Source organism: Rattus norvegicus, chromosome X, assembly GCF_036323735.1.
Source record: "Rattus norvegicus strain BN/NHsdMcwi chromosome X, GRCr8, whole genome shotgun sequence".
Classification (NCBI taxonomy): domain Eukaryota; kingdom Metazoa; phylum Chordata; class Mammalia; order Rodentia; family Muridae; genus Rattus; species Rattus norvegicus.
Genome location: NC_086039.1, coordinates 10,251,109 through 10,395,287, shown reverse-complemented (window position 1 = coordinate 10,395,287; position 144,179 = coordinate 10,251,109). Strand labels below are relative to the sequence as shown.

The following is a 144,179-nucleotide window of genomic DNA, read 5'->3' as shown; positions in this document are numbered from 1 at the left end:
TATTCAAACAGCCAATTGGACAACTCTTAAATTACTACCAGCCATCTTGAACACTCCACTGACACCCTGAGAAAACTATAATACAGTTGCAGCTGATTATGCTGGCTCCTGAAGGTACAGCCTTAGCCAGGGATGCTTGAATCAATTTGTACCAGGCTTTCTGCTATTACAGTACTTGGCAAGCTCTAGATGGCCCTTGAAAAATTTCTACCTAGGCCAGACAGAGAGTAGGTCCTCTGATGGCTTGAGAGAGGAACAGTATGATTGATGCTGAGATAAGATTGCATATCACTTTGTCAATGAGTATTCTCGGTAATATTAATGATTACTTGATAGATGACTTTTCATGTTTTTACTTCTTCATGAAATAGGAATTAATCATCATAATATCTGCAGTTGAATCTACTAGTTATGTGTGGGCCAAAGACCCTGCACCTGTTAATCTTAGTAAAAGGCTAAAAGGCACTAAATGCAGCTGATGTACAGTCATTGTTGCTGGGAACGCTTTCTCTCTCTCTCTCTCTCTCTCTCTCTCTCTCTCTCTCTCTCTCTCTCTCTCTCTCTCTCTCACTAGCTCTCTCCAGGTTGTTCAGTTATCTAACTCTGTGTGCTCTCCTCTATAGCATTTTTAGCATCTCTTTCTACTTCTAGAATACAGGAAAGTAATAGAAATTGTAAGTCAACACTTGCCTCACTTCTTCCTTCTGCCTTGTTCATGCTGAAGCAATTTGTGCTGTCCCTCATATCTAGAAAAACTTTTTAATTGTAACTGTGATTCTCAAATGATTACATCCTTCAGAATTACTGGAGGTCTTGTTATAGCACCTGTTGTTGGCATCATCCTGAGCTGCTCATTCAGAAGGCATTAATGGTGCTGAAAACCTGAATTTGTAACAAGCCAGTAACCCCAGTACCATACTTTGAAAACCCATAAAATTCATCATTTCAAAACTGTATTAAGGAAGCAGGCTATCATCTAGAGTCTCATGACTGATAGTGCTTTCTACACAGAACTCCCATCATTTTGTCTTTTGATCCAAGTAGCTCTTTTTGCATTAACTTTTCATAGAGAGATTTGAACAAACTTCTATTCCCCTAGATACATCACCAATCACAGACTATAGATCCAGTTTTACCCAAGTCCATCCTAGTGCAACAGTGAGTTTAGTTGTGGTTACTTATAATGGCATGTGTGTTTCTGGATGACTAGACCACTGAAAACAGCACCCCTCCACATACATACTGTTGTGTTTTATAAAAAGATAAGGAGAGAAGGAAAGTGTTTGGTGGCTATATAGTCAGGTGTGGGAGAAGGGAGTACATCCTTGAGCCCATGCTGAGGCATCCCTTTCCCCAAGGGACTAGCCATATGATGGTATAGTATAGAATAAAGTTTATTCAGGGCATGGGGAGGGGTGTTGAGAGGGTAGTAGAGACAGAGAATGACACACACACAGAGAGAGAGAGAGAGAGAGAGAGAGAGAGAGAGAGAGAGAGAAGAGGAGTAGAAGCTGGTCATGAGCATGAGGAAGGGGGGACTGGGAGAGAGGGGGAAGGAGTGAGAAGACAGAGCAAGAGCAAGAAGGCAAGAGAAAGCAGAGCGTGCAAGCAGCCCCTTTTGTAGTGAGGCAGGCACACCTCACTGTTGCCAGGTAACTGTGGGGTGGAGCTTTAACACTTGATTGTGGCTTGCTGAAGTGATGGCAGCTTCAGCTATAACCCTAAACCTACAACCTGTCCTGCTTAAAGTGCCAGCTCATTAGTAATTATTGCAGACATGGCAGACAGGATCCCACCCCTGTTCCCATCTTGGCCTTGTGCTAGGGCAAGAAGCTTATATTAGCTGCATCAAACATGTGCAAGGCAAGAAGTAGGAAGATGCATGAAGACTCAATGGCAGCACTACATGTTGAGGAAGTAGAAGAGCTGATGGAAAATAACTACAGGTTGTGAAGGCCTAACTATGACAATGCTTCTCATCTCCACCACTGCCCAAAGCAGGATAAAAAAGGCAAGCAAAGTTCTTGTGATATGGCAAATTAAACACCCCATATCTTGCTATCTGTTCGAACATTCCTACCAGCTGTTAAGCTAGAGTTCCAGTACAATTACCAACATTGGCTATAAATGTTGCCAATATATAAAGAACATTATTTTCATATAAAACTAATTTATGTCAAAGTGAAAATAACCAGGTTAAGATCTAAATGTGTATGACTTGGTAAGGCCTCATTCCTTTTCAAGGACATTTTCTAGGAATCTTTAACAAGGCCTTCATTACCTCCATATACTTTAGGTTCCTTACTTCCTTTCATCCTTGGGATCATACCAATTATATTTCCATAAAATACTCTCAGGAACCACCCTATGATCTCATTCTGGTTCTTTATCCACCCTTTTAAGAAAATAGCTTCAAAATCCACCGGACTTCTATATCTATTATAAAGACAATGAAGTACACTTTTCTACTACCCAAGGCCACACAAATGTTCTTGAATGTGTCTAAGTTCCTTCCTGAACACCACCACTTTTGTTCTATCAGCCTTCTTGACTAACACTTATATTCAATTTTCTTTATTAAACTACAGCTCTGATTCATGCTGGCTTGCCTCAAAATTCCTTTCTGCATGGAAGCCATACATCTTAGTTGAAGTTTATGAAATATTAGGAAAACTCATTAGGTGGTGGCTGACAGTGTCTACCTTTTCCCTGTCCCTCTTGATAATGCTCAACATAGATCTTCTGAGGGATCAATTGACACAAGTGATAAAATATTTTCATGCTGTATTGGACATGCTAACATTTTTCTTCAGTATCCTATTAGCTGCTGACTTCTGAGACCAATTGAAAATTGTTTGGAATGAAGTGCAGTCAGCCTTCAGAGAGCCTCCCTACACACTTTTAAGTGGATTTATGTTGTAGATGATATAATGATAGGCTCTGAGAATTTTATAGATTTAGAAAAACATCGGAAAGCTGTGAAAGCACTACCAAAGGAATAAAGATAGGCAGCTAATACAAGGTTCAGACATGGCTGTGAAATTTGAGGGGGCCGGGCTTTATAGTAATGGGACACAGTATAACATCTTGTGCTTGTAAGCATTAGAGCAATGGTTTGAGTGAAAATTGGATGTGGCAAAAGACATTTGCAGAAGTAATAAGGTTATATGACTAATACAAAAGAATCCCAGTCCTTAGGGATGTGAGAATTATTAGACAGGAGTGTCTCTGAGGTCTCTAAAACAATATAGGCCTATTGCCACTGATATGGATTTTCCACAAGAACTAGGCGATAAGACTATTGCTGAAGGTGCCATATTCTACAGGGCAAAGAGAAATGAAACTGGAGGCAAGATGCAAGCTTGATGGTGCTATGCAGACTGATGAAGAATTGCCATTATTGTCTCTATCCAGCTGTGGACCTTGTGGTCTAAACTATCATGCCAGGCAAGATGAAATAGTACAACTACTATGAAGACAAACAGCTACTTTCCAATTAGACTGGAGGCCCACGCCACAGGAAAGAATGCATATCTAGTACTGTAAACCTAGTCAAAAACCCATGGCCAGATATGTCATATATCCTAGTAGGAAAATTATGAGGTTTTTTTGATAAATGCATATACCATGAATCTGTCACTCAAGACTCCATTTTTCCTTGGGGATATTTAAGCAGCTAAGGGACACTGGCAAGAAGAAATCAGAGGCTCCATTTGTCCCTAAGAATACATAATCAGATAACAGTTACTGAGAAGGGGACTCAAGGGCCCCACCCATCCCTGAAAATCTATAAGCAATTAACAGTTGCTATGGAGAAGACTCACACATAGACAGTTTACAGTTGTTGAAGGAGGGGGGCAGTAAATATCTCCAACCTTCCTTGAGGATATATAAGCAGTTAACAATTTCTGTCTGGGGGTGATGGTGTCACAAAATCCCACCCTTATTCAAAGACATATCAGCAATATGCAGTGACTGAGTATTTAAGGGAAGATTCATGGGTCTTTCCTATTCAGAGATATATAAACAATTGATGGTAGCTGGGTGGAGAGATATTTCTCTGGTAGCATGTCCCCTACAGGTATCTCCTCATTGTTCGAAGTTTGAAGAGATGGAGTTGAGTGTAACCATTTCTTTAATCTACTATATGTACCCTATCTAGAGTCTGTAGATGTTAGCTTACATATCTCCAGAAAAAGTTAATGCATCAAACAAGTATCCAGGCCTATTAAAGTAAAAGCACAGCTGTAACACTCAATCACCTTAGGCATTGTTCTTTATGATTTATTTGAGAATCATTAACATTTTAAAAAGAGGAAATTGAATAAATATTTTGTATCTACAAGACCTACTCATGATTGAAAAGATTTCACTCTGCCTTTGGAGAACATTATACCTAGAGATGAAATTTTGCTATATTTCATTATAACTCTAGGTCATCGGCCCAGAATTTAAGAAATAATCACTGCATTATTTCTGTTGGTTTGGGTATGAAGAACTAAAGCAAGACCCTAGAAAGGGGTAAATACAGTATTAGTCTATTTATCAGAAATGAACACTTAATGAGATCAGAATCCCTAAGGAAAATGCTATGTAAAAGAGTGGGTGGGCCCTAATTGACTGACCATTTTTCTTGTCACACTTGAGCTTACATCTTAATTAGAAATCATACTCTGTTTCAAGTCTGTGAGACATGGGTCTATAGGGAAGGAAGCCATATTCACAGGTAAAGTACACACATTTCAAAGGAGGGCACAAGAGGTCACTGGAGAGAAGACAACTCAATCATGTACCCTTGCCCATTATGATAACAGGAGAAAGATGGGCTTGAAACAAAGTAGTTAGTAGTAACTAACGATTTCAAATGGGTGGCTGGAGAGATGGTTTAGTGGTTAAGAGCACTGGCTACTCTTCCAGATAACCCAGATTTGATTCATAGCATCCAAGTGTTGATTTACAGCAATACTTAATTTCAGTTCCGTGAAGTCCAACACCCTTTATGAGCTCTATGGCCATTATACACATGTGGCACACAGACATAAATTCAGGCTAACCACCCATACACATAAAAATACATAAACACTGTAAAAAATTAGAAGACAGTGTTCAAATTGATTTATATTGAACTTCTATTACTTGAATCGTCTCAATTTTTAATGAGTTCTTTAAAAACTATTACATTGGGTTCTTGTACTGTGGGTTGTTAGTTTTTTCAAATGGCATGCAGTTTTAGCTTTTGTGTTATTTGGAGTTCAGAAGGTGTGAACAGGTTGGTTTTGAGAAAGAAAAGTCTGTTTTGATTTCCTTTGGTACCCTGTCAATTTTCTTTTCTGCTTGAGATGGAAGCCATAGCATGTTTGGGGAAACCTTCCTATAGAAGATGAAAAGACATAAATCAGAACGCAGGTTGAATGTATTATCTGTTGTCAAAATAAGTTTCCCACAGGGTACTCAAGAAACACTATAGGGTTTCAGAACTTTTTATCACTCTATGTATTAATTTTCATATTTGTAAGTCAAAGGAGTCTCCTTTCACAAGGATGTGAGGATGTTATGTTTACTCTAACTACTATGTGGTGATATTTTTATTAATTATTCTGAGATCCACCTTAACTCCATGCCAACTTTGTAATTTCCAAATTTTGACTTTGTAGAGGCTGTAGAAATGCCTCTTCCCCACTGCTTTCTACTGTGCGCTAAGCTAAGGATCCATGGGAACTCACCTGTCAAATGGCACCTATGATTTTAGTGTTTTGGAATTTTGTCAAAAATCTCTGGTCAGTCCCTAACCCTTATCCTTTTTGTAACTATAAATGTTTTATAGATACATTTATTATTCCCTTTTATATCTTTAATGTTGTTTCATTGGTGTTTGGAAAGAAGTCAAGTCTGCTTTTCTAATGGAAACTAACTGAATCTTAAGTAAAGCTCATTTATCCTGAAGTCTGTTATATGGCAAAGAGATTTATTAGAAAAAGACAGACCATTTATTCTAATAGCCATGTAGTGGGTTCATCTTTCCAATTCTTTTTCCAGAAGTTTTCTTGGTATTCTTAACATTAAAATGCTGTTTAGCATGCACTATTGCTAAATTACACATGATGCAAATTGAACAATTACATGCAAAGGTTAATTGTTATTAAACTACCCATACTGCACAATTAGTTTCTATGTGCACATGTTTACAAAGTTTGCTGCTTAGCAAATATTTATACGTATCTCAATGGAGTCTTATTTTGAACTTTTTTTTGGTAGATACATCAGCCTAAACTGCATGCTGCCTGCATGCTGTCTGAGAGTGGTGACTTAACTACTATAAACTATCCAAAATTTCCATAACCTACTTCCCTTTCCTAATACTCAGTATTTTTAACTGTAAACTTAGAATTGTATTAGTAACTCCCTCAAAAGGTCATTCTAAGAAATTATATTATTTGTTACCTCTTAGAATGGGTGTAGCACAGAGCAACTATTTAAGAATTCTTGGGTAGCAGCAGTAGTTGTAGTAGTATTTTACCATACAGACTCAGTAAAATCACTTTTAGATTCAATTAATATGAAACAGATCCTTGACACGAATATGTGTTGTTACTCCTAATAAAGTTCTTTCCAATAGTCCTTGTTGTTTCAGCATCCATAAGAAGATTAAAGAGTCAGCAAAGGCTATTTAAGTTGGGGATTAGCACATAAAGCTCTCTCCTCTTCTTAAGCCCTAACCAAAGATGTGATGCAGTGCAAACTGTATGGATAGAATTGGTGGTATCTCTATAAAATGGATCTTCAGTATCTTTTCTCTATGCTTCCCTAGCATTAGACTATTAAGTATTTTCTCAATGTGTCACAGTTAGCAAGCAAACATATGCCCCAGGTAATCGAGCTTCTTGGAAACATGGACCAGCTCATTTATTTTTGCTTTCACAGTACAGGATACATAAAAAAAATCAAACTGGGGAATTTGTGCCAGAAGTTACTTAAAGAGACATGAAGTGGCAATACTAAGCTTATGTATGGACTTCTATATTTTTGCATGTTGATGACTATGAATTTATGAAAGTGAGACTGTCACTGCGTTTGCTTCTTTACAAAACATATTCCACTCATTTTCTTTGCAGGTCAAAAGGGCTCAGCCACCAACCGATGAATAAATAGTTTTTTTAAAAAAATAATAAAAATCATCCAGAAGCCTAGGTTCTACAAACATGCTGAGGCATATTTGCCACAATTCTTATATTACCCTCAATTCTATTCCTGAAATGTGCTTCTAGAATACCACCACAGTTGTTTTATGTTTTTCATTTTGTTCCTTCTGTTCCCAAGGTGTATATGTACTGAAGAGTAACCTTTTCACATTCTTTCTGAAGCCACAGAGCTGTGGTGTGGAAATTTTTTGGTATATGGAAATTTGGTTTGTATCAGGAAGAAATAATACGTGGTTTAGCTAGGTAATATTAATACTATGCATATATTACTGTTACTCCTTTTGATCATATTGTTTCACTGTCATAGAGAAGATAATAAGAAATAGACAATTTAAAATCAGATTTCTTTCCTTATCACAGGGTGCCATAAAGGCATAGGTTAGAGCCTTATACTTAGTGCATAAAGACTGTATATAGCACTTAAATGAACTGTGATTATGTTGCAACAAATTTCAAAGGCAACAAAGAAGAATTTCTACTTCATGATGATAACGGACAATGTTGTTTTCTACAGCTTTAAGTTCATTAGATTGCCCTTTAAGAATGTGACTAATATAAACTTTATCAGTCTTTGGTTTGTCCGTGAGTTAGTTACTGACAATTTCTACTAATATCTGATGAATTAGGACCAAAAATCCTGATATGAGTTTCTTTTATTTAAAGGAGATTTCATTGGTCTTGCATGATCCTGCCTCTTCAGAAGTTCCGTGCTAAGATGTAGAAGATTCCTGTCAAAAGAATTTCTAAATGTGGCCAAGCTTAAGGGTAATGGGGTGTTCCATCTCCTGCTCATTGCTCATTACTGCTTAACTCCTAGCATTTGCTGCCTCTGCTGCCAAAAATGAGCCAGCAGCTACACATGGCTCTGAAACATCAGCAGCCACAGAGTCTACCAGGTAGTTCCTTTCTTAGGCCTGGGCCCAGAGGGGTTGATTTTGTGTTAGTTTATCCCCAATTCTATACCTGTTGCAGACAGGTTTTCCAGTGAAGTGGATGCTAAATTGGAGATTAGCATACGAAGAATTATTAAGAAGGGAAATCTGGGGGGCTGGGGATTTAGCTCAGTGGTAGAGCCCTTGCCTAGGAAGCGCAAGGCCCTGGGTTCGGTCCCCAGCTCCGAAAAAAAGAACCACAAAAAAAAAAAAAAAAAAAAAAAGAGGGGAAATCTGCCAGCAATCCCAGGAGTAGGAAAGGAAAACAAAATTCTTGAGCAGGGGGAGGGGTTAGAATATGGTGAAGTCATAATAGGGGCCCTCAGCTCTACTTTCCATTTGGCATGGAATGATTGTGGCTAATTTCAGACTTTGGTGAGGCTTCAGGGTCACAGGAAAAGGGAAACCCATTCTGTGGGGAGAAAGGAGTGACTTTTCTTTATTCTAGAAAACTCAATTCCCTCTTAATATGGGATTTAGTGATGGCTTTTCTTCAGTGAGTCTACATACACATACTAGGAGAAGTCCCTTTCCCTCCCTCCTTTTGTTTTCCAGCACTTGTTTTCTGCAAGACAAGGAAGCAGAGCGCTTTGCTGATGGTGATTATCCCTGACATCTTCCCTTCCTGGACACATGCCCTGATTCAACTATGGGTAACTACAGTAACTGCTTTTTGTAGAACAATGAGTAGTCTTGGTCCTCGGGTCTAAGCTATAGTTCTTTTGATCAACTAGGTGGGTTTAGCTGCACAGTAAAACTGGTTCGACATCTGACACAGTCTAGGAAGGTCCTGTTTCTCAGACATGCCCAGATAAAAGCCTACATTCAAAGTCAAAGTAAAGTGACTTGTTCTCACTGCTGAAAACAGAGGATGTCCATTGCCCTAGGCTACGCCTTTGGGGTGAGCATTACACCTGTAGTGGGACCTACAGTAAATCTTATGTCCTATATCTTCTCTAAATCAACATAGTATACATCCTCACTCATTCTAGTCTGTTTCCTAAACCCTAATCTTGAAATACCATCCAATATCTCCTGACTACATAAGTAGGTTCCAATTCTAGCTCTTTGCCTGATTAATTCCAACTAAGTAGATTTTTTTTGGTTTACATTTCAAGTTTTGCTTTTTTTAATTGTCCCCAAATGCTTAGGTTAAACTCTATGTCTCTGAAAATAAATTTTCTATTTTGTTTCTATACCCTAGTTAAATATAATCATATTACATATTCTTTTAAATTTTATCTGAATGCTTGTAGTAACTGTTAATTTCATGTAATTATTCATGTATTATTTTGTCATCTAGTACATTTGCTAGTCTACATGTATGTTTTTATATTTTTGTTATCAATATAAATGTTTCTTTGTATCTTTAGCTGTATATATTATGAGATATTTATATGGTAAACTACCACCCCACTCCCTAAAACAGGTTTGATTCAGTTTAACATGTAAGAAAAAAATGTACACATAAGCATGGTCCAAAGACTTAAGAAATTTGAAATAATTAACCTCTTTTGGAAAATTAATTTTTTAAAAGAGGTTAATGTGACTCTTTTAGTTTCATTTCTGCTGCTACAAAATACCCAGACAATGAACAACTAAAAGGAAAAGGGGTTCCTTGAAGTGGAAACTAGAGGGTTCTTTGGAAAGTCAATTATGTTAGATGGTGTTGTGCTGAAGCAGATACAGGTAAAAGGAGGTTCTGCTAAAGCAAGCATGTAAAAGGACACATGATGAAGCATTCTTTGCTGATAGCCCACCTCACATTGCATACTTGCTGTAAGTTGAGACAGACTCGAACTGAGACAAGACACTTGGTGAGACAAGACCCATGGAGGACACATGATATTTGGAGGAAGCATAATTCAGAATAAATGATCAGTTATCTGTAACTTGACTTGAGCTTGACTTGCTTACATAGCTAAACACTTGTGTTTGTCTTGCATTTTCACTGATCTTCGCTTTGCTGAGAAAGGAACAGCCCAGAACTTTTCCTGGGTCCCTCCTAATCCCTCCTGTTAAATCGTGCTGAGGTCTGACAGTTCCTTCTAGATTATGCCACCACTGTTGCTGGCCTGACTCTACTGAGCTGGACTGCTGGTGTGTCTCTGAAGTGTCTGCAAGTGGATCAAGCTGTTGCTGCTGACCTGTGAACTAAACTGCTGATTTCATGACTACACAGATGGGAATGCTCCAAAGAACCATTTCTGAACAGGTCCACTTCCCCCATATCCTTTTCCCTCCACTGTCTCTGGTGGGTGGTAGGCTAAAAGGGAGATTAAAACATTTTAAAACTATCATCAAAAATAAGATTTGAAAAAATTAAAGTGGTGGTACCCCATGTTGTGTTAGATCTACACTTAAGTTTCTACTTCAGTTCATTTGTGCTATGATTCCAGGCTTCAGTTCATTACAGGAGGAAAAACAAAGCAGCAGGAACTTCTAACCATCAAACTTCACCCCTTGTCAACATGAGATTCAAACATATCACTTTACGTCATAACTTTCCACATGTTGGCACCAAATTCTCATTTCTGGCTTAATGTAAAACACAGTCCAAATTAAAAAATTAAACTCTCCCTAAAAGTGAAACATCTCTTGACTATAGTCTCCTATAAATATTAAAAATGATTTTATATACACCCAACATATGATAGTACAGGGTATCAGCATTCTTTTCTCCATTAACTTTTGTTTAATAAAAATTCCTTGATTACTTGACTCTACACAGTTGTTTTTGAAATACTTGACAGAAAAAAAAGATAGGAGGTATTGTTTATTTTGGCTCACAGTTTCAGAGAGTTTATTCTATTCTGGCTTCAACCCATGCGATTGAGTATAACATCAAGACATCAAGAGCATGTGCAGTGGAAGGTTGTTTATTTTATTGTGTACTGGAAGCAGACACTGTAAAGAGGACAGGAAGTGACCTTAGGCAAAATTACCCAGGGATCTGTCCTCATAATCTACATCTAGGTAGGTCTCACGTTTATTGTTGTTAGATCTATTTTGAGATTATTTTAAGTGACCACACAGTGAAACCACCAAACTGATTCAGTCTCTTGTGAGAAGAGTGTATTGGCAGAGCAAACTGCAAGCTCCCTCCAAGAATAAAGGACAGTAACTTGGCAGGAAAGCATGCAGATTTTATATGATAGTCAGCAGGGGCGGGGGGGTGGCCTTTGAAATAATACAGGATGTCTGGATTACTTGTAAACTAGATGCCCTTGGCCAAAGTATTTGACCACTGGTTTTCCTGGTAAACAGGAACTTGCCATAGGAGATCTGATTTTCTGATTAGCAGAAACTACCTTCTAAGATATGCTGAGCTCAAGGTTCTCTTATCCAATAACATTCCCTCTGTTTATATGATCAGAATCCTTCTGTTTAGGATATTGTTATCAGCACTGACACTTTGGGGATGCACTTTGGATCTAACATTTCAGCCTTTTGTTGACGCTAACAGGGCAATGATAGTCCTCTGGCTATTTTCTGCTGATTGGGGACTTGAGAAGGTGAGTCTTGAATGCAGGTCCAAAGCAGGGCCATAAGCCAGCAGGCAATGGTAAGAAATTCTATCAGACACATCTGGTTTACTAACTGAGAGGTTACTTTATGAATTCTCTTAGGAAGAAACCAAAAGAAAATTATCATTCTCTCATTATTATTATTATATTACAATACATGTTAGATATATATTATAGTATATAATATATAACATAATATAAAATATATTATATAATATATAGAATATAAAATATAGTAAATTATAGTATATTATGAATATATTATATATCCGATAATTATTATAATATATTATTTATCATATACTATATTAACTATTATATATTATTATACAATATACATATCATATATAATAAATTATGTGTATATATAAAATATTAAAAATTTTCTAATATATACAAAAATTACTAAATATATGACATTTACACTAATATATACAACATATTATATGTACAATATAGTATAGCACATATATTATATATTTATTATATAATAACATATAATATATAACATATTATATGTAATATTGTATATATTATTTACATATATATAACATAATATACATTATGAATACATGATAATGATATTATTACAATGTATCATATATAATGCATCTCATATATCATATATCATGTGTCTGTATGATGTAGCACATATCATATATCATATATTTATGTTATATATTTTTTACATTTATATATTATATATTATAGCATGATATATGCTATATAACATAATATGTCATTATATGTATTATTACATATTATGTTATTTTCATTATTTTTATTATTATAATCATTATTCAACCATTATTTTGACAAGGATAGAGACTAGTGTACTGATGAATAGCAGGAACCAGGGCCCCAGAGAGGACTATAGGGAGTCATGCCTTGGATGTCATAATGGTTTGTGAGTCATCTTGTATAAGAGTTCAATCCTGTCTTCCACTTGGCCAGACTGGTTGATATAGTAAAAACATCTGTTTTTGAAAGTTAGACAAGGGCTTGCTGATTTTGGCATAGGTTTAAGGAAGAAGGGTGTTTCAAGGCCTTCTGAGAGGAGGTTTACTTGCAAGTGAAGCATTTCTGCCTGATATCCGTAAGAAGGTCTGGAAGGTTAGACTGAAAGAAGAGAGATTGGAAGAAGCAGTAGGAGGTCGGGAACCAATTTGAAAGGAATTGTGAATAGCTGTCAGGATAGACTTGCTTAAGTCACAGTCTACTAAAAGACAGTGCCTGTCCCATATAAAAAGCCAGCCTTGTGGACCCACAACCACTCTATAACCTTGGGACTTCAAGTATGTAAGAGTTGAGCTTGGTAGATTAAATAGTAAAATAGAAGTTAGGAATGTTTACTGGCCTCTTTAGCAGCCCTGTCAGCAAGAGAAGGAGTGGGTGAACATAATGGGTGTCCATGGGATGGAGTGCAGCAGGCTTGAGAAGAGGGCTGGAATCAAGTAAGATATCAAGATTTTCTAAGATTTATATTGTAAAAGTTGAAGCTTAGAAGGAGACAAAGTATAGAGGCTCTTGTGTGAAAGGATAATTTTGAAGTGGTCTGTGAGAGGACAGAGAGTGAGAGCAATGAAAAGTGAGCTTGGCCTCCTGAGCCAAAAAGGAGGCTGCAGTTAGTGCCTATAGGCAATATTGCCATTTTCCGAGTGGCAAAGGTAGGCCCTTTCATTTGTCAAAGTAATGAGGAAGGCACAGTAGCAGGAAACTGAGAGCTCACATCTCAACCACACACAGTAATGAGGGAGAAAGAAAGCAGGAGGTTAGCCTGTTGGCCTTCAAAGACCATTCACAGAAATGTTTCCTCAAGGTAGACTGTACTCCTAAGGGTTCTAAACAATGCCACCAACTGGAGATCAAGCATTCAAGTGTGTGAGCCTGTGTGGGACATACCCTATTCAAACCATCATCACCTTTAACCAACAAGTATTCTATTAAAAGGAAAGTCACCACAGAGAAAAATGTTTTGCATGTTTCCAAGCAAAGTGACATAATCAACAGGATATTTTAGCAGATAACATAGTTTATAAAGAAAAGGTAAAGGAGCCAAAGGACTCTTCTGAAGTTTCTAAGAGTAGCCACCCTTAGGAGACTCACGAGACAATAGCACAAAGGTTTGGGCCGCCTACATGGTCATAAATATTAATTTGCAAAGGATAAATATGATAATTATGGACAGTTATCAACTTGACAAAGCCTAAAATCATCTCTTCGCATGTCTACAAAGGATTATCTTGATTATATTAAGTAACACAATCACCCAAGAAGGACATAAGGTTCTTCTTGATTGTGAATAAGACTGGCCAAGGATGAGATTCTGAATTGTATAAGTAGAAAGAAACAAAGCTCAGTAGCACTACACATTTATTACTCTTCTGATCATTGATGCAATAATGTCACCATTATGTCATATACCGACAGAGAAGTATGGGATAAAATATATCCTTTATTAAGTTACTTTAGTCAGAGTATTTTATCCCAGCAACAGAAAAGAAAACTAGGATATTTATATAAAAAATAAATACTAATATTACAAAATAAACCCCAACTAGGATTCTTAAATAGATCTGGTACTGCTGGGGACACAGGGCTCTTGTATTCTTAACACGATCTGATTAACTACTTAGAAGAACCTTACCATGTCTTTGAAACACTTAGTTTCAGAGCCTTCTATTAGGTGTCAGATAATGGACCAGACTTCCAACTTACAAAGTCCAGAGCTCATTGTAATACCTTGCCAAGCTTGAAATCCCACTTCCTTACTGCCAGATCTAACCCCTGAGGACTATTTCCAGTTCTATTGTACAGAAACTACATACAATCCCCACAGTGTTAAATTTTATCTACACAGTTCTCTACTTTTGAAACCTGGAACACCTGACTCATGAGTGGAAAAGGTTTTATGCTGTCTGACCAAAGGCTTTCAACTCATATAATAGTAAGTGCTCGCAGCAGCTCTCTGCCCCCAGACCCTGTGAGAGAGAGACCCAACCGCCTGGTCAGGTGGGCACTCCTGAGGCTGCAGAGCGGAAGAGACCACCAACACTGCTCACCCCTGCCCACATCCCTGGCCCAAGAGGAAACTGTATAAGGCCTCTGGGCTCCCGTGGGGGAGGGCCCAGGAGCGGCAGGACCCCTGTGCCTGAGACACCACCAGAACCAGAAGGAAACACACCGGATAAACAGTTCTCTGCACCCAAATCCCGTGGGAGGGAGAGCTGAACCTTCAGAGAGGCAGACAAACCTGGGAAACCAGAAGAGACTGCTCTCTGCACACACATCTCGGACGCCAGAGGAAAAAGCCAAAGACCATCTGGAACCCTGGTGCACTGAAGCTCCTGGAAACGGCGGCACAGGTCTTCCTGGTTGCTGCCGCTGCAGAGAGCCCGTGGGTAGCACCCCACGAGCGAACTTGAGCCTCGGGACCACAGGTAAGACCAACTTTTCTGCTGCAAGAAAGCTGCCTGGTGAACTCAAGACACAGGCCCACAGGAACAGCTGAAGACCTGTAGAGAGGAAAAACCACACGCCGGAAAGCAGAACACTCTGTCCCCATAACTGACTGAAAGAGAGGAAAACAGGTCTACAGCACTCCTGACACACAGGCTTATAGGACAGTCTAGCCACTGTCAGAAATAGCAGAACAAAGTAACACTAGAGATAATCTGATGGCGAGAGGCAAGCGCAGGAACCCAAGCAACAGAAACCAAGACTACATGGAACCATCGGAGCCCAATTCTCCCATCAAAACAAACATGGAATGTCCAAACACAACAGAAAAGCAAGATCTAGTTCCAAAATCATTTTTGATCATGATGCTGGAGGACTTCAAGAAAGACGTGAAGAACTCCCTTAGAGAACAAGTAGAAGCCTACAGAGAGGAATCGCAAAAATGCCTGAAAGAATCGCAAAAATCCCTGAAAGAATTCCAGGAAAACATAAATAAACAAGTAGAAGCCCATAGAGAGGAGACACAAAAATCCCTGAAAGAATTCCAGGAAAACACAATCAAACAGTTGAAGGAATTAAAAATGGAAATAGAAGCAATCAAGAAAGAACACATGGAAACAACCCTGGATATAGAAAACCAAAAGAAGAGACAAGGAGCTGTAGATACAAGCTTCACCAACAGAATACAAGAGATGGAAGAGAGAATCTCAGGAGCAGAAGATTCCATAGAAATCATTGACTCAACTGTCAAAGATAATGTAAAGCGGAAAAAGCTACTGGTCCAAAACATACAGGAAATCCAGGACTCAATGAGAAGAACAAACCTAAGGATAATAGGTATAGAAGAGAGTGAAGACTCCCAGCTCAAAGGACCAGTAAATATCTTCAACAAAATCATAGAAGAAAACTTCCCTAACCTAAAAAAAGGGATACCCATAGACATACAAGAAGCCTACAGAACTCCAAATAGATTGGACCAGAAAAGAAACACTTCCCGTCACATAATTGTCAAAACACCAAACGCACAAAATAAAGAATATTAAAAGCAGTAAGGGAAAAAGGTCAAGTAACATATAAAGGGAGACCTATCAGAATCACACCGGACTTCTCGCCAGAAACTATGAAGGCCAGAAGATCCTGGACTGATGTTATACAGACCCTAAGAGAACACAAATGCCAGCCCAGGTTACTGTATCCAGCAAAACTCTCAATTAACATTGATGGAGAAACCAAGATATTCCATGACAAAACCAAATTTACACAATATCTTTCCACAAATCCAGCACTACAAAGGATAATAAATGGTAAAGCCCAACATAAGGAGGCAAGCTATACCCTAGAAGAAGCAAGAAACTAATCGTCTTGGCAACAAAACAAAGAGAATGAAAGCACACAAACATAACCTCACATCCAAATATGAATATAACGGGAAGCAATAATCACTATTCCTTATTATCTCTCAATATCAATGGCCTCAACTCCCGAATAAAAAGACATAGATTAACAAACTGGATACACAATGAGGACCCTGCATTCTGCTGCCTACAGGAAACATACCTCAGAGACAAAGACAGACACTACCTCAGAGTGAAAGGCTGGAAAACAACTTTCCAAGCAAATGGTCAGAAGAAGCAAGCTGGAGTAGCCATTCTAATATCAAATAAAATCAATTTCCAACTAAAAGTCATCAAAAAAGATAAGGAAGGACACTTCATATTCATCAAAGGAAAAATCCACCAAGATGAACTCTCAATCCTAAATATCTATGCCCCAAATAAAGGGCACCTACATACGTAAAAGAAACCTTACTAAAGCTCAAAGCACACATTGCACCTCACACAATAATAGTGGGAGATTTCAACACCACACTGTCATCAATGGACAGATCATGGAAACAGAAATTAAACAGTGATGTCGACAGACTAAGAGAAGTCATGAGCCAAATGGACTTAATGGATATTTATAGAACATTCTATCCTAAAGCAAAAGGATATACCTTCTTCTCAGCTCCTAATGGTACTTTCTCCAAAATTGACCATATAATTGGTCAAAAAACAGGCCTCAACAGGTACAGAAAGATAGAAATAATCCCATGCGTGCTATCGGACCACCACGGCCTAAAACTGGTCTTCAATAACAATAAGGGAAGAATGCCCACATATACGTGGAAATTGAACAATGCTCTACTCAATGATAACCTGGTCAAGGAAGAAATAAAGAAAGAAAATAAAAACTTTTTAGAATTTAATGAAAATGAAGATACAACATACCCAAACTTATGAGACACAATGAAAGCTGTGCTAAGAGGAAAACTCATAGCGCTGAGTGCCTGCAGAAAGAAACAGGAAAGAGCATATGTCAGCAGCTTGACAGCACACCTAAAAGCTCTAGAACAAAAAGAAGCAAATACACCCAGGAGTAGTAGAAGGCAGGAAATAATCAAACTCAGAGCTGAAATCAACCAAGTAGAAACAAAAAGGACCATAGAAAGAATCAACAGAACCAAAAGTTGGTTCTTTGAGAAAATCAACAAGATAGATAAACCCTTAGCCAGACTAACGAGAGGACACAGAGAGTGCGTCCAAATTAACAAAATCAGAAATGAAAAGGGAGACATAACTACAGATTCAGAGGAAATTCAAAAAATCATCAGATCTTACTATAAAAACCTATATTCAACAAAACTTGAAAATCTTCAGGAAATGGACAATTTCCTAGACAGATACCAGGTATCGAAGTTAAATCAGGAACAGATAAACCAGTTAAACAACCCCATAACTCCTAAGGAAATAGAAGCAGTCATTAAAGATCTCCCAACCAAAAAGAGCCCAGGTCCAGACGGGTTTAGTGCAGAATTCTATCAAACCTTCATAGAAGACCTCATACCAATATTACCCAAACTATTCCACAAAATTGAAACAGATGGAGCACTACCGAATTCCTTCTACGAAGCCAAAATTACTCTTATACCTAAACCACACAAAGATCCAACAAAGAAAGAGAACTTCAGAACAATTTCCCTTATGAATATCGATGCAAAAATACTCAATAAAATTCTGGCAAACCGAATTCAAGAGCACATCAAAACTATCATCCACCATGATCAAGTAGGCTTCATCCCAGGCATGCAGGGATGGTTTAATATATGGAAAACCATCAACATGATCCATTATATAAACAAACTGAAAGAACAGAACCACATGATCATTTCATTAGATGCTGAGAAAGCATTTGACAAAATTCAACACCCCTTCATGATAAAAGTCCTGGAAAGAATAGGAATTCAAGGCCCATACCTAAACATAGTAAAAACCATATACAGCAAACCAGTTGCTAACATTAAACTAAATGGAGAGAAACTTGAAGCAATCCCACTAAAATCAGGGACTAGACAAGGCTGCCCACTCTCTCCCTACTTATTCAATATAGTTCTTGAAGTTCTAGCCAGAGCAATCAGACAACAAAAGGAGATCAACGAGATACAGATCGGAAAAGAAGAGGTCAAAATATCACTATTTGCAGATGACATGATAGTATATTTAAGTGATCCCAAAAGTTCCACCAGAGAACTACTAAAGCTGATTAACAACTTCAGCAAAGTGGCTGGGTATAAAATTAACTCAAATAAATCAGTTGCCTTCCTCTATACAAAAGAGAAACAAGCCGAGAAAGAAATTAGGGAAACGACACCCTTCATAATAGACCCAAATAATATAAAGGACCTCGGTGTGACTTTAACCAAGCAAGTAAAAGATCTGTACAATAAGAACTTCAAGACACTGAGGAAAGAAATTGAAGAACACCTCAGAAGATGGAAAGATCTCCCATGCTCATGGATAGGCAGGATTAATTTAGTAAAAATGGCCATTTTACCAAAAGCAATCTACAGATTCAATGCAATCCCCATCAAAATACCAATCCAATTCTTCAAAGAGTTAGACAGAACAATTTGCAAATTCATCTGGAATAACAAAAACCCCAGGATAGCTAAAGCTATCCTCAACAATAAAAGGACTTCAGGGGGAATCACTATCCCTGAACTCAAGCAGTATTACAGAGCAATAGTGATAAAAACTGCATGGTATTGGTACAGAGACAGACAGATAGACCAATGGAATAGAATTGAAGACCCAGAAATGAACCCACACACCTATGGTCACTTGATTTTTGACAAAGGAGCCAAAACCATCCAATGGAAAAAAGATAGCATTTTCAGCAAATGGTGCTGGTTCAACTGGAGGGCAACATGTAGAAGAATGCAGATCGATCCATGCTTATCACCCTGTACAAATCTTAAGTCCAAGTGGATCAAGGACCTCCACATCAAACCAGACACACTCAAACTAATAGAAGAAAAACTAGGGAAGCAGCTGGAACACATGGGCACTGGAAAAAATTTCCTGAACAAAACACCAATGGCTTATGCTCTAAGATCAAGAATCGACAAATGGGATCTCATAAAACTGCAAAGCTTCTGTAAGGCAAAGGACACTGCGGTTAGGACAAAACGGCAACCAACAGATTGGGAAAAGATCTTTACCAATCCTACAACAGATAGAGGCCTTATATCCAAAATATACAAAGAACTCAAGAAGTTAGACCACAGGGAAACAAATAACCCTATTAAAAAATGGGGTTCAGAGCTAAACAAAGAATTCACAGCTGAGGAATGCCGAATGGCTGAGAAACACCTAAAGAAATGTTCAACATCTTTAGTCATAAGGGAAATGCAAATCAAAACAACCCTAAGATTTCACCTCACACCAGTGAGAATGGCTAAGATCAAAAACTCAGGTGACAGCAGATGCTGGCGAGGATGTGGAGAAAGAGGAACACTCCTCCATTGTTGGTGGGATTGCAGACTGGTAAAACCATTCTGGAAATCAGTCTGGAGGTTCCTCAGAAAATTGGACATTGAACTGCCTGAGGATCCAGCTATACCTCTCTTGGGCATATACCCAAAAGATGCCTCAACATATAAAAGAGACACGTGCTCCACTATGTTCATCGCAGCCTTATTTATAATAGCCAGAAAATGGAAAGAACCCAGATGCCCTTCAACAGAGGAATGGATACAGAAATGTGGTACATCTACACAATGGAATATTACTCAGCTATCAAAAACAACGACTTTATGAAATTTGTAGGCAAATGGTTGCAACTGGAAAATATCATCCTGAGTGAGGTAACCCAATCACAGAAAGACATACATGGTATGCACTCATTGATAAGTGGCTATTAGCCCAAATGCTTGAATTACCCTAGATCCCTAGAACAAACAAAACTCAAGACGGATGATCAAAATGTGAATGCTTCACTCCTTCTTTAAATGAGGAAAAAGAATACCCTTGGCTGGGAAGGGAGAGGCAAAGATTAAAACAGAGACTGAAGGAACACCCATTCAGAGCCTGCCCCACAGGTGGCCCATACATATACAGCCACCCAATTGGACAAGATGGATGAAGCAAAGAAGTGCAGACCGACAGGAGCCGGATGTAGATCGCTCCTGAGAGACACAGCCAGAATACAGCAAATACAGAGGCGAATGCCAGCAGCAAACCACTGAACTGAGAATAGGTCCCCCGTTGAAGGAATCAGAGAAAGAACTGGAAGAGCTTGAAGGGGCTCGAGACCCCAAAAGTACAACAATGTCAAGCAACCAGAGCTTCCAGGGACTAAGCCCCTACCTAAATACTATACATGGACTGACCCTGGACTCTGACCCCATAGGTAGCAATGAATATCCTAGTAAGAGCACCAGTGGAAGGGGAAGCCCTGGGTCCTGCTAAGACTGAACCCCCAGTGAACTAGACTATGGGGGGAGGGCGGCAATTGGGGGAGGGTTGGGAGGGGGATACCCATAAGGAAGGGGAGAGGGGAGGGGGATGTTTGCCCGGAAACCGGGAAAGGGAATAACACTTGAAATGTATATAAGAAATACTCAAGTTAATACAAAAAAAATAATTAAAAAAAACTAATATACTGGAACAATTGGGCACTCTGTCAAAACCATTGGAAATGGACATAAAAGATATGAACATAAATTACACAAAAATATGTTCCAATACAATAACTGATGAAAAAGATGATTTATGAGTTGTCAGGGAAGCACAAATTAAAACCCTAAGGAGAAAAAAAAATAGTAAGTGCTACAGAGTTCAAAATCACTGAGTCCCTTTCTAAGTATTCATATTGCCAGACTCCAAATCAGAACTAGCTGCCTTCTATAGTACTCTCCAACTAGACCTAGGTACGAATAAGAGTTGATATTTATACAGATTTTCCTAAGGCTTTCTATTTAAGCCACATTCATGCAGTCATTTGTAGGATATTCTCATGGCCCTCAGTACTAAACATTCCCTCTGAAGTCTTGATTCTCCAGAAATCATCTGACTTTCAACCAGGTGGCCATTATACATTTCAAAGCGGAGTCAAAGGATATTCTGATATCTGAGTCTAACAACCAAGGTGATTGCAAGATAAGTAGGCACTGTGGCTTCTATGCCAAGTTACTTAGCTGGCAACCCACCTATAATCACCCTTCAACATACTTTACATTCTTCAAGAAACTAGATAGGCATTAGATCTGGAATTCACAGGCACACTAGAGGTATCTTACAGAGCCTAAAACATAAACTATTCTTATTTCATTCCATTTGAAGGTTTTTGTGGTTGACTGTCCCTTCAGATAGGCCACTTTCTAGACCAGACATCCTTACCTGTCTCAGTGTGTTATGTTACATACACACAGTTATGGCTATCACTAGTACCAAGATAATAACAGCTTGACTCTCTACCTTTCTAGGATCACAACCTCACTTTAACCTAGGAGACTAGGTCTACTTCACAATCTTGCCACAGAATTTAAGCCAGTAGTTCTCAACCCGCCTAATTCTGATATCTTTTAATTAGTTCCTCAGCTTTTTCCTCAACCATAAAATTATTTTTGTTGCTACTTCATAACTTTAAATTTGCTATGATGATGAATTGTAATATAAGTATATATGTTTTCCCATAGTCTCAGTCATCCTCAGAGAGTCTGTATTATCTTACTCACAGGATGATAACCACTGATCTAAGCTCTCTGGACCAGATCCTAACAAGGTCTCTCCATTCATGCAACTGCATTAAAATTGCAAGGCCTGTCAAAATTCAAGGTTTAACAACATATTTCTGATAGCCTCTTAGAAACCTCCATCTTCTGTTCCAGCAAAACAGAGGTAAAATCTGCCTTGAAACTCCAATATGTAGCCAAGATTTTTTCTTTCACTTTTCAGAGATTTACAATAAAACTCTTTAAATACAGTTTTTATTATTTGAGAATTTTGTACATATATATAATATTTGCTTGTTATATCCACACTCCACTCTCCCTGTCACCTCTTCTCAGGCATCTTATCTCTATATATCCTTTCTAAATTCCTGTCAACTTTTATATCTACCAAGTCCACTTAGAGCTGAGTGTTTGTGCAGTGATGTGGAGCCATCCATCAGAATGTGAACAACCAGGGCCATATCAGAGAAGATAATGGATTTTCTCTTCTCTAACAGTAACCAACTGTCAAGGGCTCTTCCTCCAGTGATAGAGCCCCATGAGTCCCTCCTCTATCCATGCTGGATTGTTCATTGGCTTCATCTTGAACTTGTACAGCTCTGTGAAGGCAATCATAGCTGTTTTGAATACAACAGTCTGTTGTGCCAAAAAGACATTGGTTTTCAGGAATTGTATCCAACCTCTGTCTTTTGCAATCCATTTGCCTCCTCCTCTACTGGGATGTTCTCTGAGCCTTTGGTGTGGGAGTGTGATATAGATGTTAGATTTAGATATGAGCACTCCATAGATACTTATTCACTATACTTTCACCAGTTGCAAGTGTCCATTCTAATAGAGAGGGTAAAACTAATATTTTCTTGGAGGGCTGAAGCTGTATTAATCCATATATACTTACATCTGAAGGTCTCTATGAAAAAATTTTATAAGCTATCTCCTCTTAGTCCCTGTACATCCTGTAGGACCCAAGCTAGTTTAGAGAAACTATCTCATAGCTTTTCCTTCTGGGAGGCTCCTTGAGTTATTCCTAAATGCCAATAATCACTTATCTTCATTTATAATTTATTTGTATATTAAAAAATCTAAAGAAGTATTGGTACTCTGTTAGGGTCTGATTCTTCTTTTGTTTGCTTGCTTGCTTGTTTTGCTTAAATTTCTCTCTCTCTCTCCCTCCCTCCCTCCCTCCCTCCCTCTCTCTCTCTCTCTCTCTCTCTCTCTCTCTGTCTGTCTCTCTCAAGAAATCAACCCCTCTTTCTCAAAAAGTGATGCATTGCCTTTTCTCTTGTTCTAAGACATCCAAAAATCATGCCCAGAGAATATAAAGTCCATTAATTTATAGATAATTATCTCATAAATACCCAACAGTACCATCAACATCACAAGTGTGTTAATACTTGACCATCAAGCAATAAATACCCTAGCCTTCCACTTTCTACACTCACCATCCTCCTCTCCTCACAAAAACGTAGTTTCATCCTTTTATGCCTTTTCTTGGATTGAATGAGAATATCCTCTCACAACCTTATTCATGTATTTGAACTCTTGGTCAGTGATTACTGGTACTATTTGGGGGAGTACTTGGAAGTATCAGTGTCCTTGGTCGAAGAAGTATGCCATTTGTGATGAGCTCTGAGAAATTAAGACCTTAACCTACTTACAGCTAATTTTTCTGTATTTACTTTGTGCTTGGGGTTTAAATGTGAGCCCTTTAATTCGTTTCTAGTTGCCATGCGTGCTGCCTACTTCAGTGCCTTCCTGCTATGGTAAAGTCTTACTCCACTAGTACTAGAGGCCTGAATAAACCTTTTCTTCTATAAATTATCTTTGTTTCAGTACTTTATCACAGAAAGAGAAAAACAAAAAAAAATACCTTATGGTATGTTGAGTGATACATTAGCACCACTTACCAGGGTCCTTGATTCCCCATTTTAGCTCTAAAACAATTCCAGGAAAAGATCTTCTGCCATCACCAGTTATTCAGTATTGCTGATATGTCAAGTGGGAAAGTGTATAAGCCCTAGGCTTAAAATAATAAACCAAAATGTGGAGCTTGACTCAGTGATTTGCAGTGCCTGATATAAACAACTAGACTCTACATCTTAATTGACTTTCTAATGACTTGTTTCATACCAAGTTGCTAGTCTTAGAAAGGACAAACAATACTTTGTACCCTCAACATGATCGTGAAATGCCAGATTCTTATTTATTCAACTACAATCCCATTCAAATGACCGTACACTTATAGATCATGAAACAAGACCAAGTAACCTCTCTCTACTATGATATGAGGGCCTTAATACCTCTCAGGGATATTTTCTTTCTTAGAATGTACCCACTATAGTTCTGTTTCTCTATAGTATGTATTTATTACCAAACTATGACATGCTAGGAATGATGAACACAAGGTACCGGGGGAAGTATTTCCTATGAGAAAGTATTTTTCTAAGAGGAAAACTGTTTTCTTTTCAAGAGAAGTTACTTGATTTTATCTCTTGGGCTAATTGTATGGAGTCAGTTGGGTGAGGTCCGGTTTTCTACAAAAGGACAAACTCCACTGGAAGGCTTCTCCCAGTTCAAAGCACAAGAACTGTCTTCAACAAGAATGAGTATATTTGGGATTATAGTTAACTTGTGTTTCCCATATACAAAGCTTGTTGCTATAGGCAAACATAGTTCCCCAGTGGATTTCTATCCCCAGGGTGATATTTTGATATTCCTTGTTTCAGAGACAGAGAACATGGGGTGATAAGTTGAAGCAGTGAGACTAAAGGGTCAGTAAGTTCCTTTCTACTTTCAGTTCATAACAATTTGCAGTTTACATCAAATAGCATCTAATGTAAATAAGTTCAGAAGGAAAGAAAGAAAGAATTAGAAATGCACTGTGAATATAAAGTGCCTCATGTTACTATAAATAATGCTTTGATTCTTACCTGTGGTTTGGATGAGGCAGAATTAATGCCTTTCTTTCCTAAACTTGACCGCGTCCTAGAAATTTCAATGTGTTTGAAAATTAAACTGTAGTTTGGCTTTACATCTAAATCCTGCCTACTGTCCTCCCATTTTATCTCCTGCTTTGCAGACTTAGGGATGATGAAAAACATCAAGGACATCCTCAAAGGGAAGATTACTTGATGCAATTGTCACTGCTTTGAGTAACCTTTTGAGACTCCCAACCCCTCCCTTTGCCTGTATTCCTGAAGGCTCCTGACAGTGAATTTTCAGTACCATCAGAGAACAAATTATATTTGGCTAATCACTGGTGGATTGTGGGATTCTATTGAACAGGGGTAAAACATGTTCAAACTCACTCTCTCAGCTTCACATTACAATATGAATTTGGCATATGACACTATTCTCAGAAACTTCATACCCATGGGCATAGCTCCAGCACACAAAAGACGATCTGTCCAGTGAGCAAAGATAATAGCTAGACATGTCTAGCACTATTATGGAAATGATCAGCAGATTAACAAATGCACATAAATGTATGCAGGTGAGAATAATAATATCTACCATCTACTGGATAGTAAATACAAACCATGTGTTTTATCTTCTCATGTAATCATCCCTTCAAACAGTCACAGAAGGTATCATAAGTGTTGTGCTTATGTAGTTGTGAGGAAACAAGCTCTAATAGGTGAAGTGCTAACTCTTTCTTGAGTGATTCAGTTAGCCTGCTGCTGCATAACATTGATTTTGACTCAGATTATTTGAGTCTAAAATATTTACTGCCAGTTATACTCTTCTGCCTTCCTAGGGCAAATACTTGCCATTCTAACTTTGGTGTCTGAGGAGGGTTTTGTGCTGAATGCAGAAGACAGGATGAAATATACAATAAAAACAGGAAGGTATGGATTCTGAGCAAATGGAGTGGCCCTAGTAAGACCAGAGACATAGGAAAGTCCTGAAACTGTATGGCAAATACTTACCACACCAAGAGTAAGAAGTAGAGAAATGTTTTCTTAAGGATAGGGACAGAATGAGTATAGCTGAGATTTCAATCTGAAGCATATTCATGGAAATGTCATTTTATTGTTTTAGTGGTATTCATTTGTTTAATGTATGTGTATATGTACATGTGTGCACTCATATCATGGTTCACATGTGAAAGTTAGGGCATAACCTACATGAGTGGATTGTTTCCTCTCACTATTTCAGTCTCAAAGATCAGACTCAGTTTGCCAGACTTGGTGATAAGCCTGCTGAGCCCTTACCTGCTGAGCCATCTCTCTAGCCCATTTGTAAAATTTTCCTAACAAACTTGTATGCTGCCTTTAAATTCTGAGTGATGTATTTTTGCAAATGTTTGTACTCACAAAAAATACATAGACAGGATCAGTGAGACATCTTTCACAGAAGGGAAGTTGGTTAAATAAAATATCATATATTAGTATTTGATTATCTGGAAGAGTCCCCTAAATAGCTCGTTGTTAAGTTAAAATTTTCTGGACCTAAGACACCAACATACTAAAATAACAGCTCTTGGAAGATAGTCTGAGAAGTTGGACTTCTTACTAGCCTCTGAGTAATGCTGTGTGTCTGGTTTTAGGTTAAGGCCAGTCGTGGGTTTAGATATTTTTACAAAAGGAATTTGGTACTTGACCATCATAATCATCGACTTTCTGGAGCCCAGCTTATTGTCTCTGGCTTTGTCTTCTTTACTTTGGTTGGTTCATGGCCATGCCCTCAGCTAGGTTGATCTCTCATAAAGAAAAGTCTGATCAGGCTTCCTGTTTAAAGAAATGGGGTCTCCCAGTGCCGATGTGTTCTATATGATTAGTCTGTGGAACTTCTTATCTCTTTAAACCCAGACAGTTTCTCTGTGCATCATGCCTATATCTGGAATGCCAACCTTTCTAGATCTACCTATCTATACTTGGTTAAATTGTGTTTCTATTCTGAACACTATCTTCAAAATCAATCACACAGCAAGGTCTTTCAGGAGCTTGGACAATATCCCTACAGTACCCCTGGAGGCGCTCTTGTATAGGGTAGAAATGGCTGAGCATACCAGTCAACTGGTAAGTCTTTCAATGTAAGACACAAGCTTTCAGCATATAGTGCATGAATAAGTAACTTGATGTTATCATTAAACTTGAAGTACTCCTGACCTGGCTAGGAATAACTATCACACTTGCCTTTCTTGGGGCAATGGATTGGTAATTGTGTGATTTCTTAGAGTCAGAGCTATTAAGGGTGAAACTCAGTCATAAATAACACAAGAAAATAATGGTAAGCTTTAATAATCCTGAAGAGGAATGTATATGTTTTAGATTTTTCTCCATCTGGGTATTACAATCAACAAAAGTGACTTTTCCCTCCGAAAAGTGTAATTTTTTTTTAACAGCACACTTTCCCAAAAGGACACTCCTCCCTCTGCTGCATTTTGATTTATCCTGATTTAATTTAAAGTTTGAAGATGGGGTCTGACCTTATCTATCAGTGACTGAGCCGTTGTCTCATGGAAATGCAGTTTGAAACTCATTAATAGCCAGACTGTATATTATACCTTGGAAGCTCTGGGTTATCAGTGATGCTTGCAATTGCTATGGAAACCAGGTTCATATGCACCTTTTAAAGAGTCTGCTTTAAAAGAGAGGAGGGGGAAGATTAAGAAAAAGCAGGTTCTTCAGGAGAATAAACTGTTTAGTACCCAGTAGGCATAGGAGGTTGAACAGTGCAAAATTGCTCTGCCTACACAATGATAACAATTCTTGTTCGGCACTAATAATGTATAATTTTCAATTAAAGAACTATGTTTATGCTTGTGGATATGAATACATGAAGAAGCTTTTCCCATGCACACATATAGACAGAGATATCATACACTGACACACAAGAATGTTTCAGTTTTCGTAAGACCTTTGCAACCTATATTCTTTTTTTTTTTTATTAACTTGAGTATTTCTTATATACATTTCAAGTGTTATTCCCTTTCCCGGTTTCCGGGCAAACATCCCCCTCCCCCCTCCCCTTCCTTATGGGTGTTCCCCTCCCAACCCTCCCCCCATTGCCGCCCTCCCCCCATAGTCTAGTTCACTGGGGGTTCAGTCTTAGCAGGACCCAGGGCTTCCCCTTCCACTGCAACCTATATTCTTAAGCCCTTCAAAAGCTTGGGCTACTGAAATTCAACCTGCCTTTTCTGTCTATCTGTGATTCTATGTTGGCATTGAATGTTGCATCCTACATGTGTGAACTAAATATTCCAATTACAGAGTGTGAACTAAATATTCCAATTACAGATTTTATAAATAATGGTGTTAATTTGATCAAGATGTCTATAAGAAATGACTGGTAGTACTTGTCATCAAATTTATATTTTATAACTTCTGTCCTTCTTTTTCCTTGCCCACATATTTTCCTTATCATTGACATTGTACTGTGTTGTGCAAACAATAGTATAAGCATCACCTTGTGCAAATGGAATTTTCAAGTATATACATCTAGTTGACACCTCTGTATGTTATTCTGCTCAGCTTTCTTATTTGATTGCCATTCCCCATATGCGTGAATTAGCAATTGGTTCCACCTATCTCCTTGCATTGCCTATGCTCTAGCCATGTGAAGCTGTACCATATGCCTCACTTGAGCAGAAATAGGTCCTCAAACTGGTTTTCATGTCTTTTGTATTTTTTAAAAAATTTATCTTTATGTGTATAGATGTTTTTGTCTGCAATGTATATCCTTGCTCCATATGTATGCTTTGGCTATGGACTTCAGAGGAGTGCATTAGATCTTCTAAAACTGGACTTACAGATGGGTCTGTGGAACTGAACCCAGTCCCTGAAAAGTCAGCAAGTATTCTTCTTAATGGCTGGGTTTCTCCATTCTTTTACTCCTTTTGAAATTATGTATATGTGTATAGGTGCATAAGGACAGAAGAGAGCGTTTAATGTCCTGGAAATGGAATTACAGGTAGTTGTAAGCCACCCAATGTCGGTGATAGAAACACTATTTGGACCCATTTTAAGAGCAGTATGTCAAAAAAAAAAAAAAAAAAAAAAAAAAAAAAAAAAAAAAAAGAAGAGCAGTATGTACACTTAACCATTGGACCATCTATCCAACCCTTTTTGTCTTCATCTTTAGGTCAACAGGAAATTTGGAGACAGCATTATTCTTCTGAAAATTGGTGCTCATCCTTTAGGCATTTGGAAACCAATTTTTATTAAAATAGGTATGTTATCCTACCCAGAATGCTGGCCTCCCTTTTAATAGAGGCATCCCCTGAAGAAAGCTTTAGTAGATACTATTTGAAACACAAGATGACACTCTCCTTGCAAGAACCCTAGGAGAGGCTGTGCCTCATTCATTTTTCTCCCCCGATTCCTGTCATCCACCTCTGACACATGTCTTTGCTTGGTAAATATGTCCCCACTTGTTAGAAGTGTATTTTTATACCACTGAATCTCTTCATTACCTTCCTTACCAGTCAGAAAACAACAAAATGTTAGAAAGGGGGAACTAACGTGGCTCTAAAAAGGGCACTATTCATTACCATTTCCAGCATATCAACTAAGTAAGGGGTAGACAGGTTATCTTTCCTGCATTCTTTCCCACAAATTAATATCAATCTAAAGTTAGTTCAAGGTGATTTTTAAGTAAAAGAAGAAAGGAGGAGGAGGAAGAAAAAAGGAAGACAAAAAAGAGGAGGAGGAAGAGGAAGAAAGAAGAAAGAAGTAGCGGCAACAACAGCAGCAGCAGCTGACCACTTTTGGCACAAGAAATCAAGTACATCCACAACAGATAGATGTTTAAGATTACCATTTAATTCCTGCATGACCATTAAACACCATTAAACAGTTAAATGGACAAGTAGAGTCACACTAAGACCATGGGTTCTAAGAAGCAAGAAGCAGCGGTGGTATAGACAAAGACAGCGGCAAAGGCAGCGGCAACCGCAGATCTTATATGCGTTTGATGGTAAATTTCTAGATGTTCAATTGTTGGAGCTTCTTCTGTAGTAGTCCTCTCTTCAATAATTTGAATGTAGACGTGGTTGGTTTTCATCTTCCTCTACTTCAGATTGTAGCTCCTCCGATATCAGTTGTCTGGCCAATTTGATGTTTAATCCTTCGTTGTAGTGTAACTTCCTTTTCAACTCAAATTGCCGTTGCCTTTCTTGTTTGTCCAGGAAGAATTTGCTACTATGAGCACTGCTGCTTTCTTGCTCCTCACCCTGATAACTGGTCCCCAAAGTGTCAGAGGCTGCGAGTTTCTTCGCTAAGTTGTCGGGGGTCATGGCGTCTTTTCCTTGAACTTCATTTATGGTGTCTTCTCCATCATGTGACATGCTGCCATAGGGGTTGCCGGGCTCATTCTTCTTCATCAGGTCATAGTCTTTGTAGGATGGATAGTGGGTTGCTAGTATATTGGATTCGTCCCACTTCTGCGATTTCTTCCGCTGCAACTCCTGGGTGCCTGGTCTTCCGGATGACTGGGAAGAATCCTCCACTGAAGATGTTGAACTTTTGTTTTTGAGTATCCCCTTGATGGGTCGGTGTGAGGTGGTGGAGGTTGCCATGACTGGGAAACTGGGGGCCAAGCTAGAATTGGGCCGACGCAGCCACTTGTCCGCGCTCCGGACTCGAGCAGGAGCTAGATCTGTCTGGCAGACAGGTTCTCAGGACTTCAGTGGCAGAACCAGGGCTGCGGAGGTCATAAAAGAAGTCCTGAGATTAGTCATAATGCACCCTGCCTTCGTCACTATAGCAGTCGTGGCTTGGCGGCTCTCTGTGGTGGCCATCTTTTTTTTTCTTTGTTTGTACGTTAATGTAATAAGAATATATACCCACTTGTATATGAAAAAGAGTCATTACTCTTTGGGGACTTCTGTACACTCTGTTCATTGAAAAACTATGTGAAACATATTTTCTTATTATCTAACATTTAAAACTCACTACTTTGGAAAAATAGGAGACATTAGCTAGATCCTACATGTCCCTCTCCACATACATACATGCTGTCCCTTTAGACTTTTATGTCTCAGAAAATAACCACATCAACAGATATTTAGACCTGTTGGGAGCCAGGTATTTAGACCTGTTGGGAGCCAGGTCCAGATCTCTTCAGATGGCTGGCTGTTCACTTTATTTCTCTTGTGCTGGCCTACATATTTTAAGAAACTCATTTGGTAGCTTCTGCTGTTATCCTGTTTCAAGTTGCTACCATGTCTTGAGGCAACTAGCAGCCTCACAGCCTTTGAATTAGACTGGCTAGACCAGCTTTCTCGTCTCTGGCCAACCCTCCATCCACAGTAATCTTGAAGTCCCTCCTTCAACCCCTCAAATCACTTGTGTAATGCCCTTAAAATCAAGAGGAGATCCTGGAAGAAAGAAGAAAGAACATATTTGGGTGGTTGTCTAGAGCCGCGGTTCTCAACCTGCAGGTCGCCTGGGTCAAACAACACTTTCACTTCTGTCACCTAAGATAAAGTGGAAACATAGGTGTTTACATCACAACTTATTACAGTAGAAACATAACAGTGGTAAAGTAGCAATGGAATAATTTAATAGACAGGGTCACCACAACTTGATGAACTGTCTTAAAAGAGTCGCAGCACTACAAAGGTTGAGAATCACTGCTCTTGGTTCTTCTTCCAGCACATTCAGCCTACTAAATCCCTACTTTTGAATTAGCCTTTCAATTTTAGAAGTGTTTGTGCCATTTCCTGTCCAAAAACCCTTTTGAGATCCCATTAAAGCTTCAAATATGCTTTCAGAGAACAGTCTAAACGTTATTAGTATCCCAGGGCCAAAAACTCTCTCAATGCAAATAGTTCTCTCTGTACATTTATGCTACCTCTATTCTCCTTGGCAAGACCTGAAGTCATTTAAATTATATTATCTGTGTATAATAGCAAGAAGATACCCAAAAAAAATGTAGCAAAGAAACACTCCTCTGGCCTGATTTTAATTAGGCTTCTTTGAGCCCTCTGAGCATGTAGACCTGACAATAGATTTCTCCAACTCTTAGTACAGAATCCAGCTTGAACTTGAATACTATTGTGAATTTAGTAAAATCCCCACTTAGTTCTTATACCCTTAGATATATGACCAAATTCCTCATGCTTAATATACTAGGTAACTGGCTACTCTGACCTATTTTAAGGAAGAATCCTGGTAGTTCCGTCTACTAAGAGTACCCTTATTCCTCCTGTTATTACTGTTCTAATCGCTGATTCCCCTCACATATCCTTTTACTGTTAACCAGTTTGTCATGTTATAGATGCATTTCATTTCTTATTCCCTCTGGAATCCCACTGCAGTGGTAATAATACTTTTTAAATAAAGAGTCAGTGTTGAATATAGTATCCTTTATTGTCTTTATTAGGTGCCATGCATTTTTTTTCTTTAATAGTTACTTGGATGGGATCAGATGTACCATTAGAAAGTTGCACCTCTTGCCCTGAACTACAATGGACACCACTGCAGCCTTTGTCTTCACTTCTGGTTGTACTGATTAAGGAACCTGTGGATGACTCCAACTCCTGGTAATAGTCTGCTGAAGCATCTTGCAGATATATTTTGATTGCATGATTTTGTATGTGCCTTGAAGCTGGGTTAGAGTTTTGGTCTTCTTTTGAAAGGTACTTTTGATTGTTTTTTATTTTGTTACTAGACCCTAATGACACAAACTGAGAATGTTATGAAGAAAAAGTATTTGATTCATGGTTGTGAAGGCTGGGGAGTTCAAGATTGAGCAACTGATTTGTCAGTACTCTTCTGCAGAATTGCAAGTCATTGATGGGTATCAGCTAGAAGGACACAGCTAAGTACCTTGGGCTCCTTTCCTCTAAGTGTAAAGCCATCTCCCATTGGATTAAATGCCTAACCTAACAGATTCATTTAATCATAATTGCCTCCTAAAGGCTCTCCCTCTAAATATCAAAGTTGGATTAAGTTCTTACTCTTTTCATACTTTCCACAGTAGGAGTTACATTTCAATTTGAGTTTTGGTGAGGGCAAAACTAGTTTTTGTAGGTTAGAATTCTTTCTTACTGGCTTTTAAAGGATTTGTGCTAGCTTTTGGGATTGGCCCTGGATTGGAAATTTTTTCCTGGCTCTTTTTTCTAAGTCCATGTAGGGAATATACTTAACTCTGTAGAATATAATTCTTTTCTTAAAAATAAATGAAAACATTGCATCTATGTGTAATATGTTTACATGTACCTTTATGCACCATGTGTGCCTGCTATAAATGGAGGGCAGAAGAGGGAATCAATTTCCCTGGAACTGGAGTTATAGACAGTTGTAAACTGCCATGTGTGTGCTGGGAATTGAACATACAGCTTCCAACAGTGCAACCAGTGCTCTTAAAAGTTGATCCATCTCTTCAGCCCCATTTCCTGGTAACTTTTGAACTTTTCTTTCTGTTTCATCCCGCTTCTCCCACAAGAATATCCCAATTAATCAGCTCACAAAATCCCTGATAGCTATGTGATCTATCACATCTGAAGTTCTATCATATCCATTTCTTATTGTCATGAGTTTGGTAAGATAATTTGTAACTTTAGTTGTTGTTTTGTGAAACATAAGATTTTCCCTGCTAGCTTCTCCAAGGCCTCTCCTTTCCCGTCATCTACCATTCTTTTTACTCCTGTCACCACCATTCTCTCATTTCAGCTCTCTTGAAGCCTTAGAGATGTCAATTTCCTACCTCTTTCAACTCTCTGACTAAACCTGACAGTCCTCATCTGTCATACAATGAACATCAACCCAAAGGCATGGGAAGAGTGTGTTGAAGTTTTTATCAGAACTGAATTAAAATAAAAATTCAAATAAAAATATATATGCAGTGATACAGAGAGAAAAAATAGCAGGAATATTCTCATAGAAACAATCATGCCACTCAGAAAGAATAGGTATCTTTAGGGATATTTTTGAGAAGTAGCTTACGAGCCAATGGTGTAGGGTCTAGGCCAATTAAGAGGTGGTTTGCTATGTCCCAAAGACATTGTTTCCTTATAAGTGTACCCACTTACTGCAGTTGTGGTGAGAAAATACACAAGCCTTACAAAAGATGTGTCAAAAGGAAATGTTAACATTTCAGCATGTATGAAGGAAGGGCTCATGAGGCCCCATCCCTCACTGAGGGATTATTGACGGCCACTGGTCTTGGGTAGAGGGGTGTCACTTTCTACAATAACATAATTGAGAAGTAGTCCATGATACAGGAAATAACTTTCCACTCACAAACATTTAAAACATGAAAAGCAATGTAAAATATTTACAAAGAATTTAAGATGACATAAAAAGAAGATAAAATGTATCCTTAGTGATTTCTATTTTTTTATTGGATAGTTTATGTGTTTATATTTCAAATGATGTCCCCTTTCTGCTCTCCCCTCTCTCATCTGCTTTCCCTGCTTCTATGAGGATGCTCCCCCTCCCACACTTCCATTCCCAGCTCAACACACTGGCATTCCTTTACACCAAGGAAATGAGCCTTCACAGGACAAAGGTCTTCTCCTTGATGCCAGATAATGTCATCTTCTGATACATATGTGACTGGAGCCATGGATCCCCCATGTGTACTCTTTGGTTGGAGGTTTAGTCCCTGGGAGCTCTGGGTGGTTGATTTTGTTGTTCTTCCTATGGGGTCTCAAACTCCTTCAGAGCCTTCAGTCCTTTCTCAAACTCTTCCATTGGGGTCCCCTTGCTCAGGATGATGGTTAGTTGCAAACATCCTCATCTATATCAGTAAGGCTCAGGTAGAGCCTCTCAGGATACAGCTATATCAGGTTCCTCTCAGAAAGCACTTCTTGGCATCAGCAATAAAGACTGGGTTTGGTGGTTGCATATGGGATAGATCTCCAGATGGAGCAGTCTATGGATGAACTTTCTTTTAGCCTCTGCTCCACTTTTTATCCCTGTATTTCCTCCTGTGAGAACTTTGTTCCCTCTTCTCAGAAAGACTGATGCATGTATATTTTGGACTTCTGTCTTCTTGAGGTTTATATGGTCTATGAATAGTATTTTGGGTACTCCAAGCTTCTGGGCTAATATCCACTTATCAGTGAGTACATACTACATGTGTTATTTTGTGACTGGGTTACCTCACTCAGGATGATATTTTAGAATTCGATACATTTTGCCTAAGAATTTCATGAAGTCATTGTTTTTAATAGCTGAGTAGTACTCCCTTCTCTAAATGTACCACATTTTCTGTATCCATTCCTTTGTTGAAGGATATCTGGGTTCTTTCCAGCTTCTGGCAACTATAAATAAGGCTGCTATAAACATAGTGGAGCATGTGTTCTTGTTATAAGTTGGAACATCTTTCGGGTATATTCCCAGGAGTGGTGTAGCTGAGTCCTCAGGTAGCACTATGTCCATTGTTCTGAGGAAACTCCAGATTGATTTCCAGAGTGGTTGTACCAACTTGCAATCCCACCAACAATGGAGGAGTGTTCCTCTTTCTCCACATCCTCACCAGCATCTGTTGTCACCTGAGATTTTTATCTTAGCCATTCTGACTGGTGTGAGGTAGAATCTCAGGGTTGTTTTGATTTGCATTTCCCTGATGAATAAGGATGTTGAATATTTCTTTAGGTACTTGTCAGCCATTCAATATCCCTCTGTTGTGATTTTTTTTTTTTTTTGCTTATCACAGTACCCCATTTATTTGATTCTCTGGAGTCTAACTTCTTGAGTTCTTTATATATATTAGATATTAATAATCTATTGGATGTAGGACTGGCAAAGATCTTTTTCCAACCTGCTGGTTGCAGTTTTGTCCTAATAACAGTGTCCTTTGCCTTACAGAAGCTTTGCAATTTTATGAAGTCCCATTTATCAATTCTTGATCTTAGAGCATAAACCATTGGTGTTCTGTTCAGGAAAATTTCCCATACGCCTATGTGTTTGAAGCTCTTTCCCACTTTCTTTTCTAAGAATTTCAGTGTATCTGGTTTTATGTGGAGGTCATTGATCCACTTATACTTGAGCATTGTCCAAGGAGGTAAGAATACATTGATTTGCATTCTTCTAACTGACCTCCAATTGAACCAAAACCATTTGTTAAAAATGCTGTCTGCTTTCCACTGGATGGTTTTAGCTTCTTTGTCAAAGATTAAGTGACCATAGATGTATGGATTCATTTCAGGGTCTTTTTTTTTTATATTTCACAACCATTTTATTACTTTTTCTTATTAGATATTTTTTATTTATATTTTAAATTTTATCCCTTTTCCTGGATTCCCACCAAAACCCCCTTGTCATCCCCCATCCTCCTTCTTTTATGAGGGTGTTCCCCCCAATCCACCCACCTTTCCCACCTCCCTGCCCTCACATTCCCTTACACTGCTGGGCGAGGGGGGAATTGGTGGGACAAAGGGCTTCTCCTCCGATTGGTACTCAACAAGGCCATCCTCTGTTACATATGCAGCTGGAGCCATGGGTCTATCCATGTGTACTCTTTGGATATTGGTTTAGTCCCTGGGAGCTCTGTTTTGTTGGAATTGTTGTTCTTATGGGGTTGCAAACCTCTTCAGCTCCTTCAATCCTTTCTCTAACTCCTCCATTGGGGAGCTCATTCTCTGTTCAATGGTTGGCTGCAGGCATCCACTTATATATTTGTCATATTCTGGCAGAGCCTCTCAGGAGACAACTATATTGGCTCCTGTCAGTATGCACTTCTTGGCATCAGCAATATTATCTGGGTTTGGTGGATGTATGTGCATGGACTGGATTCCCAGGTAGGGCAGTCTCTGGATGGCCTTTCCTTCAGTGTCTGCTCCAAACTTTGTCTCTGTATTTCCTTCTATTAATACTTTTGTTCTACCTTCTAAGAAAGACTGAAGCATCAGCACTTTGGTTGTCTTTTTTCTTGAGCTTCAGGTGGTCTGTGAATTGTATCATTGGGTACTCCAAGCTTTTGGGCTAAATCCACTTATCAGTGAGTGCATATCATGTGTGTTTCTTTGTGATTGGGTTAACTCACTCAGGATGATACTTTCTAGTTCAATCCATTTGCCTAAGAATTTTATGGAGTCATTGTTTTCAATAGATGAGTATTGTTCTATTGTGTAAATATACCACATTTTCTGTATCCATTCCTCTGTTGAAGGGCATCTGAGTTCTTTCTAGCTTCTGACCTTTATAAATAAGGCTGATATGATCATAGTGGAGCACGTGTCCTTGCTATATGTTGCAGCACTATACCCAATTTTTTAAGTAACCTCCAGACTGATTTGCAGAGTGGTTGTACCAGCTTGCAATCCCACCAACAATGGAGGAGTGTTCCTCTTTTTCCACATCCTCGCCAGCATCTGTTGTCACCTGAGTTTTTGAACTTTGACATTTGGGATGGTGTGAGGTGGAATCCCAGGGTTGTTTTGATTTACATTTCCTTGATAACTAAGGATGTTGAGCATTTCTTTAGGTACTTCTCAGCCATTCCATATTCCTAAGCTGAGAATTCTTTGTTTAGCTCTGTACCCCATTTTTATTAGGGTTACTTAGCTCTCTGGAGTCTAACTACTTGAGTTCTTTGTATATAATGGATATTAACATATCCTCTATCAGATGTAGGATTGGTAAAGATCTTTTCCCAATGTATTGGTTGTGGTTTTGTCCTATTGACAGTGCCCTTTGCCTTACAGAAGCTTTGCAATTTTATGAAGTCCCATTTGTTGATTCTTGATCTTAGAGCTTAAGCCATTGGTGTTCTGTTCAGGAAAATTTCCCCATTGCCCATGTGTCCCAGGCTCTTCCCCAATTTTTCTTCTATTGGTTTGAGTGTATCTGGTTTTATGGGGAGGTCCTTGATCCACTTGAACTTGAGCTTTGTACTGGGTGATAAGAATGGATTGATTTGCATTCTTTTATGTGCCAAGTGCCAGCTGAACCAACACCATTTTTATCTTTTTTCCACTGTATGGTTGTAGCTCCTTTGTCAAAGATCACGTGACCATGAGTGTGTGGGTTCATTTCTGGGTCTTCAATTCTATTCCATTGACCTACCTGCCTGTCTCTGTACCAATACCATGCAGTTTTTTTTAATCACTATTGCTTTGTAATCTAGCTGGATGTCAGTGATGGTGATTACCCCAAAATTTCTTTTATTGTTAAGAATAGTTTTTGCTATCATGGGCTTTTTGTTGTTCCAAATGAAATTGAAAATTATTCTTTCTAACACTATGAAGAATTGATTTGGAATTTTGAATAGTGATTCAATTGAATCTGTAGCACTCTTTCTACAAGATGGATATTTTTACTATATCAATCCTGCTAATCCATGAGCATGGGAGATCTTTCCATATTCTGAGTTCTTCTTTGATTTCTTTCTTCAAAGACTTGACATTCTTTTCATACATATGGTTCACTTCCTTAGTTAGAGACACACCAAGGTATTTTATATTATTTGTGAAGGGTGTTGCTTCCCTATTTTTTTTCTTAGCCTGTTTAATCTTTGATTAGAGAAAGTACTGATTTGTTTGAGTTAATTTTTTATTGAGCCACTTTGTTGAACTTGTTTATCAGCTGTTGGAGTTCTTTGTTGGAATTTTGGGGGTCACTTAAATATATTATCATATCATCTTCAAATAGTGATATTTTGACTTTTTTACTTTCCAATTTGTTTCCCTTTGACCTTTTTCTTGATGTATAATTGTTCTGGTTAGGAATCCAAGTACTACATTAAATTGGTAGGGAAAGAGTTGGCAGTCTTGTCTAGTCCCTGATTTTAGTGGGATTGCTTCAAATTTCTTTATATGTCCTTTGATGTTGGCTACTATTTTGATGTATATTGCTTTGACTATGTATCGGCATGGAACTTGAATTCCTGATCTTTCCAAGACTTTTATCATGAAGTGGTGTTGAATTTTCTCAAATGCTTTCTCAGCATCTAATGAGATGATCATGTATATTTTCAAGTAATTTATTTATATAGTGTATTGCATTGATGGGTTCCCATATATTGAACCATCCCTGCATCCGTGGGACGAAACCAACTTGACCAATGGTGAATGATCATTTTGATGTGTTCTTGGATTACGTTTAGAGAAATTTATTGAGTATTTTTGCATTGATGTTCATGAGGGAAATTTCCCTGAGGATATTATTCTTTGTATGGTCTTTGTGTGGTTTAGATATAAACATATTGTGGCATCATAGAACCAAGTGGGTAGTGTTCTTTCTGTTTCCTTTTTGTGGAATAGTTTGAAGAGTATTGGTGTTAGGTCTTCTTTGATGGTCCGATAGAATCCTGCACTAAACTCATCTGGTTTGGGGCTTTTTTTTTTCTTTTTGATTGGGAGACTTTTTATTGGATAGTTTTTTATTTATACTTCAAATGTTATCCCCTTTTCCCCACCCAACCACCCACCATTGGGAGACTTTTAATGACTGCTTCTGTTTCCTTAGTGACTATGGGAGTGTTTAGATGGCTTGTCTGATCCTGATTTCAGTTTGGTATTTGGTATCTATTTAGAAAATTGTCCATTTCATCCACATTTTCCAATTTCATTGAGTATAAGATTTTGTATTAAAATCTGATAATTTTTTGAATTTCCTCAGTTTCTGTTGTTGTGCTTCCTTTTTCATTTCTGATTTTCTTTTAATTTGGATACTGTCTCTGTACTCTCTGGTTAGTCTAACTTAGGGTTTATCTATTGATTTTTCAAAAAGAACCAGCTCATAGTTTTCATGATTCTTTGCATAGTTCTTTTTGTTTCTACTTGGTTGATTTCAGCTCTGAATTTGATTATTTCCTGCCATCTAATCCTCTTGGGCTTATTTGCTTCTTTTTGTTCTAGAGCTTCCAGGTATGCTTTCAAGCTGCTAATATATGCTCTCTCCAGTTTCTTTTTGGAGGCACTCAGAGCTATGAGTGTTCCTTTTAGAAATTTTTTTTTATTAACTTGAGTATTTCTTATATACATTTCAAGTGTTATTCCCTTTCCCGGTTTCTGGGCAAACATCCCCCTCCCCCTCCCCTTTCTTATCGGTGTTCCCCTCCCCATCCGCCCCCCATTACCGCCCTCCCCCAAACAATCTAGTTCACTGGGGGTTCAGTCTTAGCAGGACCCAGGGCTTCCCCTTCCACTGGTGCTCTTACTAGGATATTCACTGCTATCTATGAGGTCAGAGTCCAGGGTCAGTCCATGTATACTCATTAGGTAGTGGCTTAGTCCCTGGAAGTTCTGGTTGCTTGGCATTGTTGTTCATAAGGGGTCTTGAGCCCCTTCAAGCTCTTCCAGTTCTTTCTCTGATTCGTTCAACGGGGGTCCTATTCTCAGTTCAGTGGTTTGCTGCTGGCATTCGCCTCTCTGTTTGCTGTATTCTGGCTGTGTCTCTCAGGAGCGATCTACATCGGGCTCCTGTCGGCCTGCACTTCTTTGCTTCATCCATCTTGTCTAATTGGATGGCTGTATATGTATGGGCCACATGTGGGGCAGGCTCTGAATGGGTATTCCTTCTGTGTCTCTTTTAATCTTTGCCTCTCTATTCCCTGCCAAGGGTATTCTTGTTCCCCTTTTAAAGAAGGAGTGAAGCATTCACATTGTGATCATCCGTCTTGAGTTTCATTTGTTCTAGGCATCTAGGGTAATTCAAGCATTTGGGCTAATAGCCACTTATCAATGAGTGCATACCATGTGTGTTTTTCTGTGATTGGGTTACCTCACTCAGGATGATATTTTCCAGTTCCAACCATTTGCCTATGAATTTCATAAAGACATTGTTTTTGATAGCTGAGTAATATTCCATTGCGGAGATGTACCACATTTTCTGTATCCATTCCTCTGTTGAAGGGCATCTGGGTTCTTTCCAGAATCTGGCTATTATAAATAAGGCTGCGATGAACATAGTGGAGCACATGTCTTTTTTATATGTTGGGGCATCTTTTCGGTATATACCCAAGAGAGGTATAGCTGGATCCTCAGGCAGTTCAATGTCCAATTTTCTGAGGAACCTCCAGACTGATTTCCAGAATGGTTGTACCAGTCTGCAATCCCACCAACAATGGAGGAGTGTTCCTCTTTCTCCACATCCTCGCCAGCATCTGCTGTCACCTGAGTTTTTGATCTTAGCCATTCTCACTGGTGTGAGGTGAAATCTCAGGGTTGTTTTGATTTGCATTTCCCTTATGACTAAAGATGTTGAACATTTCTTTAGGTGTTTCTCAGCCATTCGGCATTCCTCAGCTGTGAAGCCTTTGTTTAGCTCTGAACCCCATTTTTTCATAGGGTTATTTGTCTCCCTGCGGTCTAACTTCTTGAGTTCTTTGTATATTTTGGATATAAGGCCTCTATCTGTTGTAGGATTGGTAAAGATCTTTTCCCAATCTGTTGGTTGCCGTTTTGTCCTAACCACAGTGTACTTTGTCTTACAGAAGCTTTGCAGTTTTATGAGATCCCATTTGTCGATTCTTGATCTTAGAGCATAAGCCATTGGTGTTTTGTTCAGGAAATTTTTTTCCAGTGCCCATGTGTTCAAGATGCTGCCCTAGTTTTTCTTCTGTTAGTTTGAGTGTGTCTGGTTTGATGTGGAGGTCCTTGATCCACTTGGACTTAAGATTTGTACAGGGTGATAAGCATGGATCGATCTACGTTCTTCTACATGTTGACCTCCAGTTGAACCAGCACCATTTGCTGAAAATGCTATCTTTTTCCCATTTGATGGTTTTGGCTCCTTTGTCAAAAATCAAGTGCCCAGAGGTGTGTGGGTTCATTTCCGGGTCTTCAATTCTGTTCCATTTGTCTATCTGTCTGTCTCTGTACCAATACCATGCATTTTTTATCACTATTGCTCTGTAATACTGCTTGAGTTCAGGGATAGTGATTCCCCCTGAAGTCCTTTTATTGTTGACGATAGTTTTAGCTATCCTGGGTTTTTGTTATTCCAGATGAATTTGCAAATTGTTCTGTATAACTCTTTGAAGAATTGGGTTGGTATTTTGATGGGGATTGCATTGAATCTATAGATCACTTTTGGTAAAATGGCCATTTTTACTATATTAATCCTGCCAATCCGTGAGCATGGGGGATCTTTCCATTTTCAGAGGTCTTCTTCAATTTCTTTCTTCAGAGTCTTGAAGTTCTTATTGTACAAACCTTTTAGTGGCTTGGTTAAAGTCACACCGAGGTCCTTTATATTATTTGCATCTATTATGAAGGGTGTCGTTTCCCTAATTTCTTTCTCGGCTTGTTTCTCTTTTGTGTAGAGGAAGGCTACTGATTTATTTGAGTTAATTTTATACCCAGCCACTTTGTTGAAGTTGTTTACCAGCTTTAGTAGTTCTCTGGTGGAACTTTTGGGATCACTTAAATATACTATCATATCATCTGCAAATAGTGATATTTTGACTTCTTCTTTTCCGATCTCTATCCCCTTGACCTCCTTTTGTTGTCTGATTGCTCTGGCTAGAACTTCAAGAATTATATTGAATAAGTAGGGAGAGAGTGGGCAGCCTTGTCTAGTCCCTGATTTTAGTGGGATTGCTTCAAGTTTCTCTCCATTTAGTTTAATGTTAGCAACTGGTTTGTTGTATATGACTTTTACTATGTTTGGGTATGGGTCTTGAATTCCAATTCTTTCCAGGACTTTTATCATGAAGGGGTATTGAATTTTGTCAAATGCTTTCTCAGCATCTAATGAAATGATCATGTGGTTTTGTTCTTTCAGTTTGTTCATATAATGGATCATGTTGATGGTTTTCCGTATATTAAACCATCCCTGCATGCCTGGGATGAAGCCTACTTGATCATGGTGGATGATTGTTTTGATGTGCTCTTGGATTCGGTTTGCCAGAATTTTATTGAGTATTTTTGCATCGATATTCATAAGGGAAATTGGTCTGAAGTTCTCTTTCTTTGTTGGGTCTTTGTGTGGTTTAGGTATAAGAGTAATTGTGGCTTCGTAGAAGGTATTCGGTAGTGCTCCATCTGTTTCAATTTTGTGGAATAGTTTGGATAATATTGGTATGAGATCTTCTATGGAGGTCTGATAGAATTCTGCACTAAACCCGTCTGGGCCTGGGCTCTTTTTGGTTGGGAGACCTTTAATGACTGCTTCTATTTCCTTAGGAGGTATGTGGTTGTTTAACTGGTTTATCTGTTCCTGATTTAACTTCGGTACCTGGTATCTGTCTAGGAAATTGTCCATTTCCTGCAGATTTTCAAGTTTTGTTGAATATAGGCTTTTATAGGAAGATCTGATGATTTTTTGAATTTCCTCTGAATCTGTAGTTATGTCTCCCTTTTCATTTCTGATTTTGTTAATTTGGACACACTCTCTGTGTCCTCTCATTAGTCTGGCTAAGGGTTTATCTATCTTGTTGATTTTCTCAAAGAACCAACTTTTGGTTCTGTTGATTCTTTCTATGGTCCTTTTTGTTTCTACTTGGTTGATTTCAGCTTTGTGTTTGATTATTTCCTGCCTTCTACTCCTCCTGGGTGTATTTGCTTCTTTTTGTTCTAGAACTTTTATGTGTGCTGTCAAGCTGCTGACATATGCTCTTTCCTGTTTCTTTCTGCAGGCACTCCATTGTGTCACCTAAGTTTCAGTATGTACCTTCAGTTTCATTAAATTCTAAAATTTATTTAATTTCTGTTTTTTTTCTTCCTTGACCAAGTTATTATTGAGAAGAGTGTTGTTCAGCTTCCATGTGTATGTGGGCTTTCTGTTGTTTTAGTTGTTATTAAAGATCAACCTTAGCCCATGTTTATCTGATAGGGTGCATGGGAGTATTTCAATCTTCTTGTATCTGTTGAGGCCTGTTTTGTGTCCAATTATATGGTCAATTTTGGAGAAGGTACCATAAGGTGCTGAGAAGAAGGCATGTTATTTTTGTTTGAAGATGTTCTATAGATATCTGTTAAGTCCATTTGGTCCATAACTTCTGTTAGTTTCTCTGTGTCTCTTGTGCCTTAGCTCTGCACACAGATTGAGACAGGAAAGATCCCGTCTCAGGCTGCTCTGTGGTTCCTGTGCCCAGTGCACACCTGACAGTTCCCTCTTTGGACAGTTATTGGAGTGAAAGTGGCGTCTCACTTGTGGGCTAAGATATACCAGCACTCTCCAGATAGGATTTGAGTATGAAGGGCTGTAGGGAAGTCTTAGCTGTGGGTACAGATGGAGAAAATCTCCTTAGTGATTTCTATGTTGGTTCATTACAAGTAAGTTTTTAGATATTGAGCGTTAAATAGAGTAAATCTTATTTATAAAAAGGATGTAGACTTCTGGTTATCTTGTATAAGTGAAACTTGCCATTTGGGTTCAATCTCCAGGGATCATTTGGATTTCTACTTTAATTGTATATATTAAGATTGGAAGTCATTAACTATAACTCCAAATGATCAGGAACTAATTGTCAAAGTATGGACATATTTACTTTCTGTTTTGGGCCCTTTAACTTCTACATTTTCCCCTTGATAAATCAGCAAGGTTAGATCACTGAAAACTGATGAAAACTGTTTTTAAAATTCTGGATGGGTTTCATACTTGAGTAAGGATGCCAAGGGACCCTAGTTGTTGGTAGATATTGAAAGTGATATTTCTTATAATTTCTATGGCTATAATTTCCACAGGCCATACAACATGTTGAAAAAAAAATCAAACAGCTAAAATCAGGTAATGTCAATCGTTTCTGAGATTCTGTTTTGATTACAATTGAACGGAAAGTGTTCTTGTTTCTGTTACTATTACAAAATAACCTGTAAACCAGCAACTTGAGTATGTGTGTGGGATGTAAGGGTGGGGATATTTATTCATCTTATATTCCAACTTACAATATGTCTACCAGAGTTGAAAAATCACAGTGGTGGGAACTACAAGCAGCTTGTCACATCATTGCTACTTACAGTTGGCTGAGTCTTCACATATCAGTTAACAAGACAATGCCCTGCAGACCTGCTTACAGGCTGACTTGATCCAGAAAATTCCTCAGCTAGGCCTCTCTTCCAAGATAATTCTAGGTTGGACCAAGCTGAGAGTTAAAAGTTGTCAAACACTGAGGGTATGAAGTCAAGAATCTATTTATATATTTTTTTTATTATTTTAATTCTTTGTGTGTGTTCACACATATGTGCATATTTTGGGTAATGGTGCTCTAAAAAGCCAAATACATTGGATAACAGGAGTTGGAGGCACAGATGATTGTAGCCACCCTATTCAGGCAATGGAGTCAAACTGGGGTCATTTGGAAGAGCAATGCATGTATTTATCTGATGAGACATCTTTTTAGCCTCAAGAATACTGTCTTTACAAAGAAAGCTATATTGTGGAAAACATTGGAAAATGACAAATCTGACCACTTCAGTTTCATTCATTCATATATATATACATATATATATGTATATATATATATATGTATATATATATATTCAACAAATATAACCAACAGACAGCTTAAACAGATATAACCAACATGCAGGAGTTCTATAACTAGTTATTTAGGACTAGATATAATTTGGTCCCATGTACAAAATGGTAGCCTGGACCCTTAAGGCTTATGTAGGTGGTTGTAATCCTGAATCTTGAATCCAAATGTATTAATGATCATTAGACTTCTGTTGTTGTTCAGGATAAAGTGGATGGGGGTCCATGGGAATTTTAATCACTTTGGCCTAACACAGAGATGTAGTTATTTATACAACAAGGTTGGCCAATAGTTTAATAGATTGTATTGGTCCTGGCAGCATGGGTTTCAGAAGAACAAAGCTAAAAGTAAGGATCAACCAGATGGAGATATAACTATTTGTTTATTAAACGACCTGTGGTCTGTACTACTGCCAAATACTTACCCTTTGTGCTATCTAAATGCAAAAACAAATCAATAAGCTGGGCACGGGGCACACAGATTTAATTCCAGCAGTTGGAAGGCAGAGGTAAGTGGATCTCTAAAAGTTTGATGGTATCCAGGTCTACATAGTGAGTTCTATACCAGCTAAGGATCTATAGTGAGATTCTTTCTCAAAAAAAAATACCAAAAGAAAGAAGGAAAGAAAGGAAGAAAGAAAGGGAGGAAGAAGGAAAGAAAGAAAGAAAGAAAGAAGGAAGGAAAGAAAGAGAAGAAAATGAAATGAATCAATCAATAATATGTTTAATATTGTTACCTTACTGTACGTTGACACAAATACAAAGTATAACCGCCCTGGGCACCCTGGTCATCAAATATTTTCTAACCTGAGATATCACTTATACTACTGCCCTCAAGAAAAAGTTTGTTTAGATAAGGCAAGATTTATAACCTATAGCAATGGTCCATTTTCTTGTCTAAGATAGAAACAGAAGACTATTTTTCTGATCAAGAATTTTGACACACCTGCACTTTCTGTTTGGGTGAGCTGCAACCCTATGAACTGACAACCTTCACCTATTCTGTCTCTTTGATCGTAAAAGAGGTGACAGAAAAGAACCTTGGGTACTAAGCACAGCTATTATCTGGGTCTTATATTGATTGCTAAAGGGAACGTTTGAAGGGCCATCTCATTATTATAGAATATTCACCTCATTGTGAGCATATCCAAGAGCTGAAAAATGTTGTTACTATGTTTATGATTGAATTGAGGGAGTAAAACACGATTTAAAAGTTAATAAAGACATTCAGGAGGCTGCATAGTTTAAAAGTCACAGAAATTTAGAATAAAAAAAAAGAATTGCCTTGATGTGAAATTATATTAGCCTTAGCAAGGCTAAAGAAATCATCTTTAGGCATGGAAGAGTTCATTTTTGTGCTTGTTGGATTTTTATCAACTTGACACAAGCCTAAACATATCTGAAAGAAGGGATCTCTATTAAGTTCCTTCGTCAGATTGTCATATTCTTAATTAATGATTGACTGTAGGCAGTGTCCCTCCTGGAAAGATGGTCCTAAGTTGTATAAGAAAGCAGGCTGAGAAGGATCAAGCCAACAGTTTTCTATGGCTTCTGTATCAGTCCCTATATTGAGATTCCTATCCTGAGTTGTTGGCCCAACTTTACTAAAAAACAGACCGTGAAATGGAAGTATAAGCCAAATAAACACAAGTTGTTATTGGTCACAGCTTTCATCACAATAGTAGAAAAGTCACTAGAACAGAGAAATACTAATAAAAAAATCCATTAATTGTCTGCCAACAGAGTGGCACCACTGCATTAAGCTTTCCTTGCAGAAATGCAACAGTATGCCAAGATAAGTGATGAGAATCATCCAGGAATATGTCAAGGAGCCTCCCTGAAGGAAGAGTTATGAGATGGTTTCTCTAACTTGAGTATTGTAGGATGTACAGGGACTAAGAGGAGATAGCTTATACACTTTTATCATAGGGAACTCCAGATTCAAGTGCATATAGGTTCATGCAGCTCTAGCTCCCACACAAAGATGAGTTTTAGCCTCTCTGTTAATATGGAGACTCGCAACTGGTGAAAGAACAGTGAATAAGTGTCTATGGAGTGCTCAGCTCTAAATCCAGCATCTATATCACACTCCCACACCAAAGGCTCAGAGAACATCCCAGAAGAGGAGGAGGCATTAAATGGATTACAAAAGACAGAGGTTGGATACAACTACTGAAAACCATTGTCTTCTGAGCACAGCAGATTATTGTATTCACAATACGTATGATTGCTTTCACAGAGCTGTACAAATTCAAGATGAAGCCAATGAACAATCCAGCATGGATAGAGGAGGGACTCATGGGGCTCCATCACCTGAGGAGGAGCTCTTGACAGTTGGTTACTGTTGGAGGAGAGAAAATCTATTATCTTTTTTGATATGGCCCTGGTTGTTCATATTCTGATGGATGGCCCAACATCACTGCACAAGCACTCAGCTCTAAGTGGACTTGGTAATTATAAAAGTTGACATGAATTTAGAAAGGATATATAGAGATGAGGTTTCTGGGAAGAGTTAAAGGTAAGAGTAGAATGTGGGTATATACTATGTACATGTATAAAATTCTCAAAATATAAAAATTGTATTTAAAATGTATATTGTAAAGCTCTGAAAAGTAAAAGAAAAGATCTTCCACTACATTTTAGTTTCAGGGCAGATTTCATGTCTGTTTTGCTGAAACAGAAGATGGAGGTTGTTTCTAAGAAGCTACTAGAGGTATATTTTTGAAGCATCAAAGGAAGGAAGATTTTAAAGCTGGGCAAATGATTTCATGGTTATAGGCCTTGCAAGTTGAGTAGAATTCAATGAATGGGGAAACCTTGGTAGAGTTTGGTCCAGAGATTCCTTAGATCAGGGGTTCTCATCCCATCAATCTTGTATTGGATGTTTTTATGTGTCAACTTGAAACAATCTGGAGTTACCACAGAGAAAGGAGCCTCCCTTTAGGAAATGTCTCCATGAGATCCAGCTGTAAGGCATTTCCTCAATTAGTGATTAAGGGGGGAGGGCCCCTTGTGGGTGGTACCATCCCTAGGCTGGTAGTCTTTGGTTCTATAAGGAAGCAAGTCAAGCAAGACAGGGGAAGCAAGCCAGTAAGTAAGTAATATCCCTTCATGGCCTCTGCATCAGCTTCTGCTTCCTAATCTGCTTGAATTCTAGTCCTGACTTCCTTTGGTGATGAACAGCAATGTGAAAGTGTAAGCTGAATAAACAATTTCCTCCCCAACTTGCTTCTTGGTCATGGTATTTTTTGTACAGGAATAGAAATCCTGAATAAGACAGGTTTCAACCTCTTGGAGGTCAACAGACCCTTTCACAGGGGTTACCTAAGACAATTAGAAAACACAGATTTTTACATCATAATTCACCACAGTGAGAAAATTAAAGTTATTAAGTAGTGACAAATATAATTTTAAAGTTGGAAGTTTCCACAATATAAGGGACCACATTAAAGTGTCTCAGCATTAGGAAGGTTGAGAACCACTGGCTTCGATCTTGTAGGAAGAGTTTGTAGTAGGCCCAGACTCCTCGATTAAAGTGGGGAGATGAACACAGAAAGGTAGAGTTGGGCTGTACTTATCCTCGTTCTAACCATGATGATCTGTGCTTGTGACATAACATACTGAGATTGGGCTTAGAAAGAGGCCTGTTTGTAAGGAATATCTACTATAAAAGTCTCTGCAGGGATGAAGTGGTTGTAATAACAGCTATTAGAAAGGACAGTGGATAAGGTACAGACCCTGTTCTAGTAGACAGCCCAGGAACTGAAAGAATTATGGAGAAATGTTAAGGCTTGTTAACACTTGCCAGGATCAGAGTCACTGAGGAGAGCCCAGGAGAGGTTATGGGTGCAATTCAGTTGTAGCATTTTGAAGATCCCTGTAGCATGGACTGATCACCAAGGACAGCAGCAGGTGTGGAATGGGCTTGCTTATACCTCAGAGATAAGCTGTATGTGCTACAGAGCGTGGCATAAGCCTTTTGGAGGAGCCTAAAGAATCATGACACAGGACACTGAGTTTTTGACATGGTATACTTTGGTTTTGCTTTGCTTATAATTGCCCAGGATTTTCCCTTTTGAAGTTAAAAAATGTGTAATTATATTTTTTTATTTGTAGAGGCCCTCTATAAATAAATATTTATAGAGACTTTGAACCTTCAAAGAGACATGACATTTTGAGATATTTTGGACTTACAGAGGGACTTTGAATATTTTAGAGAAAATTTTCAATTTTAGAAAGACTTGTATTTTTTTAATTACAATTTTATTTTAATTTTAATTTTTAAATTAAATTTTTGTACTTTTAAATGTTATACTTTAAAAATGTGGGATGTTAAATATTGGAATGCTTTATATTGTGATACTGATACTAATGTGGAGTCCTGGGTATGAATGGAGGATCAATTATGTAGCTAGTTTTATGTTGAATTGACACTAGCTATAGCCCTTTGTGAAGGGGAAACCTTAATTTTTCAAGAACATGCTCCCACCAGATAGCCTGAAGGCAAGCATGTGCTACATTTTCTTTTTAATTCTTTTATTGAGATTAAAGTAGGATTACAATTTTTCCCTTCTTCCTCCCTCCAAACCATTGTCATATACTCTTCCTTGCTCACCTTCATATTCAAGGCTTCTTTCTTCATGGCTATTGCACGCATTGATGAAGGATGGGCAAGATCACTGGAGGCAATGCCACCTTTGGGTTGAAGCTCCTGCTTAGTATAAAAATAGCAAGTATAATAAGTCACAGGGAGCAAGACAGTAAGCATCACTGCTCCATGCCCTCTCCTTCAATTCCTGCTTCCAGGTTTCTGACGGAACTCTCTACCTTGACTCCCATGGATGATAAACCCACACACTTATGAAATAAACTTTTTTTCTCCCCAAGTTGATTTTGTTTGTGTTTATCATAGTGATAGAAACCATACTAAGACATGGCAAGGTTCATTTAAGGGCATTATGTCAATAACTGAACCAGGTCTGCTTAAGAGTCATGATTGGTGCTGGTAGAATTTTATTTTGTAATATTAGTGATTATTTTTAGTTACATTTTCCTGTATGGTACTTAAGGCCATGTCCATAGCCAAAACCAACTTCCTTTTGTTATTATCTAGCTCCTTGGTGGTTATTATAGGTATTTTTTTGGAAGTCTTATTGCTCTTTGAGGTTTCTTTTTTTTTTTCCTATCAAACTGTCAATTGCTAGGATGAGATCATGTCTTACTTGAGTTGGAGGATCTGCTTAGAAACATATAGAACACTTTCCTCTCTAATGACCATCCTTTTTGCAGAGGATACTAGAACTATGGTACCCTTTTATCAGTGTCTCATATTCTGGTTCTTTGCTACTAGCTGATCTTGGAGAACAAGGGTCAAAATAATTAATGTCTTATTATCCCTTTTATTCTTATTGATGTTGACCTTTAAATATAACTGTTAATAACTCTAAAGGTGACTTACATCAGTCTTGCAGAATGAGAATTGAATTCTTTAAATATAGTTGGATAGCATTTAAAGTTTGGCAAAACAAAATTTTCAATAGATTCTAGTATTATTACCACTTGGTGCTTTTAATTAGTTTTTTCAAAAAGCCTAAAAAACCCAATACAAACTATTTCTTTCTCAAGCATAGTTTCCATTCCTTTTCTGTTGTGGTTCAGTGTAAAATATGCCCCAATGTGTTTTGACACTTGGTTCCCAGTTTTTTCGGTGCTGTATGGAAAGATGTGAAACTGTTGCTACCTAGAGCTTATCTGTAAATGTGGATCATTGGAGGTGACCTTAGAGATTATATCCTCCACCTCCATTTTCTGGCCTTTTTTTTCTAACTACAGACACAATATGATGTTGGCCTTGTTGTTAATTCCCTCTTTCCAGAGAAACTGTGTTCCCTTTCATGGCAGATTTTACTCCTTCTTAAACTATGAGCCCAAATAACCCCTCCCTTCTTCAAGTTGCTTTTGTCAGAGACATTGTGTCATAGTAGTGAGAAACATAACCAACATTTTTCCTTTTTAAATCTCTGATGTAATATTTTTGTAATAACCCTTTGAGTCCAAATATAACTGCATGTATACACACATGGGCATGGTAGCATTTGCACTGAAACATGGGATACCTAAGAGTGGCCACATATCTGAAGAAAACAGAGTACCCCCTCCCTCACTCCCAAGAAGCTATCAATTGCCAATAGTTTTTCTTTATTTTTTAACCATGGCTTGTTTCTTATGAGTCCCTAGCCCATCTAAGTTGGAATGTTAACTGGTTTAATCCTGTACTGATCATGTACAGACAGCCACATCCACTATGAATTCATGAGTGCAATGGCCACATGTCATATGTAGCAGACATTATTTTCAAGCACTTCTCTCTGACCTCCAGCTCCTACAAGCTTTTCAACCCCATCTTCTACAATGTTTCCTCAGACTTGTGAAGGGAAAGAGTGTTTTGCAGATATCCCCTTTAAGGCTAAAACTTCTATAGTCATGTATTCTCTGCACTTTGACTAGTTATGAGTATCTGTGTTAACCATTATTCAGTGCAATAACTAGCTTCTCTGATAAATGATCAGAGCTACACTAATTTATGGTTATAAGGTTAGAATGCAATTTGGTACTGTGTCCCTTTAATTGTGGCAGAGTGTGGGACCCTCCTGAGCTCTCTTAGTATCTGCCCCCTGCTGAGCCTTACATGTGGAAACTTTTGTTACCTTTGCTGTTTGGCCCACGGGGCATTAACACTATTGGGTCAGTTACTGTTTTTACCTTGAGAACATAAACTTGTTTTGCACTGTGCTTCCGGGGTTTTTCCACCCAGTGGACTTGGTGTATATATTCTGTGAACCTCAGTAAAGCTTTGGCATTCTCGTAGCACGAATGACCTGAGTCTCTCTCTTTTGTTAAATCCCCCAGGCCTACACTTCGTTCTTGGTTCTGTGGTGGTGTGGGTGCAGTCAGCCAAGTCAGGTTATAAGCAGAGAGGGCATATGTCCTCACTAGCCATGCATTGTTGACCAGGTTAGAGTGCCAAATATGAGTTCCTTCCTGGATAATGGGCCTAAAATAAAATTAGAGAGAGGGGGAGAGGAGAGAGAGAGAGAGAGAGAGGGAGAGAGAGAGAGAGAGAGAGAGACTAGTTACAAGCATACTTAAAATTCATGCCACGATTGTGCCATGGAACATACCTTTCCAGGCAGGTCTTTATTGTATCACAGGGTCCATAGCTGGTGAAAACTAACAATTACTTTTTCTCCTGCCACCTGTATGACACTTTTGGTACTATGATAATTATCTAGCAAGAAACAAGCTTTTTCAATAATACCAGCTTGATTTATCTATGTATTATAACCAAAGTGTATTGTGTCTTTAGCAATAGATCCTTCTTATTAGTTCCTGGTAGGTGACCAAGAACAATGGCAATAGCCTATTGGAACTTTTGTTTGTTTGTTTGTTTGTTTGTTTGTTTTTTCCAGGGGAGAGAAACAAGCAATTGAAATTTATCCCATTCTTGGCATTGGACATTTTATCTGATAATCCACGACTTCCAGAAATACTATTATCCCCTATGTACAGTAACTCCAATTAAACTCTTTAAATATTCTTAAGAGACCTATAAAACAGTGGTTTATTGGTAAGGGAACTTTATAATACAAGTATACCATGAAATATATGTGTAAAGATGACACATTGAAACCTATATACTGATATCAAAAATAATATAGACAGGATCCCAACTGTAGCTGCAGAGAGAAAAAAGATATGTAAACAGTTAGACTTATAAACACTGACAAGAGAAACTACAAAAAAGATTGCATTTAATCAGAGAACATTTTTATAGAGACAAGATAAAAAATATATTGTATTTCAAAAATCACAAAATTTAACCTATGCATTGGGAATGGTCTAATGAAGAAAAAAAGGTTTTAGCTGAAAAAAGAAAGGTAGATGATAACATTTTTAGAAAATAATCAGGCTGGAAGAGCACTAGAATTAGAGTCTGGGGATTGGATTTAGATAATTTTTTTAAACTACATCCAGAACGATTCAGAGGGTACATGAAACATGAAATACACTGTTGATTCTACCAGAAAGGCAATATTCAACTTTTGGAAAAATGGATTATTGTTGTTGTCCTAGACCTGGTCTTAGGATAGTGGCTCTCAAGGTATAACATTAGCTTAGAATTTTTTTTCCATTTTCTGTAATAAATTTTTTTTCTTTTTTTTTTATTAACTTGAGTATTTCTTATATACATTTCGAGTGTTATTCCCTTTCCCGGTTTCCGGGCAAACATCCCCCTCCCCCCTCCCCTTCCTTATGGGTGTTCCCCTCCCAACCCTCCCCCCATTGCCGCCCTCCCCCCATAGACTAGTTCACTGGGGGTTCAGTCTTAGCAGGACCCAGGGCTTCCCCTTCCACTGGTGCTCTTACTAGGATATTCATTGCTACCTATGGGGTCAGAGTCCAGGGTCAGTCCATGTATAGTCTTTAGGTAGTGGCTTAGTCCCTGGAAGCTCTGGTTGCTTGGCATTGTTGTACTTTTGGGGTCTCGAGCCCCTTCAAGCTCTTCCAGTTCTTTCTCTGGAATTTTTATAATAGAATTGGACTTTTCCATCTCATGTTGGTCAAAGCTAGTATCCCTCTGGAGCTAGCCCTTTCTGGTTGTTCAAGTTGCACCAGCCTTAAAGAAAAGCTGCAAATTCAAACTGACTATGAATAAGTTGTAACAGAAATGTGGACTCATCATTTTGGAAAAAGTGAAAGTGTGTTTGCTCATATGTCTTCTAGATAAGGAAGTGTATCCTGGAGGGGGAGGAGACAGGAACCAACACTGTCCAACACAGTCCTCTACAAACTATTCTATTTCTCCCTCTGGAGAGAAGTTGAAATCATCTAAGAAGTGGAAAACAGTGAATGGGGGAGAAAGAGTTCATTCTGAGAGTGTGTGTAGATTTTCTGTGCATGGAACTACAAGTTGAGAGGGAGGGGCTATCAGAATGTAGCTCTTGAGAACTATATATTCCTGTAAACTATAGTTTACCACTTTTCTTTTTCTATAAGGGACTCCTTGGCTCACACATGTATGGGTGACATCAGTCTTGTGTTAGAGCCCAGAAGCCTCAGGTTTCAATAGAGCATTGTACCACCTAGAGAATTTCAGTTTGCCTAGGCTGTTGGGCCAATTGCCATTACAATATCATAAAAAGAGGTCTAGGGAGAAAAGGTCTGATTCCCTGCCTCTGTCCATATCTGGGCCATCAAAATGTCACAAAAGACACACTGAGCTAAAGCCCTAAAGGTAAAAGTATTTACCAGATAGAAAAAATTAAGAGAGTGATATTTGCAGGTATGATGGCATATGCCTTTAATCCCAGCACTTGGGAGACAGGCAGATCAGGCACCCTAATGTCAAGTTTTAGGCCATCCAGATCTTCACAGTGAGACCCTGTCTTAAAAAGTAATCAACATCACCACCACCACCACCACCACCACCACCACCACCACCACCACCACCACCACCATTGTCATCATCATGTGAGATACAGAAAAATAGTGGGAAATTTCTCAGAGAAAGATTATTGTAGAGCTGAAAGGGAACAGGTTCCTTTTATAATTGTTAAGATTCATTACTTAGTTTTGTCTTGTAGGCCATTTTCTCCATTTATATTTAAATGTATAAGAAATAAAATCTTTTAGGAGGAATAGTTTTAAATATAATATTTTTATTTATTGAGAATTTTATACAGTATATTTTGATTATATTCATTCCTGCTCCTGCTACATTCATTGCATATCCTCTACCCTCTGGTGTTGTTGTTGTTGTTGTTGTTGTTGTGGTTGTGGTGGTGGTGGTTGTTAATAACCCACATAAGTTTTTGATGCCCATATACTCATGTGTATGGGGCTATTCCCAGAAATGTACTTGACAAACATGAATTATGACCTTAAATAAAATGGATTCACCTTCTCCCAGAAGCCATTAACTGTCAGTAAGTTAGGGGTATTAGCTTTTGAGGTCCTATCCCTTCCATATTAGAATATTGATTCACTGGTTTTCATGTAGGTCCTGTGAAGGTAACACTGCTGCTATGAGTTTACGAATATAGCAGTATTCTGTCATGTCTAGAAGACAGTATTTTGCTCTGGTTCTCCCAATCTTCTAGCTCTTACAATATTTCTCACCCTTCTCCACAGTGGTCCTTAAGCCTAGTTGATAGCAAGAGGAAAAAAAATAGATGTGCCATTTGTAGCTGACTGTTCTAATGATTTTTCTGTGCTTCGTTTGACCGGTTTTAAGTTTCTGAATTAACCATCATCCAGTGCATAAAAAACTTCTTTGATGAGGTCTGAGAATGCACTAATCTCTGGGCCTAGAAATACAGGTTTAGAAGGCAGTTTGACACTATGTCAGTTCATCAGAATATTTTCAGGGGTATCTTTACCCCTTAAAACTGTTACCTTACTAACCTTTGCCAGGGCCAAGGGTGCTTGACATGATTTGCCATAGCAGGCATGTATTTACTACCATGAAACCTGCTCTAAATCCAATCAAAACATTGTTGATTATCCCCATAACTCTTGTGCCATTATTACATATATGCTTGTGTGCCGTGTTGGTTCATTGGGGTTGAAACTAGGTAAGACTGTTGTTGACAGTTTTTTTCTAGCAGCTTATATTACACCTTTTCATACAATGAAAGCTATCCGTGGTCAGTATAAACTCAATTTCTTCCTAACAAATGAATGACTGAAGTGTGTGATATCTTCAAGCAATAGAGTCAGTAGATAGTACATTTTAAGACTGACACCATTTGTTCTTCCTGAGATTTACCTTTTCGACCATTAGGAATTCGACTGTAATTAGGCATCACAAATCTCTGAATGAAGCTTGAAGGAGATAGCATCATCACTTGGGAGTCTGATTCAGGCATTGTGAGTGTCAGGCCACTCTGAGCTATATTTAATAGATAAAGTATTAAATAAATTAAAGTATATTTAATAGATACTTTTTTAAAACCTAACATAATTGTGTATGGTGACTGACTTTGCTAATGTTCTACTTTGCCTGTCAATAAACAGTTTCAAAAATCACTGGTATTATGAAACCTGATAATTACAGAAAATTTGATCAATGTTGGATGTTATAAAGTATCTAGATAATTTTTTAAGACAGATGAACTACTAAAACACTAATTACTAAACCTAAATTTAGGTTTATATACTTTGGATTTGGTAATTATATATAGTATAGAGAAGTAAAAGTATATTGGGGCCTATTAATTATCATGAAAAATATATTACTTGGGAATTGCATTTACCTATAAGAATTGAAATATGTGTTCATAATATTTGCTACTCTGCTTGTACAGGGTGCTTGTATAACTTCATAATGCTCCCTCCCTGGTTTTGTCTGCAAAGTAACAGTTACTTATAGTTAAAAATAACAATCAAGATATGTAATTAAAACTACTAGAATTAATAAGGGTGAGAGGAAAATGACTATACATAAAATATTCAAGGAAGGTAAGATATGTTTTTAATAAGGAAAAGTATACAGGGTAAGAAGAATGTGTTTTCATTAAGGAAAAACTAAAGAACAAGGCAATTGCATCCTAAAGTAAGACTACAGTTGTTCTAAAAACAAGAAAGAGAAGAACAGGATGAAGAATGGATATATATAAGGAAATTGGAGGATTTTAGAGACAGATTTCATGTTTGTTCAAGCTAATAACATTGGATGAATTTCACTCTAAGAGAATTTTCCTCTTCATTTTGTTTGTTTATTTGATAAGACATCAGTAATAAGATGGGCATTATGGCTCACCGTTCTAATAGTAGCACAAGGGAGAATGAGGCAAGCAGATTGTGCTGAGTTCAGGCCACCCTAGAAAGTAGTGTGAGAACCTTTGTGAAAACAACAGTACAAAAGGGTTCAAGGATATGTTAATGCAAGTCTAAACTTTGATTTTTCCATGTAAAAAGGACACGATTTTATGAGATTATAACAAGGTTTTCTTATATTATTAAACTTTATTTTTGTTGTTGGACAATTCCCCCCAGGAAACAGCAAGTTCTTTGTCTTATGTAAATAACATTTTAAGTCTAGAAATCTTGTCAACTACTTGCCCTTTGGACTAAAAAAACCTAAGCTCTGCATTTCCCTTGTTTTCAAAGAAATTTCATTAAATGCTTGCCTGAATACTTTTACCAGCTAGCTAGTTTATTCTACCAAACAAGGAAAAGGCTTATACTGTTTGAAGGAAAGGGGAAAATTGTCTATTCTTTCCTTCAACATGAAAGATAATTGAAAAGGAGGAGATTGGCTTTCTAATCAGGTAATTTGGATAAGGAGTCACATCTAACTTTTGTCCCCACTTCAAGATCCATTGTCACAGACCTTATAGAGACTGTAACAATCCCCTTTAGAATACTCTTCCTTTTTGGTCTTTGACAAGCATCGTGGTCTTGAATTTTTTTCTCTTTATCAGCACGTATATGCTTCATTCACCATTACCTCCATCTTTACATCCTTTTCCCCTTTCCATCTTATTGTTTTGAGTTTTGCTGCTATTTGCTTTCTTTTGGTTTGTTTATGAGACAGCTTCCCCCACTAAGCAGTCCTACTTGGCACGCTCCCTGTGCAGTTCATATTGGCCTGGAACACATGATCCTCTCTTTGTCTCTACTGACTAAATTGTGGGGTTTTAAATATGTACTGTTGTACCCAGCTGTATCTTGTCTTTATTACATAATTCTGTGTGTGGTACATGGTAGGTATTATAAAACTTTTCACTGAATAAATAACTGAATAAATTAATGCTAAATAATTGGTAACAGGGAACTGGGAAAAATGAGATTTCTGACTATAAATACAGGATTTCCAGAGCCCTTACAGTCAGTTATTTTTTTCTGTTTGTCACAAGGATATACATGGAATTGAGGGTTTATTATGAAGAGTGACATTGCCACATTTTTGTGTCCTTCACAGGCCTCATTTTTCACAGGCAGAAACATCCTTTGAAAAAAAAAAGAAAATTAAGATCCAGCTTCACATTTTCCCCTACAGGTAGGATTCGCGAGATTTTTTTTCCCTTCTGATAACATTTTCCTTCCTCTTCTCTCCCTCAAGGTCTTTCTGCATTTTAGAGCACAAAAGCAAATGCATGAAAGAATCATAAAACTTTTACAAGGGTCTTAAGAACCTCAAGTTCAAGTTGGCCTATATTCTCCAAAGTCCTAACTTAGGAACTCTCCAATTACTTTCAAACTTGCTTATTCATCCCAGAGAAAGAATGCCCTGATACTAAATTCTTTCAAAAAGCATATTGTTATGGAGAGGGCTTTCAGGAATTCAAAAGCTGATATTCAAGGCTATAGGAAAACCCTATGGCATGGCAGAAAAATATTTTTGAAAAAGTCTTTACTATTTCTAAATACTTGTGGCTACTCTTTAAAACAGTCTAACTGAAAGGTATCTCAGACAAGAATCGGTAAGCAAGGTGAAGCAGAGTGGTTTAACTATAAGTAGGATGTAGAGGGAGAAGCCAATTCAAGTGGCAGTGTACTAGGATTTGCTTTTGAATGTTTCTAGTACTTACCACCACATACTGTGATCTGAATGGATGTGGCTTCTAATGTGTCAGTGATTCAGCAGTCTCTGGGGCTTCAGGAGTGCATCATTCATTAGTACAGAGGTGATTCATACCAGTATAGAAGCTCTTTGATTTGTGACCTATTGCTTGAACCACAGACAGTGCCACTTGAAAAGGCTGTCAATAGGCCTTTGGATTTCAGCAGCACATGATTTTAAACCCTTTCAGCTCATGTTTAGGTAGTTATGTTGCTGAGAGCTTATGAGAGTAGCAGTTGACAATCCTAGGAAACACAAACTCACAACAAATTTCTTTTTACTCTGATTTTTAAAATCTGCTCACTCCCTTTCCCACAAAAATCTCTGAGCCTTAGGTGCAGGAGTTTTGTTGTAGATATGTCCATTAAGACTGGGTTCTACAATTCCACATCTTGATTGGTTGTGGGTTTCTGCAATTGTCTCCATCTGTTACAAAGAACAATTCTCTTGATGAAGGGTGGGGATGACACTTATCTGTGGAAATGAGGACAAATGTTTAGATTGTGTTAGGGATTGTTCTGACCTAGCAAAGTGGCAGTTTTCTATACTCTTCTCTGATTCATAGCTTCACTATCTCTGAGTAGTGGGCTACATTTTCTTTTTTTTTTTTCTTTTTTTTTTTTCGGAGCTGGGGACCGAACCCAGGGCCTTCCGCTTGCTAGGCAAGTGCTCTACCACTGAACTAAATCCCCAACCCCTACATTTTCAGTATAAGGATGATTTCGCTCTTTTGGAGTGGGTCTTCCATCCAATTAGAGAGCTGTTGATTACCACTAAGGTATGCATGCCACTACCGCACCCTTAGGATTATCATGACATGTTGGTCATTGTTGTGGTTCATAGGCATCATAGCTGGGTAGGACTGTTGCTTGATTACCTACCATGAAAGTCATTCTCCTTAGGAAGGTTTGGAACAGGGATCTCTGGGCCTTAAATCCAAAGTTCATGCACGATAGCAATAGATATGCTGATGTGGACAGGGGAGAGATTACAATGCCTAAACTCTACAAAAACAAACAGAACAAGCCAACAAAAAACCCAAACAAATAAACAAAAAGCAAAACAAAACCCTACAGAGAACTAATGCATGCTAAGAGTGGAAGAAGTAGTATACCTCAGGGAAAAAAGCACACCAATTGGTTATTCAATAACCAACAGTCATCCCTGAAACATATACATACAAAAGCATTATACAGACTCAGCATGTTTAGGAGCCTGTATACACACACACACACACACACACACACACACACACACACACATATATATATATATATATACACACATATATTAATTAACTGTTAATAAGAATCCATTAATTTGAAAGACATAAAAGAGGTATATAGAAGGGGATAGAAAGAGGGAAAGGAAGTAGATAGTGGTTTAGTTATATCCTAATCTGAAAACTTAAAAGAATAAAATAACCCAAAGCATTTAGCATTTGTTAAATATTTGCTTAAAGTGTTTCTACAAAAACCAAACCAAAACAACAGCAGCAACAACAAAACATCAAATTTTGAGTTCCTGTCATTAAACAAACTATTTTCAATTAGTTTACACAAAAGGCTTTTATCTTTTTACCCTGAGCCTGAAAGTTAGGCAAAATTGGCTATCTTTCCAACATACTTTTTTCAAGGTCTTTTTTGTCTTTTTTTCCTTCTTCTTTTTTTTCCTGAGCAGGATCTTTACTTTGTAACTCAAGCTGGCTCTGTATACATGACATTTCTCTGGCCAGCCTCAATCTGGTACCCCTCTAGCCTTAGCCTTCTGAGTGTCATCTTGCCTAACTTCAACATTCTTTATACAATTCACTATGAGGGGAAATGAGCAGCTGGTCTCTCTCTCTTTCTCCCTTCCTCTCTTCTAATCTCTTTCTCTTTCTCTCTCTCTCTTTCTCTCTCTCTCTCTCTCTCTCTCTCTCTCTCTCTCTCTCTTCCTCTCCCTCTTCCTCTCCCTCCCCCTCCATCCCTCCCTTCCTCCCCCCTTCACACAGTGAAAGATTAAAATTTTCCCTATCACACATTTTAGGCATCATAGTTGCTTTTCTGTTGCTGTGATGAAATACCATTACATACACAACTTATGGGAGAAGGTTTATTTTGCCTTATAGTTTCAATCGGTTAGAGTCATTAATGTCAGGACAGAGGCAACAGGTAGGCATAGCAGCTAGAGCAGGATTCTATGAACTCACATCTTGAACAGCAAGCAAGAATTAGATGAAACCAGGATGAGAGTATGCTTTAATCCCTCACCTCCAGTGAGAAATTAAACTTCTTTCAGCAAGCCATATCTCCTAAGCCTTCCCAAATAGTGCCACCAACCTGGAACTAAGCATTCGACTCCATGAGACTATGGGGAATGTTCTCATTCAAATCACCTCAACAGGCAATTTACAGTTCATGTATGTATATGGAGGCAGCATATTTTACCCCTAAAGATGTATAAGTTAAATTTCAGAAGACATTTCATGGTTAGGAGATTCAAGAGGTATGTTTAGATTTACTCTTGATTCTGCTTAGATATGGAATAAGTTACATGTCACATGCTTTTATAAAGAATTTCTATATATAAACACTGTAAATTTTAGTTGCATAATGCAATATTTTCAGGCCATATGTGGCTCAGTGGTAGACAATTTGGCTACTGCATGAGGTTCTGGGGTCCATCCTTAGTAATGCATACACACACATATATATTAATTTTGTTTGGAAAGAAGTCTTAAGAGCAATTTTAGCTATACTCCTTGTTCTCTCACTGAGAAGAATGAAAACAAGAGAAATTGAGCTAAGATGATCATACCTTTTGGGACACTTGTCCCATTTGTCCATGCAAACCAGAGTGGGTGACAACAATCAGCAAATGTTGCACATGTCTCAAATTTAACACACCTCTACCTCGTTAACCTACATTATTCTCTAGTAGTGCTGACACTTTGAAAGACAGAAAAGAACAGCATCCTCCAGGAGGATTAAAAATATAAGGCATCTGTCTTCTGATCATCAAGTTAAAATAGAAGGTGTAAGTTCAGCTTGAGGCACAAAAGGATGAGGTTTTGGACAAGGAATCAATAGACCAGCTGACCCCATTTTCTAGTTCTGGATGAGCCATAGTCAAATTAGAAAAGCAACAATGGTAGCCAGGACAGCAGAAGTCAATTTGCCAACACTATAATTACTGGAAGGAGCCTTTTAAAGAAGATGTTATAGAGAGGATTATTTCTACACATGAACAAATGTGTGTAGGTAGGAAAACACATGCACCATAAGGCCATGGGACAAAATGTGTGATCTGGTCTATTAGAGAATCAAATTTTTGTTTTACTATAAATCTCTATATATTTTATAAAGAGTATTATAAAAAGTATAAGACAACTAGAAGAAACACTGATAGTCTTTTTTAGGTGTTTCACACACTAAAAGAAACAACTCAAAGAATCATCAGCTTTCTGAGAAGCTGCAGTAAGTGTATTGTTAGCTTAGCATCTCTGTGACTTGCTAACAAGATGTTTTGCACAGGGAGGTGGGGCATGAAAGCTGTCATCAAACTTCCATTGGTGATTTATAATATTTGTGACTACCACATGCAAAGAGTGTCAGCTGGCAATTTATTCTGCGTGATATAACCTGACAGAATTTCCTTCTCTTCTGACAACTAATCCAGCAAGTAAGGTTAACACAGTTAAGCTCCAATAAGCAGAGGTAAACCTAGTAGGAGGTTTAGGCTTTATCTTAGATGTGCCTATATGTCAGATTCCAATGTGTCAGAGGTGTTTAAACTGAGCCAGCAAAACAGTTCACAACAGCCACTCAGACACTGGGACAGAAAGGAAAAAGTCAAAGACACTAGAGCAGTGCTCATCAAACCAAGTCAAGTTCCCTGGAGAGCTTGTTAAAACAGAGATGGTGCCCCAGTGTCTGACTTGCCAGCTGTGAGGCTTTTAACATGTTCCCTGGTGCTGCTGCTTCCTTTCCCCAACCCAGGAAGCATGCTGAGAACCACTGGGGTAGAAGGCCACCCTGCCTTTTATGGCAGGTGGCTCAGGCAAATATATGTCACAGCTGGAGGCAACACTCTATTGTCTGAAAAGACAGCTGCACCAAGAAGGGTAAGGGAGAGGAATTCATCCCATCAGAGGCACCAGGCGGATGTTTGATTAGGAGACTGCTTCTGATCTGGACTCTGGGTAGAGAAAGGTTCCTGTTTGTGGAGAAGGGCCAGGGAATAGGGCTCCAGATAGAGGACAAATGAAAGTGGACTGTAGAGGATGAGGAGGAAAGGTCCAATATGCTGAGGTTTCAAAAGGATGCTCACTCTATTGCTTTCACAAAGGGGAACACTAGTCTTCGTTTAATCACAAATTCACTTTGGTGCATGAGATATATTGGTACATAGCTGTAGAAAGAAGAGTGGAAAAGGATGTGAGCAGAATGGGTTCCCTGGTATTTCCTCCAAATCACTCTCTACTATTGAGTAGCATGAATGTATCCTGCTGATATAGTTTGTTTTTAGGTGAGAGGACTTTGACTATGCCAAAAAGCATAGTTATTCCTGCTTCGAAAAATTAGATTCAAGGGGAAGATGGTTGCATTTATGTCCAAGCTGGTCTACCTCAGGCATCTGACAAGGTCTCGTTAAACCTCAGTTTAGTCATCTGTAAAGTAAAACTTCATTATGTCTCAAATGTATTGCACGGATATAATGAGAAAGTCACTTATAAACTGTGGAGGGCTGATTGTCAAGATCCACTCTTACATGCTTTTCTGCTTTCACAGCTCAAATATTTAGAGAATTGGCTTGAGTGTGTTAAAGTTGTAAAACAACCTGGGGTAAATAGCTTCCTGCAAATTGACCTAATAAAAACACAAAAAATGTGCATGTGTGTACAGGTGGGACTTAATACAAGGGCTGCCTATTTCTTCTAAGCATCCATCTTTCTTCCTTATAGCGTATAGCCACCCAGCAAAGAATTTCATGCCCTAGTCTATTGTATATCTGTGTGCCATGAGAATAAGTTACAAACAGAAAAATATTCTGAGTTTTTACAGAGAACTAATTCATCTCAGAGGGTCATTCTTTTATTTTAAGTTTAGATGCTGTTCAGCTCATGTGTGTGTAATGGTCAGAGCTCCAACTGCCACCTTGGACTAGCAGACACTATAAAAGGTAAGAGCCCCAAACAGGGAAGAGAAAATAGAATGAAAGAAATCTTTTTTCCTGACAACAATGTACTGCTGCTATTTCAACAGTCTCCTGCCTAGCTTGACTTCTTATAAGTGAGAAGAACTTTTATCTGACATATTTTACTCCTATTTCTTCTATTTTGGCTGTACTTCACTTCATCTACTATATAAGACTTTACTTGTCTATTGCTGGTGGTCTCAGGAGTTCACTGTTAGTCTACTGCCACATGTGTCCCACTGGATTCTCATTCTCCAAAAGCACTAAAAATACTCTTGGTCTCAGAGATGGCACCTCCAGTTGTAGAGACAAGGTCTGTTACTTCCTATTACTGGGTGTCTAAGCAATCATCAGCCTCTTATGGCAGCTCTATTTCAGTTATGGTTTCAACAGCTTTCATTTCCTTCTCCCCATCACCAAAAGATCCCTGGAATGATCCAGTGTCCTCATGTTTCTCCTACTTTTTCCTTCAGAAGCTGGTTGCAAAGTAGGTGCTAAATGAGTTGTCCATTAGATAAATACTATGTGATTACCATTCCAGCATGATACATACTTTATAAATTATTTAGTTGGAGTGTACAGTGGTGGGATTTGAGGTACCCAAGTAATGCTTGGAGGACCTTCTTTTGCATAGTGTAATTTTCTGATCACTTCTGCCACTTGGTCTTCTGGTTCATTTCCTGAATCAGAGCCTGGTAATGTTCTTTTTTTGTGGTCTATATTTTTTAAAGCATGCTTCATCCAGCTTCATCGAACATCATTGTACCTCAGAGGTTATCACTGTCTAGTTTTCAAAAGGCTCCAACTGATACTGAGACAGTACTTCACATGGCAGAGTCAATTTTCTGACCTTGTGGTGTACTTTATGTCTTTTATGCTTCCTAATGTACACAGTAGGAAATTAATAGATGTTCTACTAATAAACAGTGCTCAGCACTTGGATGTCAAGAGCTGAAGACTGCCAAATTTTAATTGAAAGTGTCCCTGTAGTGAACAGTCAACAAGTATTCAAAGATATTAGCTCCCATCCTGACAGTAAAAGTTTTCTTTGGATGGTTGCCTTCGAAAGGTATAGATTATAACTTAGTTTTTGAGAAATATACACTTGAAAGGTACCAAATAGAATACTATGATGAAGCCTAGGCAAAAGAGCTGCTTAGGTCTCTATTGTTAGGGTCAGTTGTGCCCTGAATTATTCCATTTCCCATTTCTCCCTGTAATTATATTCCCAAAGCAGTTTAGATATAAATCCCACTTCCTTTCACTTCACTTCTACATAAGGACATATTGAGTATGACAGGACCTGACATCACCTAATGAGGAACGGCTTTTGAGCCACTTCTGACTATTATTAAGGTGACATCTGCACTCTGAGCATTTAAAAAAATGTGATGCATGCCCTTTATATCAGAACAAGGGAAGAACACAGGGAAGGCAATAATCCAAGGAGAACAGAAAAAATAATGACTTTAGGAATTTTGTCTGAGACTGGTAACACTTTAAAAGTTGTCTCAAAATTTTCCCCTTAAAGAAAACTGAAAAAAAAAAAAGAAAACACATAAAGCAAAGTGAGATTTTATGTACCTTGGGATTTATTTTTTTATTACTTTTCAGTAGGCTTTTTGCAGTAGTGACCCAATCTTGTCACAAAAAAAAAAACCAAAACCAAAACCAAAAACAAAAACAAAAAAAAAACAACTCCCTCTCACTATCTCCCATCAAGAAAATGATAGGACAGAAAGTCAATTCCAGATTGGTTTCAAACTATAGGGAAAAAGTCATTAATAGGACATGCATGCATAAATAATGAGGTGCTACAAAACTGAGCCTTTTCATGAGACTGTACATTAAAACAAAACAAAACAAACAACAACAACAACAAAAACAACCATGAAATAATGAACACTTAAAAGCATTCTTTTTCCTGTTTGACAGCATAATGAAAAGTTTCAAAGTATTCTTGTCTTTCAAATTGTACTAGCCGTTTTATTTTCTATAAGATCTTTAGGTATGTGCCAGGAGTTCTGGGGGGTGAGGGCAGGGATGAAAATGAAAACGTAACTGCAAATCTGTCACAGATAATACTTGGAATCTTGGAGATGAGTGCAGATGCTCATTAGGGATTACAGTTTCACATGGATCATCTGCCAGTAACTTAATGCTCATTAGGACCTTTTCTCCAAAGGCAGCTATTCTCCTTTGGTAACATTGCTGCACTTGAAGGTTGAAAGTTGTCTAAACATTTGGAGACATAGAAGTAGGGGCCATTTGTAGTTACTGACTTCATATCTGCTCCAGCAATCTTTATGTCCATATTACTTGGAGAGAATTAAATATTTATCTGGGCCAATGATTCTCTGACTTGTACACACACACACACACACACACACACACACACACACACACACACACAAATGCACACACACACACACACAAGAATGCACATGGGCACATACACACACCTGAACATCACATACAAATGTATCATCTGGATACATTTGCAAGGTCTGATTTTGTTTTAGGGTAAGACTAGTACTCCTGTTTTGTAGAACATAATTTGAATAGTAGTGTGATTTATAGCCTATATGTTTTACTGTGCATTCATTGATGTTATAGCATAGTGATAAAAACACATAATAGAAAATGTATAAACTTCTAGGAGGATGCATTTATTTTGGCCCATAATTTCAAAGGGGATAGCACTATGGATTGGCAGTTGGCTTCAGTTGGAATTGCTGTCCCCATGGCAACAAAGAATGGCAGGAACTAGAGGGGATGAGACCATAACCTTCAAAGGTCCTTCATACTGACATACTTTCTATGCCAGTCCTTAGAGGCTTCAGAGTCCTCCATCTCCTAGAAAAAGACCTTGCAAAACACTAGCCTTTGATGAGCATTCTAGATCCATACTGTAATTTATGTAAACCTTTTCGGCATCCTAGCTTTGATATTAATCATATCTTAGGTAACTCATTACTAATTATAGTTCAATTATCAAAGTATTCTTCCACTGTAACAGCAACTATAATAGCTATGTCTATAATATACATATATTATTATAATATAATATATATATTATTGTGTCTTTATTTCTATCTATATCAATGAGTGGAATGAATTAAAGGTTATCCTCATGCAAACATTTCTCTCCTTGACATCTAGCTTCTGGCACAATGTGTTTCATGGAAGAGAAAAAAGAAAGATCCTTGCCAGGAAATTGCACAATGACACAATTATGCTTCTGGGACTGTGTTACACCTTTGAGTGTTGTGTGTCATTGGTAGAGAAAGGGTCTTGAGTTGCTAAACTAGGGTATAATGTGCTTGATATTTGTTTGAACAGTCTCAGAAATAGGAAACTTTTCATATTCCACATCATTATGTTGTCTCTTTTGAGAACTTGTAACCAAAGCATTCAGGAAGCTGAGGTAGGGAGGACTGCCAGAATGGACTACATAGATAGTAAGACTCTGTCTTAAACATTAATCAATCAAATAATTCAACAACAATAACAACAAAAAAAACAAGAAATGTTTTTATAGAAAATTATCACTTAATGAGAGATGGCTCACTATGCACTTTCAGAGCACCCAAATTCAAATCCCACTAACCCCATAGCGACTAACAATCATCTCTAACTCCAGTTCCAGGTGAGCAGATGCCCTCTTCTGGATTCCTTGGGTCCTAGGCATGCACATGATGTTTAGGCATATATGCAGGAAAAACACTCTTAAATAATAACTTTCATATTTTTGGCTGTGGGCCTAGCCTTTAATGGCTGAGGCACTTTTTCAGCCTGATATATCCCTTTAAAATGAATAAAAACAAACATGCGAGACTCATGTAAATACAATAAGCTTTAAAATGTTATTAACTAAACTAAAGAACACTTCATAAGAGGAAAGGCTGAGGATAAACAATGATATTCAATTCTCAATTCTTCTAGTTTGTTTCTTTATTATTCTAAAGTGTGCTAATTTTCTCCCTCTCCCCTCCAACTCCTTCTGTGCTCTCTCATTTCCTCTCAAATTCGTGATTTTTCCTTTAATTAAATTTATTACACACACACATGCACACACATCATACATGTTAACATAACAATATAGTAAAATACGAACAGGAATTTTGGAGGCTAACCAGAGAAGCCCATTCAGAAATTTATATAGAAAAATGTCTTTGATGTTTTTGTGCTGTTTTAGGTTTCATTCTTTAGGGTAAAGAGCCTTATTATGTGGTACAGACTGACCTCAAAATAATGTTTCTTTTTCTTTGCCTCACACTTTGAAATGCTGGGATTAAATATATGTCCCACTACTCCTATATTAAAATAATTTTCTTAGATTTGGATTCTATTTTATAATCCATAGACCACTTTTATTAAGAGGAAGACTGACATCAGAGTATTTTCTTTGGATTTTGTAAGTGCATGCTGATGGGGTCAAGTCAGTTTCTATCTGGATCACATATGTTGCAAAATGTACAACCTTATACTTGGTGAGGGCCTGATAAATATTAATTTTAATCAATCAACTTCAGCCAGTGTCAGGGTGATTGGGGGATAATAAGAAAGTTCAGAATACCTTTACAAGCAAATGTTTGAGGCTTGCCATTTATCAATAGAACATTTCCTTTTGGTGTAATCACTAGAGATCAACATAGTAGATGGATGAACTATGTGTGTTCATATAATTTTGTGTGATGGTTTATCAAACAGGGTTTTCTTAACTCTAACATTATGAAAAATGTTTATGCATTTCTTTATTTGCAAGATTACCTTAAAGAAACTATTACTAAAGTTTTAGGGTCAGAGCCTAGGCCATGATAGCCTTACCAAAGCAAATCAATGGGCCAATAAGACACACAAAGTAATAATCCAAGGCCAGAAAGATGATGTATCTACATGGCCACATTAGGTAGATGAGCAAGCAAAAAGAACCAGTTATAAGACCCCAAGTCTGTATTTAGGTTCAATAGAGGGCAAGAGATATGCACAGCTACACAGTCCTGGTCAAGATGTATGCCCACCTACCATTCTCTTCCGGGATACAGTTACTCACTCCAGAAAGGTAGTATCACAAGTTGTCATAACAGTGTAAAATCTCTTTTCAAGAAACAAGCTCAAGTCCTGGATGGTACTTATTAAATTATGTGTGATTTAATATGATGGTCAAAGGAGTTGTGGTATATATTGAAGGGGCAAAAGCAGGAGAATTGAAACATTCATAGGGTACAGAGTGAGTTCAAGGTTACCCTGGACATCTTACCTAGTGTCTTGTCTCAAAACATTAAAATAACAAGTCTGGGGCTATAACTCTGTGCTGCTGTGTTCACCTAGCTTAGATAAGGTTCTGGGTACAATCTTCATTCTTTAAAAATAAGTGCTAATTCATTCAATTAAATTTACCTTTTCTTTTCTGGTACTGACAATAAAATTAAGGATCACACACACTGAGTCAGCAACCATTCTACTACTGAGCTATACCCCACTGGAAAAAAATATATCTTTAACATCCAAACCTAGGGAACAAGTATATAAATTTGACAGCAAAATAAAACTGTGTGTGAGAATAGATGTGGGACCACATACACACACACACACACACACACACACACACACACACACACAGAGAGAGAGAGAGAGAGAGAGAGAGAGAGAGAGAGAGAGAGAGAACCTTTATCCCTTAGCACAGAATTAGTCCTTAGAATCCTAGAAACCTTTACAAGGACTTAGTAAATTATCAGGCTAATCTTACAAGTAAATGAACTCTAGAACTCTAGATAGGCATTTTGTGAATTGGAAGATGAAAATGCTTAAGCATATTTTGTTCTGTACTGCTTAAGTGCACCAGCCTGTGGACTTTGACCCAAGCTGGGGATGAAAAATCAAGTCAAGTTATTCTGGATTATCTAGGATACCTAGTGATGTGTTTATAAAAAGATAAAGAGGGGGAATATATTCTATGGAAGTGTGGTGAGGTATGGGGAATGGGGGAGTCTCTGGGGACCCGTGTCGAGACATCCCTTCCCCTGGAGTTTATTCACGTCATGGGGCAGGGAGTTAAGAGGGTAGTAGAGGTAGAGAAATGCATAGATAGATAGATAGATAGATAGATAGATAGATAGATAGATAGATAGATATAGAGAGATAGGTTGGTAGGTAGATAGATAGATAGGTCGGCAGGTAAGTAGATAAATGATAGATAGATAGGTAGATAGATAGATAGATAGATAGATAGATAGATAGATAGATAGATAGATAGAGCAAGAAGTGTACAGAAGTAGAGGGTAGAAGCTGGCCATGAACATGTGGAGAAAGAGGGGGAAAGGGAATAGGGATAAAGGGGGGGGGCAGGAAGGCAAGATCAAAGAGCAAGGGGACAAGCAGCCCCTTTTATAGTGTCAGATATACCTGGCTGTTGCCAGGTAACTATGGAGCAGAGCTTAGACAGAATGGTAACACCTAGAATTTGAAGTTCTTAGGACAAGAAAAAGATCTCTTTGCTTGGGGAAGAATTAGTTATAAAGAGACACTAAAACTTTGAACTTGTTTGGATGCATTTCTACACCTTTTCAGATGAAAATCAATGTGTCCTGCAAACTTGAAGAACTCCCTTGGACCCTGGCAGTTTAACAAAAGATCTATTTTCAAAACATTGCCTTATGTAGTATGAGTATGGGCAGGTTATCTTTTGTTGGTACTTGAAGTTGATATAATTTCTACTGCAGTCCAATAAAGAGAAGGCTATCACACTACCCAAAGACTATACATGGACTGACCCTGGGCTCCAACCTCATAGGTAGCAATGAATAGCCTAGTAAGAGCACCAGTGGAAGGGGAAGCCCTTGGTCCTACCAAGACTGAATTCCCAGTGAACGTGACTGTTGTGGGGAGGGTGGTAATGGGGGGAGGATGGGGAGGGGAATACCCATATAGAAGGGGAGGGTGAGGGGTTAGGGGGATGTTGGCCAAGAAACCTGGAAAGGGAATAACAATCGAAATGTAAATAAGAAATACTCGAGTTAATAAAGATAAAGAAGAAGAAGAAGAAGAAGAAGAAGAAGAAGAAGAAGAAGAAGAAGAAGAAGAAGAAGAAGAAGAAGAAGAAGAAGAAGAAGAAGAAGAAGAAGGCGGCTATCAGAGTGAGGAGGGCAGGTCTTATACTTAGCTTTGTAGCAAACTCTGTTAACTCCAACCAATTATTAATTACTTACCCTGAACTTTCTCCCAAGTACAAAAGACAGAATAAATGTTAATATCTTCTAGATAGAGCTAGAGAGAACATCAACTAGATACAGTTTATAGCACTACCTCAGTGTTTGGCACACATCAGCTGCTTAGTTAACTAGCTCAGTACCTCGCTGACAATTACCAGTATTCTTACTAGCAATAATAAGATATTTGTTCCAACATATATTTCTATATTTGTTTTATTATATTTCCCTTACACTACTTTATTGGAGAGAATATAGCCAAATTGTAACTCAACTTCTCTAATTTGACTATGGCTCCTATTTTAAGCCAAATAACATAAACTTATGAACAACATACAAGAGAGTATTAACCATTTGTGCATTTGCATATTTTCATCATCCGAAGTTGACTATTTGACAAGTCTGAGCAAAGTAATTCTTTGGTCTCTCACTGCCTTCAAAAGAGGTTTCAAGATTAACTTCTTACCTGGGCTATATAATGAGGCTGTGTCTCAAAAAAGGAATTGACTTTCAGTTCCAGTTTAGCAAACCCATTTGGAGTCATTACAGTTTGCACAGTTAGATACTGCTGAAACACACACTCTAATTGACAGACTGTTTCCGCTTCTTCAGAACTATTGCCATCTATTATGCCAAACAATCTGAATATTCAGCTGTCATGAAATTAATATGTATCTATAGTAGAAAAGATACTGCAGCGAGGCTTTCAACTAAGAAAAGCAAATACTTCAAATCTGTCATAATGTGACTACGTGGTTAGAAGGTGTAGCATTTCTGATGTATAATTTAGTAGTTGTAAGTCTGCATTTCCTTAGAATAGAATGAGTTGTTTGCCTTATTATCGTCTCCCTAACATGTATTAGTTCCTCTTTACTATAGATATTGTAATAGATGAGTGAACTTGGCCTCTAGATCATTGTCTCCTGTCTTTTGGGTTAAATCTTTCTACACACTAACATGAAATAAATGAGCCAACAGACAAATAAAACCATATACAATACATTTAGATTCATTTTATCCTTTCTAACATCCATTTTTCCAGGCAGAACCCTGAGTGATCTTTTTAAAAAGTAGAACCTATTATGTTATTCCCTCGCTCAAAAGGTTTTATTGTCTTTCTGATATATCTTGGAGAGGCCCCTCAATTCCCTCTCTGACAGATCTTATATTATCTGGGTCCTGCTCTGGCTGGTTCCCAAGCTTTCCTCCATCACCCGCTGGCAGTTTCTCCAAATGCTCATTTTTCTCCAACTACAGAATTCTGCTGTGACTCTTCTAGGTTTAGAATGCCTTGTCTCTGATTGTTTGCAGTGTAAGGCTTTTAAATCTCAGCTCAACTGTGTCATTTTCAGTAAGGCCTTCCTTTACCACCCTAGAAGACAGGTGCATTATAGTCAAGTAGGCTGTGGAGCCTTCCATTTCTTGATTATTCTAACTTAGCACCAACCTCTAGGTATTCTTTCCTTTTGAGTTTTTAAATATCTTTTTACTCTAACACTCACTGTTCACTCTAATTGTCTTTTCTGTTGACTCATTTGCTATCTACCTTTGATAACAACATGAAGCCAATAACTTAGGCATCTTCACTGGTACATCTCCAGTCCCCAAATAAAGTCCAGTAACAGAATAAGCACTCAATATGCACAGGAACCATATTGTTGTAGATTTCCTGGTCAAAGAAATGAGAGCCCAAGTCTTTTTTATTTTATTTTTACCAGGATGCAGTTTACTATGTGGTAGCAATGTCTCTGCAAGATTATGCCTTAAAGAAAGTTGTAACTTACTGGAACTAAACTTTTTTATATATGTAATTTCAACTTATTTGTCTTCTGTTTATTGTGGTTCATACTTTGATTGGGTGCTTTAAGATACTAAGCAGTGAGGCTGAGGATGGGGAAATGTGGAGTAAGGGAGTTATAGCTTTCATGTGGGAGATTTACATGTTCACGAAAGGATTCTGATCAGCTCATGTGGCTGTTTCCTGTGTTTCTTTCTTTGGCACTTGAGGGATTCTACTATAATGTGGTTATGATCTGAGAGGGAGCATGTTTGTTGGGAATCCATTAAATATACTATTATTTAGAGGCAGTTTCTCACCTAAGTTCTTCCTTGTTTAGACATGAGATAGTATACAGGGTGTCCACATAGCATAGTGTACTTGATGCATCAGGACCTTTCAAACTAGAATGAGAAATAATAGATAATTCCTATTTTAATATTTCAAAAGGGATGATGGAAATCTTATATTTTGTTGATAGACTGTGTAGAGAGCAAATATAATAGTAATTTAAGGCCTTGTCTAGGATGCTATTAGTTTGGAACGATTAACACTTTTATGCCTCTTATAAGATAGGTGAATAGTCAAGGATAATTTAATTTTCTAGTAAAAATCTTTCAAGTGGGAAAATGAAAGAATGGGTTATTTGAGATTGAAGGGCATTGGAGGAAGTGACCTTTATGTGTTTTATACAGTTGAAAATTCTATGATTCTTAGAGTCTAATGAAAAATTCGTGGTTGTAAGCCCCAGAGCCCATTGTAGACAGTTTTGTCAGAAGTGGGCATAATGAAGAGAGTAGATTATTCATAGACTTTCCAAGGTGACAACAGCTATGTTGAACTATATTTAGGGACCATGACATAATAATGGTACTTTAATTCTAATGGTTTAAGACTGTAGGCGTTTTACTTGAATAGTTTTAGAATGAGGTATACTTATACTCTGTGTGTATATGTGCACATGTGTCTGTAGGTAGAGACTAAAAGTTGACACTGGGCCACAGGAGCCTTTCTTTACACTGGAGTTGGTGATTTGAATTCAACCTTATGGTTGTGTGGAAAATACTTTCTCCACATATTCTTCCCCTCAGCCCTGAAACAGAAATTTGAATATGGAATTGATTGATACAAGATGCCTATAGTTTAGACAGTGAATGTTTCTTGAAGGCCCACTTTTAAGAGCTTGGTCCCCAAAGTGATTCTACTGCAAGGTGGTAGAACTGTACAGAGGTGAGACCTAGCCTTAGGTCCTGACTCTTTCCTCTTAGTTTGTCTTATGTCATGTATTCATCAGTTTTTCTCAGCTATACTCACTTTCAACAATTGCAGTCTACCACCCCTATCATAGTCTTAAACACAAGGATATACCCAGTCATGGACTGAAACCTCTAAACTATGCAACTATAACATTTTTCTCTTCCAGAAATAGGCCCAAAGTGGGATCCAGCTCAAGGGGAAGCCCCGAAGCCTGACACTATTACTGAGGCTGGGGAGTGCTCATAAAAAGGGAGCTATCACGACTGCCTTCCAAAAGACCCAACTAGTAGCTAGCTGAAAGTGTCAATTGCAGGTATTTTCTCTCAAACAATGAACAGAAGCTGCTGACCCTTGTGGTTGAATTAGGGAAAAGCTGGAAGAAGCTGAGGAGAAGGCCACCCTGTAGGAGGATCAGCAATTAACCTGAACCCCCGAAATATCTCAGACATTGCACCATCAAGCTGGCAGCAAACAGCAGCTGATATGAGGCCTCCAACACATATACAGCAGAGGACTGCCTGGCTTGGGTTCAGTCAGAGAGGATGCACCTAACCCTCAAGAGACTGGAGGCCCCAGGGAGTTTAGAGGTCTGGTGGGTGGTGGGTGGTGACAGGAGGCGAGGAAGAGTTATGGGATGTGGAACAGTCAGAGGGTAGACTGGGAGGGGACTAAAATCTGGAGTGTAAAAAATTAAATAAAAAATGTAATTGTACATAATAAAAAAGAGAAATAATAGTTTTAGGGTACTGTGTTATAGTGATGGATATATAACACAGACATATGTAATATTTACTCTGGTTTGTAATATTAATTTTGTTTTCACAATTCATATGGTGAGCAGGGGTGGGAAAGCAAACCTTCACATCTTTGCTAAGGACCAACATACAGTTCAAGGCAATGTTAAACCTATGCAAAGATCCTGCTCACTTTCTCGCCTAGATTATGTTGCAGCTCGAGAAATCAAATAGGCACTTATGGTATAGATATATTTGTTTTTCATCTTCCAACTTCCATGATATCTTGCCAACTCTCTAAGACACTGAAACAAAAAGAAAATCCCAGCTTTTTTTCTCCTCACAGAATTAAAGATCTCTAATATTTTTGATTCTCTATCTGCCTCACACTCTATGCTACTACAAGGAACAGTTTCTAATCTAAATAGCAGTACTCTGCTGTCACTCACACATGTTTTGTAAACATTGTCTATGCCAAGGCCCTTTATAATATCCCCCAAGTAGAACTTATTTGCTGTAGCCAAGAGGCAAAAATTGAGTCTTAAATGAGTTTATTTGTCTGCTAATACTTTCTTTTTATTAAACTTGAAACTTTAGATGGGCTAAATAAATTTTGACCCAAAAAATATACTATTACAGGAAAAAAGAAACCTTCCATAAATGTTCAGATATATCATCTAATTGGTCTTCTATGGAAGTCAGGGCAGGAACTCAAAGTGTGATCTGGAAGGCAGGAGCTAATGGCAAGGCCATTAGGAGGGGTGATTCTTACTGCCTTACTCCTTATGGCTTGCTCAGCCTGCTTTCCTATACCATCCACAATTACCTGTCCAGGGATGGGACCACCCACAATGAGCTTGTATCTTCCCATATCAATCATTAATTAAGAAAATACCCCACAGGCTTGCCTATAGAGGATCCCTCTTCCCAGAAGACTCAAGTCGACAACAACTAAACAAAAGAAGAACTCTACCAGTATAGGCATTAAAAATATTGCATTCTTAAGAACAGCTAGAAAGTAAACCATTTCAAACTGAGGTTACTATTATTTATTTATTTATTATTTACATTTTGATATAAAATGTCTTTTGTGGAAAAGAAAATCTAGAAAGTAATTAGAGAGACTCTTATTCAGGGACTCCACCATTACTGCTTCTTACTGCAATCAATATCTCCTGGTTGCTGTAATCTCTTGATCTTGTCGTGTTACCTCAGTCTGGTGTCTCTACTAGATAGTGAGAGTTCCTGATCTGCTGATATTTTGCTGCTTCAATCTTTCTAGTACTTTCATTTTCTTTTACATTTGCTTGCTAAATACTTAATAAACTCTCTTCTGCGAAACAATAAGTATAGCTGTCTGTCATAGATCTGTCTTTGAACCGGTCTTTGTATTATTACAGATAACTGGGAAAGAGGAAGGTTGGTTGACATGATCAAACTGCCATTTTAAAAGACTTGCTCAGACTCTTTTGTGGATAATTTATTAGAAAGATTTAAAAATTGAAGCAAGGAAATAATTCAGGAGACTATTGGAGTTGAAGGCCTCTAGACTTGGAAAGATTGTGGTGGAAATAGAGATGAAGAGATCCTGTAGCGAAGCTAACGACAATCTGAAAGACTGAATGGTAGGAAAGAGTGATGAATAGTAAGTAAATGAATAATAAGTAAGGGTTTCAAAGTGACTTTAGGCTTTACTCTGTGTTGTGTATTATTATAAGGAGTAGGATCATTTATCAAAATAGGCCAAAGTAGTATAAGTCTAAGAATGAGAGATCATGATTTTGACTTTGAAATTAATACATCTGAGAACATTTTATACATAGACATGCAGATGTCAAGTAAGAGACTATTTGGATGGGAATGAAAGCCTTGACCATGCCAAGCTGTGGATCCTGTATGTTATAGAACTGTCCTGCCAGGTAACATACACATACTAACACATGACTAGTACTGTAAGTCTGGTCAAAAATCTGTGGATGGGGTGATCACAGACCCTAGTAGGGAATCATTATTGTTGTTTTGTTAAATGGACATGTAGACAAACTACATTCTAAATATTTATATTTTATATCCATAGACTAGTGCTTCTCTCAGCCATGGTCAAAGAAGTTTCTTTTTACAGTGGTCAATGGTTAATTCAGAGACTCATAGTCAACATGATAAGAATAAGTATCCATTGGGTGCTTGGCCATAAACTGGACATTTGTAAAAATCTGGGTAAGACCTAGGGATGATTTGTGGAAGACATGGAAAAAATAATGTAAGATGCATAGTATAAGGGGGGAGTATTAAGAAATCTGACTTCTATGACATGGCCATTGCAATCATAAGGTTATGAATGGATAGCAGCTATAATTCCCTACATAGGATTGAGCCTTTCAACAGTCTATCATGGATGGGTGATGGATTCCTGAAGTTCTACCCCTCCCTATGATGCTATTGACAGATAATGGTTGACAGTGGAGGAGGTATCATTTCTCCATGCGTGTACAAGTAAACCTAATTAAACTTAGTGGATAACAGAAAACAAAAGGTATGAAAATAGGAGGGTAACTAGTTGAAAAGAATGGCTTTGGTATGAGTGAGAGGATAAGGCAGAGTAGCATGGATACATATAATTATAATTCCATGTATACATACATAAACTGTAAAAAATAGATAAAATATAATTGCCTTAAGGCTATAAAACTTAAGAGAAGTAAATCTAATATACAAATGTTGAAGAAATACACAAGTAGAGTATATGTATATGTATATGTATATATATACTGGTAGTGTTCATCTTTTGTTTAGTTGTCAACTTGAGTCATCTGGGAAGAGGATCCTCAATTAGCCTATAGGCAAGCCTGTGGGGTATTTTCTTAATTAATGATTGATATGGGAAGATACAAGCTCATTGTGGGTGGTCCCATCCCTGGACAGGTAATTGTGGATGGTATAAGAAAGCAGGCTGAGCAAACCATGGGGAGTAAGGCAGTAAGAATCACCACTCCATGGCCTTGCCATTAGCTCCTGCCTTCAGGATCACACTTTGAGCTCCTGCCCTGACTTCCATAGAAGACCAATTAAATGAAATAAACTCTTTTCTGTCCAAATTACTTTTGGTTATAGTCTTTATTACAGCAATAGAAACTTAAGTGGATTAAATCCCTAACTTTTATCTGTTTTTCTTTCTCCCTGTTACAGAGTTAGTGGGCTTGTCTGCCTTAGGACAGAGTGTAGAGACACTTGAAATAAATACGCTAATGTCCTGTCAAAGAAAGAATTTTTTTTCACTCTCAGAGGTTGCTTTCAACAGGGTTGAACAGCACTTGACAATTTACCAATAGAATGCTTAACTCAGCTTTATAATTTGGAAAGTGAAAAATCATAATCTTCACGGCCTGACTGCAGGGCATCCTTTACTCATCTTTGTCCATATTCCTTCTGGATTGTCCTGTTCTAAGCACAGTAACTTTCTGGTCTGCCAATGGACCATTTTTCCTTAAGACTTTCATAATGACATCCACGCTTCTACCAAGTTAAACATCTACCTATTCCTGTTTTTACATCTTAGCCAAGTTATCACTTCCCCTGAGAAAGACTCTAACTCCCTCCTTCATGTCCTCATGGTTTGTGAGTCATAATTTCTTCCACTCTTTCAAATCTACACTGGATATTTATCTTTTTCCCCCTCTTCTGGCCAAGTACTAGCTGTTTTTCTCAGTTCAGAAATTTCCTATTATAAATATTCTGAGGTTAGCATATTTGAGAACATATACAACTGTTCTTGATATGGCTACAGTCAAATTGTGATTCTCAAACTCGGACTGTGGATCACATGTTCCAGGCAGCATGTTGACCAGTAGGGCTACATATCCATACCAGATCTCTACTGGTTTTTAACAATCACAAGTTTGATAGCTTAAAATAAGGCATTTACTCTTTCACTGTTCAGAGTGTCAGAACCTGAAGGTTCACAAGTCCAAGGCAAGGTATCTTAAGTTTTCTTCTAAACTTCCTTACATTTCCTGGCTGTGGCCTCCCTTCTTTTGCAAAGATTATGATGAAAACATGGTGCTTGCTTTATCACACTGCTTTCAGGAACCTCTCCGTCAACCACCCACTTACAGGATACACAGGATTATAAGAAATTCACATAAGTGACCTGGAAGAGTCTCCTTAGTTCAAAAAACCTTTAATTTAACATTATCTGCAAAGTTCTTTAGCCATGTAATTTAGTATGTACAAAGGTTTCCATGATTACAACTTGGATATGCTAGGAGTCATTAGCCTCGCCCAGTGCTTCTTAATTGTTTGTTAGTTAGAAATCAGTCTCTCGGGGTTGGGGATTTGACTCAGTGGTAGAGCGCTTGCCTAGCAAGCGCAAGGCCCTGGGTTCGGTCCCCAGCTCCGAAAAAAAAAAAAATCAGTCTCTCTCTTTATTATATTTTCTGCTTCCAAATAGGAAGATTTGTATTTATTTGTGTTCATTGTTATGCTCAGCAGACTCTTTGACCTATAGTAGACATTTAGAAGACATTTTCAAATGAATGAATATGTTTTGTTATATCATTTTGACAGATTGTCACTCTCGTGTGGCTTACTTTTGAAAAAATGTATTTCTTAAGCTGGAATCAGAGTAAACCACTTTAACTTCTTATTTACTGATTGTTAATTACCCAATAATAGCACCAATATTACATAATCCTGTATCATCTGTGAGAGAATGATCCAAGACTCCCACCAAATTCCTCAAAGTAGGAATAGTGCCTTATATAAACTGATTTTTTCCTATGTATACTTATGTGTGACAAAGTTTAAATGCCCAGAGAAATTGGAGCCCAGACAATGATGATGGGCAAAGATTAACTACAATATCATAAAACTGAACAATTTTAATATTAGCAACCAAACAATTATAATAATATCCTAAAATAAAATTTATTTGAATATGCATTCTCTCTTCATTTCCTTTCTCCCTCTCCACCTTTTTTTTCAAAATATCTCATTTAAAACAGGATAAATACGACCATATATTAAAATTATCTAATTCCATTTCTTTCAATCTTACTCTCTCTCTTCTTTCTTCCTTCCCCCTCTCTCAAAATAAATCACTCTCTTTTTTGTTGTTTTTGACTTGTTTTAGTTAAGGAAGGTTTTGTGGGGGTTTGAATGTGCTTGGCTCAGGGAGTAGCACTATTGTGGGCTGTGACCTTGTTAGAGTAGGTGTGGCACTCTGGGTCTTGGTTATAAGATCCTCATCCTAGTGCCTGTAAAGTTAGTTTTCTGTTAGCAGCATTCAGATGACGATGTAGTACCCTCAGCTCCTCCTGTACCATGCCTGACTGGATACTGCCATGCTCCCACCTTGATGATGATGGACTGAAACTCTGAACCTGTAAGCCAGCCCCAATTAAATGTTGTCCTTATAAGAGTTGCCTTGGTCATGGTGTCTGTTCACAGCAATAAAATCCAAACTAAGACAGGTCTCTTTGTGGTATATTCAAATTGTTAATAAGAAAATTCATTCATCTTGAGATCATTACAAAATGGTGTATGATTACAAAAAATGCCAACAATCAGTCAGATTGATAACAAAATAGTTGCTAAGTAGTGGGAGAGTAGCATGTACAGCATATGAAACATCAGGCAAGATAGAGTAGATACCAAATAATTTTGCTATCCTGTGTAGTGGAGGCCTCAATGTATGAACTGTTTACTTGATATTCATTTATTTACTATTTTCAGGTGTCTTCTTTTTATTATTACACTGTCTACTTATTGGCTTCTGGAGGATGTATGGGAAGCCTATATTTTTAGAGACACCAGAGCCTGTCTGCCCCTAATAACTCTGGTTAATGCCATAAGAAAATACCATAGATCAAATAATAAAAAATTATTTATTTTCTGCCAGCTACAATGGCAAACACATGAAATCCCAGCACTTAGAAAACTGGGGCAGATTTGTAATTTCTTGCTTAGCCTGTGTCTTAAAAGCACAACTACAACAACAACAAAAATGGTTCATTTTCTCATAGTTTAGAGGACAGATATCTAGTACCAGGTTTGATTTTGTAGTGATGTCTTTTATCTTTGTTTGAGAATGGCTAATTTTCCCAAGCATCTTTATAAAGTCTTTATTTTGTAAAATTACACAAAGATAATTCTGTAGTATATCTTACACTGATAAGTGTATCAGTCCTAGTGGTCTAGGCTCCCACCTTATAGCTTCATTTAACTTTACCTCTTTAAAGGTCTTATTTCCAAGTACAGTCAACCTGGCCAATTAGAACTTCAACAGATGACATTAAAACAACATAGTATAGTCTACCTAAGCTCAACAAACACAACCAGATCACACAGCATATTTTATGTGATTCTTGTTGCTTATAAATCATTTACACTGAAAGATGCCTTTTCTTATTGTTATTGTTGTATTATTATTTATTTCTACATGGTGTTGTTTCATATGACATCTTCATAAAGATATACAATGAACTTTGAATGTGTTTCCTCTTTCTTGCCTCTCATTCCCCCAGTTAGTTCCTTCATTCCTTTAGAGAGTTTCACTTCATTCACATTGCACATGCAGGACTGACACCCCTTGATATTCAACTTAAGGACTATAAATTAACATTAACAGAAACACTTGTGAGTCAGTGTTAGTGCAGCAGAATTCACAGAGACAAAGTTCAAAAATCAGCCTACGTCCGTCAACAGATGATTGGGTAAAAAAAAATGTGATATAAATGCACAAGGGAGTTTTATTCATCCATAAAGAAGGATTATGTTATTTATAAAAAATAAAATATGTCATTTGCCAAAAAATAGAACCTCAGATTAAGCAAATCAAATCAGACTCAAAAGGCCAAATATGTTTTTTCTCATTCTGGATCCTGGCTTTTATATAAATTTATTTTTACTTTCATTGTTTAGTCATAATCCTTTATTTTCACTACATACTTTTTTGACTATTTAAATCTAAACTAACAGAAGGCCTTTCAAAGGTATCTTTATCATTTCAGCTCATTTTTATTTCCTAATATATCAGGTGTGCAGTTTTGAATCTATTTTTGGATTTTTCCCCCTCTCCAATCCCCCCTTCACCCTACTCCTGCTTTTATGACAATGCTCCACTCCCACTCATCCACTTCCACCTCAACACCTTGGCATTCCCCTACACTTTAGCACTGTAGCCATGGGTCCCTCTGTGTGTTATTATTGGTTGGTGGTTTAGTTCCTGGGAGCTCTGGGGGGTCTGATTAGTTGATATTGTTGTTCTTCCTATGGGGTTGTAAACCTCTTCTGCTCCTTCAGTCATTTACCTAACTCCTCTATTGGGGTCCCCACTTTTAGTCCAATGGTTAGTTTTAAGCATCCTCATCTGTATCAGTAAGGCTCTGGTAGAGTCTCTCAGGAGATATCCATATCAAGCTCCTGTAAGAAATCACTTCTTGGCGACAGCAACAGTGACTGGTTTTGGTGGTTGCATATGAGGTGGATCCCCAGTTGTGGCAGTCTCTGGATGACCTTTCCTTCAGTCCCTACTCCACTCTTTGTCCCTGTATTTCCTCACATGAGTATTTTCTTCTCCATTCTAAGAAGGACTGAAACATCCACATTTTGGTCTTCCTACTTCTTCAGTTTCATATCATCTGTGAATTGTTTCTTGGGGATTCTGAGATTTTGGGAAAATTATCCAGTTATCAGAGAGTTCATACCGTATGTGTCCTTTTGTGACTGGCTTACCTTACTCAGGAAGATATTTTCTAGTTCCATCCATTTGCCTAAGAATTTCAAGTAGTCATTCTTTTTAATAGCTAAGTAGTACTCCATTGTGTAAATGTACCACATTTTCTGTGTCCATTCCTCTGTTGAAGGACACCTGGGTTCTTTCCAGCTTCTGGCTATGATAAATAAGACTACTATGAATATAGTGGAGCATGTGTCCTTATTATATGTTGTAGCATCTTGTGAGTGTATGCTCAGGTGAGGTATAGCTGGGTACTAAAGTAATACTATGTCCAATTTACTGAGGAACCTAAAGTCTGATTTCCAGAGTGGTTGTGCCAGCTTGCAATCCCACCAACAATGGAGGAGTGTTCCTCATTCTCCACATCCTTGATAATATCAGCTGTCACCTGAGTTTCTGATCTTAGTTATTCTGACTGGTATGAGGTGGAAAATAAGGTTTGTTTTGATTTGCATTTCCCTGATGACTAATAGTGTTGAATACTTCTTTCGGTGCTTCGAGGCCATTTTGTACTCCTCACTTGAGAATTCTGTGTTTAGCTCAGAACCTCATTTTTAAAAAATTCTTACTATATTAATCCTGCCAATCCATGAGCATGGGATATTTTTCCATCTTTTGAGGTCTTCTTCAATGTCTTTCTTCAGAGGCTTGAAGTTTTTATTGTACAGATCTATTACTTGCTTGATTAAAGTCACACCGAGGTATTTTATATTATTTGGGACTATTATGAAGGGTGTCATTTCTCTAATTTCTTTCTCGGCTTATTCCTCTTTTGTGTAGAGGGAGGCTACTGATTTATTTGAGTTAATTTTATACCCAGCCACTTTGCTGAAGTTGTTTATCAGGTTTAGTAGTTCTCTGGTGGAACTTTTGGGATCACTTAAATATACTATCATATCATCTGCAAATAGTGATATTTTGACTTCTTCTTTTCCAATCTGTATCCCCTTGATCTCCTTTTGTTGTCTGATTGCTCTGGCTAGAACTTCAAGAAGTATATTAAATAAGTAGGGAGAGAGTGGGCAGCCTTGTCTAGTCCCTGGTTTTAGTGGGATTGCTTCCAGTTTCTCTCCATTTAGTTTAATGTTAGCTACTGTTTGCTGTGTATGGCTTTTACTATGTTTGGGTATGGGCCTTGAATTCCTATTCTTTCCAGGACTTTTATCATGAAGGGGTGTTGAATTTGGTCAAATGCTTTCTCAGCATCTAATGAAATGATTATGTGGTTTTGTACTTTCAGTTTGTTTATATAATGGATCACGTTGATGGTTTTCCATATATTAATCCATCCCTGCATGCCTGGCATGAAGCCTACTTGATCATGGTGGATGGTTGTTTTAATGTGCTTTTGGATTCAGTTTGCCAGAATTTTATGGAGTATTTTTGCATCGATATTCATAAGGGAAATTGGTCTGAACTTCTCTTTCTTTATCGGGTCTTTGTGTGGTTTAGGTATAAGAGTAATTGTGGCTTCATAGAAGGAATTCGGTAGTGCTCCATCTGTTTCAATTTTGTGGAGTAGTTTGGATAGTATTGGTATGAGGGCTTCTATGAAGGTGTGATAGAATTCTGCACCAAACCTGTCTGGACCTGGGTTCTTTTTGGTTCGGAGACCTTTAATGACAGCTTCTATTTCGTTAGGAGTTATGGGGTTGTTTAAATAGTTTATCTGTTCCTGATTTAACTTTGGTACCTGGTATCTGTCTAGGAAATTGTCTATTTACTCCAGATTTTCAATTTTTCTTCAATATAGGCTTTTGTAGTAGGATCTGATGATTTTTTTTTATTAACTTGAGTATTTCTTGTATACATTTCAAGTGTTATTCCCTTTCCCGGTTTCCGGGCAAACATCCCCCTCCCCCCTCCGCTTCCTTATGGGTGTTCCCCTCCCAACCCTCCCCCCATTGCCACCCTCCCCCCATAGTCTACTTCACTGGGGGTTCAGTCTTAGCAGGACCCAGGGCTTCCCCTTCCACTGGTGCTCTTACTAGGATATTCATTGCTACCTATGGGGTCAGAGTCCAGGGTCAATCCATGTATAGTCTTTAGGTAGTGGCTTAGTCCCTGGAAGCTCTGATTGCTTGACATTGTTGTACTTTTGGGGTCTTGAGCCCCTTCAAGCTCTTCCAGTTCTTTCTCTGATTCCTTCAACGGGGGTCCTATTCTCAGTTCAGTGGTTTGCTGCTGGCATTCGCCTCTGTATTTGCTGTATTCTGGCTGTGTCTCTCAGGAGCGATCTACATCCGGCTCCTGTAGGTCTGTACTTCTTTGCTTCATCCATCTTGTCTAATTGGGTGGCTGTATATGTATGGGCCACATGTGGGGCAGGCTCTGAATGGGTGTTCCTTCAGTCTCAGTTTTAATCTTTGCCTCTCCCTTCCATGCCAAGGGTATTCTTTTTCCTCATTTAAAGAAGGAGTGAAGCATTCACATTTTGATCATCCGTCTTGAGTTTTGTTTGTTCTAGGGATCTAGGGTAATTCAAGCATTTGGGCTAATAGCCACTTATCAATGAGTGCATAACATGTATGTCTTCCTGTGATTGGGTTAGCTCACTCAGGATGATATTTTCCAGTTCCAAACATTTGCCTACGAATTTCATAAACTCATTGTTTTTGATAGCTGAGTAATATTCCATTGTGTAGATGTACCACATTTTCTGTATCCATTCCTCTGTTGAAGGGTGTCTGGGTTCTTTCCAGTTTCTGGCTATTATAAATAAGGCTGCGATGAACATAGTGGAGCACGTGTCTCTTTTATATGTTGAGGCATCTTTTGGGTATATGCCCAAGAGAGGTATAGCTGGATCCTCAGGCAGTTCAATGTCCAATTTTCTGAGGTACCTCCAGACTGATTTCCAGAATGGTTTTACCAGTCTGCAATCCCACCAACAATAGAGGAGTGTTCTTCTTTCTCCACATCCTCGCCAGCATCTGCTGTCACCTGAGTTTTTGATCTTAGCCATTCTCACTGGTGTGAGGTGAAATCTCAGGGTTGTTTTGATTTGCATTTCCCTTATGACTAAAGATGTTGAACATTTCTTTTGGTGTTTCTCAGCCATTCGGCATTCCTCAGCTGTGAATTCTTTGTTTAGCTCTGAACCCCATTTTTTAATAGGGTTATTTGTTTCCCTGCGGTCTAACTTCTTGAGTTCTTTGTATATTTTGGATATAAGGCCTCTATCTGTTGTAGGATTGGTAAAGATCTTTTCCCAATCTGTTGGTTGCCCTTTTGTCCTAACCACAGTGTCCTTTGCCTTACAGAAGCTTTGCAGTTTTATGAGATCCCATTTGTCGATTCTTGATCTTAGAGCATAAGCCATTGGTGTTTTGTTCAGGAAATTTTTTCCAGTGCCCATGTGTTCCAGATGCTTCCCTAGTTTTTCTTCTATTAGTTTGAGTGTATCAGGTTTGATGTGGAGGTCCTTGATCCACTTGGACTTAAGCTTTGTACAGGGTGATAAGGATGGATCGATCTGCATTCTTCTACATGTTGCCTTCCAGTTGAACCAGCACCATTTGCTGAAAATGCTATCTTTTTTCCATTGGATGGTTTTGGCTCCTTTGTCAAAAATCAAGTGACCATAGGTGTGTGGGTTCATTTCTGGGTCTTCAATTCTATTCCATTGGTCTATCTGTCTGTCTCTGTACCAATACCATGCAGTTTTTATCACTATTGCTCTGTAATACTGCTTGAGTTCAGGGATAGTGATTTCCCCTGAAGTCCTTTTATTGTTGAGGATAGCTTTAGCTATCCTGGGTTTTTTGTTATTCCAGATGAATTTTCAAATTGTTCTGTCTAACTCTTTGAAGAATTGGATTGGTATTTTGATGGGGATTGCATTGAATCTGTAGATTGCTTTTGGTAAAATGGCCATTTTTACTATATTAATCCTGCCAATCCATGAGCATGGGAGATCTTTCCATCTTCTGAGGTCTTCTTCAATTTCTTTCCTCAGTGTCTTGAAGTTCTTATTGTACAGATCTTTTACTTGTTTGGTTAAAGTCACACCGAGGTCCTTTATATTATTTGGGTCTATTATGAAGGGTGTCGTTTCCCTAATTTCTTTCTCGGCTTGTTTCTCTTTTGTATAGAGGAAGGCAACTGATTTATTTGAGTTAATTTTATACCCAGCCACTTTGCTGAAGTTGTTTATCAGCTTTAGTAGTTCTCTGGTGGAACTTTTGGGATCACTTAAATATACTATCATATCATCTGCAAATAGTGATATTTTGACTTCTTCTTTTCCAATCTGTATCCCCTTGATCTCCTTTTGTTGTCTGATTGCTCTGGCTAGAACTTCAAGAAGTATATTAAATAAGTAGGGAGAGAGTGGGCAGCCTTGTCTAGTCCCTGGTTTTAGTGGGATTGCTTCCAGTTTCTCTCCATTTAGTTTAATGTTAGCTACTGTTTGCTGTGTATGGCTTTTACTATGTTTGGGTATGGGCCTTGAATTCCTATTCTTTCCAGGACTTTTATCATGAAGGGGTGTTGAATTTGGTCAAATGCTTTCTCAGCATCTAATGAAATGATTATGTGGTTTTGTACTTTCAGTTTGTTTATATAATGGATCACGTTGATGGTTTTCCATATATTAATCCATCCCTGCATGCCTGGCATGAAGCCTACTTGATCATGGTGGATGGTTGTTTTAATGTGCTTTTGGATTCAGTTTGCCAGAATTTTATGGAGTATTTTTGCATCGATATTCATAAGGGAAATTGGTCTGAACTTCTCTTTCTTTGTCGGGTCTTTGTGTGGTTTAGGTATAAGAGTAATTGTGGCTTCATAGAAGGAATTCGGTAGTGCTCCATCTGTTTCAATTTTGTGGAGTAGTTTGGATAGTATTGGTATGAGGGCTTCTATGAAGGTGTGATAGAATTCTGTACCAAACCTGTCTGGACCTGGGTTTTTTTTGGTTCGGAGACCTTTAATGACAGCTTCTATTTCCTTAGGAGTTATGGGGTTGTTTAAATAGTTTATCTGTTCCTGATTTAACTTTGGTACCTGGTATCTGTCTAGGAAATTGTCTATTTACTCCAGATTTTCAATTTTTCTTCAATATAGGCTTTTGTAGTAGGATCTGATGATTTTTGAATTTCATCTTATTCTGTAGTTATGTCACCCTTTTCATTTCTGATTTTGTCAATTTGGACGCACTCTCTGTGTCCTCTCGTTAGTCTGGCTAAGGGTTTATCTATCTTGTTGATTTTCTCAATTAACCAACTTTTGGTTCAGTTGACTTTTGTATGGTCCTTTTTGTTTTTACTTGGTTGATTTCAGCTTTGTGTTTGATTAGTTCCTGCCTTCTACTCCTCCTGGGTGTATTTGCTTCTTTTCGTTCTAGAGATTTTAGGTGTGCTGTCAAGCTGCTGACATATGCTCTCTCCTGTTTCTTTCTGCAGGCACTCAGCGCTATGAGTTTTCCTCTTAGCACAGCTTTCATTGTGTCCCATAAGTTTGGGTATGTTGTACCTTCATTTTCAGTAAATTCTAAGAAGTCTTTAATTTCTTTTTTTATTTCTTCCTTGACCAGGTTATCATTGAGTAGAGCATTGTTCAACTTCCATGTATATGTGGGCATTCTTCCCTTATTGTTATTGAAGACCAGCTTTAGCCTGTGGTGGTCTGAGAGTTCGCATGGGATTATTTCTATCTTTCTGTATCTATTGAGTCTGGTTTATGACCAATTATATGGTCAATTTTGAGAAAGTACCTTGAGGTGGTGAGAAGAATGTATATCCTTTTCTTTAGGATAGAATGTTTTATAAATATCTGTTAAGTCCATTTGTTTCATGACTTCTCTTCCTCTGTCTATGTCTCTGTTTCATTTCTGTTTCCATGATCTGTCCATTGATGAGAGTGGGTTTTGAAATCTCCTACTATTTTTGTGTGAAGTGCAATGTGTACTTTGACCTTTTGTAAGGTTTCTTTTATGTATGTAGGTGTCCTTGTATTTGGAGCATAGATATTTACGATTGAGAGTTCATCTTGGTGGATTTTTCCTTTGATGAATATGAAGTGTCCTTCCTTAACTTTTTTGATGACTTTTAGTTGAAAATTGATTTTATTTGATATTAGAATGGCTACTCCAGCTTGCTTCTTCAGATCATTTGCTTGGAAAGCTGTTTTTCAGCCTTTTACTCTGAGGTAGTGTCTGTCTTTGTCTCTGAGGTGTGTTTCCTGTAGGCAGCAGAATGCAGGGTCCTCATTGCAAATCCAGTTTGTTACTCTATGTCTTTTTATTGGGGAGTTGAGACTGTTGATGTTGAGAGATATTAAGGAATAGTGATTATTGCTTCCTGTTACATTCATAGTTGAATGTGAGATTATGTTTTTGTGCTTTTCTTCTCTTCGTTTTGTTGCCAAGACGGTTAGTTTCTTGCTTTTTCCAGGGTATAGCTTGCCTCCTTTTGTTGGGCTTTACCATTTATTATCCTTTGTAGCTCTGGATTTGTAGAAAGATATTGTGTAAATTTGGTTTTGTCATGGAATATCTTGGTTTCTTTATCTATGTTAATTGAGAGTTTTACAGGATACAGTAACCTCGGATGGCATTTGTATTCTCTTAGGGTCTGTATGACATCTTTCCAGTATCTTCTGGCTTTCATAGTCTTTGGTGAGAAGTCTGGTGTGATTCTGATAGTTCTGCTTTATATGTTACTTGACCTTTTTCCCTTACTGCTTTTAATATTCTTTCTTTATTTTGTACATTTGCTGTTTTGACTATTATGTGCTGGGAGGAGGTCCTTTTCTGGTCCAATCTATTTGGAGTTCTGTAGGCTTCTTGTACTTTTATGGGCAACTATTCCTTTAGGTTAGGAAGTTTTCTTCCTTGATATTGTTGAAGATATTTACTGGTCCTTTGAGCTGGTAGTCTTCACTGTCTTCTATACGTATTATCCTCACGTTTGATCTTCTCATTGTGTCTGGATTTCCTGTATGTTTTGGGCCAGTGGCTTTTTGCATTTTACATTATCTTTGATAGTTGTGTCGATTATTTCTATGGAATCTTCTGCTCCTGAGATTCTCTCTTCTATTTGTGATAAACTGTTGGTGATGCTTGTATCTATGGCTCCTTGTCTCTTCATTTGGTTTTCTATATCTAGAGTTGTTTCCCTGTGTTCTTACTTTATTGCTTCTATTTCCATTTTTAATTCCTTCAAGTGTTTGATTGTGCTTACCTGGAATTCTTTCAGGGATTTTTGTGATTTCTCTCTATAGGTTTCTACTTGTTAATTTATGTTTTCCTGCATTTCTCTAAGGGAGCTCTTCATGTGTTTCTTGAAGTCCTCCAGCATCATGATCAAATGTCATTTTAAATCTCGATCTTGCTTTTCTGGTGTGTTTGGATATTCAGTGTTTGCTTTGGTGGGAGAATTGGGCTCGATGACGCCATGTAGTCTTAGTTTCTGTTGCTTGGATTCCTGCGCTTGCCTCTCTCCATCAGATTGTCTCTGGTGTTACTTTGTTCTGCCATTTCTGACAGTGGCTAGACTGTCCTGTTGGCCTGTGTGTCAGGAGTGCTGTAGACCTGTTTTCCTGTTTTCTTTCAGCCAGTTATGGGAACAGTGTGTTCTGCTTTCAGGCATGTAATCTTTCCTGTCTACTGGTTTTCAGCTGTTCCTGTGGGCCTGTGTCCTGAGTCCACTAGGCAAGTGGCTTGGAGCAGAAAAGGTGGTCTTACCTGTGGTCCCGAAGCTCACGTTGCTCCTGGGGAGCTCCTTTTGAGCTCTCTGTGAGGGCAACAACCAGGAGGGCCTGTGCCATCTTTTACGGGAGACCCCGTGCACTGGGTTCCCAGATGGCATAAAGTGTTTTCCTCTGGAGTCAGAAATGTGGGCAGAGTGTAGTCTCTTCTGGCTTCCCAGGTGTTTCTGCCTCTCTGAATGTTTAGCTCTCCCTCCCAGGGGATTTGGGTGCAGAGAACTGTTGATCTGGTCCCTTCAGGTCAGGGCGGTGTCTGGAGAGCAGGGGACATGCAGCTCCAGTGCCCTTATCTTCAGGTTCCCAGAGGCCATATACAGTTTCCTCTTGGGCCAGGGTTGTGGGCAGGCGTGGGCATTATTGTTGGTTTCTCCTGCTCTGCAGTCTCAGGAGTGCCCACATGTGCAGGTGGTGAGCTCTCTCTCCCAAGGGGTTTGGGAGCAGTGAGCTACAGGCCGGGATCAGTGACGTTGGGGCTTCAGCTCCAGATGTAGGATTTTTAAAGATATTTTCATAATCTATTGGCTGCTATTTTGTACTATTGGCAGTGTCCTTTGCCTTAAAGAAGCTTTGCGATTTTATGAGGTCCCATTTGTTGACTCTTTTTTGTTTGTTTGTTTGTGTTGCTTTTATTTTTTGTTGGATTTTTTAATTTTGCATCTCAAAAGTTATTCCTTTTCCCAGGTTCCCTCCCGTGAACCCCCCATCCCATCCCCCTCCCTTCGTCTATGAGGTTGTTCTCCCTCCCCACTCACCCTCCTTCCTCCCTCCCCCTGTCATTTCCTTACACTGGGGAGTCCAGCTTTGGAAAGAACAAAAGCTTCTCCTTCCATTGGTGCCCGAGAAGGCCATCCTATGCTGCTATGTGGCTGAAGTCATGGGTCAGTTCATGTGTAGTGTTTGCTTAGTGGTTTAGTCCCTGTGAGCTCTGGTTGGTTGGTATTGTTAGTCTTATTCGGATGCAAGCCCCTTCATTTCTTTCAATTTTTTTCTCTAACTTCTTCAAAGGGGACCCTACGAACATAGTGGATCATGTGTCCTTGTTATATGTTAGAACATCATTTGAGTATAGGTTCCGGAGTGGCATAGCTAGAGCCTCAGTTAGTACTATATCCAGTTTTGTGTGGAAACTTCAGAAAGATTTCCAAAGTGGTTCAACATGGATAAGTGATAGTTTTTGATATCTGGATTTTTGGTTATTCCAAGAAAATCTGCAAATTGCTCTTTCTAATTTTGTCAAGAATAGAGTTGGAATTTTGTTGAGGATTGCATTGAATATGTATATTGGTTTCGGCAAATTGGCCATTTTTACTATATTAGTTCTGCCAATCCATGAGCATGGAAAAACTTTCCATCTTCTGAAATCTTCGATTTCTTTCTTCAGAGACTTGAAGTTCTTATCATACAGATCTTTCACTTGCTTGCTTAGAATCACATCGTATGTTATTTGTGACTATTGTAAAGGGTGTCATTTCCCTAATTTATTTCTGAGCCTGTTTATCCATTGAGTAGAGGAAGGCTACTGATTTTTTTGAGTTAATTTTATATCCAGCCACTTTGCTGAAGTTGTTTATCAGACTTAGTAGGTCTCTGGTGGAACTTTTGGGGTCACATAAGTATACTACATATCATCTGCAAATAGTGATAATTTGACTTTTTCCTTTCCTGTTTGTTTCCCTTTGACCTCCTTTTATTGTCTGATTGGTCTGGCTAGGACATTGAGTACTATATTGAATAAGTATTGAGAGAGTGGGCAGCCTTGTCTAGTCCTTGATTTAAGTGGGATTATTTCAAGTTTCTCTCCATTTAGTTTCATGTTGGCTGCTGGTTGGCAGTATATTGCTTTTACTATGTTTATGTATGGGCCTTGAATTCCTAATTTCTCCAAGACTTTTAATATGAAGAGGTGTTGAATTTTCTCAAATGTTTTCTCAACATATAGTGAAATGATCACGTGGTTTTTTTTTTCTTTGAGTTTGTTTACATAGTGGATTAAGTTGATGCCTTTCCATATATTCAGTCATCCCTGCATCCCTGGGATGAAAGCTACTTGATCATGATGGATGATCATTTTGATGTTCTCTTGGATTCATTTTGTGAGAATTTTATTGCATGTTTTTGTGTCGATATTCAGGTCTGAAGTTCTCTTTCTTTGTTGGGTCTTTGTGTGGTTTAGGTATGAGTGTAATTGTGGCTTCATAGAAGGAATTGGGTACTGTTCCTTCTGTTTCTACTTTTTGGAATAGTTTGGACAGTATTTGTATGAGATCTTCCATGAAGGTCTGATAGTATTCTACTCTAAACCTATCTGGTTGTGAGCTTTTATGGTTGGTAGATTTTAATAACTGCTTCTAACTCTTTAGGAGTTATTGGACTATTTAGTTGGTTCGCGTGATCCTGATTTAACTTTGATACCTGATATCTGTCTAGAAAATTGTCCATTTCCTACATATTTTCCAGTTTCATTGAATATAGCATTTGTAGTAGGATCTGATGATTTTTTGAATTTCGTCAGATTCTGTTGTTATGTCTCCCTTTTCATTTCCAATTTTGTTAATTTGAATACTCTCTCTGTGCCCTCTGGTTAGTCTGGCTAAGAATTTATCTATTTTGTTGATTTTCTCAAAGAATCAGCTCCTGGTTTTGTTGATTCTTTCTATACTCCATTTTGTTTCTACTTGGTTGATTTCATCCTTGAGTTTGATTATTTCCTGCCATCTACTCCTCTTGGGTATATTTCTCTTTGTCCTGGAGATTTTATGTATTATCTCAAGTTGCTAATGTATGCTCTCTCCAGATTTTTTTTTGAGGTACTCAGAGTGATGAGTTTTCCTTTTAGTATTGCTTTCATTGTGTCCCATAAGTTTGGGTATGTTGTGCCTTCATTTTCATTAAATTCTGAAAAGTATTTAATTTCTTAGTTTATTTCTTCCCTGAGCAAGTTATCATTGGGTACAGTATTGTTCAACTTCTATGTGTATGTGAGCTTTCTGCCATTTATGTTATTGAAAACCAGCCTTTGTCTGTGGTGATCTGATTGGATGCCTGGATTATTCCAATCATCTTGCATCTGTTCAGGCCTGTTTTGGGTCCAATTACATGGTAAATTTTTGAGAGGGTACCATGAAGTGCTAAGAAGAAGGTATATTCTTTTGTCTTAGGATGAAATGTTTTATAGATATCTGTTAAATCCATTTGGTTCATAACTTCTGTTAGTTTCACTGTATCTTTGTTTAGCTTTTGTTTCCATGATCTCACCTTTGATTAAAGTGGGCTGTTGCAGTCTCCCAGTATCATTGTTTGAGGTACAATATGTGATTTGAACTTTAGTAAAGTTTCTTTTTTGAATATTGGTGCCCTTGCATTTGGAGCATAGATATTAATAATTGAGAGCTCATCTTGGTAGATTTTTCCTGTGATGCATATGAAGTGACTTCCTCATCATTTTTGATACCTATTGGTTGAAAATTGATTTTATTCAATATTAGGATGGCTACTCAGGCTTGTTTCTCAGGACCATATGCGTGTAAAAATTTTTTTCTAGTCTTTTACTCTTAGGTAGTGCCTGTGTTTGTACTGAGGTGTGTTGCCTGTATGCAGCAAAAGTCTAGGTCCTGTTTATATAGCCAGTCGATTAGTCTATGTCTTTTTATAGGGGAATTGAATCCATTGATGTTAGGAGATACTACAAAATAGTGATTTTTGTTTCTTGTTATATTTGTTGTTAATGGTGGAATTATGTTTGTATGGCTATCTTCTTTTGGGTCAGTTCAAAGAAGATTACTTCCTTGCTTTTTCTAGGATGTGGCTTTCCTCATTGTGTTAGCGTTTTCCATCTATTATTCTTTGAAGGACTGGGTTTGTGAAAAGATACCATGTAAATTTGGTGTTGTCATAGAATCTCCTGTTCATATATGGTAATTGAGAGTGTGCTAGATTTATAGCCTGGGCTGGCATTTGTTTTTTCTTAGGGTCTGTATGATCCGTGTCCAGAATCTTCTAGCTTTTCTAGTCTCTGTTGAGAAGTCTGGTATAATTGTGATAGGTTTACCTTTATATGTTACTTGATCTTTTTTCTTACTGCTTTAAGTATTCTTCCTTTGTTTTGTTCATTTGGTGTTTTGATTATTATCTGAAAGAAGGAATCTTTTTTTCTGGCCCAGTTTATTTGGAGTTCTCTAGGGGTCTTGTGTGTTCATGGGTATCTCTTTCTTTAGGTTAGGGAAGTTTTCTTCTATAATTTTAGTGAAGATATTTATTGGCCCCTTAAACTGGGAATCTTTGTTCTTCTATACCTATTATCCCTAGTTTTGGTCTTCTTATTTTTTCCTGGATTTCCTGGATGTTTTGTGTTAGGCGCTTTTTGCGTTTTACCTTTTCTTTGACAGTTGTGTCAATGTTTTTTATAGTATCTTCTGCCACTGAGATTCTCTTGTCTATCTATCTCTTGTATTTTGTTGGTAAGACTCACATCTATGACTCCTGATCTCTTTCTTATGTTTCTGTCTTCAGAGTTGTCTTCCTTTGTGATTTCTTCATTATTTCTATTTCCATTTTTAGATCCTGGATGGTTTTGTTCAATTCCTTTACCTGTTCAGTTGTGTTTTCCTGTAACTCTTTAAAGGATTTTTGTGGTTCCTCTTTAAGGGCTTCTACTTATTTACCTGTGTTCTTCTATATTTCTTTAATGGGTTTCTTTATGTCTTTCTTAATGTCCTCTGTCATCATCATCATGAGATGTGATTTTAAATCTAAATCTTACATTTCCAGTGTGTTGATCTATGCAGTACTTGCTGTGGTGGGATAACTGGGTTCTGTTGATGCCAAGTAGTCTTGGTTTCTGCTGATTACATTCTTGTGGTTGCCTCTGGCCATCTGGTTATCTCTGAAGTTGGTTGGTCTTGTTTTCTCTGACTGGAACTTGTTCCTCATGTAGGCTTATAAACCTGTGATCTTAGGTATGAGAGCACTTTTAGGAGACCAGTTCTTCTAGAGCAGACTTTGGGTCTGGAGGGCTGTGGGACAGCTTTACCTCTGGGTGCACATAAAGTTTTTTTGGGGGATGCTCTGCGTTTCTTGTTTCTTGTGCACTCCTGGTGGGTCCCTCTTTGGACAGTCAGTGGGCCAAAAATGAGGGGGTCTCACTTGTGGGCTTAGGAATGACAGCACTCTTGAAAGATGAGCTCTGGCTGGGCAGGTTTTGGGTCTGGAGGGCTGTGGGATGGCCTTAGCTCAGAGCACAGATGGAGACTGGAATGAGCATTATAATCTTTTAACATGCAGAGAATATTTCTCATTAATATTTATTCTTAAGGATTGAATAACACAATGAATATAATCAAATAACAAAGTCTAAGAAACAAATAAATATCAGTGACTTCTCCATTCCTTAAACAGTGGTAACATTGTTAGGGTTTAAATCTCAGCCCGTGCTTGGAATGAACACACCCTGACAACGTGGTTCCATGTGGAGAGGGTTAATGAGAGAGGAAGAAGAGAGGAGAGGAAAGGCTAGCCATGGGCATGTGGAGGAAGGATGGGGAAGGAGGCAAGAGCAGGGAAGAACCAAGAGTAAGAGGTGGTAAGAGGGGAGGAAGAGGAAGAGGAGGGAGCAAGCAGACCCTTATATAGTCAGGCACAGCTAACAGTTGCTAGTCGACTGTGGGATGGAGCATACATGGCTGCTGCCAGGTATTTGTGGGGGTGGAGCTTAGACAGAATACCAACATCCCCCCCACACCCCGCGCCCGTTTTGGTTTAATTGAAAAGAGCAGGAATAGGGTCGTCGTGATGTTTGATTATTTCCTGCTTGCTTTGCGGCAACGTGTCTCTAGGGAACCTAGAAAAATGGGTATGGGTGTTTGTCCAGTCTTAAGAGTTGGATGTTTCCTGATTGTCCAGGGTCTGTGGAACCATCTGAGGATAGGTCAGAAGGAACAGGTCCAGTAGAAGCATCTGTGTCTGTGAAAGGAAATTAGAACATCTGGAGGTCCTTTCTCTGGAGCTGTCCTGGGTGTCGTAAGCACCTGGATTTGACAAGATGCTGGAACACACATACATATTTATTATAGGCTGATAATAAGATTAATCCTGTTTGGGAGAAAAGAAAAATTTTCTTAGATGTACATTTGAAACCCAGAGGGATCCTACCCTTTGGAATAGGTTAGGCAGATGTACTTATCTGGGTGGAGTTTATTTAGCCCATGAGCAGTAGGTATGAGTGGGTTTCTTGTAGCTTATAAGTTTACAAAAGAGATAACAATATGAGTCAACAACATGGACATTTTTTAAGATCTGCAGAGCAAGGGAGAGGCTTGAGTGTGCAAGTGCGCACAGCTGGGACACTGGTGCACACAGAAAGAGCTCGCTTGTACGAGGGTCTTAGGGGTTGAACATGCATGGGAAAGCAGACCTCACAGACAGAGTCCCTGTGGAAGCAAGGGTCGGGGTTAGACCTGCTTTTCAAGGGGCATGAACCAGGAGCTACAACAATGAGGAAGGGAGGAGGAGGAGGAGGCCTAGGGATGGGGCCAGAGAGAGATATTATTTTTCTGCTTAGTGTAAATTAGACCAAAACATCCCAGAAAATGGGGACAGGCAGACCGATAGACCCGGGTATAGGGATTAATTGCCCCTACCAATATTGGGACTAGATTTAGAATCAGTGCTCCTAAGCTAGAGAGCAGCTTATTCAGGCCCTGCCTGGCATTAAATTATCTCAAAAAAAAAAAAAGGAAAGAAAGAAAGAAAAAGAAAAAGAAAGGGGGAAGCCTCATCCAAGGAAAAAGGTCCTAGGATGAGAGTCAGTCAAAGGATCCATCCTCAGGGGCAGCACGGGTAGCGTCAAGCCCAAGAACGCTCCTCTGAGACCATGTGTACACCATGGAAAGTCAAGTTCTGAGGTAAAGAAAGCACACAGAGCTTGATTAGGTACTGCTCACCAGCACGTGCTTGAAGAAGGCACTCTTCTTGGTGGACAGCTGTAAGCAAGGCATCATGGCAATGGGGAGGCCTGCTGGAGTGGTGGAAGTCCTGAGTCCCACAGCAGCCAGCAGGTGGTGGTGGTCGGATGGTTGGTGTAGATAGTGTGGTGGAGGCAGCAGTTGCCATCAACTTGTGTGTGTGGAAGCATTAGTGGATGTAATGGTGGTGCCCAATGTCAGGTGAGAGGCCATGATCTTGGGTGCTGTGCACATAAGTAGCCTGCAGCTTCAGTCCTCCTCACCACAGCCAGTGCGAGTGCACAGTGCATGGTGAATGACCACGACTGTGCCCCAGGCCCAGGGTGGACTGCAAGCGATGCAGAGATGCAGTGGGAGCATATGACCCCATCCATCTCCACTAAGGCTCCTGGGATCCCCGTGAGCTAGCAGGCGACAGTGACCACTGCAGACTGGCGGGCGCTGGGGGTTGGTGGGCATTGTGGAGGGAGTGCACAGCTTTATTCCTACCCACTGCAGCTCCGTGTGAGTGCACAGACCATGGTGAGGGACTGCGACTCTGCCTGAGCCAGTGGACCATGCTGTAGGCTGCTGCTGTGGCCTGTGGTGCATAGTGGCCTGGCGGCAGGCCAGGTGATTACAGGGAGATCATAAACCTCATACAGGGCATCCGAGTCTCAGCTGCAATGTTAGGGTTTAAATCTCTGCCTGTGCCCAGACAGAACACAGCCAGACAACATGGTTCCATGTGGAGAGGTTTAATGAGAGAGGAAGAGGATAGGAGAGGAAAGGCCGGCCATGGACAAGTGGAGGGGGTTATGGGGAAGGGGGCAAGAGCAGCGAGGAACAAAGAGTAAGAGGGGAGTAAGAGGAAGAGGAGGGGACAAACAGCCCCTTAAATAGTCATGCACAGCTAGCTCTTGCTAGGCGACTGTGGGGCGGAGCATACCTGGTTGCTGCCAAGTAGCTGTGGGGGTGAAGCTTAGACAGAATACCAACAAACATAGTTAAGCATTTGAGTGTACACTTTTTTGTGATGCTCAAGAGTAATCATCAGATATAAGAAAAAGCATCTATAAAATGGCTACAAAAGACTGATGCAACACTAGAGGATTGTTGATATTTGAGACCTACTACTTTTGAGAGTTGCACATAGTCCAGGCAGGCTTTGAAGTCCTTATCCTCTTGCTTCCACTTCTTACGTGTTCACCTTATAGGTATGAGATGCTGTGTCCAGCTTAAATAACAAAGTACAGATTTTTTTTAGGACCTAAATGCTGTCTACTTCTTCCTTGTATTAGCTAGAACAGCTGATTTGACCCAGAAACCACATTTCTAAATAAGTCAAAGCTAATAGACATACTATAATGATTTATCAGTTTCATCTTTCCCTCTAAGTATTTGTTAAGAAAAGCTTCATAGGGAATTTAGTTATGTCTGTGTCCCCTGAGATAGAAAACCATAATTCTATAATATGGAGTAAATGTCTCCATACAGAAATGAATCATAAAAAAAATGAAAGTTTGAAGAGTCCTGTCAGAAGGCCCCTTAATCTTACCAGACATAACATGGAGGGGAAGAAAAGATCATCAACCCTGGGTGACACAACAAATTTGCTACATTTACAGGGAGACAAAACAGGAATAAAAAAGGCTTAGAAACATTCATTGTGATTAAAGAAGACTAGAAAGCAAACTATGTTTTGCAGAAAAAAATTAAACCTTGGGCACTTAAATGTTTCTACAATGGGATATACTGTATCATGTTTATAAAATAAAAGAAGCTGAAAGCAGTTCATCTACCTAGCAATAGTTGAGTCATTAAGTAAGTCATAATAGGGCAGTTACATCTTAGAACATGACAAAACCAGAAAAAATACACATTATATACATCCCTATAAATTCTTGTGTCCCTGGATACATATGTAGAAAGAATACAGATAGGTTCTCTTGAAAAGCCAAACTCTATCTCTATTTGGTAAAAAAAAAAAAAAAAAAAAAAAAAAAAAAAAAAAAAAAGTTGTGTTATTTATGTTACACACACACACACACACACACACACACACACACACACACACACACATATATATATATATATATATATATATATATATATATATATATATATATACCTAATGTAAGCATTGCTTACCAGTACAAGACATGTATACATAAAATCATGCAAACTATTTCCAATATGGTTGGAACAGGGACAACCAAAGCTCCTGAGGAGCTATTGGCAGTTGCTGGCTTCTGAGGAATGGAGAAGCACTTTTCTTTAGGAATGTATGTTCGTACATTGCCTGTGCCCTAGTGAATGATTCCCTTACCTCCATACATCTGGCTTAAAATTAAAAGTAAATGGGCTGTAAAGGTGCAAGAGAAACTGAGGGAGTTTGAGGGAAATTAAGAAGTAGATATAATCAAGAATATATATATATAATATATATATATTCTAAGAATACTACCAAAATAAAAATGTGCACATGACAGAAGTTATTGATAACCTGTGCTTTTGTTTTATGAGAGGCTGTTCTATGGTTTCATATAGTGGAAAAGAAATATTACGGCTGGGGATTTAGCTCAGTGGTAGAGCGATTACCTAGGAAGCACAAGGCCCTGGGTTCGGTCCCCAGCTCCGAAAAAAAGAACCAAAAAAAAAATAAATATTATACTTTCATATTTATTACATATATTTTTACACTAACAGTGTTTTGTTAGCCATGAACTAATTACTATTTATGATGACTTGGCTGGGATAAAATTTCTGGGTAAAGAAATTAATTTTGGTTGGAGTGTTAAAAACCAAAATGATCACTCCACCCGGGAGCGTGTCAACACCAGCCAGAGAAACACGTAGGTCAGCTGCATATATTCACCCCTTCCTCTTCTCCTCCAACTCCAATCTCCCAGCCTCACCCCCAGCTCTATAGCAGACCATCTGATACAGCCTGCACTCTACCTATCCCATCTCCAGTGGATCGCACAGATCTTCTCCTCCAACCTTCTTTTTCTCCACTCATTACCTTTTCCCAATCCCCAACACCAGCAAGCATTCACTGGGAAACAACTAAAAAGGCCTTTCCTCCTTTCCAAATCCAATCCCTTAGTCTCAGCCTGCCAACCCCACTCTGCAGCAGACCACCTGCTATGGCATCTCCCTTCTCTAGGCCCCATCTCTAGAGGATTTTCTCCTTGTGCATTCCTCCCCACTCATCCTGTTATCCCAGCCCCCAACTCCAGCAGGCATTCCCTAGGAATGAGCCTATGAGTCAAGCTTGCCAGAGAAACAAATCTACCAACTAAGCAGGTACATGAATGTCTGATTTTTACTCTCCCTCTTCCCCTCCATATACAATAACCTCACCCATTCTAAGCTCTGCAGCAGATTTATCTTTTATGGCTTCTACTTACTCTCTGACAACATTTTCAAAGCTAAGCAATCATAGTCTGCTTTCCTATTTCCTGTGGACTTCCTTAGTCACTCCTTCCTAGCCTATCCACATTCCTAAATGTCCCTATTAATACTTAGAAACACATTTTACCTGGAACCATCAGTGGTCATACTTCGCAGGATCTCAGAATTTCCCAATAGGCAATACACAGCAACCACAACCATCTAAGAACCAGACACAGCCACAGGAAACAGTCCAGATATCAGCACCTAGAATTACAATCTTCCCAAACTCAGATGCCAGAAGTCATTTGCAATTGATAACCATTTGTAAATGAAAACTTAGTTTTCTGCCTGACAGCATCACTGGAGAACAAAGTAATCTTAAAGATAGGCTGCATGCTCGGCAGTAGATGCCCAGCAAAGAAATGAACTCAGTAACATCTTTGGAAGTTCCTTATCTCATAATGTTGTGTCAGGTTTTTTTCATATACATATACATTCTACAGTGCTTTGCATATGTACTAACTATGGTTTTCAGTTTAATGTTTTCATGGGAATCTTGAGTATGTGAATGAGTGGATCTCTGTATTTATATCTGGGATTTGTTTTGTTTTTTCCTTTTCTTGGGCTCTTTTTCTTCCATTTGCTTTGTCCTAGTCTAATGTGTTAATCTTTGTTTTATCTTATCTTTTTGTTATTGTTATCCCTTAGAAGCCTGCTTGTTTTCATGTGAGAGACAGAAAGGTGTTGGATTCAGATGAGATGAGAGATGGAGAGGAAATAGGAAGAGATAAGAGAGTAAAAACAATAATCAGGATATATTATATGCAGGGAGAAAAGCTATTAATAATAATATGAGGGATGAGATACTCTATAAAGGAGAGAGAAAAAAGGTTGCTACAGTCACCTGACATGGAACATTGAGTCATTATACTAAGGCCAAAGTAATTATCATTCATACTGGACTTGCCTGTTTTTCATTCTTCTGCATGGCTTTAGAATTTTTTCTCTATTTTCAGTGTTTTGAACTTCCATTCTGTTATTAAATATTGCCTGGTATATTTTAATTTAAACTGTACAAATAAAGAAGCACTTTTCTGATGTTTGGAAATGTTTTATTTACTAATTTTGATCTCTGTATTCCTCTGTATTTTTTGATTTTATTTTTCTGAAATATATGGATTGTTTTCCCTGAATCTAGCTCAGACACATTTTTTTAGCTTATTCATTTTGTTTCAAAGAGCTAATATTCAGGGAAAGTTTCTGAATGTTTCTACAAACTTTTATGAAATTTGAAACTGTACTTCTTGTGCTTTCCATTTCAGAGAGATTGGAATTGATCAGGACTGTCCTTTAACCATGGCATCTTTTCTTTTTTTTTCTTCATATAGTAACACTGTAACTTTCTTTGTGTATTTGATTTCATATTTTTTCTAGTCCTAAACATCTTTTTTTTCTAAAAGCTAATTTTCTGCCTATTTATCTTTTCCATTCATGGATAGTTTTTCATTCAAATGTCTGAAGATTCTTAGTATGTAGTAAAATTACAAGAAATACAGGAAGACTGACTATAATAGCTCCTTTTATGCATAACTCTACAGAATTATGAGGAACCTACATATGTGTTTAAACCTTATCATGAAAGTGATTATGAGAGAGTTTCTTCAAGTGAGTAATAGTCAAATGAGAAGAAGAAGTAAAACAATTTTGATGTGTGGGTGGGCTCCTATCAATTGAAGTTCTAAACAAAATAAAAAGTACTGACTGGTTCATCTGACACATTTTTTATTCCTAGCCCCCAGGCTCAGAATGAAGCATTAAACCCTTTCAGACTTTGGCCAGCCACTCTTTCTGGCTGTCGACTGTCCTAGCATCCCAGGTCGAAGGTTTGAAGACCCAGGCTGTTGCTAAACCACTAACTATCTCAAGTCCCCAGCATGCCATGCCATCCTGATGATCTTGTGACTTGTCAAACTCATAATCCATAATCATGTGAGCCTCATAATAAATATTGTTTTTCTCCCCATCTCTGCCTCAACACGTATGTGAGTGTTGTGTGTGTTGTGTCGTGCTGTGTTTCAAGAATTCCAACTTATAATTTGAGAAATATATGAAAATTGTTAGTGTTTGTTTTATATGAAAAAGATCATGTTGGGCTATGGCTCTCATGATAGAACTCCCCAATTTCATGGTGAGGAGGCTGTCTTCTGAGTGCTTAGGTCAAACAGATGTTCTAATTTATTCTTAGAAAATTTAATTTGTTTTATATGAATAACCTTTTTCTTTGTATCTTAAGAGATGGGTATATTGGATGCTGTTTTGCATGCCTACATTAGAGGAGGACTGAGGGAAATTTAGCCTTTGTTCCCAATCATCATTTTTATTTTCTCTTCTTTGCCTCATCTATTATCAATTTCTACTTCTCTGTATCCCAGAAGTTGTTGGATTCCTTTTCTGATTCTCTCCCATTTCTAAGTACCATTCTTATGGCTTCATCCTTCTTTCTGTAGTTTTGCTATTATTTTAATAGCATCCTGGAGGAGAAGAGAAGTATGTAGTCATTTGTTTTCTTTAGCAAAGTAAAGGCTTGGGGATATAGAAGAAAAATTGGGAAAGGAGAGGGTTGTTTAGATTATTTCTGTTCTGAAGTCATGATTCTTTTGATTCATTTTGGGCTGAAACTAGCACACATTCAACATGACTACTAATAGCCCTGTTATCGGGTAAATATAAGCTTTTAAAGATCTTCACAGGTGTGTATTTATACCTAGAATGGATGATACTTAATTTGTGTAATAAATAGTTATAAATAATGGCAAGAAAAATAATAGTCTTCACATGTTCAGTACAGATGGATCTTTTAGACTACTCAAATAGTATATATTAGGAATGATATAACATTTTATTGTAAATTTTTATAGTATTGAGACAGTGTAGAGCAAACACCAGAGTGCCAACTTCACTTATTACCTTGATTTTCAAATGTCTTAATGAAATTCTACCTAAAGCATATATCTACATGGTTTCTTCTTGACTGCATACTAAATATTTCTTACCTTTCACGATTTCTTATTCTCTGGTGAAAAATTTTCTTCTTTAAAATTGAAATCCATATCCAAACAAAAGAAAGCCTTCATTTATATATTTTAAAAACTCTACCTCTAGAGAGATGGTTCAGTGGTTAAGAGCACATTATATATATATATATATATATATATATATATATATATATATATATGCAGGCAAAATGTTCATATACACATAAATAATTCTAAAAGAGCAATAAGTAAATATATAAATTTCAAAAGCCCCTGCCTATTGTTCATGACTCTTCTGGCCCACTCTGAAAGAGGAGAGAGACTTTAGAAAGACTTTTTCTCTCACTAGTGAAAATTAATCCGGTTTTGAACATCTCACAGTTTAGTTGAATTTTAGACCTGCAAAGGTCTTGATATATGGTAATTGGCCAAAGTGGTTATTTTGCCCAATTATTTCATTTTCTTCCAGAATAATAAATATAATGCTAGCAGCCAAACTTCCATAGCTGATACATGACAAGTTCACATCTAATTTTATAATAGCAACAAAGGAGGTATAATTATTACTAAATCTATTTGTCAGATGAGAAAAATTACCCAAGAAGAGGCTAAGTAATCTCTATAAGGTTACACTGTAATTTATAGACCCGGGACTGAAAAGCAAGCAATGTGAGTATAGAAGCTCTAGTTGTTATTATTGTACATCGTTCTGCCTTGTTAGCTGGTGAGGCCCTTATTTCACTGGTTGTGCTTGTAAAATGATACTTAGTCTGGCCATATATTTCAGTTGTAGAGCACTTGCCTAGTGTGTGTAAGGCATTGGCTTCCACCCTCAGAACTATCAAAACAGTGAAATAAGATAAAACAATAATACCTCATCATTTTTCTAGGATGATAAATGGTATAAATAACACTGTAACAGCCAAGGTACTTTACCTCAAGTCTTGTCAGTGATAAATTATACAGGGAAATCAACACACATGGATAAGAAAATGATAGAGGGGAGAAATTAGGAAGACTTTGCATTGCAGCCCTGACATAGCTGGAGAGCCACTGTTGCATGACTGGGGCACTGACATTGCAAAATGAAATAATAAAACATGGACAGAGTTACTTAGAGTTGCAGAAGCTTTTTGTACTTGCCTTTCTTCACTAGGCATTTTGCCAGTAGTGCTTAAGAAAGCAGGTCATGTCTTCTGTGCCTTCAGACTGTGCATGTACTAATATATACTAGAACCAAAAAAAACAAATTTGCCTTTCAGGCTCAGATGAAAATCTTGGATCTAGCTTTATTTTCTTTCCTCCTCTTTCTTTCTTTCTTTCTTTTTCTCTTTCTTTCTTTCTTCCTTTCTTTCTTTCTTTCTTTCTTTCTTTCTTTCTTTCTTTCTTCCTTCCTTCCTTCCTTTCCTTCTTTCCTTCCTTCCTCCCACCCTCCCTCCTCCTTTCCTTCTTTCTTTCCTTCTTTCCTTCTTTCCTCCCTTCCTTCCTCCCTCCCTTCCTTCCTTCCTTCCTTCCTTCCTTCCTTCCTTCCTTCCTTCCTTAGCTGTGGGCACATGAAGAACTCTGTGGCTATCAGTCCCTGGCAGTTCTCCTTGGAATGGGAATTGGTTTTCATGGCTTGAAACTTTTACAAAGGTAAATAGATTAGGTATCTAATTTTACATAACAAAGAAATCTCGATAATTAATACTTTATAGCATTGTGTTAGTCTCCAAGTTCTCTGAATTGGTTGGTCTTGCTGTAACGTTGCCTGGAGTAGAGTAGATCATTATATCCATGTATTATTGTCTTCCTAGTTGATTGACAGTATAGATCTTTGAGAGAGTAAGAACATAGGCAGTTAAACCTTATAGGATAACTTCTGTTGCATTTTATTGGACCAAACAAATTACTAAGTCATCCTTCATTAATTGTCAAAGGGAAATTCAATACTTCATGACTAACAATGCTAAAAATTCATTGAGGCCTAATGTTTAGCAATGTATCGCTAAGGCCTGTGAAAGCCAAAAGTAAGGAAGTGCTACATACAGATAAAAGAGAAAAGGGCTCATTCCCTACATCTAAGCAAATCTTAATCACCAAGAAAATGGCATAAATATGACCAATATCTGGTTAATATTCTATTTCTGCTTTATTCCTTATTGATATCTATATCTAAAGCACATTTGGAAAATCAATTTGTTCCACAGGCTCTTTTGCAAGAGTATGGTTCAACTGATCTCATCTGAATATATGTTTTATGAATGTTGGAGGTCAGAGAGTTATGGAAGACATTTTTTCCTGAAGATGACTATCAGTATAGAAAGATTCTATATCACTTGTATTGTCCATCAGTTCATTATATGATTGTTCTGGTAAGATTACTCAAATTAGGAACATAATCATATGCTCTCTGTACTTAACAATGCATAGGTCATAAACGAACTTTTGGTAGCACACAACTATCACACAATTATGGATGAAGAGTAAGGAGAAATATATTATATATTATATTAATTATTTTGGTAAAATGTCGCATGATTTTAAGATTGTTACAAGTTGACTCTGGAATCCAGGATGATATCCTTTGTCTCTTCTGAAAACCTTTTTCTAACAGGGCCACAGACTGATACCATATTATAGGCACTAAGACACCATTCTGACCTAAAAGTCCAGACCTCCAACACCTGCCAAAACAAGAATAAAGACCTAATCCATCATAGCTTATAGTTCTGGGAAGGTTCCTAAATGTATTAAGCCTGTTTTTTTGGCTTCTGTAGCTCTGCTTATTGCTAACTGTTTTTGCTAATTGAAGTGACTCAACCAGGATATGGTTTTAGTGCACAAAAAGCCAAGAAAAATAAGGCTTGTGCCCACAAAACTTGCGCAAGTTCCTCATGAAGTATACCAGCTAGTAAATAATGAATTTGTGTTGACTTTAGGACTTTGTGTGTTCTCTGAAAGAGTTATCTCCCAGCCCTTGATCTTGGCCAGGTTGGCACCCTGGCTCAGGATCAGGAATGGGAACAGTAGATCAATAACCAGTACTGAAAATGTTGAGTCCCTGTGATTATTTAGAAGATAACAGGTTACTGTTATTCCACAATACCAAAAATAAATTAATGGTGGAACAGAGAACGATTCATAGAACAAGTACCTTGCTTTTGCTCAAACTTTCTATCAAAACCTATATTATCACGATGTCAGCTGGGCTTCTCTAGTTATTTTTGCTGAATGATATTATGTGTCTGCTAGTATTTATTTTTTCACTTGTAAAACTCACCCAAGCAAACTTTCCACTTCATCTGGGACTCGGTATTGAGAGCTCCAGTGAGGTGCTTCCATAAAGCTTCCCTGGTCAATTTGTGCTGGATATTTAAGCCCTGATTTTATTGTGTTATATTTTGCTTGCTTGCTCAATTTTGGTATTCCAGTTGTCTCTACTGGATTTTGTGAGTGCCCACTTTCACAATGTTCCGCTATCTTTCCACAGTGTCTTTATCCTCTGGTTGATAATCTTTTGCTTTTGCTTGCTGAATATTTAGCGAACTCACTGAAAACTTTATTGAAAGTTCATATAAAATGATAAATGTTATAGATCATTCTCAGGACCTAACAAAACATAATTGGTGTTGTCAGCAGGAGATCTACAAGATGATGTTTCTGTTTTGAAAGAGTGACTATTATAGATAATCTTGAAAGCGTATGAGATGATGACAAGACTGGTGACAAAGGGAATGTTGATGATAGGAAGCCACACTCCATTGAAAACCTGGCCTTTTGTGCCTTGCAGTGCTGCAATAGCAGAGTTAACATATAAAGATTTTTGGCTCTCTTTTATTTTATCCTTTGACTTTTCTTGTTAAGAAGAGTGCTTATAGTTCAATGTCTTTAATGTCTTAGCAGGTTCATATTGGCAAAACAAACAAACAAACAAAAACCATCACTAACTCTCAATTTCTGATTAATCTCACCTGTACCATATTTCCACATCCATCATTCTTCCTTCTTCCCCACAAGTAATTTTTCTACATTCACAATCTTTCTATTTAATTTGGGGGATGAAATGAGCTCAACCAGAGCCCTGTGTGTGACATGAGTTTGTTCCCATCCATTGAAGCCTGGTGGGCTCATTAGTGATACGTAACTAAATTCAATGTCTGCCTTTCTCCAAGAATCCATTTGAAGTGGAAATCTCTGGCTTCTTTGGAGACTCAGTTGTGTCATGTGATGTTTTTCTGGAAACTGTCTTATAAGAGGATGGTTTTGCTGAAGCAGACAAATGGGAGGATGTTTTGCAGAGAAAAGACATGTAGTGTTTTTCTCAAAGCTGTCTGGAAATAGGGCATGTGGTATTTGCTAGTGTGGACTTCTGAGAGAACATGTGATGTTTGGGAAGTATATAAATATAGCCCAACAGACAGTGGATGACAGTGTGTGGTATTGGATTGCCTTGCCACCCTTTCTGGTCTTTGTTGGGCTTTCCTGACACTGTTCCTTGCTGATGACAATGGTGTTAGTGGTTCATCTTATCTTCTTTGCTGATCATCATTTGTCATGACATCATAGAGTAAAACACACCAAAGAAGTTTTGGTGGTTTGACTGCTTTTTGCTGCACAGGCTTGGCCCTATTGGCAGAGCCTCTCTGTTTCTTCTGCAACAAACTGCTCCTGCTGACTTGTGAATGGTGCTTGTGAGTGGATCAAGCTATCACTTCTGATTCGTGTGAACTGAACTGCTGATATCTTGGCAACACAGATTGGATTCAACCCATAGAACTATTTTTAAACAAGTTCACATTCTCTTTTAGTCTATTAATCTTTCCATGTTTAAAGCTTTTAGTACATTTACTGAAGTAACTTTTCATAAATGTAAGCCTTCATCCATTAGTAGCATATAATTCATAAGGGTCTGTTTCATTAACACTACATAATACAAACTAGAGTCAGAAAATAATTTATCATTTTATATTTTAATTGTATACACACACATACATATATATGTATATATATATATATACATATATATATATATATTAAAATAAGAAAGCCGATGGGTTGGTGACAAGTTGTAGGGTGGAATGGTATTAACAAGTGAAAGAGGAAGGAAAACTATTCTGTTCCCAATATCTTGCTAACATGCCTCTGGGAGATTCTGCTTTGAGAAGGAAAAGTATATAGAAAATGTAACTTAGAGGGAAATTGAGTGTAAGTTAAAGAAACAGTAAACATATGGATACTTCAATATGCTTGGTATTCCATGTCACACATACTACACTTAGACAAAATTGGCTTTTAAGGATTTCTTTTATCAAATAGAACCACATAAAACGTGAAAGAATCAAGTATTATTTACAGATGAACTCAATCAAGGAGATATTGAAAGAGATATTAAGACTGCTGAAACACTGCTAACTAGATGAACCTTGAGTTTCTTCAGAGGAGTCCATGGTATGATTGAAGAGGCCAGTGCCCTCCTGTTATAGTCAATAGGAGGACCTTTGGTTTCAGCTGAGGGGAATGTAGGAAAAGGTGTTATTTGGCTTACTTCATCCTAAGTAGGGACAATAGATTTGCACTACAGCGGAGCAGCAGACACTGCAAAATGGATGCTTCCTAAGGCATAATCTGGAATCTTTGTAAGGTATATTCCTTGCTTTGACACAGATATTGCCTTATTTCTGCCCTTCCTCTGTCATTTCTGTTTTGCTTTCACTATATTTGAAAAGCATTTCTCTAATTTATGTTTTTATATATTTATGTATTTCATTGAAAAAATTTTAGTTTTTAAATTCTTGGTCTTTTAGCACTTCTCACCTAGTTACATTAGTATTGCTAAAGTATAAATCACTAGTTATAAATTTAATTCATATTCTCATATTTTTAGTATGTTCATAAAGCTATGAAGCTAATAGGATGATCTAATTTTAGAATATTTTGTTCACTAACAAAATAAAATGCCTACTCATTCCATTTCCCTACACCCCCAAAGGGCTATATTAGGCAAACTCTAGTGTAGGTTTAGATTTTTCAAATCTTAAACACTTCAATCTCTCTTCTAACTCATCAGAGGTAGTGCAAAGGAAAAGTTAATGGGGCAAAGGGGATGTGGAACTGTTTAGAAATAGTTTTTCTGAGTAATCCCAATCTTAATTTTCAGCATATCAGGAGTTCAGTTCACACAAATCAGCTCAATTTACTCAGAAATACTACTAACGAATCAATAATAGCAGTTTGATTCAGAAGAAACCATGAGGATTTGACAATCCTGTGGAAGCAGCAAGAAGCCTCTGGAGTATCATGAGAAATTCTTTGGTTTGTTTCTCCCTATGAAGCCACAACAGTGAAGGAGGCAAGGCAAAACCAATGCCACAGTGTTGTCCACTGCCTGTTGACATACCTTTTCCAGGCATCTTATGTCCTCTCAAACATTCACTTCAGCAAAACACCACATGCCCTTTTCCCAGGCAGCTTCTTAAAAAACACCATGTGTCTGTTCTTAGCAAAACATCCTCCCACATGTCTGCTTCAGCAAAATATCTTCTCATAAGACAGTTTCCAGAAAAATATCACACAATACTATTGGGTCTCTGATGAAAACATAAATTGCCACTTCACTTTATTATAACACTCAGCACATTTTTCTATTGCATCATATTTCATATGCATAGAATCACTACAACAAGTGAATATAATATCCAGTCATTGTGGCTATTTTAAATTACTACCGTATTTTCATGGTTAATCCATGTTGAAGCATGTGCAAATATTTTTTTATCTTTATTAACTTGAGTATTTCTTATTTACATTTCGAATGTTATTCCCCTTCACAGTTTCTGGGCCAACATCCCACTAACCCCTTCCCCTCTTCTATATGGGTGTTCCCCTTCCCATCCTTCCCCCATTATCGCCCTCCCCCCAAAAATCATGTTCACTGGGGGTTCAGTCTTGGTAGGACCAAGGACTTTCCCTTCCACTAGTGCTTTTACTAGGCTATTCATTGCTACCTATGAGGTTGGAGCCCAGGGTCAGTCCATGTATAGTCTTTGGGTAGTAGCTTAGTCCCTGGAAGCTTAGCATTGTTGTTCAAATGGGGTCTCGAGTCCCTTCAAGCTCTTTCAGTCCTTTCTCTGATTTCTTCAACAGGGATCCCGTTCTCAGTTCACTGGTTTGCTGCTGGCATTCACCTATCTATTTGCTGCATTCTGGGTGTGTCTCTCAGGAGCGATCTACATCCGGTTCCTGTCGGCCTGCACTTCTTTACTTCATCCATCTTATCTAGTTTGGTGGCTCTATATGTATGGGCCACATGTGGGGCAGGCTCTGAATGGGTGTTCCTTCTGCCTCTGTTCTAAACTTTGCTTTTCTATTCCCTCCCAAGAGTATTCTTGTTAACCTTTTAAAGAAGGAATGAAGCATTCCCATTTTGGTCATCCTTCTTGAGTTACATTTGTTCTGTGCATGTAGGGTATTTAGAGAATTTAAGCTAATATCCACTTATTAATGAGTGCATATCATGTGTGTTTTTCTGTGAATGGGTTACCTCACTCAGAATGATACTTTCCAGTTCCATCCATTTGCCTATGAATTTCATAAAGTCATTATTTTTAATAGCTGAGTAATATTTCATTGTGTAGATGGACCACATTTTCTGTATCCATTCCTCTGTTGAAGGGCATCTGGGTTCTTTCCAGCTTCTGGATATTATAAATAAGGCTGCTATGAACATAATGGAGCATGTGTCTTTGTTATATGTTGGGGCATCTTTTAGATATATGCCAAAGAGAGGTATAGCTGGGTCCTCAGGTAGTTCAATGACCAATTTTCCGAGGAACCTCCAGACTGATTTCCTGAATGCTTGTGCCAGTCTGCAATCCCACCAACAATGGAGGAGTGCTCCTCTTTCTCCATATCCTCGCCAGCATTTGCTGTCACTTGAGTTTCTGATCTTAGCCAGTCTCACTGGTGTGAGGTGAAATCTCAGGGTTGTTTTGATATGCATTTCCATTTTGACTAAAGATGTTGAACATTTCTTTAGGTATTTCTCAGCCATTCGGCATTCCTCAGCTGTGAATTCTTAGTTTAGCTCTGAACGCCATTTTTAATAGGGTCATTTGTTTCCCTGCAGTCTACCCTCTTGAGTTCTTTGTATATTTAGGATATAAGCCCTGTATCTGTTGAAGGATTGGTAAAGATTTTTTCCCAATCTGTTGGTTGCCATTTTGTCCTAATAACAGTGTCCTTTGCCTTACAGAAGCTTTGCAGTTTTATGAGATCCAATTTGTCAATTCTTGATCTTAAAGCATAAGCCATTCGTGTTTTGTTCAGGAAATTTTCTCCAGTGTCCGTGTGTTTGAGATCCTTCCCCACTTTTTCTTCTATTAGTTTGAGTGTATCTGGTTTAATGTGGAGGTCCTTCATCCAATTGGACTTAAGCTTTATACAGGATGATAAGCATGGATCGATCTGCATTTTCTTACATGTTGACCTCCAGTTGAACCAGCACCATTTGCTGAAAATGCTGTCTTTTTTCCATTGGATGATTTTGGCTCCTTTGTCAAAAATCAAGTGACCATAGGTGTGTGGATTCATTTCTGGGTCTTCAATTCTATTCCACTGGTCTATATGTCTGTCTCTGTACCAATACCATGCAGTTTTTATCACTATTGCTCTGTAATACTGCTTGAGTTCAGGGATAGTTATTCCCCCAGAAGTCTTTTTATTGTAGAGGATAGTTTTAGCTATCCTGGGGTTTTTGTTATTCTAGATGAATTTGCAAATTGATCTGTCTAACTCTCTGAAGAATTGTATTGGTATTTTGACAGGGATTGCATTGAATCTGTAGATCACTTTTGGTAAAATGGCAATTTTTACTATATTAATCCTGCCAATCCATGAGCATGGGATATATTTCCATCTTCTGAGGTCTTCTTAAATGTCTTTCTTCAGAGGCTTGAAGTACTTATGGTACAGATCTTTTACTTGCTTGGTTAAAGTCACACCGAGGTATTTTATATTATTTGGGACTATTATGAAGGATGTTGTTTCCCTAATTTCTTTCTCGGCTTGTTCCTCTTTTGTGTAGAGGAAGGCTACTGATTTATTTGAGTTAATTTTATACCCAGCCACTTTGCTGAAGTTGTTTATCAGCTTTAGTAGTTCTCTGGTAGAACTTTTGGGATCACTTAAATATATTATCATATCATCTGCAAATAGTAATATTTTGACTTCTTATTTTCTAATCTGTATCCACTTATCTCCTTTTGTTGTCTGATTGCTGTGGCAAGACCTTCAAGACCTATATTGAATAAGTAGGGAGAGAGTGGGCAGCCTTGTCTAGTCCCTGATTTTAGTGGGATTGCTTCAAGTTTCTCTCCATTTAGTTTAATGTTAGGTACTGGTTGGCTGTATATTGCTTTTACTATGTTTAGGTTTTGGCCTTGAATTCCTATTCTTTCCAAGACTTTTATCATGAAGGGGTGTTGAATTTTGTCAAATGCTTTCTCAGCATCTAATGAAATTATCATGTGGTTTTGTTCTTTAAGTTTGTCTATATAATGGATTGCTTTGATGGTTTTCTGTATTTTAAACCATCCCTGCATGCCTGGGATTAAGCCTACTTGAACATGGTGGATGATTATTTTGATGTGCTCTTGGATATGGTTTGCCAGAATTTTATTGAGTATTTTTGCATCGATATTCTTAAGGGAAATTGGTCTGAAGTTCTCTTTCTTTGTTGGGTCTTTATGTGGTTTATGTATAAGAGTAATTGTTGCTTCATAGAAGGAATTCGGTAGCACTCCATCTGTTTCACTTTTGTGGAATAGTTTGGATAGTATTGATTGGTATGAGGTTTTCTATGATGGTCTGATAGTATTGGTATGAGGTCTTCTAAGAAGGTCTGATTGAATTCTGCACTGAACCCATCTGGACCTTTAATGTCTGCCTCTACTTCTTTAGGAGTTATGGGGCTGTTTAAATGGTTTATCTGTTCCTGATTTAACTTCAGTACCTAGTATCTGTCTAGGAAATTGTCTGTTTCCTGCAGGTTTTCAAGTTTTTTTGAATATAGGCTTTTGTAGTAGCATCTGATGATTTTTTGAATTTCCTCTGATTCTGTAGTTATGTCTCCCTTTTCATTTCTGATTTTGTTAATATGGACACTCTCTGTGTCCTCTTGTTAGCCTGACAAAGGGTTTATCTACCGTGTTGATTTTCTCAAAGAAACAATTTTATTTCCATTGACTCTTTCTATGGTCCTTTTTGTTTTTACTTGGTTGATATCATTTCAAAGCTATGAGTTTTCCTCTTAGCACAGCTTTAATTGTGAACCCTATGTTTGGGTATGTTGTACCTTCATTTTCATTAAATTCTAAGGTGTCTTTCATTTCTTTCTTTATATCTTCCTTGACCAGGTTATCATTGATTAGAGCATTGTTCAACTTCCATGTATATGTGGGTGTTCTTCCCTTATTTTTTATTGAAGAACAGCTTTAGCCCGTGGTGGTCTGATAGGACCCATGGGATTATTTCTATTTTTCTGTATCTGTTCAGGCCTGATTTATGACCAATTATATGGTCAATTTTGGAGAAAGTACCATGAGGTGGTGAGAAGAATGTATATCCTTTTCTTTAGGATAGAATGTTTTATAAAAATGTGTTAAGTCCATTTGGTTCATGATTTCTCTTAGTCTGTCTATGTCTCTGTTTAATTTCTGTTTCCATCATCTGTCCATTGATGCGAATGGGGTGTTGAAATCTCCTACTATTATTGTTTGAGGTGCAATGTGTTCTTTGAGCTTTTGTAAGATTTCTTTTATGTATGTAGGTGCCCTTGGATTTGGAGCATAGATATTTAGGATTGAGAGTTCATCTTGGTGGATTTTTCCTTTGATGAATATGAAGTGTCCTTCCTTATCTTTTTTGATGACTTTTAGTTGAAAATCGATTTTATTCAATATTAGAATGGCTACTCCAGCTTGCTTCTTTATACCATTTGCTTGGAAAGTTGTTTTCCAGCCTTTCACTCTGAGGTAGTGTTTGTCTTTGTCTCTGAGGTGTGTTTCCTGTAGGCAGCAGAATGCAGGGCCCTCATTGCGTATCCAGTTTGTTACTTTATGTCTTTTTATTGGGGAGTTCAGACCATTGAGGTTGAGAGATATTAAGGAATAGTGATTATTGCTTCCTGTTATATTCATATTTGAATGTGAGATTATGTTTTTGTGCTTTTCTTCTCTTTGTTTTGTTGCCAAGACGATTAGTTTCTTGCTTTTTCCAGGGTATAGCTTGCCTCCTTATGTTGGGCTTTACCATTTATTATCCTTTGTAGCTCTGGATTTGTAGAAAGATATTATGTAAATTTGGTTTTGTCATGGAATATCTTGGTTTCTCCATCTATGCTAATTGAGAGTTTTACAGGATACAGTAACCTGGTAAGGCATTTGTGTTCTCTTAGGGTCTGTATGACATCTTTCCAGGACCTTCTGGCTTTCATTGTCTCTGGTGAGAAGTCTGGTGTGATTCTGATAAGTCTGTCTTAATATGTTACTTAACCTTTTTCCCTTACTGCTTTTCATATTCTTTCTTTATATTGTGCATTTGCTGTTTTGACTACTTTGTGATGGAAGGAGTTTCTTTTCTGGTCCAATCTATTTGGAGTTCTATAGGCTTCTTGTATGTTTTTTTGGGCATCTCTTTCTTTAGTTTAGGGAAGTTTTATTCCATGATTTTGTTGAAGACATTTACTGGTCCTTTGAGCTGGGAGTCTTCAATCTCTTCTATACCTATTATCCATAGGTTTGATCTTCTCGTTGAGTCCTGGATTTCCTGTATGTTTTGGACCAGTAGCTTTTTCTGTTTTACATTATCTTTGACAGTTATGTCAATGATTTCTATGGAATCTTCTGCTCCTGACATACTCTCTTCAGCTCTTGTATTCTGTTGGTGACGCTTGTAACTATGGCTCCTTGTCTCTTCCTTTGGTTTTCTATGTCCAGGGTTGTTTCTCTGTGTTCTTTCTTTATTGCTTCTATTTCCATTTTTAATTCCTTCGACTGTTTGATTGTCTTTTCCTGGAATTCTTTCAGAGAATTTTGTGATTCCTCTCTATAGGCTTCTACTTGTTTATTTATGTTTTCCTGTGTTTCTCTAAGGGAGTTCTTCATGTCTTTCTTGAAGTCATCCAGCATCATGATCAAATGTGATTTTAAATCTAGATCTTGCTTTTCTGGTGTGTTTGGATATTCCATGTTTGCTTTGGTGGGAGAATTGGGCTCCGATGATGCAAGTAGTCTTGGTTTCTGTTGCTTGGGTTCCTGCGCTTGCCTCTCTCCATCAGATTGTCTCTGGTGTTACTTTGTTCTACTATTTCTGACAGTGGCTAGACCCTCCTGTAGGCCTGTGTGTCAGGAGTGCTGTAGACCTGTTTTCCTGTTTTCTTTCAGCCAGTTATGGGAACAGAGTGTTCTGTTTTTGGGCGTGTAGTCTTTCCTGTCTACTGGTCTTCAGCTGTTCCTGAGGGCCTGTGTCCTGAGTCCACCAGGCAGGTCGCTGGGAGCAGAAAAGTTGGTCTTACCTGTGGTCCCGAGGCTCAAGTTGCTCCTGGGGGGCTGCTTTTGAGTTCTCTGTGAGGGCGGCAGCCAGGAGAGCCTGTGCAGCTTTTTCTGGGAGCCCCAGTGCACAGTGGTCCTAGATGGAGTTAGGTGTTTTCCTCTGGAGTCAGAAATGTGGGCAGAGTGTAGCTCTTCTGGCTTCCCAGGCATGTCTGCCCCTCTGAAGGTTTAGCTCTCCCTCCCACGGATTTGGGTACAGAGAACTGTTGATCTGGTCCCTTCAGTTCCAGGTGGTGTCTGGAGCCTGGGGGACCTGCAGCTCCAGTGCCCCTATCTTCTGGTTCCCAGAGCCATATATAGTTTCCTCTTGGGCCAGGTATGTGGGCAGGGGTGGACAGTATTGGTGGTTTATCCCGCTTGCTCTGCAGTCTCAGAAGTGCCCACCTGTCCGGACTGTGAGCTCTCTCTCCCAAAGGGTTTGGGAGCAGTGTGCTGCGGGACAGGATCATTGAGGTTGGGACTCCAGCCAAAAACCGGAAGTGTCTGGTCCCAGAAGAATTTTGTCTCTGTGTGTCCTGAGACCACCAGCCAGGTTGCTTGGAGTAGAAAAGTTGGTTTTACCTGTGGTCCCATGGCTCAAGTTGCTCGTGGGGGGCTACTTTTGAGCTCTCCGCGAAGGTGGCCACCAGGAGGGCCTTGGCTGCCTTTCCGGGAGTCCCCGTGCACCGGGGTCCCAGATGGCATTAGGTGTTTTCCCCTAGAGTCAGAAATGTGGGCAGAGTATAGTCTCTTTTGGCTTCCCAGGCGTGTCTCCCCCTCTGAAGGTTTAGCTCTCCCTCCCACGGGATTTTGGTGCAGAGAACCGCTGATCTGGTCCCTTCAGGATAGGTCGGTCCAAATATTTTATTCCTTTTAAGTTCCAAACAATATTTTCCTCTGTAGGTAGTTGAAGCTTATTTATATTCTCATCTGTTGTTGTACTTTTGGGTGATTTTCACTGTTTGGCTATTTTAAGCAACACGTCTCTGCATATTAGTGCAGGGCTTTTGTTTTGTTTTTGTTTCATTTGTTTTTGGCTATGTTTTCAATGTCCTTGGGTACATAGCAGTGGAATGTCTGGTTCATATAATTACTCTTTCACATTTTAACATTTTGTTTACAAATTTTTTGAGGCTTCCACTCATGTATACAAGGTACATTAATCATTTCCACCTCTACTTCTTGCTTCAACATCTCCCAGACCACTCCCATAACATCTCCCTGCCCATTTCACATTCCCCCTATTTTAAGCCTACTGAATCTGATTAGTCCTACTCATGAATTTAACTGTAGGACTATCCACATTTATAGTATGATTTATTAGAGATCACAGAAAAAAACCAAAACAAAAACAAAAAACGATGATTCTTCGTCCCCAAGCAACCATGAACTGCCAATGGCTCCTGAGATAGAGGTAGGGGCTTGTGTGCCCTTCCCCCATTCTCTTTTCCATACTGTAATTTTGACTGGTTGTTTTTTCCAGCAGCAACACTACTTTACAGTCCTGAGACTTCTGGTTTTTCCCTCTTACTGCCAAAGTACTAAGCTGCAATTTTTTTCTTAGCCTCCTTGGCACATAAAATGATATTCCACTGCAGTTTTCATTTTCACTTTCTTAATGACACTGGATAGTGAAAATCTTTTGATGTATACACTGTCTGTGAACATCCATTACACAATATCTATTTGAAATTGGTGTTCTTATTAAGGGGGAAATTTTTCTTTTCATTATAAAGCTTGTACTCCTTATATATTTTTTGTCTCTTAACTGTTTTGTAAATATGTCTTACACTTCTTTTCTTGTCTTTTCACTTCCTGAAGATATCATTTATAGCAGAAAGTATTTTCAATGAGGTCAGATTCATCATTTTCCTGGTAAATTTCATGTCCTATATAAAGAAATACAGGCTAGTTTAAAGTCATGGAGATTTGCCCTGTATTTTTAAATTAATTTGACTTTTTACTTATTCACTTTACATCTGGCTTACTGCCCCCTCCCATAATCTTTCCCCATTCTCCTTTGGGTGAGTGGGGACTTCCCTAGGTCTTCCCTAACCCTGGCACTTAAAGACTCTGCAATGCTATGCATTTTTTCTCCCACTGAGGCCAAACAAAGTACGCCAGGTAGAACATATCCCACATATAAGTGATAATTTTTGGAATAGGCCCCCTTCCTACTCCAGTTGTTCAGGACAAACATGAAGACTAAGTTGTACATCTGCTAGATATATGAGGGGAGGCCTAGGTCCAGCCAATGTATGATCTTTGTTTCGTTGTTCAGAGTCTGAGAGCCCCACGTGTCCAGGTCAGTTGACTCTGTTGTTCTTCCTGTAAAGTTCCTATCATCTTTGGGGTCTGCAATTCTTCCCCAAGCTCGTCCATAAGATTCCCCAAGCTCCATTTGACTGTGCATGTCTGCATCTGTCTGAGTCAATTGCTGGGGTAGAGCCTCTAAGAGGAAAACATGCACCTGTCCACAAGCATAACAGAGTATCATTAATAGTGACAGAGATTGGTGTTTGCCCATCAGATGTATCTCAAGCCGGGCTAACCATTGGTCAGCCATTTCCTCAGACTCTGTTCTATCCACAATGTCTGCATTTCTTTTAGACAGGATAAACTTTGGGCTGAAAGTTTTGTGGGTGGGTTGGTTGGTTCTATCACTCCACTAAGGTTCCTGCCTGGCTACAGGAGGTACCCTCTTCAGATTCCTTCCTTATTTCCTATGTTGTGAGTCACAGCTAAGATCACCCTCATTGATTCTTGGATGCCTCCCTTATCCAGGTCTTTGTCTCATGCTAGAGATGCCCCCTCACCCCTACTAGTTGCAGATTTCCATTAATTTTCATGACCATCTGGCCATCTCTTATGTTCTTCCCCATACTTAATCCTGAAATTCTCCATTCCTGAAGTGGAAGCTTCTGGTTTCTTTGGAAAGTCAGTTATGTCAAATGATGTTTTGCTGAGCACACAGGAGAAAGGATGTTTTGCTAAAGCAGATATGAGAAGATGCATGAGGATGGAATGTAAATATGACTCCAAAGACAGTGGAAGCTGAAACATAGATTTGTTTTGTTCCACCTCCACCTCAATATTCTTACCTAATGACTTGCATGTATTGGTTCACATTACATCTCATCATTGAGCTCCACTTGTGAGGACACCATAAAGAGAAACTAGCCAAAGAACTTCTCATAAGGTTCCTGAAGCTTCTTCCTGCTTCTGCAGCCTTGGGCCTGTGGGCAAGACTTGCAGTTTCTTTCGGATTGATCTGTCCTTGCTGGTTCATGTGTAGTGACTGTCAAGTGGACTGGACTGCAGCTGCTGATTCATATTTTGAATTTCCTACAGGACTGAACTCCTGATATCCTGACAAAAAAGATTGGACTTGCCCCCAAAGGACTGTTTCTAAACAGGTCTTCTTCCTCGTGTACTAATTACTTTTCTTTTCCTGTAACTGTGGTGGATGGTGAGCTAGAGGGGAGGTAGAACAGTTACTGAAGTAAGTTGTAAAAATTTATGACTATACATTCTCCTCCTCATACTCTCTCCTTCCCAGTTCCCACTCTCTATCTGCCTCTTATGACTGTTGTACTCCCCCTTCTAAGTGAGATTCAAGAATCCTTCCCTGTGCCTTCCTTCTTGTTTAGCTTCTTTGGGTCTGTGGAATGTAGCATGATACCTGTATTTTAGTTGTCCTGTATTTTGTATTGCCCTGTCTTTTTTTTTTTAAATTAAGAACTGTATACATCTAAACCTCATCAACTTTTGGGTATTATTTTAATTTCCTTTATTTTAATCTTTGATACACATTATTTTCTTCCAGACTGACCTCAAATTTCTCTACTTCACTCTCCTCATCTGATATGTGTATGCATATATGTATGTACACACACACACACACACACACAGAGAGAGAGAGAGAGAGAGAGAGAGAGAGAGAGAGAGAGAGAGAGAGAGAGATTTGAATTTGAATGTGGATATCATTTTGTTCTATCTTGCTGTTGAAGGAACTCTGTCCTCCATTCCTATAAGTAGTTTTGGAGCTCCTGTTGAGAATCAATCAACCCAGATATATGGGTTTATTTTTAACTCTCAGCTATAGTCCATTGATCAATACTTGTGCTGGTGTTTTGATGACTATAATTTGTAGTAAGCTTTCAGATTGAGACATGCCAATTCTCCAATTTTCTTTTTCTTTTTCAAAATGATTAAAGAGTATTTGGAATCTCTTACACGTTCACATGAATTTCAGTATTTAGTTTTCCCTGTAGACCAAAAGAACCAAGAAAAGTAGCTTACATTTGTATTCCCAGTGCTTGGAGGCAGGAATACTGAGGCCAATCTGAGCTATGTAGTGAATAGTAGGTCAGCCTGGACTGCTATAAAATGAAACAGTATGTCTAAATAAACACGAAATCTGTATGTTTTAATGGGAATTATAGTGAAGCTGAACATTGCTTTGAGTAATATTGCTATCTTCACCTAAAACATAATAGTATATGTTCAAGTAACACTTTCAATATTGGAAATAGTTCCATTTGTAAGGTTTTGCTTCACCTTTGTTAGCAATGCTTTACAGTGATTGGCTTTAAAGTTTTTCACTTGTTTTGCTAAAGTGGTTCCTACCTATTTTGTTTTCTGAGACAGATTTTCATGATAAAGACCAGACTCAGAGTCAGGCCACAGTAATCATCCCACCTAAGACTGCCAAGTGCTGAAACTACATGTACCTGGCCCTACCTGGAGATTTTATATATTTAGGTGTGTGTGTGTGTGTGTGTGTGTGTGTGTTTGTGTGTGTGTGTGTGTGTGTGTGTGAGAGAGAGAGAGAGAGAGAGAGAGAGAGAGAGAGAGAGAGAGAGAGATTGGATAATTTCCCTTTGCTGTGCTTGGGACTGGAGAAATGGTTTGGTGTTTAAGAGCAAGTATTGTTCTTGTGGAGGCCAGAGTTTGGTTCCCTGAACCCAGTTGGTTGTGCTCAAGTATATATAACTCTAGTTCCACAAGTTCCAGCACTCTTTTCTGTCCTTTTCAGAATCTGCACAACTATAGTGTTTATACATACATTCAGGTAAAGACAAAAAAATCATAGACATAAAATAAATCTAAAAATAGTTGTTGAATTTTAGGCGTTTATTGCTTTGTTTGCATCTTTTAAAATAATATTTGTAATTTATTTTCATATAATATATTTTATCATATTGATTCTCCTCCCCTAACTCCTACCATTTCTTCTACCTCTCTCTATAGCCAACTTTATATTCTGTTTCTTTCCCTCTGAAACAAAACAAAGAAAACCAAAGAAACAAACCAAAAAAAAATCATAGGGTAAGTTTGTGTTGGTCAATTACTCCTCAATATAGAAACTGCCCTGGAGTGTTATCAATATTTAAAAAAAAACAATTTTATTTCACCTGACAGCGATCAAATGCCAAATGTGCCTTATCTATGGATTGAACTTTGTGTATACCCCCTCTATTCCATTCTAGGATTTTTGTCTGGTTTGAGCTTCTACTGATTTTGTATATTCTGTGTCATTTGCTGTGTGTTTATATGTGTACCAGGCTTGTGGAGTTTAGAAAATTGTGTTTTCTTGAAGGCACACTCCATCATTGTCTCTGACAATCTTTCTGTGAACACTTCCACATGAATTCCTGTACGGTTATAGAAAGGAGTATAGATGTAAACATACCATTTAGGGCTAAGCATTACAAACTTTTATTCTTTGAACATGAACCTGTTGTTAGTTTCTGTATTAATTGCCATTTACCACTAGAAAGAGTTCAACAAGGTACTGACTTGCGGGTTTGGAAGTACAGCATTAGGAGTTATTTTATTGTTATGTTTATTTAGCAGAATAATGGTAGTAGGTTTAACACTTTTTTTATGATCTATTTTGTCTCAGATACTTGGTTACTTTGTCAGTGTCACATATTGTTTCCATCTTATAGGCATTAAATCTAATGAAAGATGGGGAGACTTGGTTACTCCCATAACATACTAAGCACTAAACACCATTGCGGCAACCTGTCTAGTAAGCAGGTCCCAATTATAGGCTGTAGAGTTTGCTGATGGCTGTTAATGTTGAATACTTTTTTTTCTTTTGGTAGCATGCATCAGGACAAATGCTAGCCATTAAAAGTGAAGCTTCTAAGTGAATAGCAACTTGATTTCTATGCCTTCAATGACTCAAGTATGTAGAGTCTTCGTCAGTAGGGTTTTACTATCAAGTTCTGGAGAGTAACTAAGAATATTGGCAATAGCATACAATATTTCAGATTTTCATCAATAAGATGCTATTGATGAAAAATTCAAAATGATAACCTATTCTTGATACTGGAGGTTTTATTTGGTGAATTATAATGTCTAGGTGGAGTATTTCTTATAATTAAAGCAATTCAGTTTCTGGTTGTTTATTTTCCAAATATAGAAGTGTAATTTATTTTTACATATTGATCTTTTACCTTACTACAATGCTGAAATACTCTATTTGTTGTAATAGTGTTTATGGACTTTTTAGGATTCGCCATACACAGGAGTATGTTATCTGTGAATGAACATAATTTTACTTGTTTCCATCCAACTTTGAGGCTTTTTTCTATCATTTTTCTTCCTGTTTAATGTTGCATAGGAGTAACATGAGTATATATCTTTTTCTTGTTAGATTTATTTTCTCTTGATCATTAAATTGATACTTGTTTGGGGATTCATATCGGTAAAAATAAACACAATGAGGAAGTCCTTTCTATTTCCATTTTAATCAAAAAATTTTAATCATGAAGGCATACTGCATTTTTCAAATATTTCTTATTTGAATATACCAAGATTATTATGTTTGGGGGCACACCCTTTGTTCTATTAACATATGAATTACAGTGATTAATTTGTATTTATAATACCCACTGTACATTCTTGAGATGAATGCTAGTACTCATATTTTACAATTCTTATATGTTATAGAATTTGGTTTTCTCATTTCTTTTGCATCCATACTCCTAAAAGATTAACTTGTAGATTTGTTATTATTATTCACATGTTGATTTGTTTTGGTTTTATGTTTTTATGTGAGTTTAGTGTCAAATAATTCTGACTGATGTGCGAAGTATTGTCTTCTAATTTAAAGAAAATAAATCGAAAGAGTGGTATCAGTTTTCTTATAGCATTTACTGTAGTTCATGGGTATAGGCATTGGGAGCTGGGCTATTGTATAAAATTTTATCACCACCTACAATATCATCACCACTACCACGATTATACTTCATCATTATTAGTTGGCTCATATTTGTACACACTGGGAATATTAATCTATTCATATTAGTTACTATTAGTTTATTTCTGTTTTCTGCTTCTTGAGTCATTTTCAGTAGTTTACTTCCCTTATATCAAAATTATTCAATTTTTGTCACAGTATTTTCTTATATAAAAAACATTTGTACTTGTCTTAGCTCAATTGTGATTCCATGCATAATTTCAGTAAATAGAGGAGGTTTGTTTCAGTTTTGTTTAGTTTATTTGAGACAAAGTCTTAGCCCAGGATGGCCTTGAATTTCCAAAATCATAAATCTCAACCTGCACAGGAACTGTGATAATAGGAATGTGCTGATGGGCCAAGTTTAATCATTCTCTTCCGATTTTCATGGTCAGTATCAATAAAGATTTGTAAAGACTGATTTTTTTTCAAAGAACCAGCTATTAGTTCTATATTGGTTTTCTACTCTTTCTGGTAGCCATGTGTACTGTATTCTTGATCATTTGTAGCCTGCTTGTTTGGGGGTTAGGCTCCTCCCAACTCCATAATGTCTTAAGTCTGAGAGTCAGGTTGTTGACTTGTTGCCATTCTCTTTAATGGAAGCACATTCTCTTTAATGGAAGCATTCACAGACAAAATTTCCCTTGCAGATCCTCTTTGTTGTTTTGATATTTTTTTTACTTGTTTAACTCAATGTATTTTTGTATTGTTCTTTTGATTTAACCTTTGCATTGTTGGTTATTTAGGCTCATGTTTTATCTCCACATGTTAATTTTCAAATATTTCTCTGATTTCTCACAGTTCATTATTTGCAGCTAAAAAACATGTTTCATATATTTTTAATTATTGACACACTCATTTGGGGCTTTATTTATTACCTAACATGGTTGAACCTCGAGAACACCCATGTAATGCTTCAAAAGTATACATTTTTGGCTGTTTGGGAGAAACCGCATATGTGTGTTAGATCTGTGTGGTTTAAAATGTTTTGTTTTGCTTTTCTTTTTCTCCTCTGCTCTTCTAGAAACCTACAAGGAGGATCAAATGGTAAGAATATTCTGAGAATGGGATTTTTGAGGCATTCTAAAGCTGACTTATTTCCTCTGGTGGCTGTAAGGCCCCTTTTGTTTCAGCTCCCATAGTCAGTAATCAGGCTACTCATATTTTTATGGCTAGTGTGGAACTAAAGAGATGGGGTTGAGGAAAGTTAAACTGCTACAAGGATTGTCACTCTTAAAAAAGGTTAGGAATTTTCATTGAATTAATATTTTGCAGGGTGATGCAAGTATTCAATTAATATCTAGAGTTATGAAAAATTGTTTTAATATATTTGCCAGTATTTTCAGTACTTTTATGGAGAAATAGATTTGCAGAAATCCTTATCCTTCCCTTTTCTAATTATATGCCTGTTCCTTTTATATTTTTTCCTCTATGGAAATGTTTCTCTCTGTTAAATATTTTACCTGATTACTTGTATGTAGGCTTTTTAAATTTTTAATCTCTCTGCTTTTACTCTTTTTTAGTAGTTTTACTATTTACTGGAATTATCTTTTCCAAGAATTTCTTCCTTTCTACATTTAATAAATTTATTCCTAAGAGTGGGTGAAAACTTCACTGCAAAAGTCTTACGGTCAAATTCTGGCACCAGGAAGGTGTTACAATCTAGGTTTGCCTACCTGTCTTCAATGCACTAATTAAAGAGACACTAATGAAAAACAAATAATAATTCAGTCTTGCAAGATAAGGAACTCTGAAGTTTATCTTCAGGGTACTAACCTGAGACTCAGGTAAAAATAGCAGGAAAGATATATGCACAGCTGAGCAGTCCTGCTCAAGGTCTGTTCCTCTCATCATTGACACACCTTAGTCTCTGCTTCTGGCTCCAAGTCTAAATTGCCACAATGGTGTAAAATCTTTTTGTGACACTGTTGGTCTTCCCATGAAGTTGCAATCCCCTTCAGCTCCTTCAGTTTTTCCCCTACCTCTTCCATAAAGGTCTTGGGGCACAATCCAATGGCTGACTATGAATATCTGTATCTCTCTTAGGTGATGGCAAAGCCTCTCAGAGGACAGCCATACCAGGGTCCTGTCTGCAAGCACTTAGCATCAGCAATAGTGTTGAGGTTTGGTGTCTGCAAATGGAATGAATCAAATGATGGGGCAGTATCTGGATGGCCTTTCCTTCTGCCTCTGCTCCATTTTTGTCCCTGATTTTCCTTTAGACAAGAGGCAATTCTGGGTTAAATATGTTCAGATGATAGACCTGGTCTTTTCAGGTCTATCTCCCTGCTGTTGGGTATTTCTGATAATGTCAAACCCATTGGGTCCTGGGAGCTTCTCCAATCCTTGGTGGTTGAAAATTTCTAGTAGTTCTCCCTGGCCTTCTGTTCCCCAAACCCACTGCTACATATTTCTATTATTTCCTCTGCCTCTCTGGACTTCTCTCCTGTCTATTCACATACCTGCTCCCCTCCTTTCTCCCTTCCTCCTATCTGCCACCAAGGTCCCACCCTCCCTCTGCCTCCCATGATTATTTTCTCCCTTTATAAGTGGGATTGAAGCAGCCACACTTTGGCCTTCCTTCTTGTTAAATTTCATATGGTCTGTGAGTTGTATCATGGGTATTCCAAGCTTTTGGGTTAGTATCCACTTATCATTGAGTACATACCATGAATGTCATTTTGGGTCTCGGTTATGTCACTCAGAATGATATTTTCTAGTTCAATCCATATGCCTGCAAAATTCATGATGTAATTGAGACCTCTGGGTTCTCCCAGAGACTAAAGGACTAATCAAAAAGCATACACTATCTGGTCCAAGTCCCTTGGCACATATGTAGTAGATGGTTGACTTGTCTGGCCTCAGAGGGAGAAGATTTGCTTAATTCTGTAGAGACTTGATGCCCCAGGGAAGGGGGATGCCAAGAAGTAGGAAGAGCACCCTCTCAGAGACAAAGGGGAGGAGGATGGGGTGAAGAACTCTGGGAGTGGAGACTGGGAGGGGAAAATATTTCATCTATAAATAAATAAATAAAATAATTAATTAAAAGTTTATTAAAGCCTTTCAGTTTCTGTCTGTGTCCAGAGTCAACCCTGTGTCAAGCTCTCTAAACCCAGACCCAGCCTAGAGAGAGTTGGTTTCTCAGGAGTGCTAGCATACCTGAAACCACAGATGAGACCACCATTTCTGTTCAGAGGGACCTGCCTGGAGCCCTCAGGACATAAGAACCAAGGAGCTGTCTGGGACAGGATCTTTCCAGTTTCTGTCCGTGTCTGGAGCTGACACTATTCCAAAGCTCTCTGTGTCCAGATCCCACTGGAGGAGTGCTGATACATCGAATTAAAGGAGGGTCAAGCCACTGTGAGAGGCTGCAAGACCAGATAACATCAGAGATAACCAGATGGCACAAGGCAAATGCAAGAACCTAAACAACAGAAACCAAGGCCATTTGGCATTATCAGAACCTAGTTCTCCCACCATAGTGAATACTGGCTACTCCAACACACTGGAAAAGCAAGATTCTGATTTAAAATCATATCTCATGATGACATTAGAGGACATTAAGAAGGACATAAATAACTCCCTTAAAGAAATATAGGACAACACAGATAAACATGTTGAAGCCTTCAAAGAGGAAACACAAAAATCCCTTAAGGAATTAAAGGAAAATGCAACCAAACAGGTGAAGTAATTGAACAAAACTATCCATAATCTAAAAATGGAAATAGAAACAATAAAGAAATCACAAAGGGAGACAACCTTGGAGGTAGAGAACCTAGGAATGAGATCAGGAGTCATAGAAACAAACATTGCCAACAGACTATAAGAGATAGAATCTCAGGGGAAGAAGATACCACAGAAAACATTGACAAAACCATCAAAGAAAATGTAAAATGCTTCATTTGGTATGTGGATTGCATCGTGGGTAATCTGAGCTCAAGAAGAAGGAAGACCCAAGTATGGATGCTTCAGTCCTTCTTGGAAGGGGGAACAAAAATACTCCCAGGAGAAAATATGGAGACAAAGTTTAGATCAGAGACTTAAGGAAAGGCCATCCAGAGACTTCCCCACCTGGGGATCCATCCCCCATACAGCCACCAAACCCAGACAACATTTCAGATGCCAAGAAGTGCATGCTGACAGGATCCTGACATAGCTGTCTCCTGAGAGACTCTGCCAGCATCTGACAAATACAGAGGTGGATGCTCACATCCAACCTTTGAACTGAGAATGGTGTCCCCAGTAGAGCAATTAGAGAAAGGACTGAAGGAGCTGAAGGGATTTGCAACCCTATAAGAAAAACAACAATGTCAACCAACTACATGTCCCTGAACTCCCAGGCACTAAACCACAATCCCAAGAATAGACAGGGATGGCATATGTAGCAGAGGATGACCTTGTTAGGCATCAATAGGAGTAGAGGCCCTTGGTCCTGTCAATGCTCTATGCCCCAGTGTAGAGGAATGTCAGTGTGGAGAGGTGGGAGGGAGTAGGTAAGTGGAGAACCTCCCACATAGATGCAGGGGGAGATAGTGGGTTTTTTGGATGGGAAACTGGAAAAGAGGATAACATTTAAAATGTAAACAAAAATATCCAATAAAAGAAAAATATTTGCAAAAATAAAAATTAAAAAAATAAATTAAAAAAAATTTGTGAGAGTTCTTCCTCTACCAGGTTTCATCAGTTTCTCTCTGCTACTATGAGGCTCCCAAGAAAGGACACAGCTCTCTTTCTCTCTCTGTCTCTCTCTGTCTCTCTCTGTCTCTCTCTGTCTCTCTCTCTCTCTCTCTCTGTCACTCTGTCACTCTCTTGTTCTCTCTTACTCTCTCACTTTTCTCTCTCTTGCTCTCACTCTCTCATTCTTATGACCTCTTTTCTTTCTCCCTCTCATTCTCCTACTGTCTCTGTCTCTGTCTCTGTTTCTCTCTCTCTCTCTCTCTCTCTCCTCTCTGTCTCTGTCTCTGTTTCTCTCTCTCTCTCTCTCTCTCTCTCTCTCTCTCTCTCTCTCTCTCTCTCTCTCTGCCTAGAGATACTTTCATTCCTGTCAGGACAGTTACAGTAGTATCATCAAAAGACCACTTTAGGATTTAAATTGAATCTAAGTTTTTGGTCTTTCCCATCGGATTCAAGCACCATAACAGTAAGAATATCAGCAAAAGCCCATCTTAGGAATCAGAAGGAAAATTGCAGTAAATTAGTGTGTACAGAATATGTGTTTATTTGGGGCTTTCTACCTCTCAGCCTTGTAAATCTGCAAAATCCAGCCATCTGTGTCCTCAGAGCTGTGGTAAAATTTTATCTGAGGGAAAGGTTTCAATTGTACCCAGTCTGTGATATTAACTCTGAATAAACAATATACATGAGAAAGGGAGTATAAATTAAGGAATTAACTTTAAAACAACATTTGTAACTGTTGTGGTATTAACAAAAAAGATCATTCTCTTGCGAGTTCTGGCTCTGTCAGGCCAAAAGAACTTGTGCTAATTCATCTCATTGGTTCCACACTGGCTCTCATGGTACCCTGTAACCCGGTTGGTCCACCAGCCATTCCAGGTGGTACCTTGAATTGCTTCTTTGCTTTCACTCACAGTTCCCTCGGCAGGTTGTTACCACACCAGGCATACACATTCCAATTCCATGGCAGGCTTGGTGTGTACCACTACCACACCTTCTTTTGAACTCAATTAAGTCACCACATGAAAGGACACACCACACATTAACCTCTTATCCAATTGATAAGATACATTTTGCCCATCTAGACAGCACAAAATTCTGTATACACCCATACCTTAAAAATATTCATTACCTGTATATATGCACAGAGAAGAATCATAACATCTGCCCTCTTGTTCTCCCAGCTTCTTCTCTCCTGCTTCTCTCTCTCCTTCTAAATTATTGGTTCCCACCTCCCTTCCTTCTCATCCAATGACAGACCTTGCTTTAGCTTGTCTGCCTTCACATGCATAATGACATCAACCTACATGTAACTCTTTTTAGAAAGATAATTCAAGTTTCCTAGAATCATAAAATTCTATGTAATAATTGTGTTGGCTTGGAATGGTGGCATTATCTGTAATCCCAACATATCACAGGTGGAGACAATAAGATTAGGAGTGAGATAAATAATATACAGTCTCAAAATCAAAAGAACACAGTGTATTATTTTCTTTATCAACCGTAGAAAAGTATAATATGCTGGGTAGCTTAAAACAACAGAAATGTATCTTCTCACAGATTAGAAGGTTGGTTTCTGAAATCAAGGTTATGATAGGGTTGATTCTGGCTGGAAGTTCTGTAGAATAATTTGTCCCCTATTCCTATTCTGCTTTTGGAAGTTCCCTGCAATGCCTAACACCCTTTGGTTTCAAAATGCAACTTCAATATCTGCTTTCACATTTTCTTTCTTTTCCTTTCCTTTTTTTTGAGATGTTAGTAAATATTTTCAGTTTTGTGTATTGACTACAAAAATTAATATTGCTTCAAACAAGACGGGATAAATCATGGGGAAATTGCTAACATTTAGAACATGTTAAGGAAAAATTATAATGCTATATTTTGATATAGAATTATATGATATGATATATGATATGTCATATATAACAAACATAACTATTATTAAATATTTATTAACTATATGTTATATATAATCACCTTTGTATATCCTTGACACACTGAAATAACTAAAAACACCAAGGGCTGGAGAGATGGCTCAGTGGTTAAGAACACCTGACTACTCTTCCAGAGTTCCTGAGTTCAATTCCCAGCAACCACATGGTGGCTCACAACCATCTGTAGAGAGACCGGATGCCCTCTTCTGGTGTATCTGAAGACAGCTGCAGTGTACTTATATATAATAAATGAATAAATCTTAAAAAAACAAAACAAAACACCGAAAACACATATTTTGAAGTACATTTGAACAGAATGAAACCATTAAGATTATATTATGGAGCTCTCTGCTCCCAGACCCTGTGAGAGAGAGACCCAACCGCCTTGTCAGGTGGGCACTCCTGAGGCTGCAGAGCAGAAGAGACCACCAACACTGCTCACCCCTGCCCACATCCCTGGCCCAAAAGGAAACTGTATAAGGCCTCTGGGCTCCCGTGGGGGAGGGCCCAGGAGCGGCAGGACCCCTGCCAGAGACACAGCCGGACCCTGAAGGAAACAGACCAGATAAACAGTTCTCTGCACCCAAATCCCGTGGGAGGGAGAGCTAAACATTCAGAGAGGCAGACAAGCCTGGGAAACCAGAAGAGACTGCTCTCTGCACACACATCTCGGACGCCAGAGGAAAAAGCCAAAGACCATCTGGAACCCTGGTGCACTGAAGCTCCCGGAAGGGGCGGCACAGGTCTTCCTGGTTGCTGCCGCTGCAGAGAGCCCGTGGGCAGCACCCCACGAGCGAACTTGAGCCTCGGGACCACAGGTAAGACCAACTTTTCTGCTGCAAGAAAGCTGCCTGGTGAACTCAAGACACAGGCCCACAGGAACAGCTGAAGACCTGTAGAGAGGAAAAACTACACGCCCAAAAGCAGAACACTCTGTTCCCATAACTGGCTGAAAGAAAACAGGAAAACAGGTCTACAGCACTCCTGACACACAGGCTTATAGGACAATCTAGCCACTGTCAGATATAGCAGAACAAAGTAACACTAGAGATAATCTGATGGCGAGAGGCAAGCGCAGGAACCCAAGCAACAGAAACCAAGACTACTTGGCAACATCGGAGCCCAATTCTCCCACCAAAACAAACCTGGAATATCCAAACACACCAGAAAAGCAAGATCTAGTTTCAAAATCATATTTGATCATGATGCTGGAGGACTTCAAGAAAGATGTGAAGAACTCCCTTAGTGAAACACAGGAAAACATTAATAAACAAGTAGAAGCCTACAGAGAGGAATCGCAAAAATCCCTGAAAGAATTCCAGGAAAACACAATCAAACAGTTGAAGGAATTAAAAATGGAAATAGAAACAATCAAGAAAGAACACATGGAAACAACCCTGGATATAGAAAACCAAAAGAAGAGACAAGGAGCTGTAGATACAAGCTTCACCAACAGAATACAAGAGATGGAAGAGAGAATATCAGGAGCAGAAGATTCCATAGAAATCATTAACTCAACTGTCAAAGATAATGTAAAGCGGAAAAAGCTACTGGTCCAAAACATACAGGAAATCCAGGACTCAATGAGAAGATCAAACCTAAGGATAATAGGTATAGAAGAGAGTGAAGACTCCCAGCTCAAAGGACCAGTAAATATCTTCAACAAAATCATAGAAGAAAACTTCCCTAATCTAAAAAAAGAGATACCCATAGGCATACAAGAAGCCTACAGAACTCCAAATAGATTGGACCAGAAAAGAAACACCTCCTGTCACATAATAGTGAAAACACCAAACGCACAAAATAAAGAAAGAATATTAAAAGCAGTAAGGGAAAAAGGTCAAGTAACATATAAAGGCAGACCTATCGGAAGCACACCAGACTTCTCGCCAGAAACTATGAAGGCCAGAAGATCCTGGACTGATGTCATACAGACCCTAAGAGAACACAAATGCCAGGCCAGGATACTGTATCCTGCAAAACTCTCAATTAACATAGATGGAGAAACCAAGATATTCCATGACAAAACCAAATTTACACAATATCTTTCTACAAATCCAGCACTACAAAGGATAATAAATGGTAAAGCCCAACATAAGGAGGCAAGCTATAACCTAGAAGAAGCAAGAAACTAATCGTCTTGGCAACAAAACAAAGAGAATGAAAGCACACAAACATAACCTCACATCCAAATATGAATATAACGGGAAGCAATAATCACTATTCCTTAATATCTCTCAACATCAATGGCTTCAACTCCCCAATAAAAACACATAGATTAACAAACTGGATACGCAACGAGGACCCTGCATTCTGCTGCCTACAGGAAACACACCTCAGAGACAAAGACAGACATTACCTCAGAGTGAAAGGCTGGAAAACAATTTTCCAAGCAAATGGTCAGAAGTAGCAAGCTGGAGTAGCCATTCTAATATCAAATAAAATCAATTTTCAATTAAAAGTCATCAAAAAAGATAAGGAAGGACACTTCATATTCATCAAAGGAAAAATCAACCAAGATGAACTCTCAATCCTAAATATCTATGCCCCAAATACAAGGGCACCTACATACATAAAAGAAACCTTACTAAAGCTCAAAACACACACTGCACCTCTCACAATAATAGTGGGAGATTTCAACACCCCACTCTCATCAATGGACAGATCATGGAAACAGAAATTGAACAGAGATGTAGACAGACTAAGAGAAGTCATGAGCCAAATGGACTTAACGAATATTTATAGAACATTCTATCCTAAAGCAAAAGGATATACCTTCTTCTCAGCTCCTCATGGTACTTTCTCCAAAATTGACCATATAATTGTTCAAAAAACGGGCCTCAACAGGTACAGAAAGCTAGAAATAATCCCATGCGTGCTATCGGACCACCACGGCCTAAAACTGGTCTTCAATAAAAATAAGGGAAGAATGCCCACATATACGTGGAAATTGAACAATGCTCTACTCAATGATAACCTGGTCAAGGAAGAAATAAAGAAAGAAATTAAAAACTTTTTAGAATTTAATGAAAATGAAGGTACAACATACCCAAACTTATGGAACACAATGAAAGCTGTGCTAAGAGGAAAACTCATAGCGCTGAGGGCCTGCAGAACAGGAAAGAGCATATGTCAGCAGCTTGACAGCACACCTAAAAGCTCTAGAACAAAAAGAAGCACATACACCCAGAGGAGTAGAAGGCAGGAAATAATCAAACTCAGAGCTGAAATCAACCAAGTAGAAACAAAAAGGACAATAGAAAGAATCAACAGAAACTAATCGTCTTGGCAACAAAACAAAGAGAATGAAAGCACACAAACATAACCTCACATCCAAATATGAATATAACGGGAAGCAATAATCACTATTCCTTAATATCTCTCAACATCAATGGCTTCAACTCCCCAATAAAAACACATAGATTAACAAACTGGATACGCAACGAGGACCCTGCATTCTGCTGCCTACAGGAAACACACCTCAGAGACAAAGACAGACATTACCTCAGAGTGAAAGGCTGGAAAACAATTTTCCAAGCAAATGGTCAGAAGTAGCAAGCTGGAGTAGCCATTCTAATATCAAATAAAATCAATTTTCAATTAAAAGTCATCAAAAAAGATAAGGAAGGACACTTCATATTCATCAAAGGAAAAATCAACCAAGATGAACTCTCAATCCTAAATATCTATGCCCCAAATACAAGGGCACCTACATACATAAAAGAAACCTTACTAAAGCTCAAAACACACACTGCACCTCTCACAATAATAGTGGGAGATTTCAACACCCCACTCTCATCAATGGACAGATCATGGAAACAGAAATTGAACAGAGATGTAGACAGACTAAGAGAAGTCATGAGCCAAATGGACTTAACGAATATTTATAGAACATTCTATACTAAAGCAAAAGGATATACCTTCTTCTCAGCTCCTCATGGTACTTTCTCCAAAATTGACCATATAATTGTTCAAAAAACGGGCCTCAACAGGTACAGAAAGCTAGAAATAATCCCATGCGTGCTATCGGACCACCACGGCCTAAAACTGGTCTTCAATAAAAATAAGGGAAGAATGCCCACATATACGTGGAAATTGAACAATGCTCTACTCAATGATAACCTGGTCAAGGAAGAAATAAAGAAAGAAATTAAAAACTTTTTAGAATTTAATGAAAATGAAGGTACAACATACCCAAACTTATGGGACACAATGAAAGCTGTGCTAAGAGGAAAACTCATAGCGCTGAGGGCCTGCAGAACAGGAAAGAGCATATGTCAGCAGCTTGACAGCACACCTAAAAGCTCTAGAACAAAAAGAAGCACATACACCCAGAGGAGTAGAAGGCAGGAAATAATCAAACTCAGAGCTGAAATCAACCAAGTAGAAACAAAAAGGACAATAGAAAGAATCAACAGAACCAAAAGTTGGTTCTTTGAGAAAATCAACAAGATAGATAAACCCTTAGCCAGACTAACGAGAGGACACAGAGAGTGCGTCCAAATTAACAAAATCAGAAATGAAAAGGGAGACATAACAACAGATTCAGAGGAAATTCAAAAAATCATCAGATCTTATTATAAAAACCTATATTCAACAAAACTTGAAAATCTTCAGGAAATGGACAATTTCCTAGACAGATACCAGGTATCGAAGTTAAATCAGGAACAGATAAACCAGTTAAACAACCCCATAACTCCTAAGGAAATAGAAGCAGTCATTAAAGGTCTCCCAACCAAAAAGAGCCCAGGTCCAGACGGGTTTGGTGCAGAATTCTACCAAACCTTCATAGAAGACCTCATACCAATATTATCCAAACTATTCCACAAAATTGAAACAGATGGATCACTACCGAATACCTTCTAGGAAGCCACAATTACTCTTATACCTAAACCACACAAAGACACAACAAAGAAAGAGAACTTCAGACCAATTTCCCTTATGAATATCGATGAAAAAATACTCAACAAAATTCTGGCAAACCGAATCCAAGAGCACATCAAAACAATCATCCACCATGACCAAGTAGGCTTCAACCCAGGCATGCAGGGATGGTTTAATATACGGAAAACCATCAACGTGATCCATTATATAAACAAACTGAAAGAACAAAACCACATGATCATTTCATTAGACGCTGAGAAACCATTTGACAAAATTCAACACCCCTTCATGATAAAAGTCCTGGAGAGAATAGGAATTCAAGGCCCATACCTGAACATAGTAAAAGCCATATACAGCAAACCAGTTGCTAACATTGAACTAAATGGAGAGAAACTCGAAGCAATCCCACTAAAATCAGGGACTAGACAAGGCTGCCCACTCTCTCCCTACTTATTCAATATAGTTATTGAAGTTCTAGCCAGAGCAATCAGACAACAAAAGGAGGTCAAGGGGATACAGATCGGAAAAGAAGAAGTCAAAATATCACTGTTTGCAGATGATATGATAGTGTATTTTAGTGATCCCAAAAGTTCCACCAGAGAACTACTAAAGCTGATAAACAACTTCAGCAAAGTGGCTGGGTATAAAATTAACTCAAATAAATCAGTAGCCTTCCTCTACACAAAAGAGAAACAAGCCGAGAAAGAAATTAGGGAAACAACACCCTTCATAATAGACCCAAATAATATAAAGTACCTCGGTGTGACTTTAACCAAGCAAGTAAAAGATCTGTACAATAAGAACTACAAGACACTGAAGAAGGAAATTGAAGAAGACCTCAGAAGATGGAAAGATCTCCCATGCTCATGGATTGGCAGGATTAATATAGTAAAAATGGCCATTTTACCAAAAGCAATCTACAGATTCAATGCAATCCCCATCAAAATACCAATCCAATTCTTCAAAGAGTTAGACAGAACAATTTGCAAATTCATCTGGAATAACAAAAAACCCAGGATAGCTAAAGCTATCCTCAACAATAAAAGGACTTCAGGGGAAATCACTATCCCTGAACTCAAGCAGTATTACAGAGCAATAGTGATAAAAACTGCATGGTATTGGTACAGAGACAGACAGATAGACCAATGGAATAGAATTGAAGACCCAGAAATGAACCCACACACCTATGGTCACTTGATTTTTGACAAAGGAGCCCAAACCATCCAATGGAAAAAAGATAGCATTTTCAGCAAATGGTGCTGGTTCAACTGGAGGTCAACATGTAGAAGAGTGCAGATCGATCCATGCTTATCACCCTGTACAAAGCTTAAGTCCAAGTGGATCAAGGACCTCCACATCAAACCAGACACACTCAAACTAATAGAAGAAAAACTAGGGAAGCATCTGGAACACATGGGCACTGGAAAAAATTTCCTAAACAAAGCACCAATGGCTTACGCTCTAAGATCAATAATCGACAAATGGGATCTCATAAAACTACAAAGCTTCTGTAAGGCAAAGGACACGGTGGTTAGGACAAAACGGCAACCAACAGATTGGGAAAAGATCTTTACCAATCCTACAACAGATAGAGGCCTTATATCCAAAATATACAAAGAACTCAAGAAGTTAGACCGCAGGGAAACAAATAACCCTATTAAAAAATGGGGTTCAGAGCTAAACAAAGAATTCACAGCTGAGGAATGCCGAATGGCTGAGAAACACCTAAAGAAATGTTCAACATCTTTAGTCATAAGGGAAATGCAAATCAAAACAACCCTGAGATTTCACCTCACACCAGTGAGAATGGCTAAGATCAAAAACTCAGGGGACAACAGATGCTGGCGAGGTTGTGGAGGAAGAGGAACACTCCTCCATTGTTGGTGGGATTGCAAACTGGTACAACCATTCTGGAAATCAGTCTGGGGAATCCTCAGAAAATTGGACATTGAACTGCCTGAGGATCCAGCTATACCTCTCTTGGGCATATACCCAAAAGATGCCCCAACATATAAAAAAGACACGTGCTCCACTATGTTCATTGCAGCCTTATTTATAATAGCCAGAAGCTGGAAAGAACCCAGATGCCCTTCAACAGAAGAATGGATACAGAAAATGTGGTACATCTACACAATGGAATATTACTCAGCTATCAAAAACAACGACTTTCTGAAATTCGTAGGCAAATGGTTGGAACTGGAAAACATCATCCTGAGTGAGCTAACCCAATCACAGAAAGACATACATGGTATGCACTCATTGATAAGTGGCTATTAGCCCAAATGCTTGAATTACCCTAGATGCCTAGAGCAAATGAAACTCAAGATGGATGATCAAAATGTGAATGCTTCACTCCTTCTTTAAAAGGGGAACAAGAATACCCTTGGCAGGGAAGAGAGAGGCAAAGATTAAAACAGAGACTGAAGGAACACCCATTCAGAGCCTGCCCCACATGTGGCCCATACATATATAGCCACCCAATTAGACAAGATGGATGAAGCAAAGAAGTGCAGACCGACAGGAGCCGGATGTAGATCGCTCCTAAGAGACACAGCCAGAATACAGCAAATACAGAGGCGAATGCCAGCAGCAAACCACTGAACTGAGAATAGGACCCCCGTTGAAGGAATCAGAGAAAGAACTGGAAGAGCTTGAAGGGGCTCGAGACTCCATATGTACAACAATGCCAAGCAACCAGAGCTTCCAGGGACTAAGCCCCTACCCAAAGACTATACATGGACTGACCCTGGACTCTGACCTCATAGGTAGCAATGCATATCCTAGTAAGAGCACCAGTGGAAGGGGAAGCCCTGGGTCCTGCTAAGACTGAACCCCCAGTGAACTAGACTGGTGGGGGGAGGGCGGCAATGAGGGGAGGGTTGGGAGGGGAACACCCATAAGGAAGGGGAGGTGGGAGGGGGATGTTTGCCCGGATACCGGGAAAGGGAATAACACTTGAAATGTATATAAGAAATACTCAAGTTAATAAAAAAAATATATAAAAAAATAAATGAATAAATCTAAAAAAATAAAAAAAAATCTAAGTATAATTTCAACATTTTTGTAAAAAAAGATTATATTATGCTATAGTTACATTTACAAAACAAAGTCTATCAACTATGAAGAAAGAAGATTTATGGGAACAATTCCATTTTAATATCATGACTTGAATCTGAACTGTAGTATAAGCCTATAGTTGACAAGTGAGTATCTACTTGGTAATGCTGATGAGAAGTGCTTGTTTCCTAAGAGCCTAAGAGTGTTATCTTTATTGGTCAGTGGATTAATATATGTGCTAGTCTGGCTATTGGATGGAATATATTTGAAGGAATAGATCACTGGCAGTATCCATTCCAGGGAAATTCTAATCCTCAGTCTCTTGTGGCAAACCCTGCAAGCCAATATCCTCTTTTAGGGCACCTCGCTTTTATCTTGATGGTTCTGTGTTGCAACAAGTTGATACACAAATAACCATTGATTACAGACTACAAACCATGAGCCCAAACAAGTCTTTTTCTCTAACTCTTAATTTCAGAGATATTTGGTTTTATTGTTTGTTTGTGTGCTTGATTTTTATGTGATGGGGGTTTGGTTCACTTTTGTCTCAGAGGGAGAAAGCTGAATCACATGGCATGCTTCCTGTTTACCTCCACTTTGCCCTCGCTCTGTGCATGTCTGCATCTTTTCCTAAGAGACCCACTTCCAGAAGAATTTCAACATAATTGGATTCTATCTGCACAGAATTTATATAGAAATAAGTTTCCTTCATGAGGTTTAAGTAAACATTAAAGTTTTAGAGGTTGCTGTTCTACCTAGAACAGTAGTTAGGCAAGTCACGCAGACCCACCACTGATGCTCATAGTCACCCAGCAGTACCTTGGCCAAAACATGAGCCTGAAACATTTGATCCAATAATTGTGTTTGCAGCACACAAGGATAAAGACAAATAGCTTTGATTATGCAAGAATTCAGAGGCTCATTTCTGTGACTAGTTATTGTGAAAACTAGTGAAGGAAATAATTTAAGTCAAATAAACATACGTGGAAAGAGAGTGGGGGAGGGAGTAAGGAATGGGCAGAAAACTGGGGAGGGAGGGAAGGAGGGAGAGATGCAAAAATCAATGGAAGGAGAAAAACAGTGAATTCTAAATATATGTAAAAGGACAAAAACAAATATGCCTATGGGCAATGAAGTATAAAATGGAATATAAAATTCATATATCAACAATAGAGAGGTCTACAGGCCTACAGAACACTGTCAGCATGCCCTATCACATAAGCTTTTCACTTTTGTTTCTTCTAAAAGAATTCTACCATTATATGAATCTATCTCTTTCTTTTGCCTGAGGGTAGCATTCAAGAAGTGGCAAAGAATTAAAGTCCCCCAGGAATAGCCTTCAGCAAATGACTGATGGGAATTGGTGAGTAAATACTTCAGATCCCTTTATCCTTGGTGAGATAATTGTAAGGCATGTGTACTAAATCTTTTCTGAAATTTCTTCACAAGATTAAGCTTCAGTCACCCACAGACATAGCCAGCTTAAAGCTTCTTTTATTGTTTGCTTTGTCTTTCTGTGTACTTCCTATGTTTCTTGCCCTTCACGAACAGTTTCCTTAAATCATTGTCTCCTACTCTGCCTCAGAGGGAACTCAAATGAAGACAATATAACTAGCCAAAATTGATTGGGAGGAGAAGAAAGTGAGTAGGAAGTATTATATGTATCTAATTGCTTCATCTGTAATTGCTGGGAGTCCATGGAAATCATTTCAGCTTGCAAATGGAGTCATAGAAGCATAAGCATCATTAAATAGAAATGGTAAACAGAACTGTAATATAATTAATTAAAACTGAGTAAGGGTGAAGTGAGGCAAAGAAAGGAATTGGAAGAAGGAATATGCCCACTTTAACATTGCTCAACTGCTTAAGAGATTGGATTTTAAAGGTATAATTTGAATGTATAGATGAAGAGTTAAAATGGTAAATTAGGACTTTTAGCAACTTTTCCCACCATAATGGTAACGGAAAGGCTGGTGAAAATCACCAGTTTTGTCAGCACTCTGGAAACTAACCAAAGGCTTATGGCAACTCATAAAATAATTTTTTTGGTGTGCATATTACAGAAGCATTGAAGTTCAGTTAATAGATTGCTACCCCATTTTAGCCAAAAAAGGAATCTACCTTTTGGTGGAGACATCCAATGTGACCTCCCTTAAGTGTTAACTCAGATAGACTATGGAACAACAGCCCTCAGAATAGATCTTTAAGCCACACTAAAGACATAGGAGGAATAATTAGTCCTTTAATGGATAATTTGCTTTTTCTCCCCAGAATGTCTGCTCCCTATCAGCTACTCTGAGCCACTATCAGGTTCTTTGGTCTATCTACCTTTCTTATTCCACACCCCAAAAGACATAACTTTACATCTTTCTTATGATCTGACTTTTGTTTAGGATGCTGGCTGGAACATAAGTATATTTCCCCACTGGCACATTTGGCTTCCTTTTTTAAGCTCTTCTTACTGCCACATGACTGCTTGTCCACCATATGGCTGACCTTTATATCAGGTTAACTTGAGCAACATAGCTTTGATTCTTTATTCCCATCTTCTTCCTCTAGGCAGCTATCAAGATTTCCTTGTCCTGGGTTTTCTTTTTTCCTTTCACCTCTGATAAAATTGTCCTTGAGCTTCCTTTTCAGTCCATTTCTTTTTAAAAGATACTGTCTTATTATGTATCTCTGACTGACCTGTAACTTGCTATAAAGACCAGATTGGCCTCAAACTCATAGAGATCTAACTGTCTTTGTGTCTTGAGTGTTTAAATGGAAGATGTGTGCTTTAAGTCTATTTTTAACTTTTCTAATTAATGTGACTAAGAACCCCGAGAGAGGATGTGGAATTCATTTGTAACTCTGAAGCAGGAATCCAAGGCCACACATGTGCCAGACACATTCTACCATAGAGTGCCACCCCAACCCATTATTTAATTGGTTTCTGAGGAATTTATTTATTGCTATTGAGAGATCTTGCTATACAGCCACATACTACATACCTTTTGCCTCCGCTTCCTGAGAGCTTCAATTACAGGTATTTGTCACCATGTCTCAAATTTGAGATCAGCCTGGGATGCATAGCTAGACCATCTTGAACAAATCAAACCAGAACAATGTAAAACCTCAAACTTCAGGCAATAATTGTAATTTGTGCTACTTTCTTGGAATCCCATATTTGCAAGCTGTCTATATTTACCTGATGCAAAGATTACTCAGTGTGAGAAGCCTTTTCCCTGGAGACATGTATCAAAATAAATTACAAACAATTGCTTAAGTTCTTGGCAGTTTGAATCAGTATATATATATATATATATATATATATATATATATATATATATATATATATATGTTGAAATAAATAACAGACCAATCCAAAAAGGTTGAAAGGAAATTTTGAAGAATGAGGTTCCTCAAAAAGCATAATATATTTCTGGAAATTTAGAAGGCATATTACATGCTGGTTATGTACTCAGTAGATTCAACGCCTAGCTCTTCATAAACTAGGTGTGGTGATGCCTGTCTATAATCCCAGAGCTAAGAAGTCTTACCTGGTATAATTCCAGACTGTGGAGAAAAAGGTTAGTTACATGCCTGAAAAGATTTGCATACTCAGGGCTATATATAAGCTCAGGGAAGACCTAGAATGGCATGGCCCTAACTGATCACCTCTGACGCATCTTGAGCCTTTATGGTGGCAGGAAAGTTAGGTTATGGCAAAACAGTAAAACGTTTCTCTAAGCGATAATATGTATTCAAATACACATGCAGAACTTCTCAGCAAAGACTAACACAGATGTATTGGTTCAACACCTTCAGGAAAATATGTTTAATTAAGTAACTAAGCAAGACATCAGTGGTCTCACATGGCATAAATGTAGATGTGGTGGTTAATTTTAGGTGTCAACTAGACTGGACTAAAAACTACTTAGAAAATGTGCTGTGCATTGATTCTGAGAGGTTTATGTTTGTAAATTTTTCTTTTCCAGTGCTGTAGATCAAATTGAGATCTTCAAACTTGCTGAGCAAAGCACTTTATCATGGAGCAACATCCCTAGCACCATTCACAGAAGATAAAGGGTTGAAACTATAGAGTCATTGATGAATGGATAGACAAAACAATCAGTGATATTGATATAATAACCATCAAAACAATTGTTATATACTACTGCTATAACATGGACACTATTGAAAACATATTAAATAAAACTATACAGTAAGATTATAGTGACAAAAACATATTAATAATTATATCAATGCTGAGGAGTGACGTGATAAAGCTGTTCTAACTTTGTGATGATGTTTGAACATACCTGGAAACTTCAGCTATTCACTATAAATGAATAAATTGTATGGGACATAAAGCATAGTCCATTAAAGCTATTATAAAGACATATAAAGGCAGTCCTTAAGACTAAAATGAAAATTCAATGGACAGTAATTTAAAGCTGTTTGAAAATGTACAAAGAAGAGTGAAAATTTAACCAGCAGTATTTTCTTAGCACCATCATGCCTCTTGCCTTGGTTTCCTGAGAGTTGCTGAATATCAGGGAGAATTATTAAGAGTCACTCCATACCTAGATATCTAATAATAAATGTGTAGAACCACAAAGAGAAAAGTGTTAAATAAATCAAAGAGAAAACATAACTTACTTAGGATAGACAGTATATTGTTGAGCTGGGTATGTTGCATGCCTGTGATTCAGGAAGCTAAAGCAGTAGGACTGACATATGTTTGAGGAAGGCCTAAACTACACAGAGATTCCCTGTCTCAAACAAACAAACAAACAAACAAACAATCACATATACATGAATGGACAAGGCAGAGATAGTAAACTTTTGCCTTGTTCTGAGATAAGAACATTATCTCCAAAGACTTGAGAGAAAAAAAATAATGTATTAGAATTCTATGTCAAATTAAACCATTCAAGTTCTGTTATAACCAGGGAAATTTATTATTCATCTAACCTTGCAGAAAGAGTGCTGGGATGTGCATTAGTAATGATTTAGAAGATACATATGGGGGATATAAAACAATAATGCTCAAAGAAATGGGCAAGAATAATAGTGGTTGTAAACCATTCCATAATGTTAAGAGGGAAAGACTAGATTTGTATTGACATCATTGGGATGGGGCACCCAGATTTTGTTTGTTGGAAAAATAGTCCCCATTACCATTTTGGTGTTGATTGTGTAGGTCAGGCTTTTAAAAGCATGCAAGATTAGGTAAGGGCATAAGGGATTGCAGTCCTATGATTCAAATGGTGGATTTATAGGGAAAGGAACAGACACCCAATTTAGGAAGCTTGCTCTGTATATCCTTGAAACTCATAACAGTCTCCAACAGTAAGAGAGCCCTTAGTAGTGTAGCTGTCCCACACCCATTTCAGCCCTATAGAATCATGAGATTAATAAACCAAAATAACCTTTGTTTTGTTATTTAGTTTCTTTTAAAATTTTTATTTTATTTATCTATTCTTTGAGAATTTCATATACGTGTACAATGAATTTAGATAATATCCAAACCTTAATCCCCTCTCTCACCTTCTCGCAGACACCCTGCACTTACGTACAAATGTAATGTGTTTTTAATAACACATTGAGTACAGTTGGTGCTTCTGTATGCAAATAGGTGGAAATCTATCCACTGGAGCATGGACGACCTAGTAGAGGTCACAGTTCTGTAGAAAACTGACTCCATTTCCTAATAGCCATCAATTGTCACAGCTGC

General features: G+C 38.2%; 1 long non-coding RNA gene and 1 pseudogene across 1 annotated transcript; one reads left to right on the top strand and one right to left on the bottom strand.

The window, feature by feature from the left end:
* Ppp1r2-ps1 (protein phosphatase 1, regulatory (inhibitor) subunit 2, pseudogene 1) lies at positions 29,921-30,797 on the bottom strand (annotated as a pseudogene).
* On the top strand, positions 57,587-139,813 carry LOC103690789 (uncharacterized). Its single transcript, XR_597503.4, has 3 exons — positions 57,587-58,549; positions 64,204-64,276; positions 139,753-139,813. It is a non-coding gene; the product is annotated as an uncharacterized LOC103690789 (long non-coding RNA).
* Positions 139,814-144,179: the final 4,366 nt, after the last annotated feature.